The sequence below is a fragment of the Cornus florida genome, unplaced genomic scaffold (assembly GCF_030987335.1).
Source record: "Cornus florida cultivar Cherokee Brave unplaced genomic scaffold, ASM3098733v1 CherokeeBrave_3.0.0_Hap2_Chr06, whole genome shotgun sequence".
Classification (NCBI taxonomy): Eukaryota; Viridiplantae; Streptophyta; class Magnoliopsida; order Cornales; family Cornaceae; genus Cornus; species Cornus florida.
The window spans coordinates 66,588,251-66,732,429 of NW_026775576.1; the positions used below are offsets into that span (position 1 = coordinate 66,588,251).

General features: G+C 34.8%; 10 protein-coding genes across 24 annotated transcripts; 5 read left to right on the forward strand and 5 right to left on the reverse strand.

Moving 5' to 3' along the window:
* Positions 1-308: 308 nt before the first annotated feature.
* Positions 309-15,541, reverse strand: LOC132311813 (uncharacterized). Of its 5 annotated transcripts, none has more exons than XM_059809919.1 (15): positions 15,433-15,541; positions 14,020-14,543; positions 13,461-13,701; positions 12,630-12,907; positions 9,741-9,911; positions 8,764-9,570; positions 8,575-8,666; positions 8,106-8,171; positions 7,922-8,010; positions 5,918-6,595; positions 5,536-5,610; positions 5,266-5,336; positions 5,083-5,140; positions 1,506-1,773; positions 309-1,244 (listed from the first exon to the last, which is right to left on the reverse strand). In XM_059809919.1, exons 2-15 carry the CDS (start codon positions 14,436-14,438, stop codon positions 517-519), a joined length of 4,041 nt encoding a protein of 1,346 aa, XP_059665902.1. In that variant the 5' UTR covers positions 14,439-14,543; positions 15,433-15,541; the 3' UTR covers positions 309-516. The 5 variants fall into 5 exon arrangements, with proteins under 5 accessions (XP_059665902.1, XP_059665904.1, XP_059665901.1 ...); XM_059809921.1 differs by having other exon boundaries at positions 8,112-8,171; positions 15,353-15,537; XM_059809918.1 differs by having other exon boundaries at positions 15,353-15,536.
* Positions 15,542-19,515: 3,974 nt separating this feature from the next.
* LOC132311815 (ACT domain-containing protein ACR12) lies at positions 19,516-31,053 on the reverse strand. 2 transcript variants are annotated; one of them, XM_059809923.1, is made up of 10 exons: positions 30,742-31,042; positions 30,001-30,055; positions 24,470-24,592; positions 23,834-23,928; positions 22,792-22,876; positions 22,582-22,641; positions 21,424-21,479; positions 21,128-21,233; positions 20,940-21,008; positions 19,516-19,900 (listed from the first exon to the last, which is right to left on the reverse strand). In XM_059809923.1, the coding sequence occupies exons 1-10, from the start codon at positions 30,903-30,905 to the stop codon at positions 19,838-19,840; spliced, it is 876 nt and encodes a 291-aa protein (XP_059665906.1). In that variant the 5' UTR covers positions 30,906-31,042; the 3' UTR covers positions 19,516-19,837. The 2 variants fall into 2 exon arrangements, with proteins under 2 accessions (XP_059665906.1, XP_059665907.1); XM_059809924.1 differs by lacking the exon at positions 22,582-22,641 and having other exon boundaries at positions 30,742-31,053.
* Positions 31,054-32,422: 1,369 nt separating this feature from the next.
* LOC132314902 (uncharacterized) lies at positions 32,423-36,504 on the forward strand. Its single transcript, XM_059813674.1, has 2 exons — positions 32,423-33,346; positions 36,003-36,504. The coding sequence occupies exon 1, from the start codon at positions 32,784-32,786 to the stop codon at positions 33,342-33,344; it is 561 nt and encodes a 186-aa protein (XP_059669657.1). The 5' UTR covers positions 32,423-32,783; the 3' UTR covers positions 33,345-33,346; positions 36,003-36,504.
* A 2,067-nt stretch (positions 36,505-38,571) lies between these two features.
* Positions 38,572-61,897, forward strand: LOC132311816 (uncharacterized). Of its 5 annotated transcripts, XM_059809928.1 has the most exons (9): positions 38,572-38,711; positions 40,619-41,443; positions 41,630-41,745; positions 42,689-42,773; positions 44,603-44,632; positions 44,819-44,880; positions 44,968-45,063; positions 61,088-61,243; positions 61,643-61,897. In XM_059809928.1, the coding sequence occupies exons 2-7, from the start codon at positions 41,403-41,405 to the stop codon at positions 45,000-45,002; spliced, it is 369 nt and encodes a 122-aa protein (XP_059665911.1). In that variant the 5' UTR covers positions 38,572-38,711; positions 40,619-41,402; the 3' UTR covers positions 45,003-45,063; positions 61,088-61,243; positions 61,643-61,897. The 5 variants fall into 5 exon arrangements, with proteins under 5 accessions (XP_059665911.1, XP_059665910.1, XP_059665909.1 ...); XM_059809927.1 differs by lacking the exons at positions 61,088-61,243; positions 61,643-61,897 and having other exon boundaries at positions 40,619-41,045; positions 41,150-41,218; positions 41,305-41,443; positions 44,819-48,749; XM_059809926.1 differs by lacking the exons at positions 61,088-61,243; positions 61,643-61,897 and having other exon boundaries at positions 40,619-41,045; positions 41,150-41,218; positions 41,318-41,443; positions 44,819-48,749.
* Positions 52,002-54,409, forward strand: LOC132314246 (uncharacterized). The gene is made up of 5 exons (XM_059813131.1): positions 52,002-52,130; positions 52,630-53,061; positions 53,105-53,193; positions 53,280-53,837; positions 54,088-54,409. The coding sequence occupies exons 1-5, from the start codon at positions 52,002-52,004 to the stop codon at positions 54,407-54,409; spliced, it is 1,530 nt and encodes a 509-aa protein (XP_059669114.1).
* Positions 61,115-65,999, forward strand: LOC132314247 (uncharacterized). Its single transcript, XM_059813132.1, has 5 exons — positions 61,115-61,243; positions 61,643-61,774; positions 64,944-65,375; positions 65,419-65,507; positions 65,594-65,999. The coding sequence occupies exons 1-5, from the start codon at positions 61,115-61,117 to the stop codon at positions 65,997-65,999; spliced, it is 1,188 nt and encodes a 395-aa protein (XP_059669115.1).
* Positions 66,000-78,763: 12,764 nt separating this feature from the next.
* LOC132314248 (uncharacterized) lies at positions 78,764-79,183 on the forward strand. Its single transcript, XM_059813133.1, has one exon. The coding sequence runs from the start codon at positions 78,764-78,766 to the stop codon at positions 79,181-79,183; it is 420 nt and encodes a 139-aa protein (XP_059669116.1).
* An 8,885-nt stretch (positions 79,184-88,068) lies between these two features.
* On the reverse strand, positions 88,069-91,133 carry LOC132311817 (uncharacterized). The gene is made up of 4 exons (XM_059809930.1): positions 89,998-91,133; positions 89,665-89,876; positions 89,086-89,347; positions 88,069-88,550 (listed from the first exon to the last, which is right to left on the reverse strand). Exons 1-4 carry the CDS (start codon positions 90,274-90,276, stop codon positions 88,254-88,256), a joined length of 1,050 nt encoding a protein of 349 aa, XP_059665913.1. The 5' UTR covers positions 90,277-91,133; the 3' UTR covers positions 88,069-88,253.
* Positions 91,134-93,183: 2,050 nt separating this feature from the next.
* On the reverse strand, positions 93,184-96,898 carry LOC132311818 (uncharacterized). Of its 4 annotated transcripts, none has more exons than XM_059809931.1 (6): positions 96,789-96,897; positions 95,614-95,695; positions 95,254-95,507; positions 94,927-95,138; positions 94,326-94,587; positions 93,184-93,714 (listed from the first exon to the last, which is right to left on the reverse strand). In XM_059809931.1, the coding sequence occupies exons 2-6, from the start codon at positions 95,630-95,632 to the stop codon at positions 93,418-93,420; spliced, it is 1,044 nt and encodes a 347-aa protein (XP_059665914.1). In that variant the 5' UTR covers positions 95,633-95,695; positions 96,789-96,897; the 3' UTR covers positions 93,184-93,417. The 4 variants fall into 4 exon arrangements, with proteins under 4 accessions (XP_059665914.1, XP_059665916.1, XP_059665917.1 ...); XM_059809933.1 differs by lacking the exon at positions 95,614-95,695 and adding an exon at positions 96,061-96,155; XM_059809934.1 differs by lacking the exon at positions 95,614-95,695 and having other exon boundaries at positions 96,789-96,898.
* Positions 96,899-136,671: 39,773 nt separating this feature from the next.
* LOC132311820 (uncharacterized) lies at positions 136,672-141,348 on the reverse strand. Of its 3 annotated transcripts, XM_059809935.1 has the most exons (6): positions 140,102-140,244; positions 138,995-139,040; positions 138,506-138,759; positions 138,181-138,392; positions 137,687-137,948; positions 136,672-137,248 (listed from the first exon to the last, which is right to left on the reverse strand). In XM_059809935.1, exons 3-6 carry the CDS (start codon positions 138,755-138,757, stop codon positions 136,931-136,933), a joined length of 1,044 nt encoding a protein of 347 aa, XP_059665918.1. In that variant the 5' UTR covers positions 138,758-138,759; positions 138,995-139,040; positions 140,102-140,244; the 3' UTR covers positions 136,672-136,930. The 3 variants fall into 3 exon arrangements, with proteins under 3 accessions (XP_059665918.1, XP_059665920.1, XP_059665919.1); XM_059809937.1 differs by lacking the exons at positions 138,995-139,040; positions 140,102-140,244 and adding an exon at positions 141,273-141,348; XM_059809936.1 differs by lacking the exon at positions 138,995-139,040 and having other exon boundaries at positions 140,102-140,251.
* Positions 141,349-144,179: the final 2,831 nt, after the last annotated feature.

Genomic DNA, 144,179 nt, shown 5'->3' on the forward strand with positions numbered 1-144,179 from the left:
GATATACAGTTGCCAAAACACCGAAAAATAAAAAATAAAAAATAAAAAACACATTTTTTCATTGGAGTCTTGCGAGAGGCTATTCCTAAGACCTCGCTCAAGTTACAAAAACAACCATATATATAACATGACATTACGTCGCTGCACTTGGTTCAATTGCATTCTGATGTACCAATAAATTGGTTCAATTGCATTCTGATATACCAATTAATTCATGTCGATAAGTGATCACACAAATATCATCAAAATATTCAAAGTAAAACGAATGGAGCAATCTGCAATACTACAAGAAATTTGATGGACGAAAATGGGCCCTTAGAAAAACTATATTTTGTTGTTATTCATGCAATAATGAAGATTCTATAAGAAAGAATGATCATAACTACAAGCGCCATTTGGCCTGAGAGATATGTACAGCTGCTTTTCCTCCATCAGGAAAAAAAATAAAAATAAAAATCTCATCTATGATCTAACAGTTAATAAACCTAGTAAGAATTTACTATTGCATTGTCATTTTCAAAACATATTCAACTCCGAAATGTCATCCAAAGGTATTTCAAGGCCCGCTGATTCATGATCTTGTAAACCATCATCATCGAAGTTTAACCAGGAAATGAGATCCTGAGGCCCACCAAGGTCCGCGCCAACACCAAGTTCTTCAAGGGAGTCTAATTCATGCAAGTGCAAATTTGTAAAGTCCATTTGTTCCTTCGCCTTCTTTACTGAATCATTAGGATTTTTACCAGGGGACATCAAACCAACTTCTCTTTTTTTGTTGCTGCAATTCATAACTGGTTCATCACTAGAAACACCAGCAGCTGATGGGTACACGGGTTGTGTTGTTTCAGAAAATTTACTGACATGTTCACTTCCTGATATTGATAGCTGAGCGGTCTTCTGCTTGGTCTTTGTTTTCGTTTTACGCTGACCCTTAACATGGCCTAGCAATGGACGGCCAGCTTTGGCAACAGCATTTCTGGTTGAAGTATCTTTGCCCCTCTCTCTCTCACTTCTCTTTCCTTTTGTTCCACCCAAAAGACTGCTACCTAAAGTTGATGTGGCTCTCAAGGCAGCGCTCCCACCAACAACATCAAGTGATACTTCCTTCTTACCGCGGTTTGATATTGGTCCATTTTTGGCAAAATACAGATCAGACTGATTGGTAGGGGTTTCAAATCCATCTAATGAACCCCCGTTGCTCTTATTATCAATATCACACCTCTCAGCACTACCAGGAAAAGGGCCTGTAAGAATAGATATCCCATGCATTAAATAAACCATTAGCAAATGTATATCATTGAGAAGTAAAATTAATAATATAAATAAATAAAAATAGAAAAAAGACTCCCTAGCGAAAAACCTCTATAATATAGCATCCAGCAAAACTTGGAGCATCAAATCAGATAAATTGCCAAAAGTGTGCAAATGAGATTTAGAGAATAATGATAAAACTGCAAAAGGTATTATTACTTAACAGTATAATAGCATTTACTAAAGTAACAGACCTGAGGCTATGCGGTCTGCCTGCAGGTTACGAGATTCTGGATGTTTATCATTAGCACCCTCCGAAGCAGGACAAGTCAATGTTTCTGCCTCATTGCCCCGATGAGGTGCAGCAAAAATGACATCCCGAAGGGCTGGCTCACTGAAACAACTTGTTCCTGAATCTTCAAATTTCCGACATTTTGCAAGAGTCCTCTTCACAAAAGCCAAGGCAGCTTGTTTTGACACCTTAGCAACCCCACTTCTAGAAGCACTACTTCCTTGAGTGGCCTGGTAAATTTAATCAGAGACATTTTATGGTTTAAATTACAGCAAACCGATAGCTTTCACGCAACGAAGATCGGACTATGCAAGGAAAAAATAGAGACAAACAACCACACTTGCAAATAGAGAGGGCGGGTGTTAAGAGTATATAATTGTTCACTATACTTTTCCCAATTAAAATGGTGGCTGTAATCCACAGAGCCTTATTGCATTATAGTTAATATTTAAAATGACATTGGAACGAATAGGGCATTGAACAAACTATTTTACATTACCCCACTTCCACTAAGAAAATGTACATGCAACAACAATAGTAAAAATCCTTAATTTGATATAAATCATCATCATTTTTGCATTTGTCCCATTCAAATAGGGATTGCCACATGAATTCTCTTTTTGCAATCTCGTCTATTATAAGCCATTTCTCTTAGAAATCCAATTTCTTTAGATCAATTTTTATTATTTCATCCCAAGTTAATTTTGGTCTACCTCTTACCTTCTATTTGAACTAATGTTCCTCTCTTTACCTGTGCATATTTTAGAGAGGTTTCAAAGGGCATATAATTAGATATTACGTTGAAATTAAACAAAAGACAAATAAGAAGACGTAAAATTAGAATATAATATCTAATTTCTCAATGAATGATATTTAGATGCATGATCAATCAAAAAAAATCAAAAACGATTAAAACAAACAACAACTCTAACAGAAAATTTCATAGATGGATATGATATCTTGTTCTAATAAAAATAAAATAAAATAAAATAAAATAAAATAAAGATAAGGCAAAAAGGGCACAAATAGAGGTCAAAAAAAGCAAAATCAAGAAAGAAGACAGTATCATTTCACAACCATAGAAAATGCGTCTTCCTAATAATGTTTACAGAGGATTACAAAATGGGATCTCTGCACAGCCTTTGCATAAAGCAAGGACAGTAGTCCGATTGATATCATGATGCAATTGGTGATAAAATTTTATTTGAATTGATTTGCATAATCCCCCAAAATTTTTGGGAACCAAACTCATAATGGGTCCTCACTTATCTCCAGATATGCTTTATTTGCACATGTATACAAATAGAACATGCTGGCTGACTTATGCGTTTTTGAAAAAAAATGGCTAGCCATTGCCGCACAGCAATGAATGTTACCAACTCCACAAATAAAACACAATACTATTTCAACAGACTCCTTGTCTCAAATGCCTGAAAGTATTGTGTAATAATATGCTACATTGTTCCAAGGTAAAATAGAAATTCAGCTAAGACCTCTCCGGTCCTCAGCCTACTTCAACACCATTTGCTTGCTCGAAATGACTATAGATACAACTGCAATGGACCAACTAGACACGACCTGATTTTTCCCAGTTTTAGATAGCATGTTTTCAAAATGTTGGGTAGGGTTTATGTTGAAAAAATCGCAACCTGAATCGAATTGCTTCTGGGTCAAGTTAGGGCATCAAGTAACCCAAACGCAACCCAAAATTGTCAACCAGACAACCAAATACTAACCTGAATATATATATATACACACTACATATGTGGACAATTATTAATATACAAAATAGTATAGTTCATGAGATTTCATTTATTTGTTTAATTGGTAAAATTACTAGTTTCGAAAGTCTTTTTTAGTACAATCATAAATGCGAGGCGAGAGATAGTCCCAGGTTGTTGTCAACTAACCCCTACCCAATTTTCAAGTCAAGGATCCCAACCAGAACTCAACCTGAGCTCAATGATTTAAGCATTGGTAGAGCTCTGTTGGGAAGCACGGATTGAATGGTACAGCTGGGCCTGATCCCCAACCCTTCCCAAGTTCGCACTCCTAAACATTCAATCTCACGACAAACTCATGCAAGGTAGAGAAACAGAAGAGGCTTATTGGTAAAGGAAAAGATTAGAAGAGTACTCGAGTCTGGCTTTCTAGTTTCTAGTAATCAAGTTAAAATACATGCTATTTTACTGCTGACTTGAGACCACTCTCACAGGATTAGTAATCTATCCAAAGGGCTAAAATCATGGGTTTCACATAAATCAAATCTAAAATTGAATAACAAATATATATATATATATATATATATATATATATATATATTATAAAAGATTGGAAGATATCATACCTAATCTACCTTAATATCTAACATCAGATGCCAAATAAACTCCAATCAAATTTTACAAATTAAGCCTCAAACTGTAGTTTTAGTATAAGAGGAGTCCATTGGCTCCATTATTGTCAAAGTTGAAGCAATTTGTTCAAAGTAGATATAACTCTTTTTTTTACTTTTTGGTAAGTAAACTGCGTAGAAGTATTAACATTCTTTCACATTCAATTTCACTGATTGATAGAAAATAACACAATTTGATAGGTACACCAAAAATTCTAAACATCTAAAGTGATGATCTATGTGGATGGGTGTGATGTGGGCAAGGACTGGCAAGCTACAGGGTGTCATGATCCTACATCGCCTGAGAAAGGTGAAGTGCTATATGTAAGTTCTACACCCTTCTATGACACAACGTGTTTTAAAGCCATGATGGCCGTGAACCCTTCAGAACTCCAAAGTTAAGCGTTCTTACTATAGAGTAGTACCAAGGGAACCCCTGGGAAATCTCTGGTCTGGGGGAGTCAAAAACAGACAATATTGTGTCTGGGTAAGGTGCGGGCCGTTACAAATGGTATCAGAGTCGGAACCCAACCGGAAGTGTGGCCAACGAGGATGTTGGGCCCCATGGGTGGGTGACTGTGACGATCTTTGTGGCCGGGTGTGATGGGGGCAAGCACTGGCAGGCTACAGGGTGTCATGATCCCCCATCACTAGGGAAAGGTGAAGCGTCATATGTAGGTTCTACACCCTTCTATGACACAGCGCGTTTTAAAGCCGTAAACCCATCAAAACTCCAAAGTTAAGCGTGCTTACTATAGTGTAATACCAGGATGGGGTGATCGGTGACCCCTAGGAAGAATCTAGTCCGGAGGAGCTAAAAATGGACAATATTGTATCTGGGTAGGGTGGGGGTTGTTGCATCAAAGTACATACAAGAACATTTGCATGGTTTCTGCATTATGCTTCTCACACCATTGATATATGTAACAACAACTTTCTAATTTTACCGAACATTACCATGTGGTTGTTCATATGGAATTAACGCAAGGATGATGATGTTTGTAGATTTAAAAAAAAAACACCCAACTTTGTAGTTATAAAATAGGTTAATAAACCTTAACTATACATGAGCAACAATACGAGCACAAGATAGAATTTATAATTTTGGAGGAACAAACATAAAAGAGACAATAAATAAAACAATTACCAATTGCTTCTTGTAAGCCAACTCAACAAGTCTATTCATTGCAACCTGCTCAAGCTCCCTGCATGATAATCATGTTATATTTAACTCAACATAATTCAAATAGACAAATTTGAAAGTAAGCATTATAGTTAAAAGCTTAAAAATTCTAATATCCAGAAGATGTCTAACAGTCAAGTATTTTACCATCTTTCCATCTCCCTTCCTTTGTGAATAGCTTTACAAATTCTGTCTAAGCACATCTTCTTTTTACCAATCTATGGAATCAAAACAAATAAAGGACTTGCATTTAGTAAGATATCACAGATAGATATTATGGCAGAACGACATTTGAAAAGAGTTGTACAATATTTTACTGAAACTGAACTTATAAGTTTCTGCTCGAGTATAGGCTAATAGATATATTTGGGGAAAGGAAACATGCTTTGATGCAAGGTAACACTGGCACAGCAATACCTGTTGATGAAGTCCCTTCTTCAGCGCGACGATCTCTTGATTAATCAATTCATCCTCACTGTCATCTAGATCAGGCTGTAGAAGGCATTGGGAGGTAGGAAACAAAAAGGCAAAAACAAAAACAAAAATCAGAGAACTGGGTGAAAATAATATTCATCTGCAAAATTAGAATGCTGAGATCAACAAAGATAATCTGCCATTAAACTCACAACCAGATGAGTAACAACATGAGAATGGATTTCAAAGATGAGCCTCGAAAAGTGATTGTTTACAAAGAATAAAAAACAGGAGGAGGAACTAAATAACAAATCCTTTGATGTAATAAAGGGGGAAGAGAAACATAAGTTACATGAAGATTATCTATTAAATAAGTAAAGCTCACCACTTTATCTGGATATAAGCCAATACTCTGCAGCTCCAGCAAGAGCTTATCATCCAGACACATCTGCTCATGTTGGCAATTAGAGGAAGAAATGCCAAAATCATTTGTTTGTACATTTTGTGGCGCATACATATCATTTCTAGAGAGCCCAGCCAACATCCCAAACTCTGAACGCACAAATTCACCATCTACATGCAGCAAGTCATCATTACATGAAGGATTTTGGATGCTTGCACTTCTGTTAGAGGTGGTACTCCCATTACAAGGTAAAATTTCATTTACAGTAACTTGTTTCTTAGTTTTAACACCAAGCATTAATTCGCATTCAGAATCCATCCTATCCCTCTTTCTACGTTCAGCATCAATAAGAAGACATGTGTCATATGGCGAGTCATCTGTAGCATATTGAGGCAACACATTCCTTCTCATTCCATTTTCTTCAAGTTCTTCAATATCATCTTCTTCAATCAAAGCTGATAATACTCTTTGATACAATGGAGTAACTTCGTTAAATCTTCTTTCTGAGTCTAATCTTCCACATAAAGTATCAATATCCTGAAATTGATTAACTAACTCCACTGTCCTAGCTGACTCTTTCATATTAACTTGATTTAGCAGGCTTCTATTTCCTTCTCCAGCAACAAGAGATGGAGAAGTTTCTCCATGTCGAAGATCACCCTGCAAAAGCAAAAGAGAGAGCTGCTAGATGAAGAAACCATTGAAACATATATGAATTTAGATCAACTTGCAAGGGTACAAGTGTTTTGGGTATCTTTCTTGTTTTGAAGACTAATGCCACCAAGGCACAATGTCCACAAGATCTGTGAATCAGATTGATGATGGTACGCACCCTTACTTTCATTCATATCAACAGTGTCATTATTTTTAAATCTCTTCATATGCAATTTTTTTTTTTTTTTTTCCCCCTCTTGATTGTGCATGCATGGCACGTAATTAGCTTTCCCATGAAAATTTATTTTTATGAATGCATTATTTGTTGTTAATATGTATAAATAAAACTAAGTGTTAAATAGAGTGCTTTGAAATGATCAACACCACCGATCAAAGCACTACTGAAGAAAGAGTGAGTTGATGTAAGTGTAAGGTGCAATATATGAGGAAACTCAGAGGATGCCATGGATTAACCAGTCAAAAAGAACCGAAAATCTCATGATGTGTCTATGGAAATGGTTCTTTAAGGTTAATATAGCACATGGATATGGGGTCAATACCAAACAGTCAAGCGCCTTGACACTAAGAATCATAGATTTTCTTTTGAAAAAGAGAAGGATAAATTGAAAGAGAGGATGACAAAAAAGCAGCAATAAAAGAATTGTAACATGGGGAAAAAAGATTTAGTGCGCATCTAATGAAATCATTTTCATTGCGTTTTTCCAATGGATAGGAGCATTTGTAAATTACATTTCAAAAAAAAAAAAAAAGGTGACATCTTTGGAAAGAAATTAATAAATTATGGAGAAATTTGTCCTTTTCATTAATATTATTTTATTTTGCACTAGAGACTCAAGTGCCTTCGCAAATATATCGAAAAATTCATAAACAGCATACATTTAAATAGCGCCTTATTAATCACATAAGAATAATAGAGATAGAGATTTTCAGTCAAGAACTTGCAATGAGATACAATAGATAAAAATTCAGCAAGGATGGACTGTGTTGGAGGTCAAACAGTAAACAGAGTGGAGAAAGATAACGCTGGCAGGAGGACCGGAGGGGTATGGACATATCCTAAATTAACAACTATGCTGCAAATTACAGAGATCTCTTCCTTTCAGAAATATTAAAACATTAATGCAGTGACAAACATCCGGGATAGGATTTCATTAAGTTCCTCTGCAAATTTCAGCTGATAACAACAAAGGAAATGCGAAGAGTCCAAGCAACTATTTCAACAATTTGGGAAAAAAAATAAAATGATTGAACTCTATAAGTAGCAAGAACTTCCTCTCGAAATAATCTTATCTTGTAGATTCCGGTTATCACCTGTTCAGATAAGTAGGATATGTCTTCAAAACTGACAGAAGCAAAAATTGGCTCCATCTTCTTCCAGAATAAACTAGAACAGGCAATACCTGCAAAAGCGAGTGATAGCGAATGAAAATATGCTTGTATAAAAAAGTAATTATATTTGCATCAAATCAGAACAAAATGGATGTCTGACACATACAACTACCATTACAAGCGAAATTTGCTGCTGCTAAGAGTTCTTCATGATCATCATCATCTGATTGTGCTAAAATACGGATTTACAAGCATAGTTAGGCATTATAAGAAAAAGAACTACGCAGTGAAATATTTTAACAGTAGGAACCATGCATGAATAATGATAACTTTATATACCAACACACACCACCACCCCCCCCCCCCCCCCAACAACCAAAAAAAAGGTGTATGTCAGTCACGGGTCCCCAGTATGACTACAAAGAAACTTCAGAAATAACCTAACAGGGGTAGCTGCCACTAAAATGGAAATGAGAAATATTTTACCAGCATCCAAATCCAGTGAATAATTTATTGTGCAACTCTCTGAATCTTTTAAAATATACCAAAATTACAAGTACAATGGAATAGATAATAACAACTTTCTATGGCAAATGTACAGGTTCTAAATTTGAAGGGTTATTTTGTCATTGTACCAGTAAAGTCTGGAGAATTGCTAGTCGGGATATGCCCAAGGTTAGAAAAACCTTTGCGATCCGACAATTTCTTTGAAGAAGGGACAAACTTACTGCAAGAAATGAACATATTACTTTATCAATAATGAAAACCATGAGTAAGGTAAACGGATAACATCAATTCAATTGTGTAGAAAATATATTCAGAACCTTCCATTCTTGTCAGAACCAGACTTTGAACTTCGAGATGGATTTCTTGTATCTGCATTCTCCAACTTCTCCGTTATAGGTGAAACGCTAGCCCTATAAAATGAAGTGCTCCTTCTGCTCCGCCCTTGTCTCCGTACACCATCACCAGTTTCTTCCTTAGTAAGTAGCTTATTCTTCTTTGTAAGCATTACAGAAGAACCAGCATTATGCATAGCATTTACAGTTTTTTCCTCCACATCATCACTACCAGTACCTTTCCCCTTAAATCTGTCTTCACCAGCACCAGATTCTTCACTTTCAGATAATCTAGCTGGGGATGTGACATTTTCAAGTTTCAATTTACACTTCTGGGTGCGATTAGCCATACCCTTGGAAAGCAGCAGACCATTGGTTCCACAAACACTCGCTCTACCACTAAAATCAGAAGAGGAACACTCTTCAGATGATATCTGCATTCCATCATGGTTTGAGACTGGAGAAACCAGATTAGCTCTCCTTGTGCGAGAAACTTTCTGTGGCCTCTGAACAACCCGTTGAGCCATGGGTGGAGAGGGTGATCCGGAGGCCACAACACACTTGCGATTGTTAGCCCCAGTAATTGAATAAATTTTATTCACAGCCCCAGTAATTGACTGAGTTTTATTCACATTCCGAGGTTGTTCCCAGCTCTCATATGTTCCAGATACACGAGGAATATTAGGAGATGTATTTGTTGCCACTACAGAACCAGTTCGCGGTGCCCTCAAAGCCCTACTTTTTGTCACTATACTAGGACCAGAAACATGATTGTCATCGCAAATATTTGACCTATAAAACACAGCAGCAACCATCAGATGATAAACTCAGGAAAGGATATCACATTATTGAAACAATAAAAAATGTTAAGGAATCTTTATTTCCATCACAATCCTAAAAAAAGTCAGCTATAAGTCTGACTCAACTAATAGCCTCATAAGTCTAAATGAGTAAATACACACTTATCATTTCCTTTTGCTAGAATTCTGTCCTTCTTTAATCTGGTTGCCAGATTCCTTTGAAGAACAGCCTTATGTTGCTCATTATTGGATGTTGCACGGACATTAGATTTAGCAGTTGGGGAACTACGATCCAACTTGTTGATCCCACTAATACCATTCAAAGATCCAGACCTGAAGAGATGCAAAGTATCGAGGACAAAGCAATTATTTTTCGTTTTTACAGCAATGTATGGTGACAAACTAGATTACCATCAAATTAATAAAATATATAAATACATAAAAACTAAAAGAAAATGATATACGCATAAAATAAAATCTCATCTTCAATGTATTGATGCATAGAGTTCATAAACAGTATGGTCAAATCTAACAAATGTAAAATGCTCAATGAATGGATGTCTTTTTCATATTGTCTTTTACTGTGCAGGGCATCAGCCGTTCAATCCCTTTATTTTGAGAACTGATCTGTCACAAATTATGTCCCTTTTGGGAATTGCAACATTTAAAGAAAGTGGCTTGTAATGCATTGGAAAACCTTGAGTTTCAAAATTTGCCCTCTAAAATTACATATTTACTATATTGATTTGTGTGGTAATTTTCCAGCAAGGGCTAAACTAGAAATGTTACAGAGAGGAGTGTTCTGAATTTTCTAAAGTGACATTTATTTTGAGGCATCCAATAACTATTTAATATGGGACAAACTGACAAAGAGAGTACATTTTTTTTTTTCCAGAAATAACAAAGAGAGTACAGCATACTACAAGAAGTGCACATTAGGAGGCCAAATGTAGTTACATGAGCCAAACGCCATTTTAAAGAAGCATAGGACACCCTTAAGTAATTGACTTGCAAATGGAACAGATTCTTAGGATTTAAAAATAATAATAATAATAATAATAATAAATCTCTCGTACAGGCATGTCTTATTTTCCAATAAATGGCACCACTCTTCTGGAAAATAATTCTCAAAGTCGACTTCAAATGGAGAGATGAAGGTCCTAAACCAGCAGCAGTCATGGTTGGGTGAAACAGCTGGTTTGTGGTGGTTTTCCAGCCTACCGATACCAAGTTTCACAAAAATCACATGAGACCGGCCGATACTCTGACCGAAACGTCTGTTACGGCCTTGAACTGGCCGCCTCTCTTAGAGAACCGGCCGGTTCGGCTGTGGACCAGAAGATTAAAAAATAAAAAATATATAAAAAGTAAAATAAAATAAAGAAGAAGAAGCTAGAAAATAAGGAAAGAACCTAACCAAAAATAAATAAATAAATAAAATAACGAAAGAAAGTGTATGTCCTCCATCACTTTCTTCACAACACAACTATCACCTTCTACACAGAGATGTCCAGAAGACACAATGGTTCATAACCACTGCAACCTTCTTAACGACACAACGCTCTTTGGTAAGTTTGTACAGAAGACACACAACTGTTGAAGCCTCTAGTTTGTAGAGAGAGACGTGAGGTAGCCAAAGAGACCTTCTGAATGAATTAAATATAGTGTCTATCTTCAATTTATCTTTCTTATTTCTATTGGTCAAAATGGACAGTTACTAAATGTATTCTCTCTTCAATGTTTCATTCTATCTTTCCTTTTCAGATTGGCCAAAGAGGACGGTTAGTATCATGGGCTACAGCTGTTGTTTTCTTTTTTTCCGTGTTTTCTTTTTAAAGATAAGTGACACATCTACACATTTATTTTTGTAAGTTTTATTTATTCTTTTTCTATACATATACTCTACTATCTTGTATTACATAAGATAATAATGGATACCATTTCATAAATTAATAAATATAAGTTTTTCCTAATTTTGATAATGATATTATAATTTTTACTTTAAAAAATAATAATAATAGGAAGAAGAAGAACTCTTTAATTCATAACCACTTGTGCTAAATGATCTTAAAAAAATTAACTGGAATTACTAAAATTCACTGTAAATCCATTTGTATTGAATTATATGTAAAAAGTTGCTACATCTTCTTGCTATTGGTACACCCAAACTAATATTTATCTTAATATTCCCTCCATCCAAAAAAAAGTGTCCACCTTCCCATTTTTAGATGTCCCAATTCAAAAGTCAATGTATTATATTTTACAACATTCCCACTATACCCTTCTTGCATTGAACTTATAAAAACAATTAAATGTAAAACATCATCACATCGTTGTGGACCCACCATGGGTAGATTTGGTAATTCATTCACTACCAACAAAAAACTAATATATATATATATATATATATATATATATATATATATATATATATTAAAAACCACGTCTTAAAAAGTTTAGGTTCCCAAAAAGGGACACTTAAAATGGGATAGAGGAAGTAATTTCTAAAGAAAAATATATGTTACTTTTGAATGCTAAAAGCTGCGGGCCACAATGTAAAAATATGTGACATAACATGTATGTTATGGTTAATGATTTTATTGTACTTTTAATGTGTATTATATTTATTTTATTTTCTCTTTTCACATGTCATGTTATATATATTATGAATTTGTATCTATTATTATTTATTAATTTCATAAAAAGTATAATTATTGACCATTTTTAATAATGACAGCGATTCAAAATTCATGAATAGGTCATTACTTGTGGTTAATGGTCTCCAAATTCAATAAAAATCTCCAAAATTCATCTTTATCAAATTATATAATAAAAGGTTGTGTATCACAGCATTTTAGACGCTTCATGCAAGGTAAAAAAAAAATAAAAAAAAAAAATCACAACTGCCATAACAAATTCAGTTTCGTAACACCGATACGGGCCCGATTCCGTTACACCCTGTCTACATCTATGACTGTGACCACAATTGCGAACCTTGGTAGCAGTATGACTGTAACATAAAAGGTCATCCTATAATAATGAAACAGTTACCTGAAACCTTGGGCATCACAAGATTGCAAGCCAGGTTGATGGCTAAGGTTTTGATGCATTGCTCGTTTCAATTCTCTGTCACTATCTATTGGTCTCATAGAAGCTGTACCGACTGAACGTTTCCTCTTCGTTTTTTTGTCCCACCCTTCCCCTCCAGCAGGCAATCTGTGAGTCTTTTCTCCGACCAGATCAGAACCTGCACCACTATCCTTAAACATGTCTTGATCTTTTGCCATTACAAGAGGCTGCCTAGGTTGTCCATTGCTCTGGCATTCTGCCTGAAATAATTTCAAAAAGAACTAACCAATAACTTCATAGTCAACGAGTTGTGCCCAAAATAACAACAGCATTTGGTACATATAGGTTAATCGGTGCAACAATGAATCGTCAGGGTGTCCCGTATGAGTTGAATGCTCTTTTGCATCTTATATACGGTTCAAATTGATTTAATAATATCATTTGTACTGTGTAAATCAGTTCATTGAGCTTTTATTATTACTTGAACAAGGAAAAGGCAATTTTAAGATTTAAATGAGTAACAGTATTTGCAATATTCATTAGTGATTATGATGCCATCTCCAAGATAAATTATTAACTTGCATAAAATGTATGTAAAATACAATGCATGATTCAATTTGTCATTAAAAATTCAAGCAATTTAATGTTGTGTCAACTAAAGTGTAGAATAAAACAAGAATCAATATGTCAAGTATAATTGAAGCAACAATATCAAATTATAAATCATGAAAATATTTTCCCCAAGTGAATTATGCAGCATAAAAGTTTTAGGGAATGACAATAGCAAACCGCAACATCAAATCAGGTACAGACCCGTGTTTCTGCCACCGACGTTCGTTGACGCTTATTCAGAACAACATTCTTAGTCCGGTCATCTAGTCTCTGTGTTACAAAGTCTGGAGGGTTTTGATGAATCTGGGTTGCCATCTTTAAACTCAATCCACCCGATTGCTCATTTTTTATTAGCTCGTTGCTTTGCTGCTTTTTGGAGCTTCCACCTTCAACAAACTTGTCCAAATGCTGCAAGTGTTCTTCCAAAATTTTTGCTCTAGCCCTGGTAAAAAATTTAGTTCCATTTTTAGCCAAAAAAAATAATAATAATAATAATAAATAAAATGATAAGAAAACCTCAAGTGATTAAATCCTAGCTTTACATATTTATTTCAAAATTTCATTATTTGTTTCTATATCCCCAAACCCAAAAACAAAAAAATACACAAAGACAATAAGATGGATCCAAGTTAAACCTTAAAATATCTTAAATAAGATAGGAAATAAAATATCATCACAAATAAAGGCATAATAAAAAAGTATAGTAAATCAATTGCAATATCAGGTTTATATCTCAAAAATGAATACTAAAATATAATACCTGGCCTTGAAAAGGCCATCCACGATACTTGCTTTATAACGCTTTAGTTCATCCATAGTAACTGGAGGTGAAGGCTTGCAATGTGCGGCACCAAAAGAATTGTCTTCCGAGGCATTCCCGGTAGAAAAGCCCAAAACCCTCCTTAACTCCCCATAACGTGTGTACTTCTGGACTCCCATCATAATCGGTTCCAGCATCAGACACTGTGACAATGGGGGTAAGTTCCCGGTCATTGTGCCACTACAACGAGACATTCCAGTACCAAAACCAAATATCCGGCTCTCACCACCCTCTCGGAAGCTTCCCGACCTATCCATACTGGGAACTGAAAATTTCCCCTTCTGTCCATTTGGTTGGTTGCCTGCAAAACCAGGTTCCTGACTGCCCGAAGTTAACTCGAATCTTGCATTTCCCGCCATTACTCAACCCCAGTTGCAATAACTCATATCTACAAAGAGTTTTCCCCCAACAACTTGTTTCAGTGTCCAAATTATCTACCTCTGAAGCAAGTGACTTCTCACAGCCTGAAAGGAAATGAGTAATGAATTCAAAAGAAGATCTGGTGTCCACCGACTACATGTACAGCAACCATGTGCTAGAATTAACCTTGAATCAATTATTCAAAAAACTTCTTCACATCCTCAATAATTCAGCACACTCTAATTGAGAATGTCCATTCAAAGATGAACAAAAACAAATAGCAAAGGTAATCCTAACAGTTTAACTAACTAGCACATATACAGAAACAAATGCAGCAAACAAATACATACATCAACAGATACAAAACAGAAAACCTTCGAATTTAGAAGCCAAAAATTGTAGCCAGTTTCCAAACATGTAAAAACACTTCAATTTAAAATATTCTAAACATTGGCCTCCAAATCTGAATAAGGATCAGAAAAAGAAACCAACAAGGAGTGCCAGTTATATAATCCATCAACAAGACTACCAAGATTTAAGATCCACTTAAATGATTAATCATACAACATCGATAACTATTGCATTATAATCCTAAAAGTTCCAACAAAACTAATAGTAAAAGCAGTTGCACAACAATGATTACCAATATATTAGTTAAATAACAGCACCGATCACAAAATGGAGAAAACTAGAACTCTAAAGAGTGTTTAAGCATTCGAATTCAGCAAAAACAATAACTGTCGTGAACTCCAAATTCCAATGAGACATTTCACCGAAAAATTAAACACAAAATCGAAAAACAGACAAGTTCAATTAACGATTCTACCAAAAAATTCTAGGGTTTATCGATGAATTGCCTGAAATTTAGCAGGAAAAAAATCCATAAAAACGAATTAACTCAGAAGTACGTAACTCGAGGGAATCAAAACCAACTACATTCATCGATCTGGCGGCTCGAAGAGAGAGAGCAAAGTTTGTAGAGAGAGAAAGTACCGGAGTAAGAATAATGGTTGATTTTTCTCTTCTTCTCACCTGAAGCTGTCGTCGCGGAGATCTTTCGCGGACGAGAGAGGGGTGGGTCCCGCTACTACTGCTGCAAAAAGAAGTCACTTTTTATAAGTTTATAATTTATAGATGGGTAAAGTGCAAATAACCCCCCTGAACTATGGGGAAATTTGCAACTAACCCCCTGAACTACCAAAAATGCAAAAAACCCCTCAAACTATACAAAAAAGTTGCAGATCACCCCATCCGGTGACCGGCCGTCCAAAAATGAGCGCGTGATTCACACGCGACAGACAAATTAAGTTTTTTGGACAATAATGCCCTTCTATATATGAAAATACCAAATTATCCTATAACCACCACCACCGTCGTCTACGACCACCACCACCTTCTGCAACCACCAACATAACCACCACCACCGTCCGCAACCACCAACATAACCACCACGAAACCCTCCTGAACTCATGCCAAAACACACCGTTAAACGAAATCAAACCCACCACCATCACTACCACCTCCATCGGCATCTCAACGGCACACCACCAAACCCAATCGAACCAGTACACAAACCCACAGCCACCACCCCAATCCCGCCACCACCATCACCCGTCATCACCAACCACAGCCTAACCTTCTCTCCATCAAACCCATCACACACCGTGAAACCAAACCCCCACTAACCCACTGCCATCACCCCCTTCAATCACAATCTCTGGTTCTCCCTCGGGAACGAAGGCGGTATGGAACTGCTACTCGGTGGCGTCGAATTCCGGTCTGATAGCGGAGCACTAGTATGGGCGGCGATGGATCCGTATGCGAGCAACGAAGCTTTCAATTGCAGCAACGGCGATCTGTTCAAGTGGAAGCACTTGTGGAGAATGATTGCGGAGTAATTTGGGGTCGATGAAAACGAGAAGTGGGTGACCGTCCCGATCGGAACAGGGAGGTTGGTGGATGAGGCGAAGCTCGGCCGCTGTGCAGCTAAGCCGCAACCAGCCCATCGCCGCGAGTTAACCATGGCCGAACCAGCCCATTGTCGTTCAGCCCACCTTGCTCGCCGGTCCTCTCCACCATCCGAGCTCGTTCCAGCTGTCACCGCAAGAGACGGTGGCGGGGCAGGCGCAGGAGATGACGGCAGCGAGATCCCAGCGGCGACGAGGATGATTTGGGTTTTGACGCGTCGACTCCGCATCGTCACCATAATCGCCGACTTACCTCCTCTTCCGTCACCATAATCGCCGCCGCCGCCACCATCTTTTTCCTTCATTTTCTTCATGATTCAATCTCCAGCCTGATGCTTCTCTCTCTCTTCAATCTCCAATGTTATATATATATATAAACACATATATATAAATTCAGTTTAAAACCAGAAATATATATATATATATATATATGTTTATTTATTATTTTATTTCTTTATATATATATATATAATCATAAGGGCAATTCAGACTTTTTATTTTTCCGGTTAAGTCGGTCACCGGAATGGACTGAAATGCAACAAATTCATAGTTTAGGGGGTTTTTTTTAGTTTAGGGGGGTTAGTTGCAATTTGTCAATAGTACAGGGGGGTTATTTGCACTTTATCCTTTATAGATTGGACCACGTTGCGTGACATAATAACCAGTCCTTTTATATTTTTGGGCACAGTCCATTTCCAATATTTAACCTGGGCTCATTATATTTGGTATTGTCTGTCTCAATCCGAATGTTATGGTGGGACCAAACTGATAAAAATACTAAAGTGGCATGAGATACATAAAAGAAAATGATTGTTTTAGATAAGACAACCGTTGACTTCGTTTTGACTTTTATCATTGGGATGTGTCATACAACTTAAATTTTGTTTTTTTCAAAAAAAAATATTTTTTATTTTTTTGATATTTGATTGTTGTAAAATATTTATCAACAAAATATATATTAAAATTTAATAAAAATAATTTATTCATTAACTTTTAGTAGTTATTTTATACTTTTTTCTAAATGACTTGACCTAAACCTTTACCAAATACTAAAAAAATACAAATAAAAAAATATTTTACTTAAAAAATAAAAAAAATTTCTGAAACAAATATTTTACTTCGAAACGGAGCTTTCTTGTTTTTATTTTCGCTATCATTTTTTACGTGACTTGGTCATCTTTGGGTTTTTTATTTTTTATATTTATACAGCACTCGTGTTGTATAGAGAATCTCAACTCATTTTTATGAAAAAGTATCGATTAGAATCTAACATCAATAGACGATTATTATATATATTATTTGATAAAGGTTTTAACAGAAAAGTTGATTTTGTGTTTGGGAGTGCTGATTTGATATCTTGAATTAAAATTGAAACAAATTATAATTCAAAGTTTTAACTAAATTTTATTCAATTTCAAATTCAAAAGATCGATTCAGCGCTACTAAAATAGCATGATACCATTTGTGTTTAGTTAGAAAAGAGTAATTTACAAATGACATGTAGATTTGGAAAACTAGAACCAATTGTTGGAATGAAAAGGAAGAAGCTTCGTGAATATTTGGTACACATGATTCAAGGTTGTATAAACAGTTTTACTTTATCTAAACTAAAATAACTTAGTGCAACATAAATATATATATATTTTTAAAAAGTTATTACATAAGTGATGTCAATTTATTGTTAGGAATGTTAATTTAACCCGTCTTGTAGGGTCTCGTTCCATCTTGTCTCGTCCCTAATAGGAGGAGTTAGGGATCATCCTAATCGGGTTAGGGACGAGTTTGAAAAGAAAATTCGAAACCCGCAAAATCCTAAACCTGTCCGGATTAATAATTAATACATAAATAAATATTATTTTATCAATTGTAATTATTATTTTTTCTCTATTTCTTACGATAAATTTAATTTTAGCAATATTTTTGTTATTAGGATTGTTAAATACTTTACGAAACTGCAAAAAAAATTACAAAATTTAAAATTAATTAATTTAAGTCTGAATTATTTTTCTTAAAATATATATATATATATATATATATATATATATATATCGGGGCGGCCCACCCTGCCCCGACCTGATGCGGAGCGCCGCAAATTGAATTTGAGAAAAGATTTGCATTGTAGGGTAAGATTTGAAAAAGAGGTGCCTCAACCCGAACCGTGACATCACATTTCCTCTTGACCAATGAAGAAGGTGACCGTTCCTCCCAACAGCCTATCGATGGGATGGGCCAACTTTTGGTTTTGTCCTCTACGACTGCCCTTTGGGCTTAAGTAATTGCTACTCCCGATGTGGCATATCTTTGGGCTTTGGTCCCTAGCCCACTTTTTTGTTCTATAAACTCTATTTACTAATTTTACCTCATGTAAAATATTCATTCACATGTCAATGCAAAAAAACATAATAAAAATTTCCCAACCATGTCAATGCAAATTTAATTCTGAAAAAAAAGGTTAATAAATAAATTTTCTAAGTACCTCGTGATGATCAATAACCATGTTTGTAATATTCTCTTCCACCTGAGACACTGTTAAGTGAAAACATCTAATCTATTTATGTTTATTTCACTTCACATCAGGATCGTGTGAATCCGATGTAGACAAGACTTCAGAAACTCTAGATCCTATGAATAACCATGTTTATAATATTCTCATCCACCCGAGACACTGTTAAGTGCAAACACCTAATTTATTTATGTTCATTTCACTTTACATCCAGATTCACACCTGTAAATCCAACGCAGACAAGGCTCCCTGTAACAATTAGTGCTCTTCCATAAAATTAGAATTTGTTTTTTTATATTAGAGTTTGCAGTGTGTACTTATGGTGCTTTGTGTTCTTGGATCTCCTTAATTGTTAATAGAGTAAAGCTGCCTGATCAAAATGCCCCGGTCGGTCGAAACTGCACAATATTCTGGTACGAGTGACATTTACTTTCAAGCATCAAATTATAAGATTTTCTAGACCAAATGATAGTGAACCACGTGTTTTTTTTCGAACATTTAACCAAGGACTGTTTCTTCAAGTTGTCACTAGCTCACAACAGCGAGTAAGTCAAACAATATACCAATGAAACCAAATGAAGTATTGAGTTGAGAGGAGACCATTCATTCATTCCGAAATGATAAAAGTAAAAATTAATAAGAAAGAAGAAGAAAAAGAACACTTTTATCTGGCCTTTTCCAAATCCAGCTATTCCAACAAACCAGCCATATGTAAACATTTTCTTGAAGGTAACTATATTGCAAAACATTGACGGAACAAAAATAAAGTGCACACAACTAGTTTTCGACTGTGTTTATTTAATGTTGAGGAACACTGTATCTAGCAAGGAACATGAACTCGGTATCTTGTTACAAGAAAACTCAACAGGCGACTCGAGTCCACAGAATGATTTGGTACAGAAAATCGTACACTGCACTTCCCCAAGTGTTAGTAACTGTCTTCATCTGTTTCTGGTCTTCGAAGGTAGTAACGCAGACAATTTGTCAACACCTGCATGTTCAAATGAAATGAGAGAATTCCAAAACAAAATTAAAACTTAAATAATGAAATTGATTGTCTATTAGTACTATGAATAGTAAAAGATTGCCAAATTGCTGATGTTTAAAGCTCTTAAACCCTAAATGCCCCTGATTTTCATAGGATATGCTTGCAAGGGCATAACCGCAAGTAAGAGAATAATAATGAAAAAATTACATGATTTCCCTTCCTTGCTACTACAATCCAGTTTTGTTTCTAGGATACAAATAAATAGAAGGGTCACTGAATGCTTGTCTCAAGTTTTTTTTTAATTCCGAAAATGCTGTTAATTTTATAATAAAATGCTTGCCTCTTGCAAGGGCAGAACTGTAAGTTTGAGAACAATTACAAATTAATTTCATAAATCGTACTCTTCCCTTCCAGTCACCACTTCTTCTAGTATTAATAACTTCCCCTAGAATGCATATAAAGTGCAATATTCCAGTTTGTTTAATTTGCATAATAGGGCAAGAAAGGATTCGGGCAAGTGGAGTACTATAGGAATTCAATAATTTCCTTCCGAGTCAGATTATGACCCTGTTGATTCAATTATGTTTTGATGCAACAGGAAAGCAATCAAAAGCACATAATGAAGTAAATTAAGTAATTTCACTCAAAAGTATATGAAACCCGGAGGGATTTGGAACTGAAAAATAGGTAGGAAAATCAAGCATCAATTTACAGGAAAAAATGGCTAATGGATAAGAAAAACTGTTCCGTTGCTTAATAATTAAGTATTTTCAGTCAAAAAACCTGAATACCATAGGGAATTGAAATTATGACAGGTAGGTATATTAATCACAGGTTTACACTCGAGGATTTGTGTCATTTTGTACAAACCATCACCAGTTCCTCTGTGTATTCAAAGAATTTTGTATCAGTGGTAGCAGAACTTGAAATTATAATGATAAACAAACTTAATACAGCAGAAGCTTAATTCACAATAAACTAAGAGCTTATGCTGGCTCTAAAGATATTTAAGCTAATTACTGAATCACATCTAAAAATTTACCTGGGACAAGGAACTATTTAATGCAGCCCCTCTGTAGCTGACATGAAACGTATCTTTGGCAACCAAACCCTATAAGATGACAGCAAGGATGTTGATTAAAATCCGATATCTATATATATATATATATATATGGTTGTGTGTGTGTGTGTGTGTGTGTGGTGGGAGGGAGGGATAGAGAGATGGCATACTTCAGTATCGATCTCTGCTGACTCAACATTAATGTTTATATCAGCCATAATTTTGATGATCTCAAGCAGCAACCCAGGTCGATCTGCTGTCTCTATATATAACAAGCTGGGAAATGCAACCAGTTAAAGATGGTGGATAATTCAGTAATATATCAAGTTAATATCCTTTACAAATAAAAGTTAATTGAATTTGAAATGGGGAAAAAATAAATGGGTCACCAAGTAATTAGAAATGGGGAAAAAAATAAATTATTGCAAATAATTATACTAAAAGCCATTCCAATGAAGTTGCAAACCTCCTTTTAGGTCCATCATCCTTGACATGTATGTGGGTTGCAATATCAACATCAAGCTGCCATTAGAAGAAAATTTTTGAGACAATTTTTAAGGTTAACTATACTGATATAGCATAAATAAGACACAATGATTGTTCCAAGACATCTAGAATAGAAAAAAATAGTTTTGAAGTTCTTATGAAGACAAAAATCTTTTGAAAGCTTACTTATGAAGACAACTTCAAGCTGAATTAGGTCAACAAATTATAAATCAGTTGCCAAGACCTAAATTATGTACTTTGACTAACTTGAGCATTCACTTAGTAATTTATGGCAAACAATTAGCACTCCACAACAAGGACATATATTTCTATTACATCTTGGACTTCAATCATTAAGTAAGTGAATTGAATCAGGCATCCAAGATTGTTAAGTTTGACTGATGTAGGTTGAAATTTAATCACTCCACAAGTAAAACCTATATGTTCATAAAAGCTCATGTAAACATGAAAACAACATATCTGCTGCAAAATAAATAAATTATCCCAACTAAAAATCCTGTACAGATGTAAAAGTAGTATTGAAGGACTAAACCATCACTCTCTATTACAAAAAACTCCTGTAGGGAAGTCAAACCATTTTTTACTTCTTTACTATGTGAACAAGTCACAACTATATCATTGATATGCTAAGATTTTCTTAATTTCACAAAATCTCTACGGTCTATCAAAATGAGTCCCACACTAAGTTACTAACTACAACAACACACAAAAAACACCAATCCAGAATGTTTGTACAAACTCTTTCCCATAGCATCATTCAATAAAGAGTCCCACACTAACTACAACAACACACATAAAACACCAATCCAGTAATCCCTACAAGTTTCTAACACTATAACCTCCGACATATGCTAGGGTCCGGAATTGCAGGTTGATGCTTCTGTTGGGGTCCATCAACATTCACAAAATATTTTCTTCAGAATTAAAATTTTCCATCCTAAAATTTGCACCAGAAAGCAGGACACATAAATGCTCCAAAATATGGGGGGAAAAATAAGAGACAGAAACTGGCTGCTTGATCTCAGTGAAGGAATGTCGATCATATGGAAAGTAGAGACAAAGTGAACCAAATTAAGAATATAAGAAACAATGGATATTGCTTAGTTAATATTATAACCTTCTTTGTTGGAGCTTTTATTCCAAAAGCCTCACCCATGGCAAGTTGCTCGCTAGACTCCTAACAAGCAAAACATTATAATTTCAGGAAAAGACGAAAACACCAGTAAGCAATGTAAAGAACAAGTGGGCAAACTTTCATTCATTGTAATTCAACAAAATGATGATGAAGATAATTTAAAGAGTGAAGGCATCAACTTGTCAAACATACTGGATGATACTTCAGAAGGTTGTTGATAATGGTGAGCCGAATTCTCTCCAATAAATCAGGATCTTCAACTTTGCGTCCAGTGATTCTACCATATAATTCAATAGAGCTCTGTAAATGTTAGTGATTACGCAACAATAGGGGGGAAAACAAAATATTTTCATTTAAATGCTCAGGATGTGAATATTGCAAATATTTGCTTTCAGTAGCATTGCTGATTTAGAAGAAAATAAAAAAGCATCTCATTAGAAATTTGTTTAGAAAATCACTATAAAGCTATCAGATATTTAAGTACAGAACAAAATTGCCTCTCTAAATCATGATGCCAGGCCAGCATATAATAAAAAATTAACATGTTTAAAAGTGAAAAAACATAAATTATCATCATTCCATCTCAGATTCATTTCTATAGTGCATATACTTGCATTTATGAGATCAGTAAGTTTAATAATTTCTGATACACCTCATGAGGCATAATAAAGCTTTCCAAACTCTCTGTGAACAATTCTAAAACCCACTCAGGTATATAATTCCGTATGGATTTACCTAAATTCAGATTCAGCATATGATGCAACAAGGTCAGTTGATGATTTTTTTTTTTTTTTATCTTATCATGAATTTATTCCCTATAATGGTACAGTATATGCATAAGCCAAGCGACAGATATAATGGCCATAAATTATGTATAGGAGTGAACATTATCATGATTGGTGACCTTGTAGGCCTCAAACATTTTACCACTATAATTAAAGAAAACACAAAGTAGTGAGGAATAGCTTATGTGCATTATAACCAATCATGAAGAATTCAAAATTCAGTGGTCTCTGACCCCCGTATGTAATTGTACCAAAAGAAAATTAAATATATAAATCATTTTTTTTTTCTTTTTTTTAATTTCCTCTTGGCTCTGGAGTTGACATTTCACCAACATACAAAACCTCAAGAAGTTAATCCATCTCTAAGCATAAAACAAGATTCATCCATCGTAATCTCATCTCTATCTATGCAACATAGAGAAGATATAAATGCTGAAAGAGTTACTCACAATCGTGTAATAAAAAACTTTGTTTGTGTCACTGATCCCTCAGTGGTAACAGTTCCCTTTGCCACATCCAAGCCTAAATCTTTTAATGCCTTCATCTGCCCAGAACAAACCAAGACCAGTCGAAAACTTAATATTATTTGAAGGCCAAAAGACTCATGTCAGTCGAAAAACTAGATATGAACAGCTAAGCACAAAAGTCTCTACAATTAGAGCTTCTTTCAAACAAACAAACTACAACTTATACCAACTTAAGCACACAATGGTCATGTGCTGCTCATAATCTATTTTTAACCTAATAGTCAATTATACAGGACATGCACTCAGTGACATTTATAAGCAAAATGAAAACATCCAATATACAATTTGACATTACAACGTCGAAAAGTGTTATCTGAGAAGCTGATCAACTGATGGGAGAGAGAGAGAGAGATATATACTTCATATGGCTAATAGTTGCCCCAAGCTCCTCTCACAATTTCTCCACATTACAGATTTACAGATGCCAAACCCAGTTTTCCCGTCAGGAAGACTTATCAATCAAATAAAGCTATTTACATCATGTACTTATCTCTCTTCAAGAGTAACAACATAACACACCTGGAACAGGGTACAGAATGAGTAAGCAAGTCATTTTACCGTGTCAATAAGAGCACCAAGGCGATCTCCAAAACTAACTTGCACAATAGTTGCATCAGAATCTGAATCTTGATCTATCAGGACTATTGGCATTGGAACATAATCGGCATCCTGATCAGACATCTGAAAATAAGAAAAAGAAAAGATCGACATTTTGTCAGTGTTAGCATGGCATTTGCAATTGGTAAAGCATAGTAAAATACGCTCAATAAATTCATAATCAACAACAGATAAGCAATGACTATACCACATATAAATTAATATGATGCATTGAATTTAGAAAACTATCATTATTATATTATGTCGCACAATTGTCCTGGCACCATTTGCTGAAAAGCACATTCTAAATGACACTGGACCAGCTTTCAAAGATTGGAAGTTCGAATGCACTAGATGCAATATTATTGCCCATGCTGAGAGAAAAAGGGGGCAAAAAGAGTTGTAGAATACCTTATTAAAACAGAACAAATACAATGAGCAAGAGCGATGGAGTTGGATTTCACTAAAAGCAGCCATTATATGTCCAAATGTTACAATGAACAGCAATAGGCCATTAAGGTTATTATCCAGTCCCGGTCCTGTTAATAGACAATATGAGAGGGAGAAATTGAGTATAAAGCTAAACTTTTGCATTATATTCACAAAGTGGCGGTCCTAACACTCAAATCTACATTCACACACTCGGCAGCTCAAGCTTATACTACTACACCAACCAAATAGCCCCTTTCCAATAAAAATAAAAACACACATCTGAATGTTTCTGAATATGACAAGCTTGTAGCATAAGGCAAGGGTATCTCTTCTGACAATATTCGGCCTCCAATGCCATCTCCATGCAAAAGCACCAGAGCTGAAATCTTGTACTCCCTACAGATACCAGAACAAAGATTTCCAGCACCCATCAGGTTTTGAATTCCAAATCCCAAAGGTTTCTCATGAAGATAGAGTTATAATGCAGAAGATCTCAACCCAAGGTATAGACATTGACTCAGATCGCGATGCACATTTAAAGCAAGTCAGACCACTCAAGGGACTTCACTGCAAGAGCCACATCAATTTCCAAGAGTAAACTCTTTCTCCTGCACTACCCCTGAACTTTACTCCTCTAGAAAACTCCTTCACACCACTTACAATGGCGTTGCACAGCTGGTAGCTCTATAACATTAGATTCCCTCACCTCACTAAACCACCGACCATGCCAACTACAACCAAATTTGCACAATCATTTTCCTCTGTAGGCTATCCATCTCTCTGTAACAAATCTATATAAACACTTGCCATTAAAAAAAAAATTCTTCACACCACTTGTGATGGCTTTGCAGAGCCGGCAGCTCTATAACACTAGATTCCCTCACCTCATTGGACCACCAACCATGCCAACTATAACCAAATTTGCACAATCATTTTCCTGAGTAGGCTATACATCTCTCTACATAAACACTTACCATTAAGAACTTGATTCATCACCACCAAAGAACTAAATCCCTAAGCCACAAACCTCTTTAAGAAAACAAATGGAAAGCCAATCCAAAAGGTGATACTTACTGTAGAAATTCCCCTGTGATGTTTTCCCATTCCTAGAAGCTACCGAGGACGTAATACTGAAAAGAGACCTAAGATAAGTGGGAAGACCGGACAAACCGCACCTTTTCCCATTCCTAGAAGCTAACTGTGAAGCAATACTGTAAAAAGACCTAAGATAAGTGGGAAGACTGGACAAACTGCACAAAGTCAGAGTCAATTCTTGCCCTTTCAAAAGGTACATCATTTTCTAACCACTTAAGTTCCTTTACACTCCTTATCATACACTCTTTAGGAAATAGATTCCTTAATGGCCTTTTTCCTTGAAGGGCAACCTTAAGGAAAAACTAAGATAAATGGTCTGGTTGAGATCAACTCAACACCCTCAATTTAAAATCAATTCCCCACATCGTCAACAATTAGGATCAACTTAGACTACTGAAGATGCAAGAAAATGCCGTTCTATATCAGGAAAAGATTTTCTCACACTCCAAACAATCTACCTTTCTTTTTCACTCCTCGCTTCCCTTTATAGAAGCCTACCTTTGCCCTAATTTCTTACATTTTGCCCTTAGGTTGTAGGTTGATGTATCTTCCTCCTTTGTGGGGTGGTCTGCATATGCAAATTGGCCCAAACGGAGGCCCACTATTGCTATTTTAGGTGTTGTGTACACTGGGTCCGGCCTCTGAAACTTCTGGATGGTGGGCAGCCCAGTCGATCGGGCGTGTTGGGTTGCGTTTGGCCCGGCTCAGGCCCTTCTACATTTCCCAACCCTTCAACTACCCAAACTAACTTTTAGAGCCTATATATCCTTCCAATTTTCTCTCTTTCCACCCTATAAAAGAAAAAGATAAACTAAATACAAAGATACCCAGAGCAGAACTACGTGAGGACCAAGGGGGACATAGAACCCCCAAAATTTTGTATAATCCCTAAAACATAAGTTCCTATAAATAGTTAATTTCAAAATATTAATAAGATTTAAGCATGTGTCTCCCCCAAAATTTATTAAAATTCTTAACTGAGTCTTTCATGCCTTATTTTTAGAAGCTCACAACTAAAGGAAAGTTAGAAATTTCCAAATATAGCTCCTATCTCTATTATTATTATTATTTTTTCATTTCATGCACTTGATGATTTATGAATTAGTCTAATTAATTGATAAATATTCTTACTTAGATCTAGTTTCCAAAATTTTAATATAAATAAAATATTATACTATAATTTTTTTAATTTATTTTCATATTACTAATTTGACCCCTACAAATAAAATTTTTTTGGGTCCGCCCCTAAAGCCACCTCATTTCGTCCCTCTCTGTTAGTGCAAGACCTCAGCCAAATTTCTAACAACCATAAAGATAATCTTGCTTAAAGGCTTCATTAAAACAATAAAGGCTATGAACCTTGAACATTCTTATACACACAGTAGTTGTTGTCATACTTGAATTCATATTTACACACTTGAAAGCTTGAGCTTTTACCATTTTGCCAAGAAATTACCCTAATTGCCACTTGAAAGTAAGGTGCTCATGAAAATCAAAGTACTCAAATACAAAAAAATGCCATTCTAGGATTATGATAAATTCTATAACTGCATTAGCCTCAAAACTCAATACTAGATTCATTCTCTTTAACTCATTTGGGACTAAACAACAATTACCATTGTAATTATTTCTTCTTATTAGTTGAAAATGCATTGTGGTGCAGTTTGAGAAAGTAAAACGATATGCGTAAGCCAAAAGAATAAAACATAGCAGGACTTCCTAATGAACTTAAAATCATGACTCTCTCCGCATCAAGCTGCATAACCATTGCAACTCACCCTCCAAGTCATGGCCCTCTTAGATATCCCATCTAAATAGAATAAGAAACCAACTCGTACTCTTAGATAAATCATAGATCGAACCGCTGAATCAGAAAAATTGGGTGCTATGGCTAAGTTCACGAGTTGGAGATAAGCGGACTCGAACCACTGACGTCCGCCGCACGGTGAACCACTACCTCTCAAGTCCCCCCGACTGATTCTAACCCCCCCCCCCCCCAGCACACACCAAAAACAACAAAACAAAAACAAAAAAACTCAACTGACAACTTTCATAGAATAAAAAAATAAAAAGCAACCCCCTTTTTGTCATCGACATATTTTGACCAAAAACCAACACACATCCTTTAACTGATGGCATTGCACAGACAAAAACCAACACGCATCCTTTAACTCAAGCAAACTTGCGAAATCTCATACAAGCTCATCTGGCACCACAATTCACTCAACCAGAGTTACCAGAGAAGGAATCAAATAACAATATGTTGTAAGTTAAGAGTATAATCATATACTACATACTGCAAGTGACAACTAAAAACTATTCATAAGCATTTTGGCATTTTACCAATTTAAGTTTCTTATTTTATGTTCTGATCTTGCTCCATTGGTCTTTGGAATGACAATAATATGATGCATGGAATCTTTAACGCCGGTCCTAGTCAAAGAAATAACAAATCAACTGAAAATTTTAAAATTTTATGTAATTTTATTTATGATGATTCCAAAAGTAGGGGCAATTCCTTAGTGCACTGATTAAATGTTCGTTTTGTCAAGTCTGAGAGTCCCAACTCAATTCTTGAGAGGACCAACCTTGTGCTTAATTCCAAAGATCGTGTCTGTATCAAGTCCACCCCTCCAGTACACATGATTAAAAGGGGATCTTACATTCTAGAAACGCTTTTCTAATATTGATCGTTAATTTACTCTATTTGGGAAAGGACATGGACAACCAGCACTATCACAATGTCATGTAGTTTAATCCTTTTCTTCTTCTTATTCCTTGCTCCTCCTCTAGGTCCAGGGCCTAACTCCTTTTTGATCTACTTCCACATTGTTAACTTTAACTTCTCCTCTGTAGTCCACTAAGAAACACGGACACGGATACGACACGACACGGACATGGCGACACGGCAAATCCCAAAAAATTAAGACACGGACACGGCGAATAGTGTATATATATATATATATATATATCAGCATTAATAATTTTTTTAAAAAAAACATTGATATGTTTAGGTTGGAATATATATATATATCACTGATATGTTAGTATATATATATATCAGCATCTTTAGGACACGGACACGGCGAATTGTGGCATCTTTAGGGTAGTACAAAACAAAAAATAGAACATATCAGCATTAAAAATTTAAAAAAAAGAAAAATTAACATATCAGCATTAAAAATTTTAAAAAAAAAAAAAAAATCCAGAAAAGTGTGTCCGAGCCGTGTCCGAGCTGTGTCCGAGCTGTCTGAGCCGTGTCTGTGCCGTGTCCGGGCCGTGTCCGAAAATTAAAAAAAATAAAAAAATTCCAGACACGTTTTTTGGCGTGTCCGACACGTGTCGGGGCGTGTCCGACGCGTGTCCGTGTCCGACACGTGTCGGACACGGATTCTTCGCCCATTTTGGAGTGTCCGTGCTTCCTAGGTAGTCCATAAGATATCCTTCTTACAGCCAAAAACCACATTTTGAGGGCAAAATCCAAACAACCAACAGTGGTATAGAGCTTCTACTTTATATGTTTTTGTTCATGGACTATCCCTCTTCTGAACGACCACCATAGTTTGAGTACTATTGTTGCTTGAAGGGGCCAAATAACCACCAGTTCATGATCTTATTCTCTCTTCCCCTTAAACCATCCATCTTCTCATCAACTAAAAAGCTAAACATTATTCACAACAATGGGTACCAACTGATATTTGATTCCTTTTAATTTTCTACTAAAGTGATCCATGACTGTTGCAGATCAGACACTTAAACAAAACCCATCATAACATCAAATATACCCCTTTGTAAAGTGTTAATAAGAGATTGCATTGACGAGGCAACAAGTTGGTAAACTGAAGAAACATTCATACTTCAAGCAGACAAAAAGTTTCTATCTAATCATGTGACCATACATTCAATGATTCGTAACAACAAATATATCAGTAAGAAAAGTGGAGCCATTGAACCATTTCACTAACCAATGAGGTTGTACCCATTGAATCCACACCATCAACGGAAGCATGCACAGTATCCCTGCACCACAATTGGACTAATATTAGGCACTAAAACAACTGTGTCACAACCAATCTAAGCATACTGATAAACTAAAAGACTCATCCACTGCTGGCTTTATTATTTAATTTTTTCAATGAGATAAGTTCAAGTGCATATAGGATATTGAAATGCAAGTCAACTAACAATTTTCAAAGGCCGTAACAGTTGCCATAAACATCCATGAATAGAGACAGATATAAGAATCTAGCGTAAGCAGAAACCAAATGTAAAAGCATACAATGCCAGTACACAAAAATCAAACAATTGTAGATACCAAATAAAATCTTATATAATCAACATTGACAACTCAATGTTTACAAGCGAATCATCCATCATCTGAAAAACCTAATCATCTGCTTGATTGCTGAGAAAGTGTATGAAAATTGTAAAAAATAAAAGAATTGAATAAATTACAGAGAGAAATAGACTTGTTTGAAGCTAATACTTGACAGAATCCAAGGTTAAATCACTGGAAGCTAAAGAAATGGGGAACAATAGAAGAGATTAAATCATTTTAAACCTAAATATTCCATTAGCCATGACTTAATAGAACAAAACTTCTTCCAAGTGTTACTGAAACAAAGCTACAATTAATAACACAAATCAATCAAACTATTCTCAGCTACCAAACAGTGAGGCCGAGAAAATCGAGAGATTTTCCTCACTTTTTCCTGAAGAAAATGAATCGAGCTTGTTGAGAAAACCCATGGCGAATTGGGGAGAACTTGGAGGGCTCGAGATGGGAAATTTGAGGGGTGGAATCGAAATCGGAAACCCTAGATCGAAGGGGAGTGAGGGATGAAGAGAAGAAAGCGTGAGCGATGGCCATGGGGAAGAGAAAATCAGTAGTATTTGTTGTTTTTCACTTGTTTGGAATTGGAATTGGAATTGGGAAAAATCGGTATTGATGACATAGCACAAGTGTTTGGAGCGGTTATATTTATATGCCAGCTGGAGCCTGGCGGAGGAGATTTTTCTAGAGCGGCTCTGCGTCCCTTTTTGTGGGCCTGTATGAGTGGCAGTTAGTTATACTTTTTGAACTCTATAAACAAATATAGCAAGGGCAAGCGTGCAATATTGAGAAATGTTTCTCAACCAAACTCTGGATTTGCGAAGGCCAGAGGATGCGACGCCACGTCAGATTTTACCTTTGCAATTTGAGTTTTTTGGCAAATTAATTTAGGTCTGGAACTTTAGAGAAATTAGAGACCGAATAAATTATTCAAATTTTTATTTATTTATTTTTTTTTATTATTTTTTTTTTTTACCGGTGATAAGAAATCACCTTTGAGGCTTTGAATATAAAAAGTTAATAATATTTTAATTTTTATCATTTTGTAAAATTTAGTTTAACAGTTGTGGTGAGAAAAAAATTTTAGATGGTGTGATTAAGAAAACACAACAATTCTAAGTGAGGTAGTATAATTTATCCTTCTTATGTTGTGAATGGATATGGCAAGAACAATTCAATGAAATTTTGTTACTCCTTTTGAATAAAATCCACTTGAAGTTTTATTATTTTTCTTTCTATAGTAGTTTTATTGTGTGTGTTTGTTGGTCCTATTCAATAGCTATTAGCTTCCGAGGCAGTCGATAATTTTCATGAAATATGGGGTATCAAAGTTTGAATCTAATTGGATCAGCAGTATGAATTAATGCTTGGTTTTGAGACCATAAATAGGCCTCGAAAGAGCATGAAATGTGGTAAGGGGGCTAAATTTTATACCTTCTATAACACATTATTTCCGTACTTGGAAAACTAACTTCATGACATCAACCTTTCGTTTTTCAGGTGGTATGGAATTTAAGTTGTTTAATGCCATACCTGATCTTACTATTAATTTTTTTTTAGGCATGGTACCATCTTTATTGAGCCGAAAACTAAATTTTGAGTTATGTAAAGTATACTCGTGTTATGTTTTAGGGACTATCAAATTAAAGTTTTGAATTTAAAATTAGAGAAATTTTAGTACAAAATTAACTTTGAAATTCAGCTTAAGTTTATTTGAGTTTGGTTCGTTTATTTGTAGGGTCAACTCGAAAAGTTTACGAGTTCGAAAGATTAAGTATGAACTTATCATTATTTTTAAAACTCAAGTTTGCAGTGTGGTTTAATTTGTTTTTCTCAATTAATCCATTTCACCCAAAAACATTGAGGAAAAAAAACATAGAGATTGGATAATTAATATAGGAGTGATAATTTATGTATGATGTAACACATTTAACTCATTTAATAAATGGCACAAAACTAACAACATGAGAATATGTATTTTAAAAGATTAGTTTCGTCAAATACAAGGCGGTTCCGCCAAATCTCAGTTTTGTGCTGAGTGAAAATTTGTTACGGGATTGCGCCATTCTCATTTCAAATTATGTATGACAAATTTATGGATAACCATGTAAAAAATTCTACAACGAGAGGAGTCAATTATTTAGATATATAGGCCGGGTTATGCATTTGATCAAGCACATGTAGCGCAACTGAAACTTCGCAACTCCCTGAGCTCTCTCTGAGCTCTCTCTGCCACCGCCACCATGTCCACCGTTATCGAGTTTCTCTCTCTTCCAACGTAGCCGTCCTCTCTCTCTCTCTCTCCTCTCTCTCTCCCAACTGGATCACACTCATTCCTATTGATTTCGGAAACAGTCTCTAGTTCTCTCAATTACACTGTTTCTGTGTCATCTCTGTTGCTGCTTCTTGAAAGTGATGAGCACATACGAGGACTCGTTTTACACGGCGTGTAACAATCTCTATGGTGTCTGTCTCAAAATTGCTGGTGGCCTGCAAAAGGCCTATCTCGGAATTCTTGCTGCCTATCGTTGGGTGAGGTCCGTCCGAATTAGGTCCTTCTTGATCTTGCTCATGATCGCTTTGCAGATCGGTAGTGCAATAGCCGATCAATTTATGGATGCTGAGAAATCCAAGGTTAACAACATTCTCGTCAGTGTATTTTACGCCATTCTGGTATGCATTGAAAGAGTTGTTCGACGGAAAAGATTTTGCATCGTTACGGTAACTGACGCTATGACGATAGCGTCCACAATCTGCCAGTGCTGTTGGCGTTACTGGGATGCATATCTCCCCTGTTATTTCAATGTCTTCTCTGCAATGGGGGCGTTGTTCCAGATCATGAGTCTCTACACCGACGAGGACAACGAAGTCATTGTTCGTTGTGACCTAGGTGAACATTCGGGCATGATTTTGAAAAACCTTGGAGAATTCCCGGAAGGAATTTACGTTGAATGCCCCTTCTGTAAAATTCCTTGAAGGTAAATAACTTATCTCATCCTCTCTTCTCAATTCATGATTTATATTGTATTTAACTCTCAATTAGATGTTTCATGTTAACAGTTCGATGTTTCATGTTAATCTGGCTGGTGGCTATTTATGTTGTTCAATCCGTTTTTTTACAGTGTATTTACAATTAGGGTTTCCCATTCCAAACCTAATTACTAATTAGGGCTAGATAGTTTCATAACAGCATCAAGTGAGTCCAATTCTATGGAATAGAAGTACAGAAAAGAGATAAAAGAGAATTTTACTTATTTAGTAATTTCTAAATGTTTTATGGAATTGATCATTACCATCTTGCAGTATACATCATCTCTAATGTCTAATATAATTGCATTAGATTCTATATATACACAGAGTAACTGTTGCACACATTGGCAATAAACTTATGAAAACAGATTATTTCACAAATTACATAAACAAACCCTTGATATGAAACAAAATATAAGATATCTAGTTGGACATTTTTATGTAAATCAAATCTATATATATATATATATATATAGACATACTATCTTTAATCATTAAAGCAGTTTATTTCGACAATTTTGGAGCAAGTAATCTAATATAAATTTGATTATTATTATTATTATTATTATTACAAAATAACTATTATATGTGTCTGATTTGAATGGTTTTGAGTGTTGAGGATATCCTCAATCTCTTTTGTCTAAAAAGTTGAAGATCTAAGTACAATTATTATAAATTTCTTCAAGTGTTACTTCTTATAACTAATTCACTGTAGGAGTTTTCAAAACAATTAAATTGTGTTTTAACACATTACTTTCAAACTAAACTTAACTGTGTTGAAAACTGCTTTCGGCACCATTAATGTGTTGATGAAAGTTGATTCAACTGCATTGAGAATAATGGGCAGTCAAATCCTGTGCTACAATGACAATTATGGGACTAGTTAGAAAATGAAGTCTGGGACTTGTTAGAAAATGAAGTTTGTCAGTGTTTATTATTTACATTTATTACCTAGAATTTGGGTTAAATTATATTAATGCTCCCACAAAGTATTTGTTAAAATCCAATATGTATGAACTCGCCCCCACTAAATTTTTCTTCTTTGTCTAGTTGTAGTCCTAGCTTATTGATGACTCCCTCTTGTGAACATTGTAATTGTTGACAACATAATCCTAGTTCTATTTAATTTTTAAAATTTTCCTACAATTGTTTATTTATTTATTTTTTCTTAAGGGGTTTTCGGTTGATTTAGTTATAGGTAGATTGAAGGAAAAAAGAAAAATAAAAAACGCTTAATAATTATGTTTGAGTTTTCTTATTTCAAGTAATTTTCATGGTTGGGTTGCTATCAGCTGTTATGGGGTTCATGTTTGGGTTTTGTTTGATTTTTATTTCTATTTTTTCAGTAATTTTCATGAGTTGGGATTATTGACTTTTTATTGTAGTATTTTTGTTTCATATTATGAGTGGAGACATGCCTTGTTATTTAGAGATGTATTTGATTTTTCATTAACTTTTTATATAATAAGTGATCATTTTTATTTTTTTGGTAAATTATCCCAACCTCACCTTTGGTTTGTCGAAATTACCCTCAGAAGGAACTTTTTGAAAAAGTGTGGTCAACCTCCCTTGAGGTTTGGCACAATTACTCTTGACCACCCCTGACCTTAGAAAATAATTTCTAAAATACCAAAAATACCCTTTTAGTGGATTAAAGTGACTTAATGGCCCTCTGACCAATTTTAATCAGACAAAATCACCCTACACTATTCCTCCTCTCTCTGCTTCCCTACTCTCTCCTCTTTGTTACTGGCATTGTCACCACCAGCATAACCACAAACATCACCCCTTTTTCTCTCTCTGCATAGTAACTCAATTGGTGTATTGAGGTCAGATCTGAAAAACAAGAAGAAGAAGGTCGCGATTGGGGTTTCGTGCTAGGTAATAAAGCAGTTGTGCCTACCAGAAAGTCGCCCACAATAATTGTTGGGTTTGCTTTGCCATTTCTGTAGTCGTATTAATCAAATGCAATTTCAGATTTTAACTTCCAATTGAAGGGGCAGTTTCATGGTGGCATTATGACTTACCAAGTTGAGTAATTGCTATTATTAGTGTACCTCTTGTAAATATATTTGTCAATTGTTGTCAGCGTGAACCACTGGTAATTTGTTGAACCGGAGAAGATATAGAAACCGTGTTCGGGAGGATAGAGGGGGAGAGAATTGATGGGATTGAGTAAAGATTTTAGGGTTATAAGGGGAAAAAATTATTTGAATTTTTTTATGACATCGGCTATGACAGAATAAATTTAGTTTTTAATTAAAACGGAGGGCAAAATAGAACTTTTACAGTTTTTCTAACTCTGACAGGGTATAATATGTTCCAGGGGAGGTTGGGAGTTCTAGCTCGGCTAGGAACATGTTGTGGGTGCAATAGGAAGTTTTGAGTGCTCTTTCTATAGTTTATTTTTTCTTTGGTTGAGAGTGTTTTTTTATGTCTGCATTCTAGTCGTTATTTCCTGTTTATTGACTGTATGATGTTTTTGTTAGTTTGGCAAAGCCTAGGTAATTATGCCAGAAAATTGTGAGTGTGATATATTAATAGAATTTGCTCTTTTGGTAAAAAAAAAAAAATTTGAGTGACACGTCTTTGGTGTTTTGGCAGGTGGATCATGGAGACATACTGCAAGGAAGGTGGACATACTATAGATACTGATCACAGACTAGTCTAGATACTGATTACATACTACACTAGCTACTTCATTTTATATTTTGTGTGGGCGGTGCTTTAGATGATACTGATTCATTCCTGGGGCTATAGATTGCATTAGTACTCCCACACTTACACTCATACTTACGATCTGGGCTATAGACTGCACCAGTACTCACACATACGTTGCATACTTACTATTCTTCATGAGAAACAGAAATGTGGTTGGAACTTCTTCCTTGACACCGGATTTATTGTTGTACTCGAGATTCTGTATCTTTTGGCTTGGTTAAAGCAACAACTAAATGTATAGCACTTAGATAGTTTGCTGGAATATGTACTTACTATTCTTCATGAGAAACAGAAATGTGGTTGGAACTTCTTCCTTGACACCGGATTTGTTGTTGCACTCGAGATTCTGTATCTTTTGGCTTGTTAAAAGCAACAACTAAATATATAGCACTTATATTGTTTGCTTGAATATGTCATGGTAATGGTGTTTAATTGCTTTATTAGGGATCTTTTGGACATGTCTGAATTTATCTATTGTGTGTGAATCGATTTTGAGCCTAGCAGAGGATTTCCCCCTCCCCTCCCTTCCCTTCTTGTCCAAAAGAAAGGGACATCAGGGGCTTAGAGGGAGGGAGGGAGTAGGGTGATTAGGGGGTTAGAGTGAGAGAGTACAAAAGGATGGAATGAGAGATACTTGTGTGTATTTATATCAATTTACAATTTCATAAAGTGAGTGGGGGAAATAAAGTATTGAGATTAATGTGTGGTAAGATGGGAAAAAATAAAGTTAGAATTGAGTACAAGATGGTTGAAGTATTATTAATTAAAGATAAATCGATTTGGACGTACAAACCATTACATTTTCCAGTCTGGAAGAGTGTGCAAACATAATGCTTATGGTGATTTGTCATCTAGATTTGAAAGATACACAAATAAGCATGAAATTTAACATTAATGTACAAAATTGACTTTTCTTTTAAAAAACTTTACAAGATATACAGAAACATTGTTATGCCAAAATTGACATATATAGATTTACAGATTTTAAACCCAAATTAGGAACTTTATAATTATAACCAACAATCCAAATATTTAGAAAGAGAAGAGAAGAGAGAGAACCATACCTTCTAGAAGTGTTGATTTCAAAAAATAAATCTTACATATAATAATTTTTGTTTGGTAGAAAAATTTCTCATGGGAATATCAACTTTCATTGGAAATAATTTGTGACATTAGTCACCCAAAAACAAGAAAAAATGTTAAGTCACACTACCCCACGCAAAGAACTTGCTTGTCCAGCCCAATCATTTGCAGACCCAATAAGGCCCAGATTAACAACAATAAATTCAAATTTATCCCAATGCAAATAACTTAATTGTTCTGCCCACTTGTTGCAAGCCCAATGATTTCCAAATCGACATTAAACAGGACCGACCACTCAAAACGCCTCTGCGCATTAAAAGCCCAAATTTCCATTATACAAGTTAAAAGGTCTAACTTTCTACAAATGATCCCATAATACCCATGCATGTCCTCTAAATTTCAAACCTACCATTACTCAGTATGGCTGTCAATAAATCTTGGGTGCACGTCCGTGCGTGCAGGGGCTCATATGAGCCTCTCCGAGTATGTTTGGTACAGTGAAAAAGAAAAAAAAAAGAAGATAATATTAGATAGAAGGGAAAAGAAAAGAAATGAAAAGAAATGATAATATCAATTACTTGTTGAGTTTAGTTAATTAATAAAAGAAATTATAGTAAACATGTTTGGAAAAGAATTGGAAGAAAATTAATGTAATGAATTTACAATCATACCTTTTTTCATATAATTTTTCTTTTATAAATATAAAGGTAAATTTGGTATTTAAAAAATTTCATTAAAAATATTAGCTTTTTTTCCTTTTCCTTCCATTTTTGAGAGGATAACAAAACTTACTGTTTACACTTTATTCTTTCCTTCCAAACCCCTCCATTCTCTTCCCTTTCCATCAAACATTTTATACTTAAAACAACTTTTTATTTTCTTCCATTTCCTTTCTTTTATTTTTTCCCCATTTCCATTGTATCAAATTGAGCCTTCATGTTATGCATAAGTGTGTCTTATGTACATATGATTACAATGAATCTGATACACGGTGCACCCGACACATTCAAGATCTTTTACCATTTGGGATGGGGCAAATCTTCTCCAAACCCGTCCCATAAATAAAAATATTTTTTCAAATCGGTCCTGCCTCACATCACATCCGAGTTAGAGCGGGTTGAGATATCCCGATATACATTTATATATATTTTTTTAAAAGAAAACAATATAAAGTTAAGATAAATTTTATTTAAAAAAAGAATCAGTTTAACAATCATAATGACCTAAAATTTAAAATTATACCTAATAAAATAATATTTATTATTAATCAGACAAGTTCAAAGGCTTGTACCCGGTAAGTTTTAACTTGTCCGCCCTATAAATAGAACCGGTACAAAGATATCGGATGCCACAAACATACCATATCATATGACAGTATGACACATGTCCAGCCAATCAAAATGTATTCAGCTGAAGGCTGTGAAGTCTAGCTCTCTCCGTAACAGTGGCAAAAGGGGACGATTCAATAATGAGAAAAAGGAACAGAGAGAAGAAGAATCGCCAAGTCCGGTAGACGTCTCATCTGTCAAGTACTTGTGTGTCAAATTATGGAATTTTGAGCTTTGATGTGGCAAATTCATTTAGTTCGCGAAGATAATTTTGTTGGTGTGAATTTGTTTTTTTTTTTTTTTTTTTTTTACTGGGAAAAAAAATCTGGTTTTGGTTTTTCTACGTGGGTTTTGATGAAATAGTGTTTTTATGGATTGATGTCAGTTGCACACAGAATCATATTTTGATGTATATATATATATATATATATATATATACCTTTTAATTTGGTGAAAATGAAAAGGTATATATATACCTTTTGATTTGTTTTTCTATCAAAAGATACATGGTTAATTTGGTGAAAATTCCATTGATAAGGTATTTCATGTAAAACAATGCAAATGTCGACTAGAGTCTTTTTGTGCCTTATTGGTTATTGGGGGTACAAGAAATGTGATACCTTTAGACTTGTCAAAAAAAAAAGAAATGTGATACCTTGAGACACTTGGAATAGGATTTGATTTGTTAATGTGTTTCCAAGTAAAATACAATGATTTAGGTTTGACATTAGTTGTGCCCATAAAGACGGCTTTCTATCTCAATTCATGGACTTCACGACTTCAAGATATGCTGTGAAAATGAATATTGAGCTAATTAGTGTTTTTTTTTATAGATTGAACTGGGTTCTAATGTAAGTGGTTTCTTATCAAGAAAATTGTATTCCAAGTTCATAGCAATGTTGCAAAATAATTGTTGCTTTGAGAGACATATTTATTGGTTGAAATTTGCTTGAGTTCTCAGAATTGTGAAACTTGAAACAAGAAGATCTGGAGTGGTTTTTTTTTTTTTTTTTTTTTTTGACTTTCTAGTAATTGTGTGCCCATAGAGGTATATAAGTTCTCTCCATATTCAATCTTGATGTGCAACGCTAACATTTTGAATTTTTTTTTTGTTCTGCTATGATTTATGCTAAAAGGTTGTACAATGTTTGTAAACATTGCATGTCGGAAGCATTTCCTAAAATCTTAATGGAATCTTGTGCTTCAGTTTTAGGATTCTTGATGTCTGATTGGAGTAGGGTTGTTTTATGTTATGATGTCACTCAACACAAGTAATGTTGCTCTAGATCATCACAATGTTACATTTCATTGATTGTAGAGTTTTTTTGAGTTATCAGAAGTGAAAATCTGAAAAGAGAAGACTTTTTGACTGTTTTTGCAATGCATTGCTTGTTTTGAATGGAATGTTAAAGACCCAATAATATTATATAAAGTACTAGGGGTGCAACTCAGGCAAATTGAGCTGGTTGAGGCTTGAGGGGTCAAACCAAAGGTATAAAGCTCTCAACCTAAGTCTGAGCTGATCCTGGCCTAATCGGACGAAGTCCAATATTAGGCTCAAGTTTTTTGGGTACTTGGGTTAGGTTTGGGTTACTCATGTACCAAATACTCACATAGGTCGGGCTTAGGTTGGGCTTGGGTCACCCGGAACACCTGCCCTAGCCCAACTCCAATTGAGGTAGGGTTGATAATTTTCAACCCAAGCCCAACTCAAGCAATTAAAGAAAGTTTTCCTAGCCCATCCAGAAGACCAGGGTTGGGCTAGTTGAGCTTGGGTTGGGTTCAGGTGGCCGGCCCAAGTTGCACTCCTATGAAATACTTGTTTTCATGATCTTTAAATGTTATAAAAAAAATATGTGATTAAGACTTTAATTAATCAATCCAAACTAAGAGAGGTTGCAAGGATAGAACTAAAGTTACTTTTCCTTTATTATTTGGCTTGGAAGTGTTGATATCTCTGTTTTTCTGGTTTGTAAAATATTACTATATATTTTTTTTTTGGCGGTATCTGCTTGAGTTATAATGTAATTAATGGATTGCCCTTTTTTTTTTCTCCTTAAATAATGGATTGTCCTTTTTGTCATAAAGCCCTCTCAACTACACAATCTTTGTTGTGGAACATAGTATGGGTCAATCTGTCATGCATGGATAAAGAGGATGTGTTTTAGCCTTCCAACTCCTGAGGATTCCTTGAATGACAGGCATTGGAAATTGGATACTAGAAGTAAAGAAACCAAGAAACATGCGGATTCCGTAGCAGATGGCAGGGTGTCAGTAAATGGGAACAGTGTTCTACAAACTAAAGCGAACTCTGGTGGAAATCATGTGAAGATGGAGCATCAAGAACAGGAAATGGTAAAGGTTAAGAATTTGGAGAATGAGCAGATAATATCAGATATATCAATCAATGAAGTGGACCAGAAAATCTCAATCAAGCCAGCAAAAGGAAAGATTGAGTAGATCCGAAAGAGTGGAGCTGTCCATGCTAAACAAGGACGTGACTTTGAAAATTCAGGTTATCCTTCAATTTTTTTTACTTCTGTTCTTGAATTCAATACATAATGGTGGGCATGCTGGAATCTTCAGCAGTGAAGAAGAAAAGCCTTTGTTTGTTGACAGTTGACATATGGGGATTTGAGTTTTGGAAATGCTATTCAGTTGGAAAAGATATGTTAAAGACAAGTTGAGGTATGTCAAGTATCGGCTTGGGATCATGTCTTCTTAGGGCTATTCTGGATGTGCAATGCAATTTCGGTAGTAATAATCCATTTCAGCTGGAACATGCAGTCAGATGTTTGGGGCAGTATAAGTGATCAAGGGGTAGTAACTCATACAACGGGAGGAAACTTTGTGCAGAGTTCCATTACTATTAATGGGTGGCACCGCGATTTCTTATGGGCACAGTCATCTCAGGTAATTCAGTCTTATGGTTCTTCATTATCTGCATATGGCCTTTTTTTTCCTCAGTGCTCTTATTGTTTGGGCTTTTAGTTTAATATTTCTATTCAGCGGAAGTGGTTATTGGCAAGAACTTATTGAATCCATCGTTTGGGCTCATAATAAATTAAAAGTTGCTCCTGCTACTCTGCTACCACGCAGATTGCTTGGATGGCTTCAACTGCAGCTGATAGCATTGCAACTTTGGAGAAAGAAGGTCTATCATTCAACAGTCCCATCTTTTGATCCTCGTGCTAACCAAGGAGAATGCCATCAAGGTTTGCTAACATTTATTCTCCTAGGTTGGATTCTCAATTGTTGTTGTTGTTTTCCTTATGACAAATGAGTCTCTTTTGACCTTATTGTTTTTAAGATTTTAACCTCTCCCTTGAGAATTTTATTCTTATCGTGTTGTTTTCCATGACATTTAAAGGTAAAATTGCCTTTATGATTTTAGTCATTGCAAAAAAATATTAGAGGCAGCAATGCCTTGAAATCTGAAAATCTAATTCTAATTGATCCAATTGTTGTTTGTGGAAATCTCAAATAATGTGGAAAGGTGTATCTTCCTCCTTTTCTTCTTTTAATTTTTGGATAAGTAAATAAATCCACTAAGATTGCCAAAACAGGGCACAACCCATGTAGACATAAGCATATAGAACATAATGCAAATGCCTAAATAAATGTCCACCCAAAAACTTAAAATGGAATCAATATAATTGGAATTTGACCCGTTAATCTGAAAAGAGATTGTTATTAACAAAAGCAGTTTTAAGTTTTAACCTCAGAACTAAAAAGCTGAGCTTTCAAAACTCATTTTATACCATATATACCACGAGGCATACGAAGACCATATCTTACACCTTCTTAACTGTCACCTGCTGACAACACCCTCTCCAACTCCTACGGAAATCCATGATTGATCTAGTCAGTCTACTCACCACGGGAGAGCGAGAAAGAACTAACACCATGTTTTTTTATACAAAAATCTTTTTCCATTTATTGTTTTGAGAAAGTAACAATTGGATATTTTTTTTAGATTTGATGAAAACTGATGATATAGTTTCATATCCTTGGAATAATAAACAACCTTTTCCTAGAACTTGAAAAGGTCTGTTTAGCAACCAAAAGAAAAAGATAACTAACTTTTCATGTGACTTGTATTGAGCCTCATTATGCCATTAATATAGTTTGTTTTGACTGCCTTTCAATTGTACTCAGGTACGCTCAGTGTGCAAGACTCTAAAAGCAAATTCATGCAGCGAGTCTACAATTATGGTTCTTCCTTAGATCACCAAATTCATGGGTAAGTGTAAGACGTCACTTTGCTTTTTTGGCAAACTTTAATGTAAATATTGACACATGCAAGACAACTACATTTTGTTATACATCTTATTTTGAATATCTGGTTTGTACAAAGTGCTACAAAGATTAACCTTGATGGACGTTGTTGACGTATGTATGCATGAACACACACATGCACTCTAGAATATGCATGGACTGAAAAGAGGCTGCGTATGCTTGAGAGATGAGCATTGTTTCTTGTGCTCATTTCATTTGGTGATGTTTGTTGTGTACATGCAATCAGAGTTTACCACTGGTAGCCCTCATTTTGATGGCCTTCTGCAACAAATATCAACTTGGAGGAGAATCTAAACTTTGTTCTGCGCAATTTTGAGCCTGAATTAGCTCGCTTATTTCATGCAGTTTTTGTTTTGGGCATTATTGTGCCTCGATCATTAAGCTGGTCAATTAATCTTGGTACATATATCTTCTTTATTGTTTTGCATGTGATGATCTAATAGGGGCCATCTTACCATGGAAGTAGGATTATGAATATACATCTCATGTGTCAGCCTAACTGCATCGCTGTTTGATGCTATTGGGTTATTGTTGGGGCAGGCGATGACCTTACGAGGGACCATCTTGGCCTGAGAGTAGGATTTTGAGTTCACTGCTCATACGTCGCTTAACTGAAATGCATGCTTCTTGTCTTATGTGCATGCATTTGTTACAGTTTGTAGCTGCACTCTCTTTTCTTTGGTTGGGGAAATTTTTACTTGCTTAGCCACCAAATTTGAATATTTTATTCGTATTCAGTACCTCCCTTTGTCTTATATGCCATACATTTTTTGATTTTAAGGACCAGAGTATTACTTGCCTGTCGTTTATTATTTTGCTAAGTAACTTCCTCTCATATATTTTGTCTTACATAAAACCACTTTTCTCTGAGTCTAAAGAGTCATGAACCAGAGTTCCTCATATCAACAAGGGGCTTATTAGTATTAGAGAAGGAATGGCAGGCTGAACTAAGTATTAGCCAACCAAGCACTAGAATACAACCCTCCAATCATACAAAACTAGCAGGGATGAGACTTTATTGATTATTGATGTGGAAGATATTTTGGAACTTCTTGATTATTGTTAATGTTCCTATCTCCTCTTTTAATTTTTATTTATTTATTGGTAATATTTAATGACATTCGATATGTTTTTGAAACCTAAATTATCTTACTTGCCTATTGCTTTCACATTATTATTTCTTACTTTGTTATAGATAAAAAAATAAAAAAAATTGAAAGGCAGCAGTTGTAAATTCAAACTAATTTATATTTGTTTGTATGGTTGTTGAAATTTCTTTGAAACTCTCTCTCTCTCTTTTTTTTTTTTCATCCTACTTTCTGTCTTCCTTCCTTGTTTCTAACTAACAGATTCTTGTTGAAAAAAGTTCCCCCCGGTTTTGGGCAATTTGTTATATTTTTCTTGTGAGTTCACCTATTGGTTTTCTGAAATAACACGTTGCAACTTGTGTGCTAATTATCTGTTCAGTCTCTGGCTTTGGTATCTTTATTTTTGTTATGTATTGTCCTTCTTCAATCTCCATTAGAATTTTTCTGATTGCCACTCTTTTATTAGTGATATAGAAGCATGCCTCATGCCTGTTGGTTTTCTGGTGTTGTTCAAACTCAATAAAAAATTAAAATGCTAACTTTGTCTAACAGAAGAGAAGGGTACTTTTAGTTGAGGTGCTTTTGCAACACGCGCGCTTTTCTGGGGATCTCTTTTTCTTCTACTTCTTGTGTTGTATGTGTGTGCGCGCGACATGTGTTATGGACATTCTGCTGTATTTTCCAGGTTCACTGAAAACCAGACACACTTACCACAGTATGTGTTAGCCTCACTGAGCAACTGTTTGAATATTATCTTATAAAAATCTGTAAGTTCTTTTAAAAGAATATGATAGAACTCTTGGTAGCAATACACATTTTTTCAATAAGTGTCTTTACTTTTCATAGACTTGTTATTTTGAGCTTTATCATCTCTTTTTGATCCCTTTTTGGCACTTTTCAGGTGGTTGATGATTTGGAAACTTCTATTAAAGGTGGTTACTTTAACATTATACAGTCCACAAGGCAAGTTATCTCTGAAATCCCCACACTATAGTTTTCAATGATTGCTTGAATTATGCACCCGCTCCACTTGTGCGCAACCTTCTGCAGGATCAATCTACCTTCTACATGTTATCACTTATTGATTCTATTGCTAGTCAAAGTGCTTGCATCATCCAGTGTGTGCCAGAAGAAAAACAATCAAAGGTATTGGCATCATTGTTAATCCTGACTCTTTGTGTTTGCTGTTAATTTGTTAGGGGGAAAACTATTACATAATCTGCATTTGTTCATTCAAGTGTCAGACCTTTTTTCCTGAATAAATAGAAGGAAGCGAACCAGTTTCTCCTAAATTTGCTGCATATTTCATATTTTTATTTGTCATGAATAAATAATACATTCTCGTTAATTTTTGTTAGTTAGTGTGAATTACTCTGACAATCCCCGAGGTTTTTCTTTATTACCTAGCTTAAACTTGTGAAAACAATTGATCAACCTCCCCTGAGGTTTGGTTGACCTTAACTCAGTTAAAAGTAAAATGAATTATCAATAATACCCTTACACGGAGTAAAATGACAAAATTAACCGTATTCACGATAATGAAATGGCCATTTAAGCCAATTTTGTTTGTACACAAATACCCTTATTTTAACACACAAATCACATATATATTATATAAAATTCACAAAATAGTTCATGCCCTCTACCACCACACCTGACACCACCGCCAGTCTCTCACCGCGTCACCTCCATCACCACACCAGTGCCCAGGAGTAATCTCTCTCTCTCTCTCAACCGCACACCCATTCCAACAAGAAAGTCTAAGCCCCGGTACTGACCTTGATAATTGCCACTGTATCATCAGTTCATAACTTGTTGAAAAGCACATGAAGCATTCCAATGTTCTGCTGCAGTGGAACTAACAGCAATAAGCATGAATTCACCATCCCCACCACCAGTGGCGAAAACAGTGGAACTAAAATCAATTGCAGTTGAAGAGAAATTAAGCACCACCACTAACTCATGCCCATTGAACTCACTTCAGATTCTTCACCACCACCTCCAGAAACTGAAACCCCATCACAAAGTCACCGATTGTCAAAGAGTCAGCACCAACCCAAAATTCGCAAACACAAAATTCGAACTTTGCTTCTGGATTTTGATTATTCGAACTCAAAATGCCTATATGTGAGTTACGTGGTGCGCTGTTAGTTGATTTAGTTGTGATTAACTCCCTAAATGACCTAGATGAGAATATTTGGTCAACTTGCCCAATTTTTGTGATTGATTAATATATCCAAGCAATATGATCAATTAAACATTCACAATCACAAAGATAAATACTAAAAAGTAAAGCAAGTAAAGTTAAACAGTTGACATCAGGATTTTAGCGAGGAAACCAATTGAAAAACCTCGAGTTTTTGTGCGCTATCCCAAGCGTAAAAAGATCCATTATGTATGAAGCAAAGTACACCGAATTTTGATGTAGACTCAAACCCCTTCGCTCTACCAAGACTCAATCTGCTGAATGTCTTTGACTTTGCAACTTTCCTTCCAACAGCTCTTGACTTCAGACTTATGCCTTGAACGAGGATCGCTAGTAGATCAACAACACTCCACAAGTGCCTTGATCCCTTCAAAGTGTGATGTGAATTTCTTCTTATTTGAATCTGAATTTGATGTAGAAGAAATAGACTTTCTGAAATTTCTGAATCTTCAATTATGCTCCAATTTTGATGAGATAAAAGAACAACACATCTAAATCACTCGTGTATATATATGTGTGCTCTCAAAATAAAAACAGAAAAATCAAATTTGATTTTTTGAAAAATATCTCTCAAAATAATGAATTCTATTTCCAAAAAGCCGTACATCAATGTTGAATAAAAGAGAGATTATATAGAAGTTCGAAAGACCTAAAAATACTTGGAAGTAAGTCCGCCCACAATAGGAATCAAAAGAGACCAGGAAGGTAAGTTACCAAAACAGATTTGAAGACTTTGAACCGGTTCAGGGTGGTTGAACCGGTTCAAGATGGCCAGTGTGATTTTCGAAGAAAAATAACATCTACACTTGAACCGGTTCAGGGTGGTTCAAGTTGGCTAGTACTAAAATTCATAAAAATACCTTTGACACTTGAACCAATTCAAGTTGTTGAGCCGGTTCAAGTTAGCCAGATTTGAAAAACACCAAAAGCCTCAAAAGTTGAACCTGTTGCAAGATTCTTGAACCAGTTCAAGTTGGGCAGAATGTGAAGTCTTCCTAAAAACTTAAGTTTCAACCTCCCAAGTGTACTCACACACTCTCTTACCTCTCTAAAGCTTTGTTCTCATCATCCTGGAGTGTATTAAAGCATAAACACTTGAACTTTTTCAATTCCACTTCCAATCTTGAATCTTGAAATTCTGAACCGAAATTGTACAACTCGATCAGACTTGTTTTGACAATAAAATTAGCTAATTACAAAATATATATCTCACAATATACATATAAGAATCCAACAAAATCCCCAAATGGATTCCAACAAGACCTATTCCTGAAAAGAGTTTCCTAGTGGTATGCACTGGTTAGATTATTGGTGTTCTGGTCAAGACGTACCCATCCCCGACGAGATTTTTGTTCACCAAAATATCCCTCTCTCTTCTCTACCATATCTGGCAGCCAGAGAGATCCAGTATCTTTTTATTCAGTTGAGTTGATTTTTAGGTTTTGGAATGGGTGGTGTGGTTGGGATGAGAGAGAGAGAGAGAGAGAGAGAGAGAGATTGTGCTGGGCAGTGGTGTAGTGGAGGAAGTGGGAATGGTGGGGGCCAGAGGTGAGTGATGGAGGTGGCGACGGTACTAGGTGGTCGGCAGTGGTGGAGGTGGCATGAACATATGTTACACACATGAAATTTAGTAATATGTGATTTGTGGGATAATTTATGTGGTTGATTTGAGTAGAGAAAACATAGGAGGAGAGGTGGTGGTTGCAGAGAGATGGTGGAAGTTGGCAGGGGCAATTGTATCTTTTGTAATTTTGAGTTGCTTAGGCCAGCCTGATACATACAATAATTATTTTAAAGATGGGTGTCGGTTATATTTCAAAAAGTGTAATCCATAGGCAATAAAGGGAAACTTGAGGGTGTCAGAGTAATTCACCCAATCTGTTATTGATAATGGACTAAAATTTGAATTTCACCTTTATTTTGAGAACAGTGATTCCAATATTTACTATGATATTTACTGTATGTTTCATACTAACACCAAAATTGTAAAGTATTCATATAATAGTGGGTGTTGTAACACTTGCATTCATATAATAGTGGGTGGTGTGACACTTACATAAAAAAAGACAATCACCGCCGCCACCACCTCTTGCAAATCCATTAAAATTTCCCACATTTTTACCAAATCCAGAAAATTCCAAACGTCTTTATCAAAGTTGTTGAGTCAAAACCTTAATTCTGTTACTAGCAATGGAATTTGAAAAGCCCTAATCTTGAATTGACGGTGTTAAAAATCACGAAACAGCCATTGGAGTGGAAGTGGAACTCGGCAACACGCCAACCAATGGAAGCTCTTAATCATCAAACTGGAAATCGAGCTTTAAGATTTTGATATTCGCCGACGAACTGAACGACATATCCACCACCTCACTAATCATCCCCGCTGCCTGGAACGACGCGTCTGGCATAGACGGATCTTAGAATCTTACATCTCTTACAATCCTACCTTTTCTACCAAAAGTGTTATTTTCTTCTTCTTCCGAATTTATTTGAGTCTACTATTAATTTTGGACTAATAAATTTAATCATTTTAAATATATAAACCCAACTCTTTAGCCTAATTATATAAAAAAAATTTAAAAATAAAAATAAAAAAACAAACTTCAAATGTAGAGAGAGAGGATCGTTATTTCAAAATTTTTCTCTATTTTGTTTTGTTCTATTTTGTTTCAAGAATTATATTTTTCCACCTATTCTTTATCAATTCTGAAACAAAAATGAAGTCATTGTAAACGTATTAATAATTACATTTTTATTGTTTATGTATCATTTTTTTGTGTTTTGACCTTATTCTTGCTATATTTAACAAATAATATTGTTTAAAAAAGTATTTTGAATTTTTTTTTTTTACAAATTGGTAGAATCTTACCATTCCGATTTTACGAACCCAAAACGATTCTACCTATGATATACATAGAGAGATTCTACCTATGATATACATAGAGAGATCTGAGTTTGTAGGGCAAACACGTCCTCCTTTACGTTGGATTAGACATTGGAAAGATATATTTTTTCTATCAAAGAGCTCATCTTGGTACTGAATAAAAAAAGCAAGAGAAAAGATACATTCCAAGAGTTGCATAGATCTATCTTGAATCTCCTTTACAAATTAAATTAAGTTGTAAAGTTGCACTTAAATCTACTATCCACCATTACATCTGCTACGTACTGAAAGCATAAGCCCCCACAACTTCTGCTTTCTCATCCATTCACTGATATATATATATATATATATATATAGCAATAGCTGACGACTATACAGCCATTGCAACCTCGCTACTGTTAACGGAGGAGCTAGAACTTAGTGAATACGATTTCCAAACATGTAGTATAGTGACTAAGACCCAGAAAACGAAGCACAGGGCTTTAGAAACTGCAATGATATTTGAAGCCGCTACGTTCTTTGAATCTTCCCTGACATTCCGCAAAAGTGATACCAGCACTAAAACAGCAGCCAACCCGGCCATGATTGCGATGACAATCACTGAAATGTGAGATCGGTAATTCTCCTCTTGCTTCAAACAACTAGGTGTGTAAAAATTTGTCACGGGTTTCACCATCTGAGTGCCGCTACAAAAGTTTATGATGTGTTGACATTCGATATAACAGCACCCAATAGGCATAATTGACAAGGCCGCGATCACCATCATTTTAAACATTGCAAAGTATACAACATAAAGACTAGTTTTTTTATATTTCAGATCTGTCGCAACATGGACAAATAAAGGCACCAAAAAAACAAGCTGCATTGTCGCATATATGCAGAAAAAGAATGATGCCGTGCAGATCTCCCAACTTTTAAAGGACCTTCTCTCCCGTTTATCATCACCCATACCTGCCCAGAGGACCAAGAAATAATAATAATAACTGATTACTAAAAAACGGCAATGATCAAAAAGTATAATTATGTGGGCATGAGAGCCCCTATCCGGATGAAGAGAAAAAAAAAAAAAAAAAACCTTGTTTCAGCAATAAAAATCGTATGCATACATAAATCTCTTTCTCAATAATACATATAGTATATAGAATTTACCAAGAGCTACCTATAATTAATTCTACAATTCTATACTGCAATTCACCGGATGTCTAAGGAAATAGTATTTTCTAAAGATTATATACTTTTTCTAAAGAATATTTTCTTTAAATATTAATTTCCTAAAGCATACAAGTTTCTTTAAAATATCTTTTCTCATCTTGGTACTGAATAAAAAAAAGCAAGAGAAAAGATACATTCCAAGAGTGCCTACTGCTTACCATTACATCTGCCAAGTACTGAAAGCAACTTCTGCTTTCTCATCCATTCACTGATATATTTATATATATAGCAATAGCTGACTATTCAGCCATTGCAACCTCGCCGTCGCTACTGTTAATGGAGGAGCTAGCAACTGAATACGATTTCCAAACATGCAGTATATAGAATTTACCAAGAGCTAACTATAATTGATTCTACAATTCTATAAGACAATTAGCTGCAATTCACCGAATGTCTAGAGAAATAGTATTTTTTCAAGATTATATACTTTTTCTAAAGAATATTTTCTTTAAATATTAATTTCCTTTCTTTAAAATATGAATTTCTTATAACTTACTTTTTAAAATACTGGTTTCTTTTGAAATAAAATATTGTTTTAATACAAGTTCCTTAATAACAAATATATACCTAAACTATAAGTTTCCTTAAATATATATTTTTATATAAATTTCCTTAGAAGCATAAATGTACTTTTTTTTAAATAACAAGTTTCCATAAAAAAATCATTAAAATAAAAATTTTCTTACAAATATATATATACATTTTTAAATTACAAAGTTTTCTTAGAAACATTTTTAATATACAAATTTCTTTATATATATATATATATATATATATATATATCCCTTAAAAATATACCTTATTAAAATATTAGCTTGCTTAGCGATATACTTTATTAAAATATAAGAGCATCTCCAGTTAAAATACTTTTTTGTGTAAAATATATATTAGAACATATGATGTGTAATTTTTATTATGTATTTTACACTACTTTTTTACACAATCACGTCATTATATTTTATTTCTCATCCCTCTTTCTCATTCCATTAACGAATCAACTCTATATTTGAGGGATATTTTTTTACACAAAAGGTATAAAATAATCAAGGGAGCTAAAAATAAATAATTCAAATTTTTGTGTAAATCTATTATGACACATTAGATTTACACAAAAATATATACACAACGGTTGGAGATACGCTAAGGTGACCTACATGAATTATATTAACAAAGTAATGGTTCAATTCCTAATATTCCAATTTTTATGCGTCAAATTATGTATACATAAAGTGGATATAAAAATAATTTTTTTTTTTTTTTTGTTTGTATATATAATTCCAACTCGACTTAAAAGAACGTTTTCTTCACCCATTTAGGATCGACTACATGAATTATATTTAATGGTATTGTTCATTTTGTTATAACCTCAATTAAATAACATAATATATAGACTATATAACTGATATGTAAATTACTTATAGCATATAAAACAAGCTCAAAAAGAAATTATTAAGGATCTTACAATTCAGTGGTATTTTCTCTACTTTTTAAATACCTTCTAAATTTTTTAATGCCTGGGAGTCCCGTCATCTAGGCAAGAAAATGTGAACTGGACCTTTGGTGATGTGATATGGATAGTCTGGTGTGTCCACATGTTATGTAGAGAGAGGGTTTGTTCACAATGGTAGTCATTTCCATGTCAAGTTGTGGAATTAACATGGGGTTCATTACAAGACAAAAAGACAGTTCCAAGGCAAAGTTATTTCAGGAATTTTTATTTATTTTCTTCTTATTTTCCTCACAAATTAATTGTAGGAGGAAATACTCAAAGGAATGACAAAGATGAGGAAGGAAACTCATCATCTTGAGTTAAGTCTGCAATGCTACAAGGGGGATTTGAGTTCTGTGAGGTATAATGATCTGGATGAACAACAGTTGAAACAGTCACTCAACAAGGTTCAAACTCGAAAGGTACATTTTTTTTTAATTATTTTTTTCACTCATTCATTGTTTTCACATTTTAATTAAGCTTTCTGTACCTGCATTTTAGACTTTTAGCACCAATCCTAAATTTAATTATTGATATGTACCATTGGGTGAGTAATCACCAAAAAAAAAATAATGCTTATTATAAGCATGCATTTCCAAGCTTCTTGCAAACAAGCTCAGCCTTGTACTGCCATTAATTATCAACCCTGCACAGAATGCATTTGTGAAGGACAGACAGATCACTGATAACATATTACTCGCCCATGAACTCCTAAATGGTTACTGTAGATCCAACCATTCACCATGTTGTATAATGAAGATTGACCTTAGGAAGGCCTTTGATTCACTACATTGGCAATTCATACCTGATACACTCCATTTATTTGGGTTCCCTTCTCAGTTTATACAATGGATTGCCCAATGTATCTCAACACCTTCTTACTCCATATCACTAAATGGAGAACTTTTTGGTTTTTTCAAGGGGAAAAGGGAGATTAGACAAGGGGACCCCATCTCTCCTATGCTGTTTGTTCTTGCTATGGAGGTACTTTCCTTATCTCTTGGCAATGCAGTTTCAAACAGCCCAAGTTTTAAGTTTCATTGGAGGTGCAATAAGCTTTCCATTACACACCTTGCCTTTGCTGATGACTTGTTACTTTTCTCATTTGGTAATCTTGCATTTGTCACTGTGTTGCACAATGTATTAACAAGGTTCCTACAATGGTCTGGTCTCTCAATTAATTGTTCAAAGAGCCATGTTTTCTTCTCTGGGGTAGATAACCAAACCAAAGTAGCTATACTCAACCTCCTGCTGTTTGATGCTGGTGTCTTGCCATTAACTTACCTTGGTTTACCTTTGACTTCATCTGCAATTAGTGCAACAGATTGCCAATCCCTTGTTCAAAAGATCACAGTTAGAATTTGCTCTTGAACTTTAAGATTCCTCTCATATGCAGTTAGAGCTGTACTGCTCAAATCCATCCTCCACTCTATCCAAACTTATTGGTCTCAAACATTCATCTTACCCCAAAAAGTCATTGAACAAGTCAACTAGATCTTGAGAAGATTCTACTGGTCTGGAATTGAATTGAGGAAAAGTGATGCTAAGGTTGCCTGGGCTGCCATTTGTAGGCCTAAAAACAATGGTGGTTTAGGTTTTGATTGTATTGATTTAGCTAATAGAGTTGCAGGTCTCAACCATATTTGGAAATTATGTGCAAAGAAGAATAGTCTTTGGGTGAATTGGACCTACAAGTATCTCATCAAGAATAAGAACTTTTGGACTGTTAAACCAACTTCACTCAGTTCTGGGTTTTGGAGGAAATTACTGAAGCAAAAGGAAATGGCTAGAAGGGTAATCAAGCATAGGATTGGAACAGGTCCTGATACTATGATGTGGATTGATTTTTGGCTTCCAAATGGTCCACTTTATTCTCAGCTGGGGCTTTCTGAGGTGGAAATTCTTCAACTTGACACAAGTGTCAAAGTTGATAGCCTAATTTCCAACTCTCAGTGGTCAATTCCAGCCTCTCTTCAGCAGATTCCTTTCTTAAATTCCAACTCCTTCAATTCTCAGTTGCATAGCTTGCATACCCCCTCAGCTTCACCTGACTTGATTGAATGGTTACCAAGTTTAACCACTGGATTTTCACAGAGGACCACAATGGATTACTTCTGCCCTCCCTCACTGTCATTTAGTTGGCACAAACTTGTTTAGTTTAAGCACAACATTCCCAAACACAATCATATTTTCTGGATGGCTGTCAAAGAGAGACTTTACACTCTTGATTCAAAGCCTATGCAACATAAACGTACACTACACCAATAGATGCTACCTTTGTATGTTTGGTTGGGAGTCACTGGATCACCTATTCTTCAAGTGCCCATTCAGTAGCTTAATTTGGGAATTCATACAGAATGTTGTTGGGTTCTACATTAGGCTTAATTGTTGGACTGATCTCATTACATGGTGTTCATCCAACTGGCAAATGAATCATTTCACATTGCATAAGCTCTTGCTCTCGGCTGCTGTCTACTTTATCTGGTTTGAAAGGAATGCTAGGGCCTTCAAAAATAAGGCTTCCAGTGCTCAACACATCATTCAACTCATCAAAAGTTGCATCAGATCAAGACTATCATCACTGGTTTTGAAGAAGGAGGCTGAGCTTAACCAAAGGCATTCAATGGAGGGTTTGCAGAAGATGTTCCTTGATGGATGTGCATTTGCTGGCAGCCACACATGGCTTCTTTCAGATGATTAACCAATTATAGAGGTTGTTTTATAGGTCTTAGGGATGTTCAATCGAAGTTGGCGTTGATGTATACTACTGTTTGGTGATGTTTTTGCTTGTTCACGTTTGGTTTTTGTTTTGCTGTTCACTCCCCATACCTGGGGGTATCCTGTACATTTTATTCTTTTCTTTCTTAATATATGCTTACCTTTTAACTATAAAAAAAAAAAAGAGAACAAACAAATTGCAACAAAACCTTATATCACTTACTATTACTAAACCACCATTCTTAAATTGAAATTAAAATAATATATATCACTACTATTACTAACCCTTCTTTAATTGAAACACACTAAACTAATTAAACCTAATTAAATATGCGTACCTGAAAGAGCACAATGTGATAAAATTATCAATATGTTTATTTTTCCTATTAATCAAAGTAGTGTGAAACAATAGCATGGGGACCAATTTTTTTTTTGAAAAATAATAGAGCTATATTATATATATATATATATATATATATATATATATATATATATATATATATTATTTTGTTTCATTACAGACCCAAAAAAAAAAAAATGTAAATGATTTTATATGTATAATTGAAAAAATTAAAAATTTCTTACCAAAATTTATTAGGAAGAATAAACAAATAATTAGAAAGCATTACATAAAATATGAAATTATATTTGTATAGTATTTAAATAATTTCAGACCTAAAGAAATAAATATTTATATTTAATATGATTGGTACTGAAAGTAAAATTGTATAATCTGTAACCTACAAAACAAATATTTATAGAGTATAATATGTTTCCTACTAGCACCAAAATTGTAAAGCATTCATATAATAGTGGTGTTGAAACACTTATATAAAGAAAAACAATCACCACCACCCACCACCACCTCTTGCAAATCCATTAAAATTTCCCACTTTTTTACCAAACCCAGAAAATTTCAAACATCTTTATCAAAGATGTTGAGTCAAAACCTTAATTCTGTTATTAGCAATGGAATTTGAAAAGCCCTAATCTTGAATTGAAGATGTTAAAATTCACGAAACAGCCATTGTGAGTGGAAGGGGAACTCGGCAACACGCCAACTGCCAATGGAAGCTCTTAATCATCAAACTGGAAATCGAGCTTTAAGATTTCGATATTAGCTGACGAACTGAACGACATGTCCACCACCTCACTCATAAACCACACAACTTCTGATTTCGTTACATTGGATTAGACTTTGGAAAGATATATATATATTTTTTTATCAAAGAGCTCATCTTTGTACTGAATAAAAAAAAAAAAAAGCAAGAGAGAAGATACATTCCAGGAGTGCCTACTGCTTTATATTATCATGCATAGATTTATCTTTAATCTCCTTTGCAACTTAAATTATGTTGCAGAGTTGCACTTAAATCTACCATATATCCACCATTACATCTGCCAAGTACTGAAGGCATAAGCCACACAACTGCTTTCTCATCCATTCACAGAACAATAATGGTGTCTTTTGGACTTGAACCATTACCTAGTATAAGGACCCTTCATTTCATCTAGGAACTTAGTGAATGATGTCTTGAACCAAGAACCAAAAATACTACACACACACTTCTGTTCGGAGATAAAGTACTAAAACTTGACACGTTTCGGCTATGTGTCTGGAATCCATACTTCTGAGTGTCGTTAAGGATCAATCCTGTCTAGATCCTATAGAAGCGGCCCTACTTCCACACTCAGATCGGCCTTGAATTCTCTTGGCCGAATCTCCATCTTCCTTACCAACTCTCGGCTCTCTCTTTCTATGCCTCTCTGTTTCTCACGCCCTCTCTTTATGTCTGTTTAATGGGTTTATAACAACTCTATGTAGACTCATAATATATATATATATATAGGCTTAAAATAAAACCCTAATTCCATTTCTTCCCCAACTCTAATTTAAGGGAAAAATAAAAATAAAAATAAAAATACAGATGCATATAACTTTTAAGTCTGTAACGTGAGTACACACATATATATTTATATATCTAAATATATAATTAATTTATAACTATATATATAAACTAACTATATTCATTAATATTAATTATTTAAAATACCAATAAATATAATATCCTAGGAAACATATATACCTATATATATATGTACCACTATCTATGGGTAATTATCCGTACCCACTGATAACACTATCCAAGTAGTCCATGTGACCCATGGGTTTGGTCCATTACTACTATCCTTAACCATTAAAATAAAAGAGAATAAAATAAAACAAACATTTAAGTTATTTAATTCCCAACAAATAATTATAAGTAAACACCTAACATATAAGCAACCAAATACTAATAATTTATCGTACAGTAAAAACGAACAACTTATTTCAAATAAACAGATAAACAATTAATTCAAATAAGCAATTAAACAAATAACCAAGAAATCAAAGAAATAATATAAAAATGCAAATAAAACAATTAAATAACTACCGAGACTATCTTTTTAAAATTAGGGGTATTACATGGACCAATTAAAATTAATTTCCAGTAGCCAAAGTACTGTTTGGGCCACAATCGGCAGCTCCTCCGTTTCATTTCAGACCACCGAAGTGCTAAGCTTCACTTCGGCAGACTCTCTTCATCATTTCGGACGATCAGAACGTTGAGTCCCATTTCGGCAGTCCGAAACACCATTTCGGACAACCAGTTTGTCTTCTGCTTGTAAGACCTTGTTTGGTTATTGTCCTTGCATGATATTAATGTATATGTATGCTTCCATTTTACACTTTTGTTCTTGTATGAGCCATTCTATGGCGTTCATGACCTAGTTCATGTCTCTTGAGTGCCATTAGTATCGGAATGTACCATTTGACCCTTTTTGCTTTTGCTTCCACATTTATGATTCGTTATCGGGATGGATTTCACATCATTCCAGTTGATGCACCGGATTCCACGAATTTGGGGCATCACAGAAAATAATAACAGTGTTTAATAATACATTTTTGTTACAGATTTACATTACATTTTTTTATTATTTTATTCTAATTTTAATTTTTTTCATTAGTACAAAAAAAAACCTTAAATATGTATGCAATTCAATTATGGTGTTGCTTGTAGAAAAATAGGACATGTTTGTCATTCATGAAGAAAGAAAAAAAGAAATAAATAGTGACAATAAAATTAGCTAATTACAAAATATATATCTCACAATATACATATAAGAATCCAACAAAATCCCCAAATGGATTCCAACAAGACCTATTCCTGAAGAGAGTTTCCCAGTGGTATGCACTGGTTAGATTATTGGTGTTCTGGTCAAGACGTACCCATCCCCGACGAGATTTTTGTTCACCAAAATATCCCTCTCTCTTCTCTACCATATCTGGCAACCAGAGAGATCCACTATCTTTTTATTCAGTTGAGTTGATTTTTAGGTTTTGGAATGGGTGGTGTGGTTGGGATGAGAGAGAGAGAGAGAGAGAGAGAGAGATTGTGCTGGGCAGTGGTGTAGTGGAGGAAGTGGGAATGGTGGGGGCCAGAGGTGAGTGATGGAGGTGGCGACGGTACTAGGTGGTCGGCAGTGGTGGAGGTGGCATGAACATATGTTACACATATGAAATTTAGTAATATGTGATTTGTGGGATAATTTCTGTGGTTGATTTGAGTAGAGAAAACATAGGAGGAGAGGTGGTGGTTGCAGAGAGATGGTGGAAGTTGGCAGGGGCAATTGTATCTTTTGTAATTTTGAGTTGCTTAGGCCAGCCTGATACATACAATAATTATTTTAAAGACGGGTGTCGGTTATATTTCAAAAAGTGTAATCCATAGGTAATAAAGGGAAACATGGGGGTGTCAGAGTAATTCACCCAATTTGTTATTGATAATGGACTAAAATTTAAATTTCACCTTTATTTTGAGAACAGTGATTCCAATATTTACTATGATATTTACTGTATGTTTCATACTAACACCAAAATTGTAAAGCATTCATATAATAGTGGGAGTTATAACACTTGCATTAATATAATAGTGGGTGGTGTAACACTTACATAAAAAAAGACAATCACCGCCACCACCACCTCTTGCAAATCCATTAAAATTTCCCGCGTTTTTACCAAACCCAGAAAATTCCAAACGTCTTTATCAAAGTTGTTGAGTCAAAACCTTAATTCTGTTACTAGCAATGGAATTTGAAAAGCCCTAATCTTGAATTGAAGGTGTTAAAAATCACGAAACAGCCATTGGAGTGGAAGTGGAACTCGGCAACACGCCAACCAATGGAAGCTCTTAATCATCAAACTGGAAATCGAGCTTTAAGATTTTGATATTCGCCGACGAACTGAACGACATATCCACCACCTCACTAATCATCCCCGCTGCCTGGAACGACGCATCTTACATCTCTTACAATCCTACCTTTTCTACCAAAAGTGTTATTTTCTTCTTCTTCCGAATTTATTTGAGTCTACCATTAATTTTGGACTAATAAATTTAATCATTTTAAATATATAAACCCAACTCTTTAGCCTAATTATATAAAAAAATTTAAAAATAAAAATAAAAAAACAAACTTCAAATGTAGAGACGATCGTTTAAAATTTCAAAAATTTTCTCTATTTTGTTTTGTTCTATTTTGTTTCAAGAATTATATTTTTCCATCTATTCTTTATCAATTCTGCAACGTATTAATAATTACATTTTTATTGTTTATGTATCATTTTTTTGTGTTTTGACCTTATTCTTGCTATATTTTACAAATAATATTGTTTAAGAAAGTATTTTGATTTTTTTTTTTTTTTTACAAATTGGTAAAATCTTACCATTCCGATTTTACGAACCCAAAACGATCTACCTATGATATACATAGAGAGATCTGAGTTTGTAGGGCAAACACGTCCTCCTTTACGTTGGATTAGACATTGGAAAGATATATTTTTTCTATCAAAGAGCTCATCTTGGTACTGAATAAAAAAAGCAAGAGAAAAGATACATTCCAAGAGTTGCATAGATCTATCTTGAATCTCCTTTACAAATTAAATTAAGTTGTAAAGTTGCACTTAAATCTACTATCCACCATTACATCTGCTACGTACTGAAAGCATAAGCCCCCACAACTTCTGCTTTCTCATCCATTCACTGATATATATATATATATATATATATATAGCAATAGCTGACGACTATACAGCCATTGCAACCTCGCTACTGTTAACGGAGGAGCTAGCACTTAGTGAATACGATTTCCAAACATGTAGTATGGTGACTAAGACCCAGAAAACGAAGCACAGGGCTTTAGAAACTGCAATGATATTTGAAGCCGCTACGTTATTTGAATCTTCCCTGACATTCCGCAAAAGTGATACCAGCACTAAAACAGCAGCCAACCCGGCCATGATTGCGATGACAATCACTGAAATGTGAGATCGGTAATTCTCCTCTTGCTTCAAACAACTAGGTGTGTAAAAATTTGTCACGGGTTTCACCATCTGAGTGCCGCTACAAAAGTTTATGATGTGTTGACATTCGATATAACAGCACCCAATAGGCATAATTGACAAGGCCGCGATCACCATCATTTTAAACATTGCAAAGTATACAACATAAAGACTAGTTTTTTTATATTTCAGATCTGTCGCAACATGGACAAATAAAGGCACCAAAAAAACAAGCTGCATTGTCGCATATATGCAGAAAAAGAATGATGCCGTGCAGATCTCCCAACTTTTAAAGGACCTTCTCTCCCGTTTATCATCACCCATACCTGCCCAGAGGACCAAGAAATAATAATAATAACTGATTACTAAAAAACGACAATGATCAAAAAGTATAATTATGTGGGCATGAGAGCCCCTATCCGGATGAAGAGAAAAAAAAAAAAAAAAAACCTTGTTTCAGCAATAAAAATCGTATGCATACATAAATCTCTTTCTCAATAATACATATAGTATATAGAATTTACCAAGAGCTACCTATAATTAATTCTACAATTCTATACTGCAATTCACCGGATGTCTAAGGAAATAGTATTTTCTAAAGATTATATACTTTTTCTAAAGAAAATTTTCTTTAAATATTAATTTCCTAAAGCATACAAGTTTCTTTAAAATATGAATTTCTTATAACTTACTTTTTAAAATACATGTTTCTTTTGAAATAAAATATTGTTTTAATACAAGTTCCTTAATAACAAATATATACCTAAACTATAAGTTTCCTTAAAAATATATTTTTATATAAATTTCCTTAGAAACATAAATGTACTTTTTTTTAAATAACAAGTTTCCATAAAAAAACATAACTGAAAAAGTATTGTTCATTTAGTTATGACCTCAATTAAATAACATAATATATAGACTATATAACTGATATGTAATTTACTTTTAACATATAAAATAAGTTCAAAAAAAAATTACCTAGGATCATATAATCCAATGGTATGTTCTCTACTTTTTAAATACCTTCTAAATTTTTTAATGCTTGGGAGTCCCGTCATCTAGGCAAGAAAATGTGAACTGGACCTTTGGTGATGTGATATGGATAGTCTGGTGTGTCCGCATGTTATGTAGAGAGGGTTTGTTCACAATGGTAGTCATTTCCATGTAAAGTTGTGGAATTAACATGGGGTTCATTACAAGACAAAAAGACGGTTCCAAGGCAAAGTTGTTTCAGGAATTTTTATTTATTTTCTTGTTATTTTCCTCACAAATTAATTGTAGGAGGAAATATTCAAAGAGATGACAAAGATGAGGAAGGAAACTCATCATCTTGAGTTCAGTCTGCAAAGCTACAAGGGGGATTTGAGTTCTGTGAAGTATAATGATCTGGATGAACAACAGCTGGAACAGTCACTCAACAAGATTCGAGCTCCAAAGGTACATTTTTTTCCAATTATTTTTTTCTCTCATTCATTGATTTCACATTTTAATTAAGCTTTCTGTACCTCCATTTTAGACTTTTAGCACCAATCCTAAATTTAATTATTGATATGCACCATTGGGTGAGTACAGTAATCACCAAAAAAAAATAATGCTTATTATAAGTAGTATATATGTTAAGCATGTAATAATGTAAAAATTCTTTTAGTGAAAGCAATCCTAAATTTAATTATTGATATCAAAATGATCTTTACTTAGTTCCAGTACATCCCAATAATCAATATTTTACATCTAAAATTAATGTTATTATCATGAATTAATTTTACATGGTAAACTTTTAATTATCTTGATAAATAGAGAATTAACTAACAATACAAGTACTTTGCTATTAAGTAGTTGATGAGGCCCCGGAGGCGTAGCAGTGAAGGTAGGAGCTCGGCGCTTGCACTCCACAGGCCAATGTTCGAACCTCCCAAGCCTCCTATGTTCTTCTTGTCCCTTCTATGGAGGAAGAGCAGCAGCCCAGTGGTGTGCTTCAGCTGGAGCATTGGTCTATTGTATTGGCTGTTTACTTGTTGGGATTCTTGAATTGGTTATGTTATTGGCTGATTTTTATTTATTTCAAAGATGGGCCAGAGGCAGTTGCAAATCTGTTCATTTGTTTCTTTTTTTCTTTCTTCCGGTTTATCCTTTTTAGGGAGTTATGCAACTTTGTTGAATGTATAATAAAGATATTTTTTCATGGGATTCCTGTTGGAATCAAAGAGAGATTTCTGCTATATGTTTATGAGCTTTGTGTGTATGCCTAACCTGTACATAGATCCTCTTCAAAAAAATAAAAATAAAAATAAATAAATCTGGGTAATCATAAAAAGCTTAGAGAATTAAAAAATAATAATAAATAAAATTGGCCAATCACCAGCATTCATTTAAGGATTCGACGATCGTTTAAAATTTCAAAATTTTCCTCTGTTTATGTCTCAATTTTTTATGTTTTGACCTTATTCTTGCTCTATTTTACAAACAATATTGTTTAAAAAAGTATTTTGAATTTTTTTTTATTTTTTTATAAATTGGTAGAATCTTACCATTTACAATTCTGATTTTACGACAATTGGAATCCCCATATATATATATATGATTTTAACAACCTTTCACCCAATAATATATAGAGAAATATACAGATATATATATATACACACACATATAGAGAGAGAGAAATTGGAGATCTGAGTTTGTAGGGCACGCACGTCCTTCTTTACATTGGATTAGACTTTGGAAAGATATATTTTTTCTATCAAAGAGTTCATCTTGGTACTGAATAAAAAAAAGCAAGAGAAAAGATACATTCTAAGAGTGCCTACTGCTTTATATTATCACGCATAGATCTATCTTCAATCTCCTTTACAAATTAAATTCAGTTGTAAAGTTGCACTTAAATCTATCCACGTACTGAAAGCAACTTCTGCTTTCTCATCCATTCACTGATATATATATATATATATATATATATATAGCAATAGCTGACTATACAGCCATTGCAACCTCGCCGTCGCTACTGTTAATGGAGGAGCTAGCAAGTGTACGATTTCCAAACATGTAGTATATAGAATTTACCAAGAGCTAACTATAATTAATTCTACAATTCTATAAGACAATTAGCTGCAATTCACCGGATGTCTAAAGAAATAGTATTTTTTTAAGATTATATACTTTTTCTAAAGAATATTTTCTTTAAATATTAATTTCCTTTCTTTAAAATATGAATTTCTTATAACTTACTTTTTAAAATTCTTGTTTCTTTTGAAATAAAATATTGTTTTAATACAAGTTCCTTAATAACAAATATATACCTAAACTATAAGTTTCCTTAAATATATATTTTTATATAAATTTCCTTATAAGCATAAATGTACTTTTTTTTTAAATAACAAGTTTCCATAAAAAAATCATTAAAATATAAATTTTCTTACAAATATATATATACATTTTTAAATTACAAAGTTTTCTTAGAAACATTTTTAAAATACAAATTTCTTTATATATATATATTTCTCTTAAAAATATACCTTATTAAAATATTCGCTTGCTTAGCAATATACTTTATTAAAATATAAGAGCATCTCCAGTTAAAATACTTTTTTGTGTAAAATATATACTAGAACATATGATGTGTAATTTTTATTATGTATTTTACACGGCCTTTTTACACAACCACGTCATTATATTTCATTTCTCATCCCTCTTTCTCATTCCATTAACGAATCAACCCTATATTTGAGGGATATTTTTTTTTCACAAAAGGTATAAAATAACCAAGGGAGCTAAAAATAAATAATTCAAATTTTTAGGCAAATCTATTATGATACATCAGATTTACACAAAAACATATACACAATGGTCGGAGATATGCTAAGGTGACCTACATGAATTATATTAACAAAGTAATGATTCAATTCCTAATATTCCAATTTTTATGCGTCAAATTATGTATACATAAAGTGGATATAAAAATAGTTTTTATTTATTTATTTATTTATTTTTTGTTTGTATATATAATTCTAACTCAGACTTAAAAGAACGTTTTCTTCACCCATTTAGGATCGACTACATGAATTATATTTAAAGGTATTGTTCATTTAGTTATAACCTCAATTAAATAACATAATATATAGACTATATAACTGATATGTAAATTACTCATAGCATATAAAATAAGCTCAAAAAGAAATGATCAAGGATCTTATAATTCATTGGTATTTTCTCTACTTTTTAAATACCTTCTAAATTTTTTAATGCTTGGGAGTCCCGTCGTCTAGGCAAGAAAATGTGAACTGGACCTTTGGTGATGTGATATGGATAGTCTGGTGTGTCCACATGTTATGTAGAGAGAGGGTTTGTTCACAATGGTAGTCATTTCCATGTAAAGTTGTGGAATTAACATGGGGTTCATTACAAGACAAAAAGACAGTTCCAAGGCAAAGTTATTTCAGGAATTTTTATTTATTTTCTTCTTATTTTCCTCAAAAATTAATTGTAGGAGGAAATATTCAAAGGGATAACAAAGATGAGGAAGGAAACTCATCATCTTGAGTCAAGTCTGTAATGCTACAAGGGGTATTTGAGTTCTGTGAGGTATAATGATCTGGATGAACAACAGCTGGAACAGTCACTCAACAAGGTTCAAGCTCGAAAGGCACATTTTTTTTTTTAATTATTTTTTTCTCTCATTCATTGTTTTCACGTTTTAATTAAGCTTTCTGTACCTGCATTTTAGACTTTTAGCACCAATCCTAAATTTAATTATTGATATGTACCATTGGGTGAGTAATCACCAAAAAAAAAATAATGCTTATTATAAGCATGCATTTCCAAGCTTCTTGCAAACAAGCTCAGCCTTGTACTGCCATTAATTATCAACCCTGCACAGAATGCATTTGTGAAGGACAGACAGATCACTGATAACATATTACTCGCCCATGAACTCCTAAATGGTTACTGTAGATCCAACCATTCACCATGTTGTATAATGAAGATTGACCTTAGGAAGGCCTTTGATTCACTACATTGGCAATTCATACCTGATACACTCCATTTATTTGGGTTCCCTTCTCAGTTTATACAATGGATTGCCCAATGTATCTCAACACCTTCTTACTCCATATCACTAAATGGAGAACTTTTTGGTTTTTTCAAGGGGAAAAGGGAGATTAGACAAGGGGACCCCATCTCTCCTATGCTGTTTGTTCTTGCTATGGAGGTACTTTCCTTATCTCTTGGCAATGCAGTTTCAAACAGCCCAAGTTTTAAGTTTCATTGGAGGTGCAATAAGCTTTCCATTACACACCTTGCCTTTGCTGATGACTTGTTACTTTTCTCATTTGGTAATCTTGCATCTGTCACTGTGTTGCACAATGTATTAACAAGGTTCCTACAATGGTCTGGTCTCTCAATTAATTGTTCAAAGAGCCATGTTTTCTTCTCTGGGGTAGATAACCAAACCAAAGTAGCTATACTCAACCTCCTGCTGTTTGATGCTGGTGTCTTGCCATTAACTTACCTTGGTTTACCTTTGACTTCATCTGCAATTAGTGCAACAGATTGCCAATCCCTTGTTCAAAAGATCACAGTTAGAATTTGCTCTTGAACTTTAAGATTCCTCTCATATGCAGTTAGAGCTGTACTGCTCAAATCCATCCTCCACTCTATCCAAACTTATTGGTCTCAAACATTCATCTTACCCCAAAAAGTCATTGAACAAGTCAACTAGATCTTGAGAAGATTCTACTGGTCTGGAATTGAATTGAGGAAAAGTGATGCTAAGGTTGCCTGGGCTGCCATTTGTAGGCCTAAAAACAATGGTGGTTTAGGTTTTGATTGTATTGATATAGCTAATAGAGTTGCAGGTCTCAACCATATTTGGAAATTATGTGCAAAGAAGAATAGTCTTTGGGTGAATTGGACCTACAAGTATCTCATCAAGAATAAGAACTTTTGGACTGTTAAACCAACTTCACTCAGTTCTGGGTTTTGGAGGAAATTACTGAAGCAAAAGGAAATGGCTAGAAGGGTAATCAAGCATAGGATTGGAACAGGTCCTGATACTATGATGTGGATTGATTTTTGGCTTCCAAATGGTCCACTTTATTCTCAGCTGGGGCTTTCTGAGGTGGAAATTCTTCAACTTGACACAAGTGTCAAAGTTGATAGCCTAATTTCCAACTCTCAGTCGTCAATTCCAGGCTCTCTTTAGCAGATTCCTTTCTTAAATTCCAACTCCTTCAATTCTCAGTTGCATAGCTTGCATACCCCCTCAGCTTCACCTGACTTGATTGAATGGTTACCAAGTTTAACCACTGGATTTTCACAGAGGACCACAATGGATTACTTCTGCCCTCCCTCACTGTCATTTAGTTGGCACAAACTTGTTTAGTTTAAGCACAACATTCCCAAACATAGTCATATTTTCTGGATGGCTGTCAAAGAGAGACTTTACACTCTTGATTCAAAGCCTATGCGACATAAACGTACACTATACCAATAGATGCTACCTTTGTATGTCTGGTTGGGAGTCACTGGATCACCTATTCTTCAAGTGCCCATTCAGTAGCTTAATTAGGGAATTCATACAGAATGTTGTTGGGTTCTACATTAGGCTTAATTGTTGGACTGATCTCATTACATGGTGTTCATCCAACTGGCAAATGAATCATTTCACATTGCATAAGCTCTTGCTCTCGGCTGCTGTCTACTTTATCTGGTTTGAAAGGAATGCTAGGGCCTTCAAAAATAAGGCTTCCAGTGCTCAACACATCATTCAACTCATCAAAAGTTGCATCAGATCAAGACTATCATCACTGGTTTTGAAGAAGGAGGCTGAGCTTAACCAAAGGCATTCAATGGAGGGTTTGCAAAAGATGTTCCTTGATGGATGTGCATTTGTTGGCAGCCACACATGGCTTCTTTCAGATGATTAACCAATTCTAGAGGTTGTTTTATAGGTCTTAGGGATGTTCAATCGAAGTTGGCGTTGATGTATACTACTGTTTGGTGATGTTTTTGCTTGTTCACGTTTGGTTTTTGTTTTGCTGTTCACTCCCCATACCTGGGGGTATCCTGTACATTTTATTCTTTTCTTTCTTAATATATGCTTACCTTTTAACTATAAAAAAAAAAAAAGAGAACAAACAAATTGCAACAAAACCTTATATCACTTACTATTACTAAACCACCATTCTTAAATTGAAATTAAAATAATATATATCACTACTATTACTAACCCTTCTTTAATTGAAACACACTAAACTAATTAAACCTAATTAAATATGCGTACCTGAAAGAGCACAATGTGATAAAATTATCAATATGTTTATTTTTCCTATTAATCAAAGTAGTGTGAAACAATAGCATGGGGACCAATTTTTTTTTTGAAAAATAATAGAGCTATATTATATATATATATATATATATATATATATATATATATATTATTTTGTTTCATTACAGACCCAAAAAAAAAAAAAATGTAAATGATTTTATATGTATAATTGAAAAAATTAAAAATTTCTTACCAAAATTTATTAGGAAGAATAAACAAATAATTAGAAAGCATTACATAAAATATGAAATTATATTTGTATAGTATTTAAATAATTTCAGACCTAAAGAAATAAATATTTATATTTAATATGATTGGTACTGAAAGTAAAATTGTATAATCTGTAACCTACAAAACAAATATTTATAGAGTATAATATGTTTCCTACTAGCACCAAAATTGTAAAGCATTCATATAATAGTGGTGTTGAAACACTTATATAAAGAAAAACAATCACCACCACCCACCACCACCTCTTGCAAATCCATTAAAATTTCCCACTTTTTTACCAAACCCAGAAAATTTCAAACATCTTTATCAAAGATGTTGAGTCAAAACCTTAATTCTGTTATTAGCAATGGAATTTGAAAAGCCCAAATCTTGAATTGAAGATGTTAAAATTCACGAAACAGCCATTGTGAGTGGAAGTGGAACTCGGCAACACGCCAACTGCCAATGGAAGCTCTTAATCATCAAACTGGAAATCGAGCTTTAAGATTTCGATATTAGCTGACGAACTGAACGACATGTCCACCACCTCACTCATAAACCACACAACTTCTGATTTCGTTACATTGGATTAGACTTTGGAAAGATATATATTTTTTTTATCAAAGAGCTCATCTTTGTACTGAATAAAAAAAAAAAAAAGCAAGAGAGAAGATACATTCCAGGAGTGCCTACTGCTTTATATTATCATGCATAGATCTATCTTTAATCTCCTTTGCAACTTAAATTATGTTGCAGAGTTGCACTTAAATCTACCATATATCCACCATTACATCTGCCAAGTACTGAAGGCATAAGCCACACAACTGCTTTCTCATCCATTCACAGAACAATAATGGTGTCTTTTGGACTTGAACCATTACCTAGTATAAGGACCCTTCATTTCATCTAGGAACTTAGTGAACGATGTCTTGAACCAAGAACCAAAAATACTACACACACACTTCTGTTCGGAGATAAAGTACTAAAACTTGACACGTTTCGGCTATGTGTCTGGAATCCATACTTCTGAGTGTCGTTAAGGATCAATCCTGTCTAGATCCTATAGAAGCGGCCCTACTTCCACACTCAGATCGGCCTTGAATTCTCTTGGCCGAATCTCCATCTTCCTTACCAACTCTCGGCTCTCTCTTTCTATGCCTCTCTGTTTCTCACGCCCTCTCTTTATGTCTGTTTAATGGGTTTATAACAACTCTATGTAGACTCATAATATATATATATATAGGCTTAAAATAAAACCCTAATTCCATTTCTTCCCCAACTCTAATTTAAGGGAAAAATAAAAATAAAAATAAAAATACAGATGCATATAACTTTTAAGTCTGTAACGTGAGTACACACATATATATTTATATATCTAAATATATAATTAATTTATAACTATATATATAAACTAACTATATTCATTAATATTAATTATTTAAAATACCAATAAATATAATATCCTAGGAAACATATATACCTATATATATATGTACCACTATCTATGGGTAATTATCCGTACCCACTGATAACACTATCCAAGTAGTCTATGTGACCCATGGGTTTGGTCCATTACTACTATCCTTAACCATTAAAATAAAAGAGAATAAAATAAAACAAACATTTAAGTTATTTAATTCCCAACAAATAATTATAAGTAAACACCTAACATATAAGCAACCAAATACTAATAATTTATCGTACAGTAAAAACGAACAACTTATTTCAAATAAACAGATAAACAATTAATTCAAATAAGCAATTAAACAAATAACCAAGAAATCAAAGAAATAATATAAAAATGCAAATAAAACAATTAAATAACTACCGAGATTATCTTTTTAAAATTAGGGGTATTACATGGACCAATTAAAATTAATTTCCAGTAGCCAAAGTACTGTTTGGGCCACAATCGGCAGCTCCTCCGTTTCATTTCAGACCACCGAAGTGCTAAGCTTCACTTCGGCAGACTCTCTTCATCATTTCGGACGATCAGAACGTTGAGTCCCATTTCGGCAGTCCGAAACACCATTTCGGACAACCAGTTTGTCTTCTGCTTGTAAGACCTTGTTTGGTTATTGTCCTTGCATGATATTAATGTATATGTATGCTTCCATTTTACACTTTTGTTCTTGTATGAGCCATTCTATGGCGTTCATGACCTAGTTCATGTCTCTTGAGTGCCATTAGTATCGGAATGTACCATTTGACCCTTTTTGCTTTTGCTTCCACATTTATGATTCGTTATCGGGTCGGATTTCACATCATTCCAGTTGATGCACCGGATTCCACGAATTTGGGGCATCACAGAAAATAATAACAGTGTTTAATAATACATTTTTGTTACAGATTTACATTACATTTTTTTATTATTTTATTCTAATTTTAATTTTTTTCATTAGTACAAAAAAAAACCTTAAATATGTATGCAATTCAATTATGGTGTTGCTTGTAGAAAAATAGGACATGTTTGTCATTCATGAAGAAAGAAAAAAAGAAATAAATAGTGATAATAAAATTAGCTAATTACAAAATATATATCTCACAATATACATATAAGAATCCAACAAAATCCCCAAATGGATTCCAACAAGACCTATTCCTGAAGAGAGTTTCCCAGTGGTATGCACTGGTTAGATTATTGGTGTTCTGGTCAAGACGTACCCATCCCCGAGAGATTTTTGTTCACCAAAATATCCCTCTCTCTTCTCTACCATATCTGGCAACCAGAGAGATCCACTATCTTTTTATTCAGTTGAGTTGATTTTTAGGTTTTGGAATGGGTGGTGTGGTTGGGATGAGAGAGAGAGAGAGAGAGAGAGAGAGATTGTGCTGGGCAGTGGTGTAGTGGAGGAAGTGGGAATGGTGGGGGCCAGAGGTGAGTGATGGAGGTGGCGACGGTACTAGGTGGTCGGCAGTGGTGGAGGTGGCATGAACATATGTTACACATATGAAATTTAGTAATATGTGATTTGTGGGATAATTTCTGTGGTTGATTTGAGTAGAGAAAACATAGGAGGAGAGGTGGTGGTTGCAGAGAGATGGTGGAAGTTGGCAGGGGCAATTGTATCTTTTGTAATTTTGAGTTGCTTAGGCCAGCCTGATACATACAATAATTATTTTAAAGACGGGTGTCGGTTATATTTCAAAAAGTGTAATCCATAGGTAATAAAGGGAAACATGGGGGTGTCAGAGTAATTCACCCAATTTGTTATTGATAATGGACTAAAATTTGAATTTCACCTTTATTTTGAGAACAGTGATTCCAATATTTACTATGATATTTACTGTATGTTTCATACTAACACCAAAATTGTAAAGCATTCATATAATAGTGGGAGTTATAACACTTGCATTCATATAATAGTGGGTGGTGTAACACTTACATAAAAAAAGACAATCACCGCCGCCACCACCTCTTGCAAATCCATTAAAATTTCCCACGTTTTTACCAAACCCAGAAAATTCCAAACGTCTTTATCAAAGTTGTTGAGTCAAAACCTTAATTCTGTTACTAGCAATGGAATTTGAAAAGCCCTAATCTTGAATTGAAGGTGTTAAAAATCACGAAACAGCCATTGGAGTGGAAGTGGAACTCGGCAACACGCCAACCAATGGAAGCTCTTAATCATCAAACTGGAAATCGAGCTTTAAGATTTTGATATTCGCCGACGAACTGAACGACATATCCACCACCTCACTAATCATCCCCGCTGCCTGGAACGACGCATCTGGCATAAACGGATCTTAGAATCTTACATCTCTTACAATCCTACCTTTTCTACCAAAAGTGTTATTTTCTTCTTCTTCCGAATTTATTTGAGTCTACCATTAATTTTTGACTAATAAATTTAATCATTTTAAATATATAAACCCAACTCTTTAGCCTAATTATATAAAAAAATTTAAAAATAAAAATAAAAAAACAAACTTCAAATGTAGAGACGATCGTTTAAAATTTCAAAAATTTTCTCTATTTTGTTTTGTTCTATTTTGTTTCAAGAATTATATTTTTCCATCTATTCTTTAACAATTCTGCAACAGAAATAAAGAAAGACTTCATTTTTATTGTCGTGTTGTGATTTGTTTCGAATTGTAAACGTATTAATAATTACATTTTTATTGTTTATGTATCATTTTTTTGTGTTTTGACCTTATTCTTGCTATATTTTACAAATAATATTGTTTAAGAAAGTATTTTGATTTTTTTTTTTTTTTTTTACAAATTGGTAAAATCTTACGATTCTACCTATGATATACATAGAGAGATCTGAGTTTGTAGGGCAAACACGTCCTCCTTTACGTTGGATTAGACATTGGAAAGATATATTTTTTCTATCAAAGAGCTCATCTTGGTACTGAATAAAAAAAGCAAGAGAAAAGATACATTCCAAGAGTTGCATAGATCTATCTTGAATCTCCTTTACAAATTAAATTAAGTTGTAAAGTTGCACTTAAATCTACTATCCACCATTACATCCGCTACGTACTGAAAGCATAAGCCCCCACAACTTCTGCTTTCTCATCCATTCACTGATATATATATATATATATATATATAGCAATAGCTGACGACTATACAGCCATTGCAACCTCGCTACTGTTAACGGAGGAGCTAGCACTTAGTGAATACGATTTCCAAACATGTAGTATGGTGACTAAGACCCAGAAAACGAAGCACAGGGCTTTAGAAACTGCAATGATATTTGAAGCCACTACGTTATTTGAATCTTCCCTGACATTCCGCAAAAGTGATACCAGCACTAAAACAGCAGCCAACCCGGCCATGATTGCGATGACAATCACTGAAATGTGAGATCGGTAATTCTTCTCTTGCTTCAAACAACTAGGTGTGTAAAAATTTGTTCCGGGTTTCACCATCTGAGTGCCACTACAAAAGTTTATGATGTGTTGACATTCGATATAACAACACCTAGTAGGGATAATTGACAAGGCCGCGATCACCATCATTTTAAACATTGCAAAGTATACAACATAAAGACTAGTTTTTTTATATTTCAGATCTGTCGCAACATGGACAAATAAAGGCACCAAAAAAACAAGCTGCATTGTCGCATATATGCAGAAAAAGAATGATGCCGTGCAGATCTCCCAACTTTTAAAGGACCTTCTCTCCCGTTTATCATCACCCATACCTGCCCAGAGGACCAATAAATAATAATAATAACTGATTACTAAAAAACGACAATGATCAAAAAGTATAATTATGTGGGCATGAGAGCCCCTATCCGGATGAAGAGAAAAAAAAAAAAAACCTTGTTTCAGCAATAAAAATCGTATGCATACATAAATCTCTTTCTCAATAATACATATAGTATATAGAATTTACCAGAGCTACCTATAATTAATTCTACAATTCTATACTGCAATTCACCGGATGTCTAAGGAAATAGTATTTTCTAAAGATTATATACTTTTTCTAAAGAATATTTTCTTTAAATATTAATTTCCTAAAGCATACAAGTTTCTTTAAAATATGAATTTCTTATAACTTACTTTTTAAAATACATGTTTCTTTTGAAATAAAATATTGTTTTAATACAAGTTCCTTAATAACAAATATATACCTAAACTATAAGTTTCCTTAAAAATATATTTTTATATAAATTTCCTTAGAAACATAAATGTACTTTTTTTTAAATTACAAGTTTCCATAAAAAAACATAACTGAAAAAGTATTGTTCATTTAGTTATGACCTCAATTAAATAACATAATATATAGACTATATAACTGATATGTAATTTACTTTTAACATATAAAATAAGTTCAAAAAAAAATTACCTAGGATCATATAATCCAATGGTATGTTCTCTACTTTTTAAATACCTTCTAAATTTTTTAATGCTTGGGAGTCCCGTCATCTAGGCAAGAAAATGTGAACTGGACCTTTGGTGATGTGATATGGATAGTCTGGTGTGTCCACATGTTATGTAGAGAGGGTTTGTTCACAATGGTAGTCATTTCCATGTAAAGTTGTGGAATTAACATGGGGTTCATTACAAGACAAAAAGACGGTTCCAAGGCAAAGTTGTTTCAGGAATTTTTATTTATTTTCTTGTTATTTTCCTCACAAATTAATTGTAGGAGGAAATATTCAAAGAGATGACAAAGATGAGGAAGGAAACTCATCATCTTGAGTTCAGTCTGCAAAGCTACAAGGGGGATTTGAGTTCTGTGAAGTATAATGATCTGGATGAACAACAGCTGGAACAGTCACTCAACAAGATTCGAGCTCCAAAGGTACATTTTTTTCCAATTATTTTTTTCTCTCATTCATTGATTTCACATTTTAATTAAGCTTTCTGTACCTCCATTTTAGACTTTTAGCACCAATCCTAAATTTAATTATTGATATGCACCATTGGGTGAGTACAGTAATCACCAAAAAAAAAATAATGCTTATTATAAGTAGTATATATGTTAAGCATGTAGTAATGTAAAAATTCTTTTAGTGAAAGCAATCCTAAATTTAATTATTGATATCAAAATGATCTTTACTTAGTTCCAGTACATCCCAATAATCAATATTTTACATCTAAAATTAATGTTATTATCATGAATTAATTTTACATGGTAAACTTTTAATTATCTTGATAAATAGAGAATTAACTAACAATACAAGTACTTTGCTATTAAGTAGTTGATGAGGCCCCGGGGGCGTAGCAGTGAAGGTAGGAGCTCGGCGCTTGCACTCCACAGGCCAGTGTTCGAACCTCCCAAGCCTCCTATGTTCTCGACTCATCCGGTATGTGGCTATGGGGCTGTGCTATATTACCCTCAACTTGGCGCCATGGGGTGGGGTCCCTAAAGGGCCTTATTTCAGGGAGTTCTGGGTCATCAAAGCAATCATGATGAGAAACAAGAAGCTGTCCCTTCTATGGAGGAAGAGCAGCAGCCCAGTGGTGTGCTTCAGCTGGAGCATTGGTCTATTGTATTGGCTGTTTACTTGTTGGGATTCTTGAATTGGTTATGTTATTGGCTGATTTTTATTTATTTCAAAGATGGGCCAGAGGCAGTTGCAAATCTGTTCATTTGTTTCTTTTTTTCTTTCTTCCGGTTTATCCTTTTTAGGGAGTTATGCAACTTTGTTGAATGTATAATAAAGATATTTTTTCATGGGATTCCTGTTGGAATCAAAGAGAGATTTCTGCTATATGTTTATGAGCTTTGTGTGTATGCCTAACCTGTACATAGATCCTCTTCTTAAAAATAAAAATAAAAATAAATAAATCTGGGTAATCATAAAAAGCTTAGAGAATTAAAAAATAATAATAAATAAAATTGGCCAATGACCAGCATTCATTTAAGGATTCGACGATCGTTTAAAATTTCAAAATTTTCCTCTGTTTATGTCTCAATTTTTTATGTTTTGACCTTATTCTTGCTCTATTTTACAAACAATATTGTTTAAAAAAGTATTTTGAATTTTTTTTTATTTTTTTATAAATTGGTAGAATCTTACCATTTACAATTCTGATTTTACGACAATTGGAATCCCTATATATATATATATGATTTTAACAACCTTTCACCCAATAATATATAGAGAAATATACAGATATATATATATACACACACATATAGAGAGAGAGAAATTGGAGATCTGAGTTTGTAGGGCACGCACGTCCTTCTTTACATTGGATTAGACTTTGGAAAGATATATTTTTTCTATCAAAGAGTTCATCTTGGTACTGAATAAAAAAAAGCAAGAGAAAAGATACATTCTAAGAGTGCCTACTGCTTTATATTATCACGCATAGATCTATCTTTAATCTCCTTTACAAATTAAATTCAGTTGTAAAGTTGCACTTAAATCTATCCACGTACTGAAAGCAACTTCTGCTTTCTCATCCATTCACTGATATATATATATATATATATATATATATATATAGCAATAGCTGACTATACAGCCATTGCAACCTCGCCGTCGCTACTGTTAATGGAGGAGCTAGCAAGTGTACGATTTCCAAACATGTAGTATATAGAATAAGACAATTAGCTGCAATTCACCGGATGTCTAAAGAAATAGTATTTTTTTAAGATTATATACTTTTTCTAAAGAATATTTTCTTTAAATATTAATTTCCTTTCTTTAAAATATGAATTTCTTATAACTTACTTTTTAAAATTCTTGTTTCTTTTGAAATAAAATATTGTTTTAATACAAGTTCCTTAATAACAAATATATACCTAAACTATAAGTTTCCTTAAATATATATTTTTATATAAATTTCTTTATAAGCATAAATGTACTTTTTTTTTAAATAACAAGTTTCCATAAAAAAATCATTAAAATATAAATTTTCTTACAAATATATATATACATTTTTAAATTACAAAGTTTTCTTAGAAACATTTTTAAAATACAAATTTCTTTATATATATATATATATATATATATTTCTCTTAAAAATATACCTTATTAAAATATTCGCTTGCTTAGCAATATACTTTATTAAAATATAAGAGCATCTCCAGTTAAAATACTTTTTTGTGTAAAATATATACTAGAACATATGATGTGTAATTTTTATTATGTATTTTACACGGCCTTTTTACACAACCACGTCATTATATTTCATTTCTCATCCCTCTTTCTCATTCCATTAACGAATCAACCCTATATTTGAGGGATATTTTTTTTTCACAAAAGGTATAAAATAACCAAGGGAGCTAAAAATAAATAATTCAAATTTTTAGGCAAATCTATTATGATACATCAGATTTACACAAAAACATATACACAATGGTCGGAGATATGCTAAGGTGACCTACATGAATTATATTAACAAAGTAATGATTCAATTCCTAATATTCCAATTTTTATGCGTCAAATTATGTATACATAAAGTGGATATAAAAATAGTTTTTATTTATTTATTTATTTATTTTTTGTTTGTATATATAATTCTAACTCAGACTTAAAAGAACGTTTTCTTCACCCATTTAGGATCGACTACATGAATTATATTTAAAGGTATTGTTCATTTAGTTATAACCTCAATTAAATAACATAATATATAGACTATATAACTGATATGTAAATTACTCATAGCATATAAAATAAGCTCAAAAAGAAATGATCAAGGATCTTATAATTCATTGGTATTTTCTCTACTTTTTAAATACCTTCTAAATTTTTTAATGCTTGGGAGTCCCGTCGTCTAGGCAAGAAAATGTGAACTGGACCTTTGGTGATGTGATATGGATAGTCTGGTGTGTCCACATTTTATGTAGAGAGAGGGTTTGTTCACAATGGTAGTCATTTCCATGTAAAGTTGTGGAATTAACATGGGGTTCATTACAAGACAAAAAGACAGTTCCAAGGCAAAGTTATTTCAGGAATTTTTATTTATTTTCTTCTTATTTTCCTCAAAAATTAATTGTAGGAGGAAATATTCAAAGGGATAACAAAGATGAGGAAGGAAACTCATCATCTTGAGTTAAGTCTGTAATGCTACAAGTGGTATTTGAGTTCTGTGAGGTATAATGATCTGGATGAACAACAGCTGGAACAGTCACTCAACAAGGTTCAAGCTCGAAAGGCACAATTTTTTTTTTAATTATTTTTTTCTCTCATTCATTGTTTTCACGTTTTAATTAAGCTTTCTGTAACTGCATTTTAGACTTTTAGCACCAATCCTAAATTTAATTATTGATATGTACCATTGGGTGAGTAATCACCGAAAAAAAATAATGCTTACTATAAGCATGCATTTCCAAGCTTCTTGCAAACAAGCTCAGCCTTGTACTCCCATTAATTATCAACCCTGCACAGAATGCATTTGTGAAGGACAGATAGATCACTGATAACATATTACTCGCCCATGAACTCTTAAATTGTTACTGTAGATCCAACCATTCACCATGTTGTACAATGAAGATTGACCTTAGGAAGGCCTTTGATTCACTACATTGGCAATTCATACTTGATACACTCCATTTATTTGGGTTCCCTTCTCAGTTTATACAATGGATTGCCCAATGTATCTCAACACCTTCTTACTCCATATCACTAAATGGAGAACTTTTTTGTTTTTTCAAGGGGAAAAGGGGGATTAGACAAGGGGACCCCATCTCTTCTACGCTGTTTGTTCTTGCTATGGAAGTACTTTCCTTATCCCTTGGCAATGCAGTATCAAACAACCCAAGTTTTAAGTTTCATTGGAGGTGCAATAAGCTTTCCATACACACCTTGCCTTTGCTGATGACTTGTTACTTTTCTCATTTGGTAATCTTGCATCTGTCACTGTGTTGCACAATGTATTAACAAGGTTCCTACAATGGTCTTGTCTCTCAATTAATTGTTCAAAGAGCCATGTTTTCTTCTCTGGGGTAGATAACCAAACCAAAGTAGCTATACTCAACCTCCTGCAGTTTGATGCTGGTGTCTTGCCATTAACTTACCTTGGTTTACCTTTGACTTCATCTGCAATTAGTGCAACAGATTGCCAATCCCTTGTTCAAAAGATCACAGTTAGAATTTGCTCTTGAACTTTAAGATTCCTCTCATATGCAGTTAGAGCTGTACTGATCAAATCCATCCTCCACTCTATCCAAACTTATTGGTCTCAAACATTCATCTTACCCCAAAAAGTCATTGAACAAGTCAACTAGATCTTGAGAAGATTCTACTGGTCTGGAATTGAATTGAGGAAAAGTGATGCTAAGGTTGCCTGGGCTGCCATTTGTAGGCCTAAAAACAATGGTGGTTTAGGTTTTGATTGTATTGATTTAGCTAATAGAGTTGCAGGTCTCAAGCATATTTGGAAATTATGTGCAAAGAAGAATAGTCTTTGGGTGAATTGGACCTACAAGTATCTCATCAAGAATAAGAGCTTTTGGACTGTTAAACCAACTTCACTCAGTTATGGGTTTTGGAGGAAATTACTGAAGCAAAAGGAAATGGCTAGAAGGGTAATCAGGCATAGGATTGGAACAGGTCCTGATACTATGATGTGGATTGATTTTTGGCTTCCAAATGGTCCACTTTATTCTCAGCTGGGGCTTTCTGAGGTGGAAATTCTTCAACTTGACACAAGTGTCAAAGTTGATAGCCTAATTTCCAACTCTCAGTGGTCAATTCCAGCCTCTCTTCAGCAGATTCCTTTCTTAAATTCCAACTCCTTCAATTCTCAGTTGCATAGCTTGCATACCCCCTAAGCTTCACCTAACTTGATTGAATGGTTACCAAGTTTAACCACTGGATTTTCACAGAGGACCACAATGGATTACTTCTGCCCTCCCTCACTGTCATTTAGTTGGCACAAACTTGTTTAGTTTAAGCACAACATTCCCAAACACAGTCATATTTTCTGGATGGCTGTCAAAGAGAGACTTTACACTCTTGATTCAAAGCCTATGCGACATAAACGTACACTACACCAATAGATGCTACCTTTGTATGTCTGGTTGGGAGTCACTGGATCACCTATTCTTCAAGTGCCCATTCAGTAGCTTAATTTGGGAATTCATACAGAATGATGTTGGGTTCTACATTAGGCCTAATTGTTGGACTGATCTCATTACATGGTGTTCATCCGACTGGCAAATGAATCATTTCACATTGCATAAGCTCTTACTCTCGGCTGCTGTCTACTTTATCTGGTTTGAAAGGAATGCTAGGGCCTTCAAAAAAAAGGCTTCCAGTGCTCAACACATCATTCAGCTTATCAAAAGTTGCATCAGATCAAGACTATCATCACTGGTTTTGAAGAAGGAGGCTGAGCTTAACCAAAGGCATTCAATGGAGGGTTTGCAGAAGATGTTCCTTGATGGATGTGCATTTTCTGGCAGCCACACATGGCTTCTTTCAGATGATTAACCAATTCTAGAGGTTGTTTTATAGGTCTTAGGGATGTTCAATCGAAGTTGGTGTTGATGTATACTACTGTTTGGTGATGTTTTTGCTTGTTCACGTTTGGTTTTTGTTTTGCTGTTCACTCCCCATACCTGGGGGTATCCTGTACATTTTATTCTTTTCTTTCTTAATATATGCTTACCTTTTAACTATAAACAAAAAAAAAAAAAAAAGAGAACAAACAAATTGCAACAAAACCTTATATCACTTACTATTACTAAACCACCATTCTTAAATTGAAATTAAAATAATATATATCACTACTATTACTAACCCTTCTTTAATTGAAACACACTAAACTAATTAAACCTAATTAAATATGCGTACCTGAAAGAGCACAATGTGATAAAATTATCAATATGTTTATTTTTCCTATTAATCAAAGTAGTGTTAAACAATAGCATGGGGACCAATTTTTTTTTTGAAAAATAATAGAGCTATATTATATATATATATATATATATATATATATATATATATATATATATATATTATTTTGTTTCATTACAGACCCAAAAAAAAAAAAAAAATGTAAATGATTTTATATGTATAATTAAAAAAATTAAAAATTTCTTACCAAAATTTATTAGGAAGAATAAACAAATAATTAGAAAGCATTACATAAAATATGAAATTATATTTGTATAGTATTTAAATAATTTCAGACCTAAAGAAATAAATATTTATATTTAATATGATTGGTACTGAAAGTAAAATCGTATAATCTGTAACCTACAAAATAAATATTTATAGAGTATAATATGTTTCCTACTAGCACCAAAATTGTAAAGCATTCATATAATAGTGGTGTTGAAACACTTATATAAAGAAAAACAATCACCACCACCCACCACCACCTCTTGCAAATCCATTAAAATTTCCCACTTTTTTACCAAACCCAGAAAATTCCAAACATCTTTATCAAAGATGTTGAGTCAAAACCTTAATTCTGTTATTAGCAATGGAATTTGAAAAGCCCTAATCTTGAATTGAAGATGTTAAAATTCACGAAACAGCCATTGTGAGTGGAAGTGGAACTCGGCAACACGCCAACTGCCAATGGAAGCTCTTAATCATCAAACTGGAAATCGAGCTTTAAGATTTCGATATTAGCTGACGAACTGAACGACATGTCCACCACCTCACCCATAAACCACACAACTTCTGATTTCGTTACATTGGATTAGACTTTGGAAAGATATATATTTTTTTTATCAAAGAGCTCATCTTTGTACTGAATAAAAAAAAAAAAAAAAAAAAAAAGCAAGAGAGAAGATACATTCCAGGAGTGCCTACTGCTTTATATTATCATGCATAGATCTATCTTCAATCTCCTTTACAACTTAAATTATGTTGCGGAGTTGCACTTAAATCTACCATATATCCACCATTACATCAGCCAAGTACTGAAGGCATAAGCCACACAACTGCTTTCTCATCAATTCACAGAACAATAATGGTGTCTTTTGGACTTGAACCATTACCTAGTACAAGGACCCTTCATTTCATCTAGGAACTTAGTGAACGATGTCTTGAACCAAGAACCAAAAATACTACACACACACTTCTGTTCGGAGATAAAGTACTAAAGCTTGACACGTTTCGGCTATGTGTCCGGAATCCATATTTCTGAGTGTCGTTAAGGATCAAGCCTGTCTATATCCTATAGAAACGGCCTACTTCCACACTCAGATCGGCCTTGAATTCTCTTGGCCGAATCTCCTTCTTCCTCACCAACTCTCGACTCTTTCTTTCTATGCCTCTCTGTTTCTCACGCCCTCTCTCTATGTCTGCTTAATGGGTTTATAACAACCCTATGTAGACTCATAATATGTATATATATAGGCATAAAATAAAACCCTAATTCCATTTCTTCCCCAACTCTAATTTAAGGGAAAAATAAAAATAAAAATAAAAATAAAAATACAGATGTATATAACTTTTAAGTCTGTAACGTGAGTACACATATATATATTTATATATCTAAATATATAAGTAATTTATAACTATATATATAAACTAACTATATTCATTAATATTAATTATTTAAAATACCAATAAATATAATATCCTAGGATACATATATACCCATATATATATGTACCAGTATCTATACATATATACCCATGTATATATGTACCACTATCTATGGGTAATTATCCGTACCCACTGACAACACTATCCAAGTAGTCCATGTGACCCATGGGTTTGGTCCATTACTACTATCCATAACCATTAAAATAAAAGAGAATAAAATAAAACAAACATTTAAATTATTTAATTCCCAACAAATAATTACAAGTAAACACCTAACATATAAGCAACCAAATACTAATAATTTATCATACAATAAAACAAACAACTTATTTCAAATAAACAGATAAACAATTAATTCAAATAAGCAATTAAACAAATAACCAAGAAATCAAAGAAATAATATAAAAATGCAAATAAAACAATTAAATAAATACCGAGACTATCTTTTTAAAATTAGAGATATTACATGGACCAATTAAAATTCATTTTCAGTAGCCAAAGTACTGTTTGGGCCACAACCGGCAGCTCCTCCGTTTCATTTCCGAAGTGCTAAGCTTCACTTCGGCAGACTCTCTTCATCATTTGGGACGATCAGAATGTTGAGTCCCATTTCGGCAGTCCGAAACACCATTTCGGACAACCGGTTTGTCTTCTGGTTGTAAGACCTTGTTTGATTATTGTCCTTGCATGATATTAATGTATATGTATGCTTCCATTTTAGACTTTTGTTCTTATATGAGCCATTCTATGGCGTTCATGACCTAGTTCATGTCTCTTGAGTGCCATTAGTATCGGAAGGTACCATTTGACCCTTTTTGCTTTTGCTTCCACATTTGTGATCCGTTATCGGGTCGGATTTCACATCATTACAGTTGATGCACCAGATTCCAAGAATTTGGGGCATCACAGAAAATAATAACAATGTTTAATAATACATTTTTGTTACAGATTTACATTACATTTTTTTATTATTTTATTCTAATTTTAATTTTTTTCATTAGTACAAAAAAAAAAAACCTTAAATATGTATGCAATTCAACTATAGTCTTGCTTGTAGAAAAATAGGACATGTTTGTCATTCATGAAGAAAGAAAAAAAGAAACAAATAGTGAAAAGAAAGAAAGAAAGAAGTAGAAATTCATTAAATTTATCAACAAACTAAATTCGTACAAGAAGAAAAAAAAACAATAAATTAAACATAGAAAATTGATTGATGCCATAACTACCGAAATTATAGTGTATAACATTTTAAATCAGTTGAAGAATTGAATCAGTTATGAACAGTATTGACTTGTGACTTCCCATCACTTGTTGCAAATTGTCACTATTATGACATTCTATGCCGATGACTCCTGATTTATTTGATAGCTAGCTTGTTGGATTATGAAATTTAGATCTCGAATAATTTTGGCTGGAGGATTGTTTGTTGCTTCGTGCATCTTAATGGTACTACTTAGATTAGTAAATTTAAGACGGGAAGCCCAAAAAGAATTTTAGAGTTGAAAACATCACTCTTATTATTTGGATGGGATTTCTATTAAAAAATAATAATAATTGAAAGAACTAAAGAATGTAATCATTGTGAGAAATATGCAAAAAAATAAAAAATAAAAAAAAATAAAAAAATAAAAAAAAATAAAATATAAAAAAAAAATAGATAGGTTGGAACAAATTGAACAATTGCTTTATGGAATAAGTTTTAAGATGATTCCCTATAAATATATATAAATTTTTTTTCTTTCTTTCTCTCTCTTTTTAAATGCCATAATTGTTTGTTGAGTACTTGACATTGATTCATTTAAAATATTATATGGTGGCAAGGCATTTAGATCCACATAATAATATGTGATAGGGAAAAATATAAACTTACCCTACTCTCGATAAGATTAATTAGATTTCATTATCAAGGATAATGAAATCAAATCTGACGTGGTTCAACAAGTAAGAATAATCTTACTATGACTAGAGAAGGTCAAAAGGATTAAATCATATCCCGACAAATCTAGTAATAAATCTCCTATGATTTTGCACAAGCGGAAGATAAGGTCAACCATCGATATCAGCGGAACGATTTTGATTCCAATCGACAGCCATAAATAGGGCATCAAGCCATTAAAGAAGGTACGACGTAAAAACTATTATGAATCCCTGCCTTCTTTTTAGACCTCCGTGACTAACTTGATCGTCGGAGAGCTCTTGGCAGGCACCACACTGGTGCCGTCAAGGTTCATTGATCTTCTCCTCTCTTCCTTACAGGAAAACGGTATCGTATCGGATTGCGCGAATTTCAGCCTCAACAGTTGGCGCCGTCTGTGGGAATCACGATTCCCTTGAATCAATTAATTACTCGTTGGGTATATACGTTTGCAGTTCGGTATGGTTACCGAAGGAACACCGTTGTAGGGATCTGGTCAAAGGGTAGAGTCGGGTGAAAACCTGGATGTCCCAAACGACCAGGCACGGCTTGCAGCGTTGGAACTACAGGTTCAAACTCTGAGTCAGGGTATGAACCAGTTGCTCCAGCAAATTGCAACGCTCTTGCAACACCTTGTTCCACCGGCTCAACAAAACTTTCCAGGACAAGATCTCTCAAGTCCAAACGGAGGTAATGAAAATTTTGAAGAGAGGGATAATCATTCCCCCCAAAATGAGGCTGAAGTGGAACAAGGCCAGGTGGGAACCCGACATAGAGAGGTGGTTCACCTATCTCTCCTATGGAGTTCCCGACCTCCTGAAAAGCATAGCCTTTTGTCTTAAGGAAAAGACAAAGAAAGTTACCCATCTCGACTTGCAGATCAAGGATCTCAAGGAGAAAATGGAAGATGTAATGCAGGCTATGAAAGGGAAAGGTCTTGCCGCCGTAGATGACCTGGTACAAAGGACCAACTTGCCTTTCAGTCCCGCCGTTATAAAATGTCCACTACCTAGTAAGTTCAGGATGCCCTTGTTGGAAAGCTTTGATGGGAGCAAAGATCCCCTCGATTACTTGGAAACTTTTCAAGCTCTTATGCATTTACACGTTGTGCCAGATGAAATCATGTGCCGAGCTTTTCCCACTACACTTAAGGGATCAGCGAGAGTTTCGTTCAACAAGTTGAAGCCAGGAACCATCAACACTTTCGAAGAATTGAGTAAGCAGTTTGTAAGCCACTTTATTGCAGGTCAGAGGCATAGAAGGCCGGCTACCTACCTGTTTACCGTAGAGCAACAAAAGGAAGAGTCGATTCGGGAATACATCACCCGATTCAATGCAGAGATGTTGCAGATAGAAGAGGCGGACGACAAGGTAGCTTTGACCGCTTTCATAGGAGGACTCCAAACCTCCAGATTCTTGTTCTCCTTATCAAAAGAACCTCCCACCAGCATGATAGAGTTACTAGTCAGAGCGCAAAAACACATCAATGCTGAAGACACCATGAGTGCACGGAAGGAAGGAGAGGACAAGAAGAGGCCAGCCCCTCTCGCCAGGGATGAAAATAATACCAAATATAAGAAATCGTTCTTCAGCCAGAGTGACAGCACATATCATGAGAATGACTCAGATGAGTATACCGACTAGAAATTGTCTCGCGGCTGAAATTAGCCTTATCAAGTCATTCACAATAAAGACTGGGGGCATCTTAGTTAATCATTTTAAATGGAGGGTAGCTCCATCACGTGTTATTTTGTTTTTAATAATGATGGTCTTTAATAAAATTCCTTTTAGTTTATACGTGCAATATCCCCGTACTATAAGGGATAATAAATGAGTGTCCTGTATTATAAGGACCCGGGCTGAATGAATCCCGTAATCCGTATCCCCGTACTATAAGGGGATAGTAAATGAGTGTCCTGTATTACAAGGACCCGGGCTAAATAAATCCCGTAATCCGTATCCCCGTACTAAAATGGGATAGTAAATGAGTGTCCTGTATTACAAGGACCCGGGCTGAATGAATCCCGTAATTCGTATCCCCGTACTATAAGGGAATAGTAAATGAGTGTCCTGTATTATAAGGACCCAGGTTGAATGAATCCCGTCATCCATATTATCAGGACCCGGGTTGAATGAATCCCGTAATCCATATCCCTGTAATATAAGGATAATAAATAAATGTTTTGTACTACGAGGACCTGGGTTGGATGAATCCCATAATTAATATCCCCTTATAATAAGGGATAGTAAATAAAAATCCTTTATTAAAGAGGTGAGCTGAGTAAAACTCGTAAAATTCAATTCCCTTACTGAAGGGACGAGCTGAGTAAAACTCGTAAAGTTCAATTCCCTTATTAAGGAGTGAAACTCGTATAATTTATTCCCTTATAAAAGGAAGAGTATTGTTCCCTCGGGTGAAAAAAAAAAAAAAAAACCTTGAGTTACTATTCACATGAATAGTGCCCGCGGGAATAGTACCCGCGGGTAGTGTTCACCGGGGTTGAAAAAAAAAAATTTATTATTACTATTCATGAACAGTACCCGAGGGTACTGTTCCCTTGGGTGCCCAAAAAAAAACCTTGAGTTACTATGCACATGAATAGTGCCCGCGGGAATAGTACCCGCGGGTACTGTTCACCGGGGTTGAAAAAAAAATATTATTACTTTTCATGAACAGTACCCGCGGGTACTGTTCCCTCGGGTGCCAAAAAAATAAAAAAAAATTTCCCTAAGTTACTATTTACGTGAATAGTACCCGCGGGTACTGTTCACCGGGGTTGAAAAAAAAAAAAAAAAAAAAAAGAGAAAAAGAAAAAGAAGAAGAAAAAGTATTATTATTATTATTTATTACATTCCCAAAGCTAGACGTGCAAGCTTGGGAATGGGGGGCGACTGATAGGGAAAAATATAAACCTACCCTACCCTCGATAAGATTGATTAGATTTCATTATCCTTGATAATGAAATCAAATCTGACATGGTTCAACAAGTAAGAAAAATCTTACTATGACTAGAGGAGGTCAAAAAGATTAAATCATATCCCGACAAATCTAGTAATAAATCTCCTATGATTTCGCACAAGCGGAAGATAAGGTCAACCATCGATATCAGCGGAACGATTTTGATTCCAATCGACAGCCATAAATATGGCATCAAGCCATTAAAGAAGGTACGACGTAAAAATTATTATGAATCCCTGCCTTCTTTTTAGACCTCCGTGACTAACTTGATCGTCGGAGAGCTCTTGGCAGGCACCACACCGGTGCCGTCAAGGTTCATCGATCTTCTCCTCTTTTCCTTACAGGAAAACGGTATCGTATCGGATTGCGCGAATTTCAGCCTCAACAATATGCAAAACAAAAAAAAAAAATTATAATAGATGAATATCAAGTATACCTATAAAGAATTTCAGGAATATTCTAATATGGAAACTCTCCCCTCACATTAGTAGTTAGGAGTTTAATATTTGAGAGAATTTTTTGAGTAATTGAAGAGAAAAAGAATAAGCATAGAGAAATAGATATAGAAATAGAAATAGAAGCTAAGAGAAGAAGACGACAAATGGAGAAAAAAAACAAATTAATTAATTATCATGTGAATGTTCCTACTGGATTCAGTGTTGAGAGCTCTGATTATAGAAAAATAGGACGTGTATGCCATTCATTAAGAAAGAGATAGTGAAAAGAATGAAAGAAATAAAAAAGAAGGAGAAATTCATTAAATTTATCAACAATCTAAATTAATACAACACGAAAAAAGAGCAATAAATTAAATATAGAAAATTGATTGATGCCGTAATAATTAACGAAATTACAGTGTATAACTTCTTTTAGATCAGTTGAAGACTCGAATAGTCTATTTAGACATTCATCACTTATCTGTAAATTGTCACTATTTTGACATTCTATATCGAGGAGTTCTGATATACTGGTAACTAGCACGTTGAATTGTGAATTTTGAATCTCATATACTTTGAGCTGGAGGTTTATTTGTGGGGTCATGAGTCTAATTAAGACGATTACTGTATGGAGTAGATTTAAGACCCGAGGCCCAAAAAGAATACCAAACCCGAGGCCCAAAAAGGATACCAAGCTGAAAATATCACTCTTATTATGTGGGTGGGTAAACACCATAAAAACCTTGGTCATAAATGTCAAATATTACTCATGCCCAATTGCCATGCTGGCAAGCCGAAACCGTAAAAATACATTTGGCCATTTCTACATAAACCCAGACAGGTCCGAACCCTAAAATCAAAACCTAAGCCCTAGAATTTTCACTCCACCGCCACAACAACCAACATGACAAACCTTCGGGATATGCTGTGCAACCTTGTGAGGGGTAGGAGGGCTCGTACTATCACTCTCATCGCTATGGTAGGTATTCTTATGGCTCAGCAATGGCAGATATCAAACTTCTCCAGATTCACCATTGTCCTGTTGAGCTTCGGTACATTTTTCTCGGGATTTGGGAGAAGTATGTGCTCGGACAAAGGAATTTTCGTAGCGATTGTTTCTATGTGCTGTCTATAATAGTGGCGGTGACTTGAATTTTGTGACAAGAAACACACTACGCACAAACCTTTTACCCCTTTGTCATTAGCAAAAACACACACACACTCACTTTGCCCTTTGTCATTGGCAAAAACACACGCACACACTTAGCCCTTCGTCATTGGCAAGAAACACACAAATACTCCAGCCCACAAATTTAAGGTAGATGTTTAGTTATTTTATCTTGAACAAGACCTGGGAGAGGTCCAGTTCTGCTAGCTGATGAAAGTCGAGCTCTTTTTAAAGTTGAAACTGGGCGTCCTAAACAAGTACAGACTGTATATTTTAATGTTGATATTTGCTGAAATTGCTCTTGATGAGGCTGAATACAACATTTTCCCGATGTCTGAGAAAAAAAAAAAAACATTCATCTCATATATTCTTCAAAAGATTTTAGTTCTGCTAATGTTTAGCATCCTAATGCATTATAACGGCAACAGTAAAACTTCTTCTATGGCACCGAGATTTTACTAAATAGTTAACTGTGGGAAATTACACACAGCTGTTTCGCTAACTATTTCTGCAGTAGGCTACTTCTCACTGAGTAAGAGTGTCTTTAAGATAGCTTCAGTCATTCCATCTGCACCGGGAAACAAATGTCCTGCGCCTGGTAATTCGTGGTAGTGAATCCATGGAAGCTTTCCAGCAATATAACGCTGCAGGGTAACAGGCACGAGACCGTCTTCATCACCCTGCCATACATGGACAGAGCCTTCATTTCCAGGAAAAGGGTTCTTGAGATCCATAGGATCGAATTCCCATCTCCCGAATCCAATCATCATGTCACGATGCCTAGACTCGAAATCTCCTTGTTGTGTCACATTTGCCTGGTTGTCGCAAGTTACAAATTAGAATCAACAATGAGAGAGCACAGCAACAGAAATCTTCTTAAACCATGATATGTCAAAACTCGGAACGAAGGAAACTCAATTGCATCACAAATTGCTAGAATGGATCTAAAAGTTGCAGTGTGTATGAATATAGTGTGTTAGAAAAATATAATTTCAAGTTATCAAAGAGTACTATCTTCTTAAACCATGATATGTTTAAACTCGAAGGACACTCAACTGCATCACGAATTGCTCTAATGGATCTAAAAGATGCAGTATGTATGAATTTATTGCGAAGTTATCAAACACAACTACCTGGCATCGTTCCATTAATCAAGGGTGCTGGGAGGAGTGGACTATAGTATCCCCAAGATTATTTGCACAAAGCGGCTGTTATCAGACTGGAATCGGCTTTTCAGTCTGATAACCCAGCCTTTAATGGCATCCAAAACCAACCACATGCGCATAAGCACGAATGCATATTGTCTATTGCTGCCAATTCTTCATAATACAACAGCAGAAAGAATGGTACCTTGCGCTTTTGCCTCCCGGCAACCTTGGACATGAAATCTATATCCTTCTGGCTGAATTTAGGCTTTCCCGCCATAACACTTGATGCGGGAAACAATGTCTGAGTGTTCCACCAGTACGTGAGCCATGGGGCATAGTGAGCAACACGGAGTGCCCATTGATCTTGTGGGAATTGTTGGCGGTAAGCTTCTTCAGACAAATTCGCAGGAAAGGTCGGCCACCAGTAGTTGATAACTGGACAGAGTAGTGCTGCTCCTGCTAGACTGTCAGCATCCCAAATATCTGGCTTGAGACCGATGCATATATTGATGAAAAATATACATTTGTACGTAACTTGAAAAAAAATCAAAATCTGTTAAAAAAAATTCGCAACTTAATCTAATGAACAACATTTACATCAATTTCTAACATGCACGTCTTTTGCTCTTCACTCAAATTTTGACATCTTCAAAGAGAACTCGATTAAGTTTAACTCAAAACTCTTATTTTCTTTCAAAGATACACGTAAAAACAGTCTTATGACTTCAAAGCTATATTGATTAAGATATTTTCCAGTAAAGCGGGATAGTCTTAATCTTACCGGTGAGGGATGTACTTAAGGCAACCCCAAACAACCTGTCCTCCCATTGAATTCCCAATTATGTAAAATTTGGATCCAAGTGCCAACTTATCAGCTAGCTCTTCTATATCCAGAGCTGTACTCTTCATTGTTCGTTTTGGATCTGGATCACTTTCTCCATAACCTGGTCTGTCGAAAGTTACAAAGTGCACCCGTAATTCCTCAACTATTTCCTGAAAAAGGAAAAAGATAAACGCCGCGAAAGTAAGTCATTTGGAACAAACCATGCATAAAATCTTTTGAAGGAAATAAGATCGAAATTCTGTCATTTCCACAACTAGTCATAGAACTTGCCCATGTTGTAACGGCTATCTCATGTCTGCTAGAGCCAAAGCCATGTAAATATATAATTATATATTTGGCTGTTTCTTTGGGGACACCGTGCTCCTTATAGGCCAAATACCTTCCATCCCTAAGCTTTATTCTTGGTGCGGTCACCGGTGGACCACCGGTGGAACCACAGATGTTTGGAGGTGGAGGGCGGGTTGTTTGATATGCACATGCTATAAAACCGATCAACAAGACCGCTGTAATTGTCTTAAACATCCTTGAAAAAAAATTGAAATGTGCCATAAAAAGCAATGCAATGACTGGAGATATTACCAGGTACTTTGAAGATAAAGCTTTTGAACTAAGTAATTAGGTATAAGATTATCATGTCTGTGATATCAATATCATATTTTCTGCCGAAGTAAAAAACATCAACTGCATTCAGGGTTGGCCTTAACAATTGTATCAAAATGAAAAGAGATTTTTACCATAAAATGGTCTGTGAATATTTGTACCACAAATACACACACACACACACACATATATTTATGTAGATGAAATAGAAATTCTCATTTGTTTAGATGTATGAGTTTCACGCCAGAATCCAATTCATTCCCAAAATAACAAGAAATTTAGAAAGTTAAACAAAACATTAGCAGATGTCAATATCCCACTGAAATAATTTTATTACTTTACTGAAGCTTTTGAGGAATTATTAAAAAAAAAAAAAAAAAAACCATCACTCAGAACTCTCTCATAATAGACTTGCTCTAAAAAGTATGCCCCTCCATAAAACAAAAAGGTTTCATTTCAGAGGGCTACTGAAAGATAAAATTGGCTCTAATTTGATGAATGATTTCAATTACATTGGGAGTCCTAAAATTTCCTCTTTTCTATATTTTTTTTTTTCAGTTTCACAATTATATTTTGTTTTTTTTCTAAATAATTTCGCAATTTTATGCTAAAATTAACATTATCTATCAAAACAAAAATTAGAATATGGTTCTAAGAAAGACTATCAAATCGGAACATTGGAATTGGAACTGAAAGAAAATTGTTCAAACCCATTTCCAATTCCAATTCCAATTCCACAAACCCAACACGTAGTAGGAAATGAAATGATTTCACACTTGCAACATAAAATTTGAAGTGACCCAACAAGAATAAAAGCAGAGTGAGAGAGAGGAGAGAGAGAGAACCTGAAAGAAGTTGTTGTAGTTGGATTTTTAGGCAGAGCTGAAGGGTAGCAACTTCTATCTTCCTGCTGACTTACAGCTTTTACACACTCACACACTATGAATCGCTTTTGTTGTATACTTTCATTGGCTTGGCTTGGAGGGTCCCATTAAAGCCGGACGCAATATCTCTTGGAATTCTGAATTAAATGCTCTTAGTAATTGCAAACACACGTGACCAAAGAGCATATATGCTGCCGGTAATTGCGCGCACACACGAGACCGAGCGACATACGGGGGCACTGCAGTGCAATTTTCATGTTACTTTCTACAGGAAGCTGTAAGTGGCCTTGATTTGGTCACGTTTTATTCTACTTAATAGACACTAATACTGTATTTAATAATTGCACCACTATTTATAAGTAACATTTTACCACTGTTTTTAAATAACGTCGTAAAAATCTAAAAGTAATATCACATAGTCTAAAAAGTAACATCACCACGTTTTGAAGGTGGTGATGTTATTTTTTAGACTATTTTTACATTTCACCACCATTTAAAAGTAACATCACAAAATCTAAAAAGTAACATCACTATTTATAAAAGGAGACATTACCACTTTTAATTTCAAATAATAACATAAATGATATATTGAATTGAGTTATGTTTATATGTGACATTACTTTTTAGACTATGTGATGTTATTTATAAATGACGGTGAAACGTTACTTATAAATAGTGGTGTAATTGGCCAAACACGGCCTTAGTGTCCGTTAACTGAAGAATGATGTGGCCAAATATGGACCACTTAAAAGTTACAACAGGAAACTGCATGGGAGCGTCACTGCAGGTGGCCGAATTAGATGTCGCTTTTAGTATTTGTGACTCATAATGATGTCAGTAGACGCCTTTGATATTGTGTGAGTCACAAATACCAAAGGCGATATCTAATTCGGAACGGAGGTAGTAACATACAACCATGGTTGTCAAATTGGTCGATACGCAACTCTTTTTCAAATCAGATACATAGTTAGTATCAATCTGTTTATATTAATTTTGTTCGAATCTGTTACATCGCGACTGCGAACCATTAATAATTTAATTTTTCAATCTTCTAACAAGAAGAGAGGTTGGACTAAAATCTTTTTCTCTAAAACAGTATCATTTCCCTTGTAGTTACGGTTGCCAATGATACATTAATTTCGAATATGACTAAAATTTTCTCCAGAAAACTGCAAAATTCTCACCCTGATAAGTATTTATTTTATATATACAATCATGATAAGAGGAGGGGTTTAATTGACAAATGGTAGGACTTTTTTGCCCACTTTGGATTTGTGTGCCCATGCATTTAATTTGCGTGAAAGAGAGAGACTACCACACTAGGTGTTGAACAATGGTTGTCACAAGAAAATGGTGGTAGATACTTGTGTCATTTTCAAGTTTGAATATGAAAAAATGTACATGTTTTTTGTTTGGCATGCTTGGTACGTCATAACAAAGAAGTGAAATGCGAAATGACATAAGTGAGAAAAACAAGAGTTAATTATCCTGAATTTGTATGATGCAAATAAAAAATAAAAATAAAAAAGTCAAAAACAGGTAGAAAATGGCAATAGAATCCTACGCCTTGGTCCATTGTTCTAGAATATTGCGACTACAATAATACACTATATTATACTGTAACAAATATATAAAAAAAATTATTACATAAATAATGTAATGACACATGCCTGACGAGATGATTCAAATTCCTTATAAAAACGTTAATGCATATTAACAATACAACATTTTCTAAAAAAATATGCATCTCATATATTCTTCAAATATTTATCTCATATATTCTTCAAATATTTGCAGGGTAGGCTCAATTTTGTTGATATTTTTCTCCTTTCAACTGTCACACCCCTTTATGCATATATATATATATATGGTCACATATCATTGCTTAGCTCTTTTTAAAGGGGCTTTTATAACTTTTCTTTTTTCATCTTCGCCATTTGTAAACAAGCAGGTCCAAACTCAAGTAATCGAGTTGAATAAAGCCACAACAATACGCAATGAAAGCACTGCAGAACACATACTGCTCCAAATTTAACCCAAGACAACAAAATTTGAGTAATGCTAATGTTACCATCCTATTGTATTATAAAACATCAATCAATAAAACTTTCATCTCAGGCACCAAGTTTACTCAATAATTGAATAGAAACTTCTCTTCCCCGGCAAATAATAATCGAATTGAATAGAGAATTATTTCTGCAGTAGGCTACTTCTCACTGAGTAAGAGTGTCTTTAAGATGGTCTCAGTCATTCCATCTGCAAAAGGAAACACATGTCCCGCGCCTGGTAATTCATGGTAGTGAATCCATGGAAGCTTTCCGGCAATATAACGCTGCAGTATAACAGGCACAAGACCATCTTCATCACCCTGCCATATATGAACAGAGCCTTCATTTCCAAGAAAAGGGTTCTCGAGTTCCATAGGATCAAATTCCCATTTTCCAAATCCAATCATCATGTCACGATGCCTAGACTCGAAATCTCCTTGTTGTGTTACATTTTCCTGGTTGTCATAAGTAACAAATTAGAATCAACCATGAGAAATTCATATGCTTTGTACTCCAAACAAAAGAGCACTTAAACTTCTTAAACCATGATATGTTAAAACTCCAAATGAAAGAAACTCAACAGCATCACAAACTGCTCTAATGGATCTAAAAGTTGGAGTAAGTACAAATTTACAGCGTTGAAAAGTATAATGTCAAGTTATCAAACACCACTATCTTCTTAAACCATGATATGTTCAAACTCGAAGAACACTCAACCGCATCACAAATTGATCTAATGGATCTAAAAGTTGCAGTGTGTATGAATTTATAGTGTTGAAAACCATAATGCCAAGTTATCAAAGACCACTACCTAGTGTGTGTCCCATTAATCAAGGGTGCCGGGAGGAGTGGACTATAGGCCCAGATTATTTGCACAAAGTGTCTGCTATCAGACTGGAATCAGCTTTTCATACTTAACAACCCGACCTTTTACCACTGCACCAAGCAGCGGCCCTATACCAATGATTCCAAAGTATCAATCAAATCATACGCACATAAGTAAGCACCAATGCATATTGTAGATTGCTGCCCATTCTTCATAATACAACAGCAGAAAGAATAGTACCTTGCGTTTTTCACCCCTGGTAAGCTTGGAAATGAGACTTATATCTTGCTGGCTGAATTTAGGCTTTCCAGCTATAACACTAGACGCGGGAAACCATTTCTGAGTGTTCCACCAGTAGTTGAGCCATGGGGCATAATGAGCAACACGAAGTGCCCATTGATCTTGTGGGAATTGTTGGTAGTAAGCTTCTTCAGATAAATTTGCAGGAAAGCTTGGCCACCAGTAGTTGATAACTGGACAGAGTAGTGTTGCTCCTGCTAGACTGTCAGCATCCCAAATATTTGGCTTGAAAAATATAACTTGAGACAGGTGCATATATATTGATGAAAAATATATTATATGTAACTGGAAAAATCTGTTAAAATTTTTGCAACTTAATATGATGAACAATATTTATTTAGGAAAAAAAAATGAACAATATTTTACATTGATTTCTAACATGCATATTTTTTGCTTTCCACTCAAATTTGTTCTTGAAACTTTTCCATCCACATCATCATAATTTTCCAATAAATCTTGAATTTAAATGACTTCAAATACATAATGTCTTAAATCTCACTGCGGTTGAGTACAGACTAAGCTGGGTACATCTTAATCTTACCGGTGAGGGATGTACTTGAGGCAGCCCCAAAGCACCTGTCCTCCCATTGACAACCCAAGTAAATAAAATTTGGATCCAAGTGCTAACTGATCAGCTAGCTCTTCTATGTCCAAAGCTATACTCTTTGTGGTGCGTTTTGGATCTGGATCACTTTCTCCATAACCTGGTCTGTCGAAAGTTACAAAGTACACCTGTAATTCCTCAACTATTTCCTGAAAAAAAGTAAGAGAAAAACGCTACAAAAGTAAGTCATTCGGAAGAAACCTTGCATAAAATCTTTTGAAGGGATAAGGAACTCGTCACTTCAACAACTAGTCATAGAACTACCCATGTCGTAATGGCTAACTCATGTCTGCTAGAGCCAAAGCCATGTGAATAGATAATTTTATATTTGGCCGTTTCTTTGGGAACACCATGCTCCTTATAGGCCAAATACCTTCCATCCCTAAGCTTTATTCTTGGTGCTGTGATGGGTGGACCACCTGCGGAACCACAGATGTTTGGAGGTGGAGGGCGGATAGTTTGAAATGCCCATGCTATAAACCCGATCAACAAGACCACTATAATTTTCTTAAACATCCCTGAAAAAAATTCAAATGCCCCATAAAAGAAATGCAATGACTGGAGAAATTAACAGGTACCTTGAAGCTAAAGCTTTGGAACTAAGTAATGAGGTATAAGATTGACCTGATGGAACACTTGTCATATCTGTGATATCAATATCATATTTTTGCCAAAATAAAAAACACCAACTACATCCAGGATTGGCCTTAAACAAGAGTATTAAAATGAAATGAGATTTTTACCAATAAAAGGAACTTTAAGAGCTAAACAATAGTCTACGAATATTAGTACCACAAAATACATATATAGAAAGAGAGAGAGAAGGACATGAAATAGAAATTCTCATTTGTTTAATGTATGAGTTTCACACCACGATCCATTTCATTCCCAAATCCCAAGATAACAAAAATTTTAGAAAGTAAAACAAAACATTAACAAATGTCAATATCCCATTGAAGAATTATTAATAATGACAAATAAAATTGAATCATTGTCTAAATTAAGGGGGAAAAAACCCTCATTTATATGATTTCATGAATAATAAGTAATGGAAAAAAAACAAGCACTCACCACCAAAGGCTGTAAGCATAGTGGTATCTTCTCTACCTCTCAAAAGGGATGGTGAAGGTTCGAGTCCTCGTAGGGACAAATGGCTGCGTGAGTTTCTTGGTAATGAAAAAAAAAAGCTCACACTCAGGCCCGTAAAAACTATGTTTCTCCATAAAATAAACCAGAATCATTTTAAAGGCTACTGAAAAATAAAATTGGCTCTAATTTCTTAATAGATTTCAATTACATGGGAGTCCTAAATTTCCATTTTGTCAGTTATGCATTAATGTCAAAAAAGATTTGGTTTCTATCCCTAAAAAATTGCCCAAACTTGTCTGGAATAAATTTCACAATTTTATTTTATTATGCATTAATGTAAGTACAAAAGATCTAGTTTCTATCCCTCAAAAATTGTCCAAACTTGTCTGGATTAAATTTCACAATTTTATCAAACTAATATCAGCCATCATCAGAATGGGACAAAATTTGGGGGCAAAAGAAGAACAAAAATTAGAACATGGGTCTAAAGAAATACTCTTTGGCTATGTTTGGAGCATCAAATCGAAACATTGCAATTGAAATTGAAAGAAAATCGTTCAAACCCTTTTCCAATTCCAATTCCAATTCCAATTCCGAGGATCAAATTGGTGCTCACAAACCCAAAACGCCATGAGAAATGAAATGATTTCATACTTCTAACATAAAATTTAAACTGACCCAGCAAGAATAAAACCAGAAAGAGAGAGAACCTGAAAGAAGTTGAAAGGAGGTGTTGCAATTAGACTTTTGGCAGAGCAGAACGGAGGCAGCGTCTATCTTCCTGCTGAGTCACTGCGGTTCTCAGAGTATATATATACGCACATGTTTTATACTATACAGATTCATGAATCACATTTGTGTCTTCTTCATTGTGGAGGGTCCCATAAAAGCCGGACGCAAATATCTCTTGGAATGGTGAATAAAAATGCTGCCAGTAAATTATTGTCCACAGGACATTATCTAATTTAATTTGAAGTAATACTTTATCTAATTTAATTAAATGTGCTTAATAATAGGTTTTGAATTTCTTATATACTTATACATTGTGGTAGTTGTGTTGGTTATTGTGGTTGTTAGTTAATAATTATTTTTAAGTAGGAACTGATTAATTAAGGATGTCTTGCTTAGTCATTCATATAATTTAAATTGGTTAAAAAGATTCGTTTTAGTTATTATTTTTAAATAAATAAAGTGTTGATAAATTGATAGGTCATTAAGCCATGGTTAAAAAAATAATTGGGTCATTTAGAAAAGTCCAATTTGTAGATGTGATCCAATATATAGATTGATTTAAATTATCTTATGCATTGAATTAATTTTAATTTTTATTGATCCATTGAGTTCATATTGAAATACGTTTAATATCTAAATTATTACCATCCAATTCGATCCATTGGTGTAATCTCAATGTGAAAAATGTATACCAAAAAAATATATATAAATAAAAATTGAGTAAAAAATGAATACAAAAAAAATTATACATTTTATAAATAGTATAAATATAGATATTCACACTCAATTTTAGGAATAATTGTCTTTTTTTTTTATTTTATTGGAAAAATAGGAAATGATTGAGTAGGTGAGGCTACTCACAGAACAAGACGCTGAAAGAATATGTGCCCTTCGATGTTTGCGGTGATCTCATTTTATCCAACGGGCCCTTGTTCCATCGGCCCACTATTTGAGTGAGTAGCTTCTGCTTTTCATAACAAACACAAATTTGAGTTTACATCCTTTAAAAAATATGATATATAAGAATCGTTTTACGAGCTATGTGTTTTAAGCATTATGCTTTTTGTTAATATCAAAATAATTATTTTGTTTTAAGAGTATTTTAAATAGAAATTAGAACCATATTTAGTAACGAAAATTTGTTTTGAAAAAGTTCAAAAATTTACTTTAGTTCCTCACTATAATATCAAAACACATAATATCAACAATTTGGTGATACGAGTTTAAATAAAAATATTTGATATGTTATGAACTATTTCAAACTGATAGCAATTTCAAACATGATATGAGTCCAAATTTGTATACCAATATTAAAAAAATAATACCCATACTATGTATTATGATGGTATACAAAGAGCATGATAACAGGAGATGTTTAATTAGTACGATGGTCGGACATTTTTTAGCCTTTTCAATTTGTGTACTCTATCATTTTGATTCAAATGAGAGAGGAAGACCACGACACCAACAGTTGAGTGACCAAAATCTCTTTTGAGTGATCTTGTGCATCAAATTATGTCTGTGGAGGGAAAAAAACTCCCTCCAATAAGAATATTCCACGTCATCACAAATATAAATCTATCTTCCAAAGGACCGTCATGCTCAAGCCCAAATTGAGTGTATTTTTAACCCAAGACCATTGTTATTTGTCTTCCAACCTCCATCAAGGCCGAATCAAGAGGTCATCAGCCCAACTTGTTAATATTTAACATCCGGTCCGTTATTCAAGCCCAGCCAGATCAAAGTATGTTCAGCCCAGTTATTCAAGAATGCACAAATCCTACCAGTTGAAGGATTTACCATAGAAGGAAAATTCTGAGATAGGAAGTTCTGTACAAGGCAAGTTCTATGTATGAAAAATTAGACAATGGAAAGAACTCTATTAGTAAAGAATGTTTATATAGAAAGAATTGGAGGACAAGCAACGCGAGTCCTATCATAATTTTACAATCTTTTGTATATAAATAGAGACTTAGACCTTCAATAAAGGGATCAAGCAATTCTACGCTTCTCTATATACTATTCTTGTTTATTTTTATTGTTTGTTGAGTGAGTTGTTTTATTTCTCTTAATCATTATTGGTTGGGCGAAATTTTGCACTTACACTTTGGCGCCGTCTGTGGGAATCGTATAAAAATATACTCCCACTTGTTCTTCAAATCAAATCCTTAGTCGTATCTGGAATGTCAAACGTAGAGTCAGCAATGAATCAACAGATAGAATTGATGCAAAAGATGCGAGAGGAGTTCTTGCACCAATTTGAGACACTCTGGCAAGCAAACGATACGAGTGTCGCCCAGATAGCTGCGCTTCAGCAGCAAACTCATACGCTGCACACGGCAATGGCCAGGCTAACGCCACAACCACCACCAGGCGATACTGCAGCACCACCCCCCACCCAGAATTTACCTCCAGTTCATGAGCCTCCGGCCAACGGGACACCACCCAACGGGGCTCGACCTAATGAGGTTCAGCAACAGCAAGGGACAAGGTCCGAGGCGGTTGCTTCGGATAATCTCCCGCGTCGCACACAGGACGAACAGGCCGAGTCTAGCCATAGGCTTACGGTATGGTCCAATGGCGTTCCAGATGGCGCACGCGTACAAGATGCCTTCGACGAAAAGAAGCTATTAAGAGTTCAGACACCAGCCGAGATGGCTAGAGAGCACAAGAACTCCTTGGTCAAGACCCCCTTTACTGACGATGTATACCTTATGGAGAGACCAAGGAAGTTCACCATGCCATCATTCACCCAGTTCGATGGGGCAGGAGACCCCTCTCGGCATCTCGATCATTATGCGCAAAAGATGGCACTGGACGATCATAACGATCCGTGGATGTGTAAGGTTTTTCCTACCAGTTTAACCGGAGCAGCGTTAGAATGGTTCAGGAATAGGCCACATAAGTCTATCCCTGATTATAAGACCTTGTGCACTATGTTCTTAGCCCAGTATTGCGGAAATAAGAAGCAGAAGAAAAGTATCGCCAGCCTTTTCACCATAAGGCAGAGGAAGGGAGAAACTCTGCAAGATTTCTTATCCAGGTTTAACATGGAATCCTCGGAGATAGCAGATTGCCACCCTGCCACGGCAATCGAAACATTTAAGTTGGCAATGATCCAGGGAACCAAGTTTCACACATCCTTGATCAAATATTCCCCTCCGGATATGCAGACTTTGAACGCTAGGGCACAAATCTACATTCGGTTGGAGGAAAACGTAGCCCACCGTGCACAGCACGCTACCCTCGTCACAGTGGAAAACAAGTCTCGAGAGAAAGCTGCAAGCACAAGGATGCAGAAGGTTCCTCATGCCGCCCCACAAGTCACCCAAGCGCCTGAGAAGAGGCAAAGGACAGAGGACAGGCTTACCCCTCTCCGTACTACCTTAGCGCGCCTATTCCAAGATAATAAGACGAGGTTCGCAACTCCTCAGCCCATGAAACAACCCTTGGAGCAGAGGGACAAAAGCAAACATTGTGCCTACCATAGAGACTATGGGCATACCACCAATGACTGCAGGTCCCTTCAGCGACAGGTAGAAAGCATGATAGCGAGAGGAGAGTTGGTGGAGTATCTCGCCACAAAGGAGTACGTAAAACCTCGGGAGGTTAACCCTCGACGGGTAGAGGGCGGTCAGGTAAAGGTTATCCATGCCATACACGGAAGGTCAGAGAATGATGAAGAGTCTGAAGAGCTGTATAGATCCAGGCTGAGAGAGGCTCATAAGTTACGAAGATTGTCTTCGGTAAACACGGTTGCACCAGGCAGCATCAACATTGAAATCGGTAACAATGATCTGTCTAGAGTCCAGCGCCCGCATGAGGACCCCTTGGTCATTAGCTTCCTAGTAGCGAATTATATGATCAGGAGGGTGCTGATAGATCCGGGAAGTAGCGCCAACATCATTACAAAAGCAACTTTCGATCAGCTGGGGGTTTCACCATCGTCCATCAGGCCAACTTCCAGCCCCCTAATGGGGTTTGATGGTACTAAGGTGAATCCGCTTGGGGTGATCGATCTATCCGTTACTACAGCAAAGAGGACTCTGAAGGAGAATTTTGTCGTGACGGAGATTCATCCATCTTATAACCTCATTATGGGGAGAGGTTGGATCCATCGTATGAACGGAGTCCCCTCTACCCTTCATCAAGTAATGAGGTGTTTATCCCCAGATGGCAGGGAGGTCATTGACCTCTGGGGAGACCAGGTTACTGCAAAAGAATGTTACATGCTAACGCTACATGAAGCAAAGAAGGCATCGAAATCCCCTCAGTCAGAGGTGAATCCCAAAGACGCAATCAAATAGCAGTTACAGTATCCTCTACCCAAGTATCTCAAGGCAGTGGAAGAAGCCGAGGCTGAAGCACCTACCGAGGAGTCCCTCGAAGCTATAGAGGTAGTCCTCGGAGACCCTCAGAAGGTCACCTACATTGGCTCATCTTGCACAGCCGAAGAGAAGGAAGCATTGATCAGGGTCATTCGGTGCAATTCGGATGTCTTTGCTTGGGATCACTCGAACATGGTGGGGATCGATCCTACGGTCTCATGCCATAGTTTGAGGGTTCACCCAGAATTCAGGCCAGTCAAGCAGAGGCACCGACGGTTCGCACCTGAACGGAATCGCATAATAGCCGAGGAAGTAAATAAACTATTACAAGCAGGATTCATTCTAGAGGTGCAATACCCACAATGGCTCTCAAATGTAGTAGTCGTTCAAAAGAAGAATGGGAAATGGAGGGTATGCGTAGATTATACCAACCTTAACAAAGCTTGCCCAAAAGATAGCTTCCCTCTGCCCAAGATTGATCAAATGGTGGATGCTACGACAAGTTATGTGTAATACCCCTAATTTTAAAAAGGATATTCCTGGTATTTAATGGTATTTAATTTATTATTTAAGTGCATTTTATTTGATTATGTGTCATTATTTTTTATTAGGTGCTTAATTGTTTTCTTTTGTGGTGATTTAATTTATTTAAATGATATTAATTGGTTTAGTTATTTGATTGGAATTACTTATTAGTGTTTTAATTATTTAATTGGCATTAATGATTTAAGTGTAATTGGTTTAATTATTCTATGTGTGTTTTATTTCGGTTCAGTTATTTCAGTTAGGATATTATTAGGGGTCCACAGGATGGATTCCCGGGTTGTAGTTTAATTAATTACTAGTATCCGAAGATTGGAGGATTTTATTATTGGATTTTTAATTATTATTTATTTGAGGATTTTAAAATAGGGATTTATTATTTAGTTTCCTTCAGCTTATTATTTATTTATTCTTTATTATTCTTTTTGTATTCAAATGCTTGTTTAAATATTAATTGTTTGATATCCCTTGTATTCTGTGCTCGGACTCGATCACCCGTGGCTCTAGAATTGAGGGGTATCACAGTTGGTATCAGAGCACTCCAAGTTCAGGTGTCTCTAGGGATCTATCGTTTTAAGACTTCCGTGTAACGTATTCTTTTATTTAGAGCCTAAGATTAGGATTCGTTGTATTCTTTACGGTTCGATTAAATCGTACTAATGTCTGTCTTTCTATGTTAACAGAATGGTTAACGCTAGAAGAAGACGGGACAATCAGAGAAACAGGTAACGAAGGGAGGCGGCTCGTAGGCAGCGTCAGGAGGATGAGGGTCAGTTCTATGAGGAGCATGAGGAAGTTCAGCAGACTCGGGATCAGGGAGCAGATCCAGAGTTTCCTCCTCACATCAATGACCTTATTGCTCGGGCTATAGAAGCAGGGGTAACTGTGATACCCCCTAATTTTGGAACACGGATTGATCAAGTCCGCGCACAAAATCAAGGGATATCAAAACAATTTAAGTATTTAACAAGCACAGAATACAAAGATGAATAATAAAGAATAAATAAACCGCTGAAGAAAACTAATAAATAAATATTACTTAATGATTCTCCAACAATTACAATTCGGAAATCCCATAACTCAAGGACCCCTTAAAACATTATCCAATAATCCAATACTATTTAAAAGTACACAAGATGAATAGACGAATGACAGTCTCCCAGCTGCGGATCCTCAACCTCGAGACTGGAACCTCTAATAACCTGAAAAATAAATCGTGGGTTAAACCCTACGAGCAAGTTCACTTTACCAGGCCTCTGAAAACCAATAAGCAGATCATCTCTGATCAAAACCAACCCTAATAAAATTTAACTTTAATAAAGCACGATATACATGTCTATATATAATTATATATACTATACTAATCACATCCATTAATAGGTTTATTAAATTTCCATACCTATTAAATAATTATTAAAATAATATTCATACCTAGACCAATCTACCATTTCATTTTATAAAAACTCCTTTGACCTTAATCCCATCCTAGTCAGTTGTCTAATCATTTAAACAACAAATTATAATAAAAGAAATACTCTATTTAATCCCAACCCGATAATGATTTAAATTGTTTAAATCACATATCCAAAATCCAAGTTTTGACAAATCATCCACGTCTTCCCCAATATTATTTTATTAATGTAAAATAATACACTAACCAGTAAGTACTAAACTATTCTCATTTAAGAATATCTAACCCTAATCCAATCCATACATACAACAACCATAGATGATATTTTAATCATCTAACACATAACAACGTAATTATGCTTTGGCAAATCAACCATGCCATTGTAAATATTTTTATTTATATATTGGCAATTCAACCATGCCTCCATAAGTATATTTATTTATACATTGGCAATTCAACCATGCCTCCGTGTATGTATATTTATACATTGGCAATTCAACCATGCCTCCACAGGTATATTTATTCATACATTTAATTAGCAATTCATCCATGCTTTCCATATATGTATTCTATTCATACAAATATTTAGGTAATATATTTAATCATTTGACAATTTATCCATGCCCACACTTTAACCATGAATTAACTTTAAAATTAACAATACGCTAAATCATACATAGCCATCACATGCATATTATACGCATATCATTAATTTAACAACCAGCCTATTAAGATATGCCAAATAAGAATGATAATATTAATCATCTTAAATGATTTATATATATATATACCTACACATATGTTATTTAATGTATATATGTGTTTAACACCTTCTTTAATAATACTTGATTATTTAAAATCAATATACATACATACATACATATATATATATATATATAATTATTTATATATGGGTATATATAGTTTAATTTGCCTATGAGTTGTATGGAAGGATGAATATATATATATATATATATATATATATATACACACACTTCCTTCCATAACAAATTATTAATTTATTATATTTACACAAATTAGTGCAACTAAATATGTCAGAAATAGTTTCCTTTAAATACTCCATATTGGTTTAAATAGTTTTCCGACACTTTCTCACTAAAACATAAATATCTCCTAGTAGGATGGGAATCTGATAATGAAATTGGTACAATTGGTAAGAAGATGAAAAATCCTTGAATTTGAGCTCAAGAATGACCCAATTTCGATTTAAAATGACTAAGTTATGACCGTTTTAATTTCTAGTGTCGAATTAGGCCAACATAGTTTCCCACGCGCGCCCACGTGCTTACTATGCACTTGCACGCGCTGGATTCAAGCCTCCTTGTGTACTGGTATTGGCTAAGCTCTTTCAGCTACCGTGAGCTCACCACACCGAATCCATCACTTCCTTTATGCCGCATCCAATGGTCATAAATGAGTGCGCAAATGAACACGCTCACACTAGATTATTTTCTATTAACTATAATAGATCTAAGGTCCAGATTAGCGAGTGCACCATCTTCTCATGGTCTGCAATACACCAAATAATCCCATAGTTGACCAGACCACTTTTATGGTCCAGATACACATGCGCACCAAAGTTTTATGCGCCGCGATGCACCATATCAATTCACATAAGTTTAATTAATCAAATGGCCCTAATTGGCGTATACACCCTATTATCCTACACCGCGCCGCACTGGATCAATTCTTTATTGTGCCGCCGCTCCACATGCGCCAGTTACCTAGTATATATATATATATATATATATATATAATAAATCCTAATAAATTCCTAAAAATATCAGAAAAATTTCAGAAAATTACAGAACAATTCTAGAAAATAAAGAAACCATAATTAACTCTCTTGGGTCACAAATCCACCTATAGATTGATTTTAAAATATACATAACACCTATATATATCAATTAAAATCCAATAATCTAAAAATCAAATATAATAGTTTAGACTTTTTAATTATTCCGATCTAACCATAATTTTTAAACAAATAAATTTAATTAAAGCCTTGATACTCAAGGTGAAATCCTTATGAGTTCTAAGAGGAAAGTTAGAGAAAACTCGCCTGAAGGTTTCGAAACGAAACCGACGCTTTAAGCTTTAATTATCTCTTCCAATTCCGACGTCCTCCTTTTCAGATCCGACCTCCTCCTTGTCAGCCCTTCTTCTTCCTCTCTCTCTGTCTGTTTTATTTTTCTAACGTGTAAAACCTTTAACCCTAAAGCCTTATGTGTATTTTTATACACCTTAAATTCTAAATCCTATTCCAACTAGTATTATGAATTAAAATAATAATCTTTAAATAATTTATATCTATAAACATATATATATATAAATATATATTCCTTCCATAATTAACTCATTAGTTAATTAAATCATATATACTTATAAATATCAATAAATATATATCTATATATATATCTTTCCATAACAATTATTAATTAATTATATTTATATATAATTATATATATATATATATATATATATATAAATATAATTGATACAAAAGTGATCATTTAAATAATTAAATAACCACGGACCTTCATTAATTAACCCAATAAGGTTTCATACAAGCCCAAGACCACATCTTTTGGTCTAACTTTCCTTAAGCCCAATCCAATTAATTTAAATAAATAAGATAACTAATTAAATACAGAAATTAAATAACTAATTACATGAAGCACATAAACAAACAAGAATTTACAACTAAGTCATATAATACCAATAAAATCAACACACCAATAATTCAATCAATAATCAACCACACAAACAATCAATCATCATACATAATCACGAAATATAACGTAATTAAAATAAGATAATTAATCTAGCACTCAATAAAATAAAATAAATCATTGAAAAATAAAATAAAATAATTAATCCTAATTAATAAATCTTTTAAAATTATCGGGGTATTACATTCTTCCCCCCTAACAAACGGAATTCCGTCCTCGGAATTCACAAATCCATGAAATAAAAACTTTGATTATTTAATTTCAAATTTCATTATTCCTTTTATCCGTGTGGAAATTAACCCATCCACACATATTCATTATTAGCAGACACATCACGTAATTAGCTAATTCCATATTTATATAATTGATAAATATAAGTACACACTAGAGACTTTCACTGGACTAAAGCAGTTTCAACCGGATAGTGGGTATCTCATGTAAAACGCACACAAAGGTGGTTACGAGTCCTCCTTCTACCAGAGCCCACACATCCTTAAACCCAGCTACCCATCTCAATCGGCAATATACGCCTCCATCCTAACCACTGATCCTGAGACTCAAGCTTATATCATGGCCCATATATGTGTGTGTGTATGTATATATATATATATATATATATATATATATATATAATCCATTATATCCACATAAAAGTAAACTATCCAACCATATTATTTCAATGGCATACCATCCAACTATTTCGTTGACCTGACACGAATAAGTAGGACTTAACGCTATGGTTAATCCGTTCCCTTATAAATATATAGGTATGACTTAACTTCTTTGGTTAATCCGTCCCTGAAATGCCACCGTCCCATACCGGTGTATTAAACCATACAATTCATAAATAAATAGGTAGGACTTAACTATTCCGTTAATCCGTCCCTAAAATACCTCCATATTATTTTATTGGTGCATAAATCCATAAAACCCATACTTCAAAATTAGGGGAAGACTCAACGATTTACCAATACCTTCTAAATCGGTGTTTTACCATTTTCCTGATAAGACTCAATGATTTACCATTAGGACACACTAACGGACCGAATATAGAATACAATGAATCCTAAACTTAAGCTCTAAGTAAAAGAGTACACAACGCGGAAGTCACACAACGAAAGACACCCTAGGGACACTTGAACCTGGAGTGCTCTGATACCAACTGTGATACCCCCTAATTTTGGAACACGGATTGATCAAGTCCGCGCACAAAATCAAGGGATATCAAAACAATTTAAGTATTTAACAAGCACAGAATACAAAGATAAATAATAAAGAATAAATAAACCGCTGAAGAAAACTAATAAATAAATATTACTTAATGATTCTCCAACAATTACAATTCGGAAATCCCATAACTCAAGGACCCCTTAAAACATTATCCAATAATCCAATACTATTTAAAAGTACACAAGATGAATAGACGAATGACAGTCTCCCAGCTGCGGATCCTCAATCTCGAGACTGGAACCTCTAATAACCTGAAAAATAAATCGTGGGTTAAACCCTACGAGCAAGTTCACTCTACCAGGCCTCTGAAAACCAATAAGCAGATCATCTCTGATCAAAACCAACCCTAATAAAGTTTTAACTTTAATAAAGCACGATATACATGTCTATATATAATTATATATACTATACTAATCACATCCATTAATAGGTTTATTAAATTTCCATACCTATTAAATAATTATTAAAATAATATTCATACCTAGACCAATCTACCATTTCATTTTATAAAAACTTCTTTGACCTTAATCCCATCCTAGTCAGTTGTCTAATCATTTAAACAACAAATTATAATAAAAGAAATACTCTATTTAATCCCAACCCGATAATGATTTAAATTGTTTAAATCACATATCCAAAATCCAAGTTTTGACAAATCATCCACGTCTTCCCCAATATTATTTTATTAATGTAAAATAATACACTAACCAGTAAGTACTAAACTATTCTCATTTAAGAATATCTAACCCTAATCCAATCCATACATACAACAACCATAGATGATATTTTAATCATCTAACACATAACAACGTAATTATGCTTTGGCAAATCAACCATGCCATTGTAAATATTTTTATTTATATATTGGCAATTCAACCATGCCTCCATAAGTATATTTATTTATACATTGGCAATTCAACCATGCCTCCGTGTATGTATATTTATACATTGGCAATTCAACCATGCCTCCACAGGTATATTTATTCATACATTTAATTAGCAATTCATCCATGCTTTCCATATATGTATTCTATTCATACAAATATTTAGGTAATATATTTAATCATTTGACAATTTATCCATGCCCACACTTTAACCATGAATTAACTTTAAAATTAACAATACGCTAAATTATACATAGCCATCACATGCATATTATACGCATATCATTAATTTAACAACCAGCCTATTAAGATATGCCAAATAAGAATGATAATATTAATCATCTTAAATGATTTATATATATATATACCTACACATATGTTATTTAATGTATATATGTGTTTAACACCTTCTTTAATAATCCTTGATTATTTAAAATCAATATACATACATACATACATATATATATACACACACTTCCTTCCATAACAAATTATTAATTTATTATATTTACACAAATTAGTGCAACTAAATATGTCAGAAATAGTTTCCTTTAAATACTCCATATTGGTTTAAATAGTTTTCCGACACTTTCTCACTAAAACATAAATATCTCCTAGTAGGATGGGAATCTGATAATGAAATTGGTACAATTGGTAAGAAGATGAAAAATCCTTGAATTTGAGCTCAAGAATGACCCAATTTCGATTTAAAATGACTAAGTTATGACCGTTTTAATTTCTAGTGTCGAATTAGGCCAACATAGTTTCCCACGCGCGCCCACGTGCTTACTATGCACTTGCACGCGCTGGATTCAAGCCTCCTTGTGTGCTGGTATTGGCTAAGCTCTTTCAGCTACCGTGAGCTCACCATACCGAATCCATCACTTCCTTTATGCCGCATCCAATGGTCATAAATGAGTGCGCAAATGAACACGCTCACACTAGATTATTTTCTATTAACTATAATAGATCTAAGGTCCAGATTAGCGAGTGCACCATCTTCTCATGGTCTGCAATACACCAAATAATCCCATAGTTGACCAGACCACTTTTATGGTCCAGATACACATGCGCACCAAAGTTTTATGCGCCGCGATGCACCATATCAATTCACATAAGTTTAATTAATCAAATGGCCCTAATTGGCGTATACACCCTATTATCCTACACCGCGCCGCACTGGATCAATTCTTTATTGTGCCGCCGCTCCACATGCGCCAGTTACCTAGTATATATATATATATATATATATATATATATATATATATATATATATAATATATATAAAATAAATCCTAATAAATTCCTAAAAATATCAGAAAAATTCCAGAAAATTACAGAACAATTCTAGAAAATAAAGAAACCATAATTAACTCTCTTGGGTCACAAATCCACCTATAGATTGATTTTAAAATATACATAACACCTATATATATCAATTAAAATCCAATAATCTAAAAATCAAATATAATAGTTTATACTTTTTAATTATTCCGATCTAACCATAATTTTTAAACAAATAAATTTAATTAAAGCCTTGATACTCAAGGTGAAATCCTTATGAGTTCTAAGAGGAAAGTTAGAGAAAACTCGCCTGAAGGTTTCGAAACGAAACCGACGCTTTAAGCTTTAATTATCTCTTCTAATTCCGACGTCCACCTTTTCAGATCCGACCTCCTCCTTGTCAGCCCTTCTTCTTCCTCTCTCTCTGTCTGTTTTATTTTTCTAACGTGTAAAACCTTTAACCCTAAAGCCTTATGTGTATTTTTATACACCTTAAATTCCAAATCCTATTCCAACTAGTATTATGAATTAAAATAATAATCTTTAAATAATTTATATCTATAAACATATATATATATAAATATATATTCCTTCCATAATTAACTCATTAGTTAATTAAATCATATATACTTATAAATATCAATAAATATATATCTATATATATATCTTTCCATAACAATTATTAATTAATTATATTTATATATAATTATATATATATATATATATATAAATATAATTGATACAAAAGTGATCATTTAAATAATTAAATAACCACGGACCTTCATTAATTAACCCAATAAGGTTTCATACAAGCCCAAGACCACATCTTTTGGTCCAACTTTCCTTAAGCCCAATCCAATTAATTTAAATAAATAAGATAATTAATTAAATACAGAAATTAAAATAACTAATTACATGAAGCACATAAACAAACAAGAATTTACAACTAAGTCATATAATACCAATAAAATCAACACACCAATAATTCAATCAATAATCAACCACACAAACAACCAATCATCATACATAATCACGAAATATAACGTAATTAAAATAAGATAATTAATCTAGCACTCAATAAAATAAAATAAATCATTGAAAAATAAAATAAAATAATTAATCCTAATTAATAAATCTTTTAAAATTATCGGGGTATTACATTCTTCCCCCCTAACAAACGGAATTCCGTCCTCGGAATTCACAAATCCATGAAATAAAAACTTTGATTATTTAATTTCAAATTTCATTATTCCTTTTATCCGTGTGGAAATTAACCCATCCACACATATTCATTATTAGCAGACACATCACGTAATTAGCTAATTCCATATTTATATAATTGATAAATATAAGTACACACTAGAGACTTTCACTGGACTAAAGCAGTTTCAACCGGATAGTGGGTATCTCATGTAAAACGCACACAAAGGTGGTTACGAGTCCTCCTTCTACTAGAGCCCACACATCCTTAAACCCAGCTACCCATCTCAATCGGCAATATACGCCTCCATCCTAACCACTGATCCTGAGACTCAAGCTTATATCATGGCCCATATATGTGTGTGTGTATGTATATATATATATATATATATATATATATATATATATATAATCCATTATATCCACATAAAAGTAAACTATCCAACCATATTATTTCAATGGCATACCATCCAACTATTCCGTTGACCTGACACGAATAAGTAGGACTTAACGCTATGGTTAATCCGTTCCCTTATAAATATATAGGTATGACTTAACTTCTTTGGTTAATCCGTCCCTGAAATGCCACCGTCCCATACCGGTGTATTAAACCATACAATTCATAAATAAATAGGTAGGACTTAACTATTCCGTTAATCCGTCCCTAAAATACCTCCATATTATTTTATTGGTGCATAAATCCAAAAAACCCATACTTCAAAATTAGGGGAAGACTCAACGATTTACCAATACCTTCTAAATCGGTGTTTTACCATTTTCCTGATAAGACTCAATGATTTACCATTAGGACACACTAACAGACCGAATATAGAATACAAAGAATCCTAAACTTAAGCTCTAAGTAAAAGAGTACACAACGCGGAAGTCACACAACGAAAGACACCCTAGGGACACTTGAACCTGGAGTGCTCTGATACCAACTGTGATACCCCCTAATTTTGGAACACGGATTGATCAAGTCCGCGCACAAAATCAAGGGATATCAAAACAATTTAAGTATTTAACAAGCACAGAATACAAAGATGAATAATAAAGAATAAATAAACCGCTGAAGAAAACTAATAAATAAATATTACTTAATGATTCTCCAACAATTACAATTCGGAAATCCCATAACTCAAGGACCCCTTAAAACATTATCCAATAATCCAATACTATTTAAAAGTACACAAGATGAATAGACGAATGACAGTCTCCCAGCTGCGGATCCTCAATCTCGAGACTGGAACCTCTAATAACCTGAAAAATAAATCGTGGGTTAAACCCTACGAGCAAGTTCACTCTACCAGGCCTCTGAAAACCAATAAGCAGATCATCTCTGATCAAAACCAACCCTAATAAAGTTTTAACTTTAATAAAGCACGATATACATGTCTATATATAATTATATATACTATACTAATCACATCCATTAATAGGTTTATTAAATTTCCATACCTATTAAATAATTATTAAAATAATATTCATACCTAGACCAATCTACCATTTCATTTTATAAAAACTCCTTTGACCTTAATCCCATCCTAGTCAGTTGTCTAATCATTTAAACAACAAATTATAATAAAAGAAATACTCTATTTAATCCCAACCCGATAATGATTTAAATTGTTTAAATCACATATCCAAAATCCAAGTTTTGACAAATCATCCACGTCTTCCCCAATATTATTTTATTAATGTAAAATAATACACTAACCAGTAAGTACTAAACTATTCTCATTTAAGAATATCTAACCCTAATCCAATCCATACATACAACAACCATAGATGATATTTTAATCATCTAACACATAACAACGTAATTATGCTTTGGCAAATCAACCATGCCATTGTAAATATTTTTATTTATATATTGGCAATTCAACCATGCCTCCATAAGTATATTTATTTATACATTGGCAATTCAACCATGCCTCCGTGTATGTATATTTATACATTGGCAATTCAACCATGCCTCCACAGGTATATTTATTCATACATTTAATTAGCAATTCATCCATGCTTTCCATATATGTATTCTATTCATACAAATATTTAGGTAATATATTTAATCATTTGACAATTTATCCATGCCCACACTTTAACCATGAATTAACTTTAAAATTAACAATACGCTAAATCATACATAGCCATCACATGCATATTATACGCATATCATTAATTTAACAACCAGCCTATTAAGATATGCTAAATAAGAATGATAATATTAATCATCTTAAATGATTTATATATATATATATACCTACACATATGTTATTTAATGTATATATGTGTTTAACACCTTCTTTAATAATCCTTGATTATTTAAAATCAATATACATACATACATACATATATATATATATATATATATAATTATTTATATATGGGTATATATAGTTTAATTTGCCTATGAGTTGTATGGAAGGATGAATATATATATATATATATATATATATATATATATATATATATATACACACACTTCCTTCCATAACAAATTATTAATTTATTATATTTACACAAATTAGTGCAACTAAATATGTCAGAAATAGTTTCCTTTAAATACTCCATATTGGTTTAAATAGTTTTCCGACACTTTCTCATTAAAACATAAATATCTCCTAGTAGGATGGGAATCTGATAATGAAATTGGTACAATTGGTAAGAAGATGAAAAATCCTTGAATTTGAGCTCAAGAATGACCCAATTTCGATTTAAAATGACTAAGTTATGACCGTTTTAATTTCTAGTGTCGAATTAGGCCAACATAGTTTCCCACGCGCGCCCACGTGCTTACTATGCACTTGCACGCGCTGGATTCAAGCCTCCTTGTGTGCTGGTATTGGCTAAGCTCTTTCAGCTACCGTGAGCTCACCACACCGAATCCATCACTTCCTTTATGCCGCATCCAATGGTCATAAATGAGTGCGCAAATGAACACGCTCACACTAGATTATTTTCTATTAACTATAATAGATCTAAGGTCCAGATTAGCGAGTGCACCATTTTCTCATGGTCTGCAATACACCAAATAATCCCATAGTTGACCAGACCACTTTTATGGTCCAGATACACATGCGCACCAAAGTTTTATGCGCCGCGATGCACCATATCAATTCACATAAGTTTAATTAATCAAATGGCCCTAATTGGCGTATACACCCTATTATCCTACACCGCGCCGCACTGGATCAATTCTTTATTGTGCCGCCGCTCCACATGCGCCAGTTACCTAGTATATATATATATATATATATATATATAAAAAAAAAATAAATCCTAATAAATTCCTAAAAATATCAGAAAAATTCCAGAAAATTACAGAACAATTCTAGAAAATAAAGAAACCATAATTAACTCTCTTGGGTCACAAATCCACCTATAGATTGATTTTAAAATATACATAACACCTATATATATCAATTAAAATCCAATAATCTAAAAATCAAATATAATAGTTTATACTTTTTAATTATTCCGATCTAACCATAATTTTTAAACAAATAAATTTAATTAAAGCCTTGATACTCAAGGTGAAATCCTTATGAGTTCTAAGAGGAAAGTTAGAGAAAACTCGCCTGAAGGTTTCGAAACGAAACCGACGCTTTAAGCTTTAATTATCTCTTCCAATTCCGACGTCCTCCTTTTCAGATCCGACCTCCTCCTTGTCAGCCCTTCTTCTTCCTCTCTCTCTGTCTGTTTTATTTTTCTAACGTGTAAAACCTTTAACCCTAAAGCCTTATGTGTATTTTTATACACCTTAAATTCCAAATCCTATTCCAACTAGTATTATGAATTAAAATAATAATCTTTAAATAATTTATATCTATAAACATATATATATATAAATATATATTCCTTCCATAATTAACTCATTAGTTAATTAAATCATATATACTTATAAATATCAATAAATATATATCTATATATATATCTTTCCATAACAATTATTAATTAATTATATTTATATATAATTATATATATATATATATATATATATAAATATAATTGATACAAAAGTGATCATTTAAATAATTAAATAACCACGGACCTTCATTAATTAACCCAATAAGGTTTCATACAAGCCCAAGACCACATCTTTTGGTCCAACTTTCCTTAAGCCCAATCCAATTAATTTAAATAAATAAGATAATTAATTAAATACAGAAATTAAAATAACTAATTACATGAAGCACATAAACAAACAAGAATTTACAACTAAGTCATATAATACCAATAAAATCAACACACCAATAATTCAATCAATAATCAACCACACAAACAACCAATCATCATACATAATCACGAAATATAACGTAATTAAAATAAGATAATTAATCTAGCACTCAATAAAATAAAATAAATCATTGAAAAATAAAATAAAATAATTAATCCTAATTAATAAATCTTTTAAAATTATCGGGGTATTACATTCTTCCCCCCTAACAAACGGAATTCCGTCCTCGGAATTCACAAATCCATGAAATAAAAACTTTGATTATTTAATTTCAAATTTCATTATTCCTTTTATCCGTGTGGAAATTAACCCATCCACACATATTCATTATTAGCAGACACATCACGTAATTAGCTAATTCCATATTTATATAATTGATAAATATAAGTACACACTAGAGACTTTCACTGGACTAAAGCAGTTTCAACCGGATAGTGGGTATCTCATGTAAAACGCACACAAAGGTGGTTACGAGTCCTCCTTCTACCAGAGCCCACACATCCTTAAACCCAGCTACCCATCTCAATCGGCAATATACGCCTCCATCCTAACCACTGATCCTGAGACTCAAGCTTATATCATGGCCCATATATGTGTGTGTGTATGTATATATATATATATATATATATATATATATATATATATATAATCCATTATATCCACATAAAAGTAAACTATCCAACCATATTATTTCAATGGCATACCATCCAACTATTCCGTTGACCTGACACGAATAAGTAGGACTTAACGCTATGGTTAATCCGTTCCCTTATAAATATATAGGTATGACTTAACTTCTTTGGTTAATCCGTCCCTGAAATGCCACCGTCCCATACCGGTGTATTAAACCATACAATTCATAAATAAATAGGTAGGACTTAACTATTCCGTTAATCCGTCCCTAAAATACCTCCATATTATTTTATTGGTGCATAAATCCATAAAACCCATACTTCAAAATTAGGGGAAGACTCAACGATTTACCAATACCTTCTAAATCGGTGTTTTACCATTTTCCTGATAAGACTCAATGATTTACCATTAGGACACACTAACGGACCGAATATAGAATACAATGAATCCTAAACTTAAGCTCTAAGTAAAAGAGTACACAACGCGGAAGTCACACAACGAAAGACACCCTAGGGACACTTGAACCTGGAGTGCTCTGATACCAACTGTGATACCCCCTAATTTTGGAACACGGATTGATCAAGTCCGCGCACAAAATCAAGGGATATCAAAACAATTTAAGTATTTAACAAGCACAGAATACAAAGATGAATAATAAAGAATAAATAAACCGCTGAAGAAAACTAATAAATAAATATTACTTAATGATTCTCCAACAATTACAATTCGGAAATCCCATAACTCAAGGACCCCTTAAAACATTATCCAATAATCCAATACTATTTAAAAGTACACAAGATGAATAGACGAATGACAGTCTCCCAGTTACGGATCCTCAATCTCGAGACTGGAACCTCTAATAACCTGAAAAATAAATCGTGGGTTAAACCCTACGAGCAAGTTCACTCTACCAGGCCTCTGAAAACCAATAAGCAGATCATCTCTGATCAAAACCAACCCTAATAAAGTTTTAACTTTAATAAAGCACGATATACATGTCTATATATAATTATATATACTATACTAATCACATCCATTAATAGGTTTATTAAATTTCCATACCTATTAAATAATTATTAAAATAATATTCATACCTAGACCAATCTACCATTTCATTTTATAAAAACTCCTTTGACCTTAATCCCATCCTAGTCAGTTGTCTAATCATTTAAACAACAAAGTATAATAAAAGAAATACTCTATTTAATCCCAACCCGATAATGATTTAAATTGTTTAAATCACATATCCAAAATCCAAGTTTTGACAAATCATCCACGTCTTCCCCAATATTATTTTATTAATGTAAAATAATACACTAACCAGTAAGTACTAAACTATTCTCATTTAAGAATATCTAACCCTAATCCAATCCATACATACAACAACCATAGATGATATTTTAATCATCTAACACATAACAACGTAATTATGCTTTGGCAAATCAACCATGCCATTGTAAATATTTTTATTTATATATTGGCAATTCAACCATGCCTCCATAAGTATATTTATTTATACATTGGCAATTCAACCATGCCTCCGTGTATGTATATTTATACATTGGCAATTCAACCATGCCTCCACAGGTATATTTATTCATACATTTAATTAGCAATTCATCCATGCTTTCCATATATGTATTCTATTCATACAAATATTTAGGTAATATATTTAATCATTTGACAATTTATCCATGCCCACACTTTAACCATGAATTAACTTTAAAATTAACAATACGCTAAATCATACATAGCCATCACATGCATATTATACGCATATCATTAATTTAACAACCAGCCTATTAAGATATGCTAAATAAGAATGATAATATTAATCATCTTAAATGATTTATATATATATATATACCTACACATATGTTATTTAATGTATATATGTGTTTAACACCTTCTTTAATAATCCTTGATTATTTAAAATCAATATACATACATACATACATATATATATATATATAATTATTTATATATGGGTATATATAGTTTAATTTGCCTATGAGTTGTATGGAAGGATGAATATATATATATATATATATATATATATATATATATACACACACTTCCTTCCATAACAAATTATTAATTTATTATATTTACACAAATTAGTGCAACTAAATATGTCAGAAATAGTTTCCTTTAAATACTCCATATTGGTTTAAATAGTTTTCCGACACTTTCTCATTAAAACATAAATATCTCCTAGTAGGATGGGAATCTGATAATGAAATTGGTACAATTGGTAAGAAGATGAAAAATCCTTGAATTTGAGCTCAAGAATGACCCAATTTCGATTTAAAATGACTAAGTTATGACCGTTTTAATTTCTAGTGTCGAATTAGGCCAACATAGTTTCCCACGCGCGCCCACGTGCTTACTATGCACTTGCACGCGCTGGATTCAAGCCTCCTTGTGTGCTGGTATTGGCTAAGCTCTTTCAGCACCCGTGAGCTCACCACACCGAATCCATCACTTCCTTTATGCCGCATCCAATGGTCATAAATGAGTGCGCAAATGAACACGCTCACACTAGATTATTTTCTATTAACTATAATAGATCTAAGGTCCAGATTAGCGAGTGCACCATCTTCTCATGGTCTGCAATACACCAAATAATCCCATAGTTGACCAGACCACTTTTATGGTCCAGATACACATGCGCACCAAAGTTTTATGCGCCGCGATGCACCATATCAATTCACATAAGTTTAATTAATCAAATGGCCCTAATTGGCGTATACACCCTATTATCCTACACCGCGCCGCACTGGATCAATTCTTTATTGTGCCGCCGCTCCACATGCGCCAGTTACCTAGTATATATATATATATATATATATATATATATATATATATAAAATAAATCCTAATAAATTCCTAAAAATATCAGAAAAATTCCAGAAAATTACAGAACAATTCTAGAAAATAAAGAAACCATAATTAACTCTCTTGGGTCACAAATCCACCTATAGATTGATTTTAAAATATACATAACACCTATATATATCAATTAAAATCCAATAATCTAAAAATCAAATATAATAGTTTATACTTTTTAATTATTCCGATCTAACCATAATTTTTAAACAAATAAATTTAATTAAAGCCTTGATACTCAAGGTGAAATCCTTATGAGTTCTAAGAGGAAAGTTAGAGAAAACTCGCCTGAACGTTTCGAAACGAAACCGACGCTTTAAGCTTTAATTATCTCTTCCAATTCCGACGTCCTCCTTTTCAGATCCGACCTCCTCCTTGTCAGCCCTTCTTCTTCCTCTCTCTCTGTCTGTTTTATTTTTCTAACGTGTAAAACCTTTAACCCTAAAGCCTTATGTGTATTTTTATACACCTTAAATTCCAAATCCTATTCCAACTAGTATTATGAATTAAAATAATAATCTTTAAATAATTTATATCTATAAACATATATATATATAAATATATATTCCTTCCATAATTAACTCATTAGTTAATTAAATCATATATACTTATAAATATCAATAAATATATATCTATATATATATCTTTCCATAACAATTATTAATTAATTATATTTATATATAATTATATATATATATATATATAAATATAATTGATACAAAAGTGATCATTTAAATAATTAAATAACCACGGACCTTCATTAATTAACCCAATAAGGTTTCATACAAGCCCAAGACCACATCTTTTGGTCCAACTTTCCTTAAGCCCAATCCAATTAATTTAAATAAATAAGATAATTAATTAAATACAGAAATTAAAATAACTAATTACATGAAGCACATAAACAAACAAGAATTTACAACTAAGTCATATAATACCAATAAAATCAACACACCAATAATTCAATCAATAATCAACCACACAAACAACCAATCATCATACATAATCACGAAATATAACGTAATTAAAATAAGATAATTAATCTAGCACTCAATAAAATAAAATAAATCATTGAAAAATAAAATAAAATAATTAATCCTAATTAATAAATCTTTTAAAATTATCGGGGTATTACATTCTTCCCCCCTAACAAACGGAATTCCGTCCTCGGAATTCACAAATCCATGAAATAAAAACTTTGATTATTTAATTTCAAATTTCATTATTCCTTTTATCCGTGTGGAAATTAACCCATCCACACATATTCATTATTAGCAGACACATCACGTAATTAGCTAATTCCATATTTATATAATTGATAAATATAAGTACACACTAGAGACTTTCACTGGACTAAAGCAGTTTCAACCGGATAGTGGGTATCTCATGTAAAACGCACACAAAGGTGGTTACGAGTCCTCCTTCTACCAGAGCCCACACATCCTTAAACCCAGCTACCCATCTCAATCGGCAATATACGCCTCCATCCTAACCACTGATCCTGAGACTCAAGCTTATATCATGGCCCATATATGTGTGTGTGTATGTATATATATATATATATATATATATATATATATATATATATAATCCATTATATCCACATAAAAGTAAACTATCCAACCATATTATTTCAATGGCATACCATCCAACTATTCCGTTGACCTGACACGAATAAGTAGGACTTAACGCTATGGTTAATCCGTTCCCTTATAAATATATAGGTATGACTTAACTTCTTTGGTTAATCCGTCCCTGAAATGCCACCGTCCCATACTGGTGTATTAAACCATACAATTCATAAATAAATAGGTAGGACTTAACTATTCCGTTAATCCGTCCCTAAAATACCTCCATATTATTTTATTGGTGCATAAATCCATAAAACCCATACTTCAAAATTAGGGGAAGACTCAACGATTTACCAATACCTTCTAAATCGGTGTTTTACCATTTTCCTGATAAGACTCAATGATTTACCATTAGGACACACTAACGGACCGAATATAGAATACAATGAATCCTAAACTTAAGCTCTAAGTAAAAGAGTACACAACGCGGAAGTCACACAACGAAAGACACCATAGGGACACTTGAACCTGGAGTGCTCTGATACCAACTGTGATACCCCCTAATTTTGGAACACGGATTGATCAAGTCCGCGCACAAAATCAAGGGATATCAAAACAATTTAAGTATTTAACAAGCACAGAATACAAAGATGAATAATAAAGAATAAATAAACCGCTGAAGAAAACTAATAAATAAATATTACTTAATGATTCTCCAACAATTACAATTCGGAAATCCCATAACTCAAGGACCCCTTAAAACATTATCCAATAATCCAATACTATTTAAAAGTACACAAGATGAATAGACGAATGACAGTCTCCCAGCTACGGATCCTCAATCTCGAGACTGGAACCTCTAATAACCTGAAAAATAAATCGTGGGTTAAACCCTACGAGCAAGTTCACTCTACCAGGCCTCTGAAAACCAATAAGCAGATCATCTCTGATCAAAACCAACCCTAATAAAGTTTTAACTTTAATAAAGCACGATATACATGTCTATATATAATTATATATACTATACTAATCACATCCATTAATAGGTTTATTAAATTTCCATACCTATTAAATAATTATTAAAATAATATTCATACCTAGACCAATCTACCATTTCATTTTATAAAAACTCCTTTGACCTTAATCCCATCCTAGTCAGTTGTCTAATCATTTAAACAACAAAGTATAATAAAAGAAATACTCTATTTAATCCCAACCCGATAATGATTTAAATTGTTTAAATCACATATCCAAAATCCAAGTTTTGACAAATCATCCACGTCTTCCCCAATATTATTTTATTAATGTAAAATAATACACTAACCAGTAAGTACTAAACTATTCTCATTTAAGAATATCTAACCCTAATCCAATCCATACATACAACAACCATAGATGATATTTTAATCATCTAACACATAACAACGTAATTATGCTTTGGCAAATCAACCATGCCATTGTAAATATTTTTATTTATATATTGGCAATTCAACCATGCCTCCATAAGTATATTTATTTATACATTGGCAATTCAACCATGCCTCCGTGTATGTATATTTATACATTGGCAATTCAACCATGCCTCCACAGGTATATTTATTCATACATTTAATTAGCAATTCATCCATACTTTCCATATATGTATTCTATTCATACAAATATTTAGGTAATATATTTAATCATTTGACAATTTATCCATGCCCACACTTTAACCATGAATTAACTTTAAAATTAACAATACGCTAAATCATACATAGCCATCACATGCATATTATACGCATATCATTAATTTAACAACCAGCCTATTAAGATATGCTAAATAAGAATGATAATATTAATCATCTTAAATGATTTATATATATATATATACCTACACATATGTTATTTAATGTATATATGTGTTTAACACCTTCTTTAATAATCCTTGATTATTTAAAATCAATATACATACATACATACATATATATATATATATATAATTATTTATATATGGGTATATATAGTTTAATTTGCCTATGAGTTGTATGGAAGGATGAATATATATATATATATATATACACACACTTCCTTCCATAACAAATTATTAATTTATTATATTTACACAAATTAGTGCAACTAAATATGTCAGAAATAGTTTCCTTTAAATACTCCATATTGGTTTAAATAGTTTTCCGACACTTTCTCACTAAAACATAAATATCTCCTAGTAGGATGGGAATCTGATAATGAAATTGGTACAATTGGTAAGAAGATGAAAAATCCTTGAATTTGAGCTCAAGAATGACCCAATTTCAATTTAAAATGACTAAGTTATGACCGTTTTAATTTCTAGTGTCGAATTAGGCCAAAATAGTTTCCCACGCGCGCCCACGTGCTTACTATGCACTTGCACGCGCTGGATTCAAGCCTCCTTGTGTGCTGGTATTGGCTAAGCTCTTTCAGCTACCGTGAGCTCACCACACCGAATCCATCACTTCCTTTATGCCGCATCCAATGGTCATAAATGAGTGCGCAAATGAACACGCTCACACTAGATTATTTTCTATTAACTATAATAGATCTAAGGTCCAGATTAGCGAGTGCACCATCTTCTCATGGTCTGCAATACACCAAATAATCCCATAGTTGACCAGACCACTTTTATGGTCCAGATACACATGCGCACCAAAGTTTTATGCGCCGCGATGCACCATATCAATTCACATAAGTTTAATTAATCAAATGGCCCTAATTGGCGTATACACCCTATTATCCTACACCGCGCCGCACTGGATCAATTCTTTATTGTGCCGCCGCTCCACATGCGCCAGTTACCTAGTATATATATATATATATATATATAAAATAAATCCTAATAAATTCCTAAAAATATCAGAAAAATTCCAGAAAATTACAGAACAATTCTAGAAAATAAAGAAACCATAATTAACTCTCTTGGGTCACAAATCCACCTATAGATTGATTTTAAAATATACATAACACCTATATATATCAATTAAAATCCAATAATCTAAAAATCAAATATAATAGTTTATACTTTTTAATTATTCCGATCTAACCATAATTTTTAAACAAATAAATTTAATTAAAGCCTTGATACTCAAGGTGAAATCCTTATGAGTTCTAAGAGGAAAGTTAGAGAAAACTCGCCTGAAGGTTTCGAAACGAAACCGACGCTTTAAGCTTTAATTATCTCTTCCAATTCCGACGTCCTCCTTTTCAGATCCGACCTCCTCCTTGTCAGCCCTTCTTCTTCCTCTCTCTCTGTCTGTTTTATTTTTCTAACGTGTAAAACCTTTAACCCTAAAGCCTTATGTGTATTTTTATACACCTTAAATTCCAAATCCTATTCCAACTAGTATTATGAATTAAAATAATAATCTTTAAATAATTTATATCTATAAACATATATATATATAAATATATATTCCTTCCATAATTAACTCATTAGTTAATTAAATCATATATACTTATAAATATCAATAAATATATATTTATATATATATCTTTCCATAACAATTATTAATTAATTATATTTATATATAATTATATATATATATATATATATATATAAATATAATTGATACAAAAGTGATCATTTAAATAATTAAATAACCACGGACCTTCATTAATTAACCCAATAAGGTTTCATACAAGCCCAAGACCACATCTTTTGGTCCAACTTTCTTTAAGCCCAATCCAATTAATTTAAATAAATAAGATAATTAATTAAATACAGAAATTAAAATAACTAATTACATGAAGCACATAAACAAACAAGAATTTACAACTAAGTCATATAATACCAATAAAATCAACACACCAATAATTCAATCAATAATCAACCACACAAACAATCAATCATCATACATAATCACGAAATATAACGTAATTAAAATAAGATAATTAATCTAGCACTCAATAAAATAAAATAAATCATTGAAAAATAAAATAAAATAATTAATCCTAATTAATAAATCTTTTAAAATTATCGGGGTATTACAGTAACCGCTACACTTTGGAATCAGCCTCAAGTACAGCCGGCACCGTTACCAGCACTGGTTGTTCGAATTGATACTTGGGAGACGGCTAGGAGTTCTTTCACAAAGGGGAGCCCACATGAGTTCACAGGCTCCACCGATGCGAGAGCAGCTCATTAGTGGAAACAGGACATCGAGCGACATTTTTGCTTGGTTCAGTGCACGGAGGTTAAGAAGCAGATGCTTACTACCTTCAAGCTAGTTAGGGATGCATTACAGTGGTGGGAGTCAGTTACCACCGCAGCGGAGAAGATGGCATTGACTTACGATCAGTTCATTGCACGCTTTGATGAAAAGTATTTCCCTTATGCAATCAGGGCAGCCATGAAGACTGAGTTTCTTAATCTGCAGCAGGGGAACATGACAGTAGCGGAGTATGAGCAGCAGTTCACACGCTTGTCTCTCTTTGCACCGGAGGAGGTGGATACAGAGGAGAAGAAGTGCAACAGTTTCGTCAAGGGACTAATGTGGTCTATCAAAAGAGCTATTACGGGTAGTCCAGCCTATACTACCTATGCTCAGGTGGTAGATGCCGCTCTACAGCAGTATCAGTTGACCGTGGATTTCAGACAGGCTAAGGGTGAGAAGCGGGGTGACAGAGACTTTGCTAATCAGTCAGTTGATAAAGGGAATGGGAACGGACACCGACAGAATGACAAGGGCAAGTTCCAAGGACAGCAGCCTTGGAAGAAACACAAGGGTGGTTCAGATGCTCCCAGGGATGTGGCACCTGTTCAGCGACAGTAGAATGGGGGACCACAGGCAGGACAGGGTCAGCCACAGGCTAACCGACAGAGAAGGCCATTTGGTACTTTCCAGGGTAGTTGTTATACTGGTGGAGAGTATGGTCACACTTCCAGGCAGTGTCCTACAGTAAGACAAGGAAAGAGACAGGGACAACATGTGCAGCAGGGGCAGAGGGCACCAGTGCCTTTACCAGCTCCACAGGTTCCACGGATTCAGGGACAGACATATTCGGCTTTACCAGCGCCGCCGCAGCCTCAGGGATAGGCATCGCAGCAGTTGCACTATGGCAGGGTGTACAACCCCATGCCACAGGATGTTCGGGCACCTCAGGCTGTTGAGGGTAAGTTTCCTATTCATGGTTTACTTGGACGTGTTTTATTTTATACGGGTGCTACACACTCATTTGTAGCTAGGTCATTTGTTGTTTTGTCTAGGATGATGACTCGGGTATGTAGTAGACCACATGGAATTTCTACACCGTTAGGCAATACAGCCATTCTTCATGAGAGTGATGGGCCTGTGACACTAGATATTGGTAGACTCAGATTTCTAGCCAATCTTTTGGTCCTGGACATGCACACTTATGATGTGATACTTGGGATGGATTGGTTATCGCATTACCATGCCCAAGTTGATTGTTATGATAGGTCAGGTGTTTTCACCATACCTGGTCAGGACATGTACGTTGTCGCTATGCCGCGTTCTAAGGGGGTCACTAACACCTATTTGTTTCATATAGAAGAGGAAATGGAGGAGGGAACTACTGTATTATTGGATAACATACCAATTGTACAGGGTTACCCGGATGTATTTCAGGAGATTCCAGGGTTGCCGCCTAGTCGCGAGATCGACTTTGTGATAGACTTAGCTCCAGGCACTACGCCTATTGCTAGGGCACCGTATAGGATGGCACCAGTGGAGATGCGTGAGCTGAGGGATCAGATTTAGCAGCTACTCAGCCAGGGTTTCATTCGCAGAAGTACTTCACCCTGGGGAGCACCGGTTTTATTTGTGAAAAAGAAGGATGGTTCACTTCGCTTGTGTATAAATTACAAGGAGTTGAACAAGGTTACTATTCGTAACAAGTATCCTTTGCCCAGGATTGATGACTTGTTTGATCAGTTGAAGGGAGCTACTTATTTCTCTAAGATTGATCTGCGGTCTGGATATCATCAACTTCGTGTTCGGGAGCAGGATGTCCCGAGGACAGCGTTTCTCACTAGATATGGATCTTATGAGTTTCGGGTGATGCCGTTCGGGTTGACTAATGCACCAGCGGTTTTCATGGATTTAATGAACAGAGTCTTCAGAGCTTACTTGGATCAATTTGTCATTGTCTTCATAGATGACATTTTGATTTACTCGAGGTCAGAGGACGATCATGCTAGACATCTTCGGATAGTCTTACAGACGCTTTGTGAGCATCAGTTGTATGCCAAGTTTGAGAAATGTGAATTTTGGCAGCGGGAAGTGAAATTTCTGGGTCACGTGGTGTCAGAAAGGGGAATAGCGGTGGATCCAGCCAAGGTTTCAGCGGTGGTTGAGTGGGGACAGCCTACATCACCTACCGAGATTCGGAGTTTTCTCGGTTTGGCAGGATATTACAGGAGGTTCATCCAGGGGTTTTCAAAGATAGCAGGACCACTCACTCATTTAACTAAGAAGGGTGTACGGTTCATGTGGGATGAATCTTGTCAGAAAGCTTTTGATGAGCTGAAGACTAAGTTGACTTCTGCACCAGTTTTGTCTACCCCATAGAGCGGGATAGAGTATCTTGTGTACACAGATGCTTCGTTGCAGGGTCTTGGATGTGTTTTGATGCAGGAGGAGCGACCGATTTCGTATGGATCTCGGAAGCTTAAGCCTCACGAGCTTAATTATCCAACGCATGATTTGGAATTGGCAGCTGTGGTTTTTGCCTTACGTATTTAGAGGCATTACCTGTTGGGTGAGTCCTTCAGATTATTCAGCGATCATAAGAGTCTGCAATACTTGTTCACTCAGCGGGAGCTAAATATGAGACAGCGCAGGTGGTTGGAGTTTGTAAAAGACTATCATTTTTCTATACAGTACCATCCAGGGAAAGCGAATGTAGTGGCGGATGCACTCAGTCGCCGACCTGTTGGTAGTCTTTCTGCTCTATTCACTACTGAGTGGAATGCTTTAAAGAGTGTGGATGAGTTATCGGATGCTTTTATGGCTTGCATGATGGTTACACCTTCCATCATTCGCAAGGTTTTACAAGCACAACTCACCGATCAGCAGTGTGTCGACAAGGTCGCAGAGATAGCTTCCGGAGAGGTTCCATTCTACTATGTTGGGGCTAATGGAGGTTTAAGGTACAAGGAACGGTTAGTGGTACCTTCTGCTGATAATTTGAGGAAGGATGTGATGACTGAGACTCATCACTCTGAGTTCTCTGTTCATCCAGGAGGCGATAAGATGTATCAAGATATGAAGCAGCAGTTTTGGTGGGCAGGTATGAAGAGGGACATTGCTCTTTTTGTTTCTCAATGTAGTACTTGTCAGATGGTTAAGATTGATCATCAGAGGCCGCCAGGAGCTCTACAGCCACTACCAATTTCGGAGTGGAAATGGGAGAGCATATCTATGGATTTTGTGGAAGGGTTGCCAAATTCTTTCAAGGGGCAGAATTCCATATGGGTCATTGTGGATAGGTTGACCAAGTCAGCTCATTTCTTGCCTATTTGCACTGACTACACTTCGGAGCAGTTGGCGAGGCTTTACATTTCAAAGATTGTGAAGCTACATGGCATTCCATTGTCTATTATATCGGACAGGGATTCGAGCTTTGTATCTGGATTTTGGAAGAGTTTTCAGCAGGGCTTAGGTACGGAGTTACACCTTAGTACTGCTTATCATCCTCAGACTGACGGACAGACTGAGAGGGTGAATCAGATTATGGAAGATATGCTTCGGTCGTGTGTCCTGGATTTCAAGGGTCACTGGGAGGAATATTTGCCACTTGTATTTGGAGGCCACTGCTTATCACCCCTAATTTTAAAAAGGATATTCCTGGTATTTAATGGTATTTAATTTATTATTTAAGTACATTTTATTTGATTATGTGTCATTATTTTTTATTAGGTGCTTAATTGTTTTCTTTTGTGGTGATTTAATTTATTTAAATGATATTAATTGGTTTAGTTATTTGATTGAAATTACTTGTTAGTGTTTTAATTATTTAATTGGCATTAATGGTTTAAGTGTAATTGGTTTAATTATTCTATGTGTGTCTTATTTTATGTGTGTTTTATTTCGGTTCAGTTATTTCAGTTAGGATATTATTAGGGGTCCACAGGATAGATTCCCGAGTTGTAGTTTAATTAATTACTAGTATCCGAAGATTGAAGGATTTTATTATTGGATTTTTAATTATTATTTATTTGAGGATTTTAAAATAGGGATTTATTATTTAGTTTCCTTCAGCTTATTATTTATTTATTCTTTATTATTCTTTTTGTATTCAAATGCTTGTTTAAATATTAATTGTTTGATATCCCTTGTATTCTGTGCTCGGACTTGATCACCCGTGGCTCTAGAATTGAGGGGTATCACATTATGAGAGGCTCACATTCCTCGATGCATACTCTGGCTAAAATCAGATTCCCATAAATCCTGAAGATGAGGATAAAACCGCTTTCATCACAGAGACGGGCACTTACTGCTACAGAGTGATGCCCTTCGGTCTAAAGAATGCCGGAGCCACCTACCAGCGACTTGGCAATAAAATTTTCAATAATCTATTGGGGAATACAGTTGAAGCCTATATCGATGACATGGTGGTCAAAAGTATACGGAAAGAGGATCACCCGAAGCACCTCCAGGAGGTCTTTGATACTCTCAAGAGGTACAATATGAAGCTGAACCCAACCAAGTGCTCCTTCGCCGTCTCTTCAGGATAGTTCCTCGGGCACATTGTAAATAAAAGAGGAATAGAAGTAAGCCCAGCTCAAGCAAAGGCACTCATACAGAACCAAGAGCCAAAAACCCGCAGGGAAGTGCAAGTTCTAACCGGCCGAATTGCGCTCAGCCGGTTCATATCCCGATTATCTAATAAGTATAAACCTTTCTTTGATGCTATTCGATCCAAAAACAAAGATATGTGGGGACCTCAGCAACAGGAAGCTCTCAATCAATTGAAAAGCTACATGACAAAACCCCCAATCCTTTCTGCTCCAACGCCCGGAGACACTCTCATCCTGTACTTGGCAGTATCAGCTGTAGCAACAAGCGCAGTGTTGATCAAAGAAGGAGGCAAGGTTCAGCACCCAATCTTTTACACAAGCAAAACGATGACGGATGCCGAGACACGGTACAGCAAGACGGAAAAGATAATCCTGGCGTTAATTTATGCCAAGAGGAAACTTCGACATTACTTCGAATCTCACAGCATAGTGGTACTTACAAATCACCCTATACGGGCTATCCTAGCTAAACCAGACTTGTCTGGTCGAATTACAAAATGGGCTATTGAACTTAGCTCTTTTGATATCACCTATGCACCAAAGGTATCTCACAAGGGGCAGTCAGTAGCGGATTTCCTACTGGAGTATGAAGATCAATCTTAGGAGCCGACACTTCAAAAGCCGTACTGGGGGTTACGGGTTGATGGCTCTTCCAACCAGAAAAGGGCAGGGGCCGGGATTGACATCACAACACCCGAGGGTACCAAGCTGCAGCAGTCAATTTGGCTAGATTTCCCAGCTACTAATAACGAGGCCGAGTATGAGGCGTTGCTTGTCGGCCTTCGGCTAGCTAAACAGCTACAGGTACGGTGCTTAAAAGTTTTTAGTGACTCACAGCTTGTGATCAATCAAGTGACAGGGCACTATTATCCCAAAGAGGAACGTATGAAGTCATACAAAGATGCTGTAGAGAACGCCATCCGGGAGTTCGATCAAATCGAATTCCAACAGGTACCACGAGATGAAAATGCCGAAGCAGATCGATTGGCCGCAACCGCATCATCTTCAGACGAAGAGTTGATTCGGCTTATTCCAATCGATGTCCTCGAAGAACCTAGCATTAATCCCCGGCAAGAGGTGATGGTGATCCCGGAAGTTCCACGCGAGCCATGCTGGATTGATCCAATCGAGGCCTACCTTAAGGAGGGAGTTCTCCCAAATTAAAAAGCTGAGGCAAGGAAGCTTAGGCTTACCGCAGCTAAATACTCAATCATCAATAACCAGTTATACCGAAGGTCATCCTCCGGTCCTTATCTCAAGTGTTTAACCCCTACTGAGGCTCTCTCAATTCTAAAACAAATTCATGAAGGAGATTGTGGAAATCACTCGGGAGGAAGATCCCTTGCACACAAAATTCTAACCCAAGGCTATTTTTGGCCATACTTGGCTCGGAATGCCGAAGAATACACAAGAAGATGTGACAAGTGTCAGCGCCATGGTCCAGTAAAGCATCAACCTGCCGAAGGTTTGCACGCTATGGCTAATCCATGGCCGTTCGCCCAATGGGGGATTGATGTAGTAGGACCGTTACCCAAAACCGTGGAAAAAAAAGAGCATGTGCTTCTGGCTACGGATTACTTCACTAAGTGGGTGGAAGCTGAAGCCTTCTCTAGCATCACCCACGAAGAAGTAAAGCATTTCATTTGGAGCAACATTATTTGCCGATTTGGGGTACCAAAAGTCATCGTAATGGACAATGGTAAGAACCTCGATAACAGAAGTACAAGAAAGTTCTTTAACGAACATGGAATCCTGCAAAAATTGGCTGCAGTTAGTTATCCACAAGGCAATGGGCAAGCTGAAATAACTAATCGCACGATATTTGGGTGCTTAAAGAAAAAATTGGAGAAATTAAAGACAAAATGGTACGAGAATCTCCCTCAAGTGCTCTGGGCCTATCGAACCACTCCAAGACGACCCACGGGAGAAAGCCCATTTGCTATGGCATATGGATCCGAAGCTGTCATTCCTACCGAGTCCATAATCCCAACCCTTCGGACATCCTTGGTACTGGAGGGGAACAATGAGCAACAACTCGAACATAGCCTTGATCTTGTGGACGAAAGGAGAGATGCAGCAGCAATTCGGCTCGCGGCATACCAACAGCAGGTGTGTAACAGTTATAACAAACGCGTCAGATTCAGGAGCTTTGTGGTAGGCGATTGGGTTTTGAAGCAAGAGACAGCTCATGTAAAGAAACTGGAACCTAATTGGACTGGACCCTACAGGGTTACTGAAGTAGTTGGGAAAGGAGCATATCGTTTGGCTGAAGCTGGTAGACGTCCCATTACGCGTCCTTGGAACGCAATCACCTTAAAAGGTATTTCCATTAGATAAGTTTGTCAATTTTGCTACAAATTCTTCACAAATAAGGCTGAGTATGTCCACAGTCAGCCAAACTTTTCTTTATTTTGCTTCTATGTTTAGTACAACTCTACTCTATTCATTTCTTTCCATAAAAATGGGGGCCATACTACTCTATGATTATGCAACTTTTATGCATGCGTCGCATTAGGCAATTTTTATGCATGCCAAGTCGCACTATGCAATTTTTATACAATTAGAAGCAAGCTGTTAAAAAGCAGTCGTCACAATGATTTTTAAGGAAAAAAAAAAAAACATGAGTTATGGCCTATGGTTAAAACTTTCTATCCCACATCGACAAAAAAGTATGTGCTACATTCTGTTATATATGGGAATATTCAAATAGTTAATTACGGTGTAAGGAGGGCCCACTGGTATTTAAGGCTGTCAAGCTCAATACCAGAGGCATTCCTTACACCGACCTTTTTGACAAACTTTAGTCTATATCCCACATCGGATAGAAATAGAAAATAAATGCGGTTCATATATGCGTAGTCCACTACATTTGGTTGCCAAGAAGGGAGTACCAATGGAGGAAAGTCTCCAAAGTCAACAAATAGGAAACTTCACAGCCACTGTTACTCGCTTTCTTGGCCTCTTATCATTTTTGAATCCTCGGCCTCATGATAAGTTGTTTGAGAAAAAAAAAAACTTCCCCTCAGGCTCAGCGCCGGGGAGTAGTTCATTCGCCTCGGACCCTAAGCGTCCGGCTCGGCAAAAATCTCGCCTCGGACCTTAAGTGTCCAGCTCGGCAAAACCTCCCCTCAGGCTCAGCGCCAGGGAATAATTCATTTAACCTCGGACCCTAAGTGTCCGGCTCAGCAAAAATCTCGCCTCGGACCCTAAGTGTCCGGCTCGGCAAAACCTCCCCTCAGGCTCAACGTCGGGGAGTAGTTCATTCGCCTCGGACCCTAAGTGTCCGGCTCCGCAAAAATCTCACCTCGGACCCTAAGTGTTCGGCTCGAAAAAAATCTTGCCTCGGACCCTAAGTGTCCGGCTCGGCAAAACCTCCCCTCAGGCTCCGCGCCAGGGAGTATTTAATTCGCCATGGATCCTAAGTGTCCGAGACAGCTTCGGACCCTAAGTGTCCTATTTAGCACTATTCCTCCACGACTCAGTGCCGAGGAACAATTCGCCTCCACGACTCAGTGCAGAGGAACAATTCGCCTCAGATCCTAAGTGTCCGAGACAGCTTCAGACCCTAAGTGTCCTATTCAGCAATATTCCTCCACACTCAGTGCCGAGGAACAATTCGCTTCAGACCTCTGGTGGCCGGATCAGAACTTTTTTCCTCCGGACTCCAAGTGTTTAATACCCTGTGGATGTGGATATATCATAAGTTCATCATGATTCACCCCACATCAAGAACACACAAGAAAGAAAGAGTATGTATACGTCTACTGCAGGCAAGTCAAAGGCAAGAAGAGTTCACTTAACAGTTAGATCATTGTCCATATGAATCATCCTGAGATATCAATTAAGCTGTTAAAAGGATCTCCTTCTTCCCACCATCCTTGCTTTTTCTCGGATAGCATAAATCCGAAGCATAAAGACAATGTGTTTTGTTTGTCATAAAAACATTACCAGTCAGAAAAGTATGAACAATCTCAAAAGCATACAGCAAAAACAAATCAGGTATTGAAAGCCTAAAACAAAAATTATATTTATTATCTCAAACATACTGTCAATAAAAACGAAATACATGGTTCTACTTCCTCTTCGGATCGAAGGGAGTAGATTCAAAAGCATCCACTACAGTAGGACTTGGGGTAGGAGGAATTGAAGCCGCAGGGGAAGAAGAGCTAGGAGTACCCTTCAGGTGCGCCTTCACCATCTCGTCAAAGCGAATTTCAGCTTCCAAAGCCTGTAGCCCTTCATCATATGGGAAGTGCACCCACACCTGCTTGTCAAAAGCATCCGGATCCATCGTCCTGGGGCCTGAGCCCTGATTATAGCCAGACCGGAACGCTTTAGCACTAGCCAGGTGTGCCAGACAGGAGTAGCGCCCCTACATTTGCTTCCCCGCCTTGAAGCAAGTAGTAAGAGCTTCGGTCAGGCGTTGAATTTTGGCCTGAAGAGAATCCACCTTAGCCTCAGAGGCAGCCAACTGCCTCTTATACACATCCTTAGCTTCAGTAGCTATCTTCAGATTGGTAGAAGCAGTGGTGACTTTCTTCTCTGCATTGTCAAGATCCTTCTCCAGCTTCTTGATGGAGAGGGTTTGGGCTTCAGCAGTGGCACAGAGGGCCATGGTGTGGTATAGACTCTGTATAACAAAGGAACAAATATGAGCATAAATGGAAACATGAGTAAGCAAGAGTAACGTAATTCTGAAGGAGCAATACGAACCTCTATGGCCCGAACCGGGGCAAAGAGGAGTAGTTGTTCTAACCCCATTTGGCTGATGGCTTCCTCGTCCTTTGGGAGCCACATCCTTCGGGCCACAGCCAGTGCAGCTGAAGGGTCTGTGATAACAGAATCCCCTGAATGCAGGACTAACTTGTCAGCCCTGGTGAAGGAAGGAGTCCAAGGAGCCCCAGTTTCGGCCAGAACAAATACCCTGACTTCATCTTCAGGTTCAGCCTCTCCAGCCTTTTTCCCTCTGCTTTTAGAAGGGACCTTGCCCTTGCCAGAGGATGGGGGGTTGAGGCGAGATTTCTTCATTGGTGGTTCCTCAACCTTCACCTCACCCTCGGTAGACCTAATAACGACCAAAGGTTAGGCATCTTTGGCTTTCTTTTTTAAAGCCTCAGCCCTCCGTATCTCCTCCTCAGTCATGGGGAAACTATCAAAGGATGGTAGAGACAGATCCATAAGGTCTGCAGCAACAGCACTGGAGGCAATATCCTTGAGGTTTGAAGAAGTTAGCAGGTCCTCGATAGGCGAGGGGTTACTCCAGACTCGTTTCTCAAGAAAAGAAAGTCTGTTCCTTGCTACGGAGGATGGGAATGTAGTTGAAACAACACCAAGAAACTCATAAGTACGGCGAAACATTAAGACTTGGCAAGGAAAACAGCCAGAACACTTGGTATGAAGGGAGGTTAAGTATTCTATACCTAACTTCCCGAACTTGCGCGGGATGGGGAGTGTAATTGATTGGGGCACGAACCATTTTCCTTTAACTATAGCCATCCTTTCTTTCCACTTCTTCTCGGATGAAGGAAGGTTCGTGCATATCCTCTGATGAAGGGTAGAGGTAAAAAAGAAGCGACCAGGCTCGGTCCCATGCTTAGATATATTATAAGTAAGCAGAAGGTCGGCAAAGGTCAAATCCAGAGCCTCTAATTTCCGGCGCACCAACAGTACCGAAAGGATGCGAAAGAAATTAGGATTTACCTGAAGGGGGGCAAGACCTAACTTGCTGAAAACTAAATGATAGAAGGGGTGAAGAGGGAACCGGAGGGCACTAAGATACCCGACCGAAAGAAGCAACTCACTCTCTTCAATTCCCTCGCCGGAGGTAAAATCGGCACCCTCGGGATATTCTACAATTTCTTCTTCCTCAGGAATATCAAATTCTTCCATTACCGAAGCAACAGAGAACTTGATGCGGCGAATAGAGATAATTGCTTTCCTCTCTTCACGAGTAAGAACATTATCAGAGCCTGAGGTGGATGTCTCGGCTGGAAGGGGGGAAGTACCTAATTGATTCAACGAAGGACGATCTGTAGAAACCCTAGGAGGGGGAACCCTAATGCAAACGGGGGAAGATGAAGGTGTGGATTCAGAATCCCCAATGTCTATACGTTCGGGAGTAGATGAAGTACTCATAATGAAAGATTGAAGAGAAAGATGCGAAAAAAAACTAACCTGACAAAGCGATGGAATGAAGAACGCAGGAGTGCAGCTAGGGCAAATGTAACTCTTACAGAATCTTGTACGACGGAGTAATAATGAAAGCCCTCGAACCGTCTCTGAAGCAAGGTAAAAAACCGGTTTCAATTCCCTCTTTAATGGGAGCCGTCACTCAATTAAAAATGAAATTTGGGGCAAAGTGTGGAGGGAAAAAAACTCCCTCCAATAAGAATATTCCACGTCATCACAAATGTAAATCTATCTTCCAAAGGCCCGTCATGCTCAAGCCCAAATTGAGTGTATTTTTAGCCTAAGACCATTGCTATTTGTCTTCCAACCTCCATCAAGGCCGAATCAAGAGGTCATCAGCCCAACTTGTTAATATTTAACATCCGATCCGTTATTCAAGCCCAGCCGGATCAAAGTATGTTCAGCCCAGTTATTCAAGAATGCACAAATCCTACCAGTTGAAGGATTTACCATAGAAGGAAAATTCTGAGATAGGAAGTTCTGTACAAGGCAAGTTCTGTGTATGGAAAATTAGACAATGGAAAGAACTCTATTAGTAAAGAATGTTTATATAGAAAGAATTGGAAGACAAGCAACGCGAGTCCTACCATAATTTTACAATCTTTTGTATATAAATAGAGGCTTAGACCTCCAATAAAGGGATTAAGCAATTCTACGCTTCTCTATATACTATTCTTGTTTATTTTTATTGTTTGTTGAGTGAGTTGTTTTATTTCTCTTAATCATTATTGGTTGGGCGAAATTTTACACCTATAATGTCGTTTTAGTGCACAACACAGAATCTGAAGCGTTGGGTCCTGTTCCTAAACACCAAAATGTTTGAAAACTAATATTATAAATCTAAATGGCAATCTTATTTTGAATTATTATTTAGTTGATTTAAGTTATATGTATTTACTTTTTTATTTTCTTATTTTTCTTATATAAACATATTATTGTAATAGAATTAGGATATTGAACTGAATGAATGAAAAGTTAAGCACTTTGGTGGCTTATCCTCAATTCAAATGGTTATTGGTGGTTGATCTCCGATCAAAAAATGCCGCTAAGGTTTGTCTACACTTCGTGCTGAAATAACAGTTGGTGTCCGTTTGTTTCGTCCTATGAGTTTAACTCAGGCCTTTGAATTAGCACTTTCTCAATATGACGCTATTATTGCAAAAACAGCCCATGATGCATCAACTTCTCTAACTTCTACCATCGCGATGACCTGTTTCAAGGAGGATGGAATGTTAAGAAACCAATATTATAAATCTATTTTAGGCAATTTTATTTTCAATTATTATTTAATTGATTTAGGTAATATGTTTTTTCCTATTTATTTCCTTAATTTTCTTATATGTGTTATAGTGATTATATTGAATTGAATGAATCATTCAAAAATTTGTTGGTGGTTGATCTCTAATTTAATCACTTTAGGGTCTAAAACTGCAATACAAAACGACATAATTTGGTAAACATGACTTTGGAGGGATGTACTTCATGGTTGAGCAATGGTTGTCAAAAGAAAATAATAGTAGTGTTTAACTGACACGCCACTATTATTAGGTTGATTATACTTTCTAGGTTGATCATACGAAGAAGGGGTAAAGAAATATAATTTACATGTGCATTCTTTTGAAGTTTGAAATATGAGAAATTATTAAATGGTCTTGTAAATGTTTTATTTCGACAAACATGGTATATCCTAGGCGGAGAAGTGAAATGGGAAATCACGTAAGTGACCAAAAAAAATCAGAGGCACCTCTTTGAATTAGTATATGATGCAAAAATAAAATAAAATAAAATGTCAAAAGTGGTAGAAATTGGCAATAGAACCGCCTTAGTCCTGTGTGCTAGTATGTCGCTATTCCAATGCGCTACAACGTAGTGATCAAATACACAAAATAGTTGTTGCATAAGTGATATAACGTAATTGTTGCATGAGCAATGTAAAGTAATTGCATGAGCGGTGTGAGTTGAATAAAGCCATATAACAATGGGCATTGAAAGCATTGCAGAACATATTTTCAGCTCCAAATTCAACCCAAGACAACAAAGTTTGAGTAATGCTAATGTAGCATCCTATTGTATTGTAGCATCAACCGTAACACTTCTCATCTCTGGCACCAAGTTCACTCAATAATTGGATAGAATTTTTCTTCCCCGTAAATAATAATTGAATTGAATAGAATTTACACAGTTGTTTCTCAATTTTTTTCTGCAGCAGGATACTTCTCCCCAAGCAAGAGTGTCTTTAAGATGGCCTCAGTCATCCCATCTGCAAAAGGAAACAAATGTCCCGCGCCTGGTAGTTCATGGTAGTGAATCCATGGAAGCTTTCTGGCTATATAACGCTGCAGTATAACAGGCACAATACCATCTTCATCACCCTGCCATACATGAACAGAGCCCTCATTTCCAAGAAAAGGGTTCTTGAGATCCATAGGATCAAATTCCCATCTCCCAAATCCAATCATCAGGTTACGGTGCCTAGACTCGTACTCTCCTTGTTGTGTCACATATGCCTGGTTGTCACAAGTTACAAATGAGAATCAACCATGAGAAAATCATTTGCTTTATACTCGAAACAAAATGTCCTTGAAAGAGCACTCCTCAACAGAAATCTTCTTAAATCATGAAACATTCAAACCCCAAACAAAGGACACTCAAATGCGTCACAAATTGCTCTAATGGATCTAAAAGTTGCATTTTGTATGAATTTATAGCGTTGAAAAGTATAATGTCATGTTTTCAAAGACCACAACCTAGTGGGATCTCATTAATCAAGAGTGCCGGGAGAAGTGGACTATAGGCCCACATTAGTTGCCCAAAGTGACTGTTACCAGACTGGAATCGGTTTTTCATACTTGACACTGCACCAAGCAGTGGCCACTTACCGATGATAAGTATCAACCGAATGATTTTCTATTGCTGTCCATTCTATACAGCAGCAAGATTAGTACCTTTTGCTTTTCCGTCCCACCAAGCTTGGAAAGGAGATTTATATCTTGCTGGCTGAATTTAGGCTTTCCAGCTACAGCACTTGCCGCGGGAAACCATTTCTGAGTGTTCCACCAGTAGGTGAGCCATGGGGCGTAGTGAGCAACACGAAGTGCCCACTGATCTCGTGGGAATTGTTGGTAGTAGGCTTCTTCAGATAAATTCGCAGGAAAGCTCGGCCACCAGTAGTTGACAACTGGAGCGAGTAGTGTTGCTCCTGCTAGACTGTCAGCATCCCAAATATCTGACTTCAGTCAGATGCATATACTGATGAAAAATATTATTATTCGTAACTTGAAAAATCAAAATCGGTTCAAAATTTCCCCTCTTAATCTTAATGAACAATATTTAGATCAATATCCAACATGCATATCTTTTTCTTCCACTCGTCATGATAATTTTTTAATAAATTTTGAATTTAAATTACTTCCAATACATAATTAAATCTTAATCTTACCGGTGGGGGATGTACTTGAGGCAGCCCCAAACCACCTGTCCTCCCATTGAATTCCCGAGCAAATAAAATTTGGATCCGAGTGCCAACTGATCAGCTAGCTCTTCTATATCCAAAGCAATACTCTTCCTGTTTCGTTTTGGATCCGGATCACTTTCCCCATAGCCTGGTTTGTCGAAAGATACAAAGTACACCCCTAATTCCTCAACTATTTTCTGAAAAAAAGAGAGTGAAAAAAGCAGTAAAGTTAATTCATTTGGAACAACCATAAAAATCCTTTTGAAGGAAATACGAAACTCGTCGTTTCAACAACTAGTCATAGAACTACCCATGTTGTAATGGCTAAGTCATGTCTGCTAGAGGAAAAGCCATGTACGAAGACGATTTTATATTTGGCCGTTTCTTTGGGGACACCATGCTCCTTATAGGCCAAATACCTTCCATCCCTAAGCTTTATTCTTGGTGCTGTCACCGGTGGACCGCCCGAGGAGCCACAGATGGTGGGAGGTGGAGGGCGGAGACTGCGAAATGCCCATGCTAGAAAGCCAATCGATGAAACCGCTACAATTTGGTTAAACATCCCTGATAATAATTCAAATGCCATGTGAAAAGTAGTACGGTGACCGGAGAAATTACCAAGTACCTTGAAGCTAGAGCTTGAGAACTAAGCAATAAACATTTTTTGGCCAAAAGAAAATAAAAGTATCAACTGCATCTAGGAGTGTTCTTAAGCAATAGTATCAAAATGAAAATAGATAGTAAAGGAACTTTAAGAGCTAAATAAAGGTCTAAAAAGATTGGAAAAATTAACAGGTACCTTGAAGCTAAAGCTTTGGAACTCAGTAATGAGGTATAAGATTGACCTGATGGAATGATTATCATGTCTGTGATATCAATATCATATTTTTTGGCAAAATAAAAAATATCAACTGCATTCACGATTGGCCTTAAACAAGAGTATCAAAATGAGAGGAGATTTTTACCACAAAAAGGAACTTTTAAGAGATAAACAAAGGTCTACGAATATTTGCACCACAAATATATATATATATAGAGAGAGAGAGAGAGAGAGAGAGAGAGAGGGGATGAAATAGAAATTCTCATTTGTTTACATGTACGAGTTTCACACAAGAATACAATTCAATCTCAAGATAACAAAAATTTTAGAAATTACAACAAATATTAGAAAATGTCAATGTCCAAACAAAACATTAGCAGATGTCAATGTCCCCATTGAAATCATCTTATTAATTTACCATAGCTTCTGAAGAAGTATTAATAATGACAAATAAAATTGAATAATTGTCTAAATAAAAGGGGAAAAAAAACCCTCAGTTATATGATTTCATGAATAATAGGTAATGGAAAAAGCCATCGTTCAGGCACACGTACTCATGGTGAGAACACTCACACAATAGACTTGCTCTGAAAAGTATGTCCCTCCATAAAACAAAGTGGATTCATTTTAAAAGCTACTGAAAGATAAAATTGGCTCTCATTTAATAAATGATTTCAATTACATGGAGAGTTCCCTATTTTTGTCAGTTCTGCATTAATGTCAATTATAGAAGATCTAGTTTCTATCCCTCAAAAATTGTCCGGAATAAATTTCACAATTTTATTTTATTATATTTTTTCTAAATAATTTCACTATTTTATGCTCAAACTAATATCAGCCATCATCAGAATGGGACTAAATTTGACGCAAAAGAAGAAAAAAAAAATTAGAATATGGGTCAAAGAAATACTCTAGGCTATGTTTGAAATTGAAAGAAAATTGTTCAAATCCTTTTCCAATTCCAATTCCAATTCCAATTCCGAGGAGCAAATTGGTGCTCACAAACCCAAAACGCCATGAGAAATGAGATGATTTCATACTCATGACAAAAAATTTAAAGTGACCCAGCAAGAATAAAACGAGAACCTGAAAGAAGTTGAAAGGAGGTGTTGCAGTCAGATTTTTGAGTGGAGCAGAACGGAAGCAGCGTCTATCTTCCCGCTGAGCTACTGCGTTTCTCAGCTACGCACATGTTTTATATACAGATTCTACTTCATTGTTGTTGGAGGGTCCCATAAAACTATATTCTGGTTGTTGTGTTGGTTATTGTGGTTGTTAGTTAATAATTATTTTTAAGTAGGAACTAACTAATTAAGGATGTTTTGCTTAGTCATTCATATAATTTAAACTGGTTATAAAGATTCGTTTTAGTTATTATTTTTAAGTAGGAACTAACTAATTAAGGATGTCTTACCCACCTCTCCACGGCCACCACCTCTTTCGTCCCCACACCTCCACTGCCACCACTCCTTTGCTTCACATCTCTCTCTAAAAAAACCTTCAAATTTATTCATTCTCCATGATATAGACCAATAGATCCATCAAAATCTTTCAAATTTGTTCCTTTTCCATGACATAGACCAATTTATTCTTTTTTATTGTCTTCTTTTTTCAAAGAAACTCAAGTCAACAGAAATTATTATTAGTAATGACAAATAAAAATTGAATCATTGTCTAAATAAAAAATTATTATAATAAAAAAAAAAAAAAAAAAGCCCCACTCCCACACGATATATATACTTGCCTTAAAATGTATGCTCCTCCACAAAACAAAACGGATTCATCATAGAGGCTTCGGAAAAATAAAATGGGAATTAATTTAGTGAAAGATTTCAATTACATGAGGAGCCCTGCAATTTCCTGTTTTTTTGTCAGTTATGCATCAATATCAAGTATAAAAGATCTAGTTTCTAGTTTTTTTTTTTTTTTTTCTGTCAAAAATTGTCTCGGATACATTACACAATGTTGTGCTAAAACAAACATCAGCAATCATAAGAATTGGACTAAATATGGAATAAAATAAGAACAGAAATTAGAAAATGGCTCTAAGAAATACTCTTGGGCTACCTTTCTGAGCGAATTGACGCCTTGAAATTGAAATCAAAGAAAAATTAATTGAAACCCAATTTCAATTCCAATTCCAATTCCAAGATCACAATTTTGTACTCTTAAACCCAACACAATACAGTAAATAAAATGATATCATACTTATACCATATCTATAATATAAAGCCAATTAAATGGAGAGAAAGAGAACCTGAAAGAAGCTGTTGTACTTGTATTTTTAGCCAGAGCTGAAGGGAAGCACAGCTATCTTATGTTCTTTCCTACTGAGGGATGAAATGAATATAGGGAGTATACAATTTAAAGGGATGCAAAAGTATATTACCAATGAACGTAGTTTGAATATTTACAAATATTTGAATTAATTTTTATTTTTATCTTTTATTAAGCTAAAATTATATTTTCGCCTCTAAATTTTATTTTATGCACAATCTACCCAAAGATATACTTGTACAAATTCTAGAATTTTGTCAAACAGCACTTAAGAATTGTTACATCGCGCAAGAATTAGGAGACACAACGCGTAGCCTACAACGAAGAATAGTAGAACTTAGATCTAGAATTATTCAAATACAAAATATTTTAGAAGCTAGAAGGCAACTATTTTAAATTTATGAGTAGAATAGACTTTAATAACTTAGATAACTCTATAAAACGATTAGGAGAAAATCTTGATTATATTAAAGAACAAGTAGTACAGAATTCTAGTCCAAATAATTTATATAACAAGATAATATTAGTCGTAATTAACAGTGTGTATCCATGTATAAACAGTGTGTATCCATGTATATATTTCTTATGAAATAAATCATCCAGTTTGCTCTTATTCAAAAAATTTTTATCCCTATTTAGTATTTTAAAGTACTTTCGAGCAAAAGACTTCTGTCGACAAAAAGATCAAATATATAGATTTTATTTAACCAGACAGTGTAGATCCTAAAAGTTTCTTGAATCCAACTAATACAAGCAGCCTTAATTTAGTTTAACAATTTCTTCTATGAGTTGACTCGAACTGTTGGCTTATTGGCTCGTTATTGCCAGTGCTCAGGCGTTTTTAATGAGCATTATCAAGTTCGGCAGTCATTTCTATGATTTAATTATTAAATTTAATCTATGTTATTTGCATGTTTCTATCTGGTTAGATTGAACTTAATTTTGGTATCAGAGCCTATACTGTTTCGTTAAATTTAATTTATATATACGATCTTTTGTCTAAAGAAGTCTCTAAATCCATATTAATCTATTGTGAAATTTTAATTTATATTGAAAAAATTAATTTGGTCAAGGATCTTTTTGCAAGTTTATTTCAAACTCTAAGGTTAATATAATATAAAAGTATTGTTTAGGTCTCTAATAATAATATAGTTTAGTGTGTGGTATAAAGCATAAAGTGGAATTCATTTTAGAGAAATATTTTGATGGTCCATCCAATTATTGAAACTTTAAGACTTTGACCTCATGAACATGTAGTATATACCCACTAAGTCCATGTATTGATAGTTTACCCTAATTTAAACACAGTGACACACACACAATATTATATTGGGTTAATTCCACCTACACCCCTTAAACTATGCTAATATTCCACACACACCCCATCTACGTTTCATAATTCTACCTACATTCCCCGTCAGTAACCGCAGTCTAATTTACCGACGGAAATATGTAATTTTACTATTTTACCCTTTAATTATATATTAAAATTTATAACTAAAAGGAAAAGACTTTAACACCCTCTTAACACCATTAAATTTCTCTCTCTACTCTCACACATGTATATATATATACACACACACACATATATATATACACAAACTATATATATATATTCCTTCTTCTTTTTTTATTTCTTCTTCATTATTGCCGGCAAGGAAGAAACTATGCCACCGATGCAATACACAACAACCACAGAAAAAGATGGTTTTTATCACAGTTGAGTCGTTCTCCTTACTGGCCGCCGTTCAATTGCAAGGACACACCGCCATTCAACCTTCAGTCCTTACTCAGTTGCGAGCTTCGCCGGACTGAACTGAACTTCACCGGAGTTAGGATCACCAGACTAAATTGGGTGAAGCGATCTCCGGCGAATTAAAAAACCGATCTCGCCGTTTCTCCACCTCAACCTACCACCACCACTGCCGAGCCCAACCACCATCCACAATCACCCTTTGCAAATAACACCACTTGCAAACCCAAGATCCAATTGCGAAAAAAAAAAAAAAACAAAAAAAAAAAAAACGGTGTAGTTGCAGGGTCTATTTGGGAGAGCATAATGAAGATTGATGAAGTCGAAGGAAGTATCTAAGTCTTCAACCCAAAATCTGAATCATATAAGGAAGTTGTATCGGCAACAAGAAGATCGGACCCGATGGCCACGCGTGACTGCCGACTCCCTTCAGCAATTTGAGTTATAACCTTGCCGGAAAACTCCATCTCTGTCGATCTCAGGGTTCATAAACGATCAGCTCACCGCCGACAATTCCTCCCCCGAACTCACCTAATCTCGCCGGAAACCTGACTCCATTCAATGTTATTTTTCTTTTTTGTTTCCAAATCAAATCAGGAAAAAAAAATTAGGATGAAAATCTAGAGATAAACGCATCCTAACATTGAATGGATGTGCTGGTCTCTGTTTTTTTTTTTTATATATATAAAAGAATTCAATAGAATAGAATTAATCATGTATAGTGTTTTCTTCTTTTTATCTATAACCATCTTGAACCGGCAACGAAGAAAGAGAGGGTTAATGGCGAGATTAGTAGAAACAGAGAGAGATTTCCAAAAACAATATTCCAACTAGAGAGATTTCCAAAAAAAAAATTCCAATTAGAGAGATTTCTAGTTGAGAGAGGGAGGGTTCTACAACGAGAATGGGATTTCAGTTCAGAAAGATACAGAGAAGATTTTCAGCAGAGAAGGGGATTTTAGATCGTACGGAAGATTCGACGGTGACTACACAGCCGTAAATTCGACGACGTTTGGATTGAACTAAGTATTCCTCCTTTTTCAATGCGGCGAGCAACGACTTGTTTGGTCACCATCTTTTGGTGCATGAATTAATACTGTGGGCTTAATTCTAGTGAATTAAAAAGTTGAAGCA

Coding starts and splice junctions, on each gene's coding strand:
- LOC132311813 (XM_059809919.1), bottom strand. CDS start 14,438: ATGGCGGGAAATGCAAGATTCGAGTTAACTTCGGGCAGTCAGGAACCT. Junction 12,908..13,460: donor CGTCGGTGGCAGAAACACGG/GTCTGTACCTGA, acceptor AAATTATTTCAG/GCAGAATGCCAGAGCAATGG. Junction 1,245..1,505: donor GGCAGACCGCATAGCCTCAG/GTCTGTTACTTT, acceptor CTATTCTTACAG/GCCCTTTTCCTGGTAGTGCT.
- LOC132311815 (XM_059809923.1), bottom strand. CDS start 30,905: ATGGCCATCGCTCACGCTTTCTTCTCTTCATCCCTCACTCCCCTTCGA. Junction 23,929..24,469: donor TTGGTGCTCTTATTGACACG/GTAAAATGACTT, acceptor TGTTCTGGGCAG/ATGAAGGCATTAAAAGATTT. Junction 21,480..22,581: donor TAAAAGCTCCAACAAAGAAG/GTTATAATATTA, acceptor TTCTAATGGCAG/CTTGATGTTGATATTGCAAC.
- LOC132314902 (XM_059813674.1), top strand. CDS start 32,784: ATGAGCACATACGAGGACTCGTTTTACACGGCGTGTAACAATCTCTAT.
- LOC132311816 (XM_059809927.1), top strand. CDS start 41,403: ATGGGTGGCACCGCGATTTCTTATGGGCACAGTCATCTCAG. Junction 41,444..41,629: donor TATGGGCACAGTCATCTCAG/GTAATTCAGTCT, acceptor GCTACCACGCAG/ATTGCTTGGATGGCTTCAAC. Junction 41,746..42,688: donor CCAAGGAGAATGCCATCAAG/GTTTGCTAACAT, acceptor AATTGTACTCAG/GTACGCTCAGTGTGCAAGAC.
- LOC132314246 (XM_059813131.1), top strand. CDS start 52,002: ATGAGGAAGGAAACTCATCATCTTGAGTTAAGTCTGCAATGCTACAAG. Junction 52,131..52,629: donor ACAAGGTTCAAACTCGAAAG/GTACATTTTTTT, acceptor GGTTTTTTCAAG/GGGAAAAGGGAGATTAGACA. Junction 53,838..54,087: donor TACTTCTGCCCTCCCTCACT/GTCATTTAGTTG, acceptor GTTCTACATTAG/GCTTAATTGTTGGACTGATC.
- LOC132314247 (XM_059813132.1), top strand. CDS start 61,115: ATGAGGAAGGAAACTCATCATCTTGAGTTCAGTCTGCAAAGCTACAAG. Junction 61,244..61,642: donor ACAAGATTCGAGCTCCAAAG/GTACATTTTTTT, acceptor GCTATTAAGTAG/TTGATGAGGCCCCGGAGGCG. Junction 65,376..65,418: donor CCCTTGTTCAAAAGATCACA/GTTAGAATTTGC, acceptor TCTCATATGCAG/TTAGAGCTGTACTGCTCAAA.
- LOC132314248 (XM_059813133.1), top strand. CDS start 78,764: ATGTCTGGTTGGGAGTCACTGGATCACCTATTCTTCAAGTGCCCATTC.
- LOC132311817 (XM_059809930.1), bottom strand. CDS start 90,276: ATGGCACATTTCAATTTTTTTTCAAGGATGTTTAAGACAATTACAGCG. Junction 89,877..89,997: donor AGATAGCCGTTACAACATGG/GCAAGTTCTATG, acceptor TTCCTTTTTCAG/GAAATAGTTGAGGAATTACG. Junction 88,551..89,085: donor CCGGGAGGCAAAAGCGCAAG/GTACCATTCTTT, acceptor TGCGACAACCAG/GCAAATGTGACACAACAAGG.
- LOC132311818 (XM_059809931.1), bottom strand. Junction 94,588..94,926: donor CTCAAGTACATCCCTCACCG/GTAAGATTAAGA, acceptor GGATGCTGACAG/TCTAGCAGGAGCAACACTAC. Junction 93,715..94,325: donor CCAGGGGTGAAAAACGCAAG/GTACTATTCTTT, acceptor TATGACAACCAG/GAAAATGTAACACAACAAGG.
- LOC132311820 (XM_059809937.1), bottom strand. CDS start 138,757: ATGTTTAACCAAATTGTAGCGGTTTCATCGATTGGCTTTCTAGCATGG. Junction 138,393..138,505: donor ACTTAGCCATTACAACATGG/GTAGTTCTATGA, acceptor TCTTTTTTTCAG/AAAATAGTTGAGGAATTAGG. Junction 137,249..137,686: donor GTGGGACGGAAAAGCAAAAG/GTACTAATCTTG, acceptor TGTGACAACCAG/GCATATGTGACACAACAAGG.